Source organism: Hypanus sabinus, chromosome 9 (genome assembly GCF_030144855.1).
Source record: "Hypanus sabinus isolate sHypSab1 chromosome 9, sHypSab1.hap1, whole genome shotgun sequence".
Taxonomy (NCBI): Eukaryota; Metazoa; Chordata; class Chondrichthyes; order Myliobatiformes; family Dasyatidae; genus Hypanus; species Hypanus sabinus.
Genome location: NC_082714.1, coordinates 142,637,992 through 142,751,108, shown reverse-complemented (window position 1 = coordinate 142,751,108; position 113,117 = coordinate 142,637,992). Strand labels below are relative to the sequence as shown.

The window sequence follows — 113,117 nt, the reverse complement described above, 5'->3', positions numbered from 1 at the left end:
CATGTGATTTATGCTTCTCCCTCTCAAATTTCAGTATGAATTCAATCATATTATGATCACCGCCTCCTAAGGGCTCCTTTATGTGAAGCTCCCTAATAAGATCTGGGTTATTACACAACACTCAATCTAAGATGGCCTTTCCCTGAGTAGGCTCAGCACAAGCTGCTCTAAAAAGCCATCTCATAGGCATTCAACAGATTCCCTCCCTTGCGATCCGACACCAACCTGATTTTCCCAATCCTCTTGCATATTGAAGTGCTCCATTACAATTGTGTCATTACCCTTATTTAATGCCTTGTCCAGCTCGCTTTGCAACCTGAACCTTACATCTTAGCTATTATTGATTCCAATGATTTTTTTTACCCTTGCAGTTTCTTAACTCTACCCACAAAGATTCAACATTCTCTGACCTTATTGTCGCCAGATGTAATTCCATCTCTTACCAACAGAGCCACACCACTGCCTATGCCTTCCTGCCTGTCCTTTTGATACAATGTAACCACAAAAAGACCAGTTAGTTTCAAAATCGGAACTAAGCCTTGTCAAATCAACATCGGTTGGACTTGTGCGGGCAAAGTGATGACAAGAACTACATCTCCCACGGTACTGTGCGAGGTGCGTCGGCGCGAAGCGTTGATCTCCGTACGCAGCAGTCGGTGACGTGGACGGCAGGTCTGGGCCACGTGGCGCCGGGCGCGCTGTTCCTCAGTGGGAGGAGGGCGTGCGCCTGAGTTTCCACGTTATCCGTACATCGGCGCGGAGCACAAAGGCGCCCGAGGGAGCCGCTGGCGCGCTCGGAGGCGAGCAGCAACCATGCCGCGCGTCTACGTCGGGAGGCTGAGCTACCAAGTCCGCGAGAAGGACCTGGAGAGGTTTTTCAAGGGCTACGGCAAGCTGCTGGAAGTGGATCTAAAGAATGGGTAAGGTGGTGGTGGTGGTGGGGGTGGGCGAGCCGGGAGTCGTCCGGGCTGGCTTGGCTAGGCCCACCCACACCTGGCGGCGGCCTGGGCTTCCATTTGTTCCGGCTTCTCCCTCCCTCCCTCTCTCTCTGTGCAACTCGACCGCCCGTAGACTCGCAGCTTGAGGAGATGCTGGAGGGCGGGGGCTGGATGTGGAATCCTGCCGCGTGGAACGGCGAGAAAATGGCGGCAGCAGGCCGAGCGCTGGTGGCTTGGGGAGAGGGGGAGGGGAACGAGTCCATCAGCTGCAGTCGCGATGCAGGAGGAGGGTTTCTTTCAACCCGGCGCCCGCACACGCGGCAGGCCAAGTGCTTGCTCCGCTTAGTCTTTGAAAGGAAGGTAGTGCGATCCACGATGCAGTCTCCTATTCCATTCACTGCAGACCTGTTCTGGGAGGTGGTTGTGCAGCAAACCCACTTCTGGCAGGCTTGCCCCTTATTCGGTTTCCCAAGTGGCGGATTGCCACCCGAGAAATGATTTTATTCTGGGTTGCAGCCTTTGCAATTGTGAAACTTCCACGTGGAGGTTGGGAGAGATGGATTCTATCGGAGATTGGCTTTCCTATTTACATTCCGTGCTTCAACCGATGGCGAATTGTGTTCATCAAACTGTCGCAAACCGGTAGCATTCGGACGGTTCATGTAGAACCCAGCGTTTTTTAATGTTGGCCTGAGAGCGTCACCAGAAGTCTCGGAATTTATATTTCTGTGTTGTGGTGGCCTATGAATGTGTCCAAACATTGACCAGGAACATAAACATTGGGGAAGGTTGGGAAATCAATGGAAGGATTTTGCTTGCTTTGCATTTAAAGTTGGTTGCCAAAAGAACAATGGAAAGAGTGGTGGGGGATGGTTGCTGAATTTGTGTATGTTGTAAAATGCCCAGGGGAAGCAAATTTCATACTTTGTTCAAAATGGTTATTTGGGGAAAAAATAAATTGTTTATATTTGGAAAGAGCTGAAAATAAGATTCTCTTGGAGAACGAATGGATATGTCATAGGATGAAGAATATTTTCATGTTTTTTTCTGTAATTTGTCATTTAGGCTTCATCTATAATATTCATGAAGAGTACAGGTTCATAGTTTGCTGTAACAATCATCCTAAAGCAGCTGAATACTTTCACCCGATTTTTATCTGATCAACTTTTCCGTATTGAAATGCTGTGAATGCAGTCCGTTTTGCCTCAAGTCTGTTTTGCATTCAGTGAGACTGGATCATCTGTGATTTAACTCCATATATTACACTTGTCTAATGTGAATAATGAGCAAATGGTTAATGACATTGAATAATTTTTAACTTTAATCTTCCTCTTCCACTGTTTGGAAACTTGTCAAACATAATCCTAGTGGATTTCTGAATTAACTGTGTGTATATGTACGTATATACATACACACATACACACTTTATGTAAGATGCACACAGATTGGAAATATTTTTATCCCTTTTCTTTAGATATGGATTTGTTGAATTTGAAGATTCACGTGATGCAGATGATGCAGTTTATGAGCTGAATGGGAAGGAGCTTTGCGGCGAGCGTATCATCGTTGAACATGCAAGAGGACCACGGCGTGATGGAAGCTATGGTGGTTATGGTAGTGGTCGCAGTGAGTGGTTTTATTCAACAAAATTTGGTTTACGTTTTAAATACAATTAAAAAAAATTCCAGTAGCATTTTTTATTGAATTTTATAACAGTGAAATTATTCATCCAAACCTTAATAATGAGACATTGATTTTTTAATTGAAAGAATCCATTGCGGCTAAGATGTCTGCCTGTTCCGATTGACTTTGGCCTTGCCTTACATTATGTAGCCTTTGGCGTTTGGCTGACCTAATGGAAGCCATGACGACAGCTGCCTTTGCCATTAAACCCTGGGTGATGAGGATGCCAAGGGTTAGACATATCTGGTTAATCTGAACTATGTGCCTGTTACCATATGTGTGTTATACCAAACTTCTAAAATCTGCTAGAATGTAAGTACATAATGTAATATTTAGTTTTTTATATTTGCCAAAAAATTTGGAGACATGCATGGTACTTAATTTTAGCATATAATGTAAATACAAAAAGAGAATACTTATTAACAAGATTATTTAATATCATGATCTATTTTCTGTGTCTTCATTAAAAATGTTCCAGATGATTTTTAATTGAATACTTACTGATTTGTTTCCCTTATTTGAACATCTTAAGGCAGCAGTGGTTATGGATATCGAAGAAATGGAAGAGAAAAGTATGGGCCACCTGTCCGAACAGAGTTCAGGCTCATCGTTGAAAATCTTTCAAGTCGTTGTAGTTGGCAAGATCTTAAAGTAAGTTTTCAATGTTTTTGCTTATAAAACCACACAAAAAAATGAAGGTCCATTGTTCTATCTTTTGTGTTTTTTCTTTGAAGGATTTCATGAGGCAAGCTGGTGAAGTGACTTACGCAGATGCTCATAAGCAGCGTATGAATGAAGGTGTCATTGAATTCAGGTCTTACTCTGATATGAAACGTGCTTTGGACAAGTTGGATGGCAGTGAAATCAATGCAAGAAAGATACGATTAGTTGAAGACAGGCCCCGAAATAGACGATCTTCCTCTGGCAGTCGGTCCCGGTGAGCATAGAATTTCATTGATGAAGTAAAGACTGAAAAATTTACAATAAGAACCTGTTGAGAGAACTGTTAATATTGAATTTGTTTTGAGGGTGCATTTTGTCCAAATATTAAGTTTATACAACTTACATTAATATTTGATTTTAGTGTTCCTCTTATTCTGATGAAGAATTGATGATTTAAAGCATTTAATGCTGGTGCTGCCTGACCCCTTTAATCTTTACGTATTCTTTTAAATATTGGATTTTTTAGTATCTGTTTTATTTTGGCTCTTCACTAATTGGGGCACAATTAACCTGCTTCTTATTCAGATTCAATGGACTGAGTTAGAGCAAGATCAACCCAGATACATAATTGGAGGTAGCTACTGTGATAGTTTCTGAGCAGCTATTCATGAAGTGCAGACGTGTTCTGTTATTCTCTTCATCCATGCTGTACCTTAAATTTGGAGTTTGTACAGTTCTCAGCACAAGGGTTTGGCAACTTAAGCTCATCACATCTAATGGGATATAAGCCACAGAGAGCAGCTAGCTAGAATTCTCTTTTCTGGGCTAGTTTTTCAAGTTATTTCCAGTGTAGCCCACCATATGTCTTCTAGGTAAAGATTCTGACTTCTGCATGGATGATGACACTGAAGAAATTCAGATCTTCTCTCCGACGGGAGTTCAGCGAGAGCCTCTCCCTCTGCTCTCAATCTACTATTTCTTCGGCCCTGAAACTTTTGGGCCTCACGCCCATTTCCTTCCAGCCTATCACTTCCCAGCTCTCCATCCCTCCCCCCACTTCTTATCCCCCCTCGAGCATCCCATGTTACTTCACTCCTGATGAAGGGTTTCGGCCCGAAATGTCACTACCTCCTCCCGGAGATGCTGTCTGGCCTGCTGAGTTGTGCCAGCATTTTGTGTTTTTTATTTTCTTCAGAACTTTTCTTTTTCTTTTCCAATCATATTATTATTATTATTATTAATATCAACATAATGTTAATACATAAATAATGGGATTACAAACATACAAATTTAAACTGAACATGAAAGGATACATAAGCAATAGTTACAATAAAAATGAGTCTTCACAAATCATGAACGATACAAGTAACATATAAACAAAGCAAAACTAGGTATATCATAATATATATTTAAAAAAACAGAAAAGAGAAGAAAAAAAATTGATGCTAGAAAAACTAATCTAACAACCTAATAACTAATAAAGAGAAAAGATGAAAAAAAAGGGCTGTTTATAATATCTAACAAAAATACAAAATCATCAGTGTCGTCAACTCCAATCCTCTCAACGTATGTAAAATCAAAACTGGAAAAACAAATGGGCTTGGAACAGGGTCACATTACATCATATGAGAATATTGAATACATGGTCTCCATATCTTTTCAAATTTAATAGAAGGGTTAAGTACAACACTTCTAATTTTCTCTAAATTTAGACATAACATAGTTTGAGAAAACCAATGAAATACGGTAGGAGGATTAATTTCTTTCCAATTCAACAAAATAGATATTCTAGCCATTAATGTAAGAAATGCAATCATTCAACAAGCAGAAGAAGATAAATGGATTGAGTCCATCATTGGTAAACCAAAAATAGCAGTAATAGGATGAGGTTGTAAATCACTGTTCAATACCGTGGAAATAATATCAAAAATGTCTTTCCAATATTTTTTCAAAAGCGGACAAGACCAAAACATATGAGTTAAAGACGCTATCTCAGAATGACATCTGTCACAAATAGGATTTATATGGGAATAAAAATGAGCTAATTTATCCTTGGACATATGAGCTCTATGCACAACTTTAAGCTGTATTAATGAATGTTTAGCACATATAGATGATAAATTGACTAATTGAAAAATTTTATCCCAATTCTCAATAGGGATAGTAAGGTTAAGTTCTCTTTCCCAATCATTTTTAATCTTATAGAAAGGCTCTGAACGTATCTTCATAATTATATTGTAGAGTTTTGATATTACCCCTTTCTGAGAAGGATTTAGTTCTAGCAAATTCTCCAAAATACCTGAAGACTCAAGACTTGGAAAGGTAGGAAATACAGTATTTAAGAAATTCCTAATCTGTAAATATCTAAAAAAATATGAAATCTAGGTAAATTATATTTATTAGATAATTGTTCAAAAGACATAAAACAATTATCCAAAAATAAATTGGAAAATCGTAGTAATCCTTTAGTCTTCCAAGCTGAATAAGCTTGGTCTATAATAGAAGGATAAAAAAAGAAATTGGATACAATAGGAATATTTAAAAGAAACTGATTCAACCCAAAAAATTTCTGAAATTGAAACCATATACGTAAAGTATGTTTAACTATCGGATTGTCAATTCGTTTCTGCAGTTTAGAAAGAGCAAAGGGAAGAGAAGACCCTAAAATAGAACCCAATGAAAATCCTTGTACAGATTTAATTTCCAGGTTCACCCAATGAGGGCTAAAAGATAAATCCCAATTCTTTAACCAACATCAAATATCGGATATTAACTGCCCAATAATAAAATCTAAAATTAGGCAATGCCAATCCACCTTCCTTCCTTGCCTTCTGTAAATATTTTTTACCTAATCTAGGATTTTTATTCTGCCATATATATGAGGAAATTTTTGAATCAACATTAGCAAAAAAAGATTTTGGAATAAAAATTGGTTCCGCTTGAAATATATATAAAAACTTGGGTAAAATAATCATCTTAATAGCATTAATCCGACCTATCAGAGATAAAGATACTGGTGGCCATTTAGTGAACAAACATTTAATCTGATCAATTAAGGGTAAAAAATTAACCTTAAATAAGTCCTTAATATTTTTTGTGATTTTAATCCCTAAGTATATAAAAGAGTCATTAAATAATTTAAAAGGTAAATTTCCATAAATTGGAACCTATTTAAAGGAAACAATTCACTCTTATTAAGATTTAATTTATACCTGGAAAAATTACTAATTTGAGCCGACAATGATATAACAGCAGGAATGGATTTCTCAGGATCAGAAATAAATAATAATAAATCATCTGCATATAATGATAACTTATGTATATCCGTCCCACGAGTAATGCCAAAAATGTTCGGTGATTCTGTAATAGCAATTGCCAAGGGTTCTAAAGCAATATCAAATAATAATGGACTAAGAGGACAGCCTTGTCTAGCACCCCGAAATAAACGAAAAAAGGAGATCTTTGATTGTTAGTAAAAAACCGAGGCTACTGGAGTATGATATATCAGTTCAATCCAGGAAATGAATGTTGGACTAAAATTAAACTTCTCAAGCACAGTAAATAAGTATGGCCGTTCAACTCTTATCAAATGCTTTCTCCGCATTTAATGAAATGACACATTCTGAGGTGCTATGTGAAGGAGTATAAACAATATTCAACAACATTGAAAAAAGAATAGCGATTTTTAATAAAACCAGTTTGATCTCCCGAGATAATTTGAGGTAATACCTTCTCCAACCTGGATGCCAGTAACTTGGAAAAGATCTTGGAATCTACATTCAATAAGGATATTGGTCTATAGGATGCACAGTCAGTAGGGTCTTTATCTTTCTTCAATATTAAAGAAATGGAAGCTCTATAAAAAGATTGTGGCAGATTACCCAATCTAATTGCTTCTTCAAAAACCCTGCATAACCAAGGAGAAAGAGTAGAGGAAAAACACATTAAAAATTCTACTGTATACAGAACTTTTGTTGGCATTTCTGTAGTTCTTAGTTTTTATGCGATGGGTTTACTAGCCCCATGCCTCTCCGATTTTCGCGGCTGGACTTGGGACAGTCCATGGCAGAGGTATACAAAGATCTGACAACTGGCAATCTAAGTTTCTAAAAGAGTTGTCTTGAATCTATTACAGGAAACTAAACCCTGTCATCAGAATGTAGAGCCATGAGTGAAAGTACTCCATGAAACTCCAGTAATGAAGAGAGAACCTTGTAGAAATGGGGTGCAATATTTCAGCAATGTAAGAAAGCATTGATCAGATAGGAGACAGCTTGAGATTAGATGTGCTGATTGGAAGAAAGATACAACTTGTATTCCATTCATTAGCTTCTGATCTTGTAATGGTGGGTAACTAAATTCCATCATGAGTATTGCTTAAAAGTTAGTAACTATCTTGACCAAACCCTCTGCTTTGTCAAGCAAAGCAACTTCTCCTGGCCAAAATCAAGAGCTTGTATGCTTTATTCAACAGTGCACAGATTCTGTGGTATTGCACTAAAATATTAGTCTTGACATCATTGAACTGTCACTGAAGTAGAGTTGGATTTGTTTGAGAGCCTTCAGAATAAAGGAATGGTGACATATCTGTGTGTGGTTCAGGGTTTCTGTGCTCTACATCACAATCCAGAAATGTTAAGCATTATCAGTGGCACTTCTGTGCGTTATTAATTGCTGTGTTGTGATGGAGGAAGAAGTGGTGCTCTTAAGTTGTCTGTGGTGTTGACTTTCCATTTCATTGTTTAAATCAAAACTCAATTTTCACCCTTTTTTGTGCTCAAGATTAGATGAAGAGCAGAGTAATGTCCAGTGCAATTTGCACCTCAAACCAATGTTGCCTAGCATTAGTGTGGGTAGTGGACTTGAGGGGTCATTTGGCTTGACTGTGCCAGGTGTGTTCTGCATCAATGCACAATTCACTCTTTCAAGCACCCTAAACAATTTCCTTTAGTGCCCATTGCATGGGTCAGTGAATGATCTTCTGGAATTTTTGTTCAGAGAAGCATTCTTGTTGCTGACAGCCACATAGACAATGTATTCAAGAATTCACTTTCCCATCTGCTCTCAAGTATCGTCTTGATTTGTTAAAGAGGCCATTAGTGGTGCAAAAATACATAACCTTCAAGAGCATAATCAACATGCATCATTGAGGTTCTTTGCATCTTATTGCTATCTTCAACCGAGATCATTAGCACTGGGATTTCCTCTAACAAATGTAGATAAACTGTATCCAGTTCATTGGGGCAGTCATTTATTTGGGACAACTCTAAAAGAACAATAACTGTTGGAATTCCCTTTGTTGATTTGGAACAACTATGCTACTAAATTGGGACAGGAGGCTGTTACCAAACAGTATCCAGCTAATGTCAGTTGCATGTGTTTGTGTCAACTGTTGGCGAGAAATAAAGAGATAAGACATTTTACATTTTACAACTGTTTTGCTCACTGGAAAATGAAACATTCTTGCTACTTCAATAAGTTCGGAACTATGAAGAATTTGAAGGGATCAATAGTCATCTTGAATATTTCAATAAAAATGAAGATTTGGAGGATGCTATTTTGAAAGCATTGCATGAATTATCTGCACTAGATGTCTGATTTTGTTTGTTTACAGTCAAAAACAGCGTATGAATTCTTCTGGTCTTTCCTATTAGGAACTAATACACAATTTTATAATACTGTAGGGATATTGGTAGTGTTTTAATTTGTTCATAAATTGTTACTCAGTTAACATTTTTTATACCTTGTAACTATTTCCATTAAACTTTGGCTGACGAGAGCATCTGCTTAATGGGCAAAAATGGTCCTGGTGTGTTCCAGTGAACTGCATTCCACTGTTATATGAAATTTCAATCCCAAACCACAGTAGCATAGCACTTAGTATTGCAACATAGGGTGTCGAAGTTCACAGTTCAATCCCGGCATCTTCAAAGGAATTTGAACGTCCTCCCTGTGGATGTGTGGATTTCTTCCATGTGCTCCAGTTTCCTCCCAGAGCCAAAGAAATACTAGTTAGAGGTTCATTGTCAAATGTCCTATGATGAGATTAGGGTTAAATCGGGGGCTGTTAGTGGCGTAGCTCGAAGAGCTGGAAGGGTCTGTTTGCACTGTAAAGAGTAATCGTTCAGAAATCACTTTCTTTCAACTGTTATTACTGAATAGCGCTGTTTATTTACAGATCTAGGTCTCGAAGTCGGCGCCATTCACGTAGTAGAAGCCGTAGGAGTAGCCGAAGCCGATCTCGAAGTGCCTCAAAGAGCCGGTCACGTTCTCGGTGAGTTGATTTTTGAAATACTTCATATTTTTGTGCTCTTGGAAGGCACACATATATGATAATGAGAATTATTGGTTTCTTAATGTGATTTAATAAGCCAGAAACTCCTTTTTAATTATATACGAAGCATATAGATGAAGAATCAAACATCAAATTTTCATCTGGATAGTGAAAAATTAAGCTAATCTGAATATTAGGCTTGAAATACCTTTTTATAGGTAGCGCAGCAACTGGCAATTTAAGATGGCTTGAAGAGTGAAAAGGCCTGGTGTTTTGTAGAGATTTCGTATTCTACTCTTAATGCAACTCACAAGTAATAGCCTCAGTTTGGCATCAGCTGGAGACTAGTTCACTGTCAGCCAGAAGCTTGCAGTAAAAAGATTAGATGGTGATGAGATGGGACCATTTCATTGCTTTAATATCTGTGTTTACAGATAGACTGTAATTTAGCCAAATCTGCTTGTCAAGAACTCCTGTGTAAATGTGAATTCTAGTATTTGCTGTGTGTGAATGTTTGTACTGTTATGCACCTGCACCACGGAGGAATGCTGTTTCTTAATGGTTGAATGACAGTTGAACACAACAGGATGAGGTGGCTGTGGTGGAAAATCTTTTGGTGAAGTCATCAGGTTTGAGAAGGTATGTATAAGCTGTGAAATAGTGGTCAGGACAGCAGGAAACATCTTGAAACAGTGGTAAGAGCGTAGGTGACAATATTATGTCTGGATAACCTGTATTGCAGAACTGGCAATTGAGGCCATGAAGAGCAATATAATTAATAAATTTGATATTGTCTAGTAGGCTGTGAAATGCCCAGATGGCATATTGGCTACTATTCCTCCAATTATGTTGGGCTTTTTTAGAATAGTGCTGAAGGCCATAAGCAGACAAGTTAGATTGGGAGCGATAATGTAGAATTAAAAATGGTAGGCTTGGAGCTGGTCTTACAGTATGAACTGGTGTCTATAAAGTAGAAACATACATAGAAACATAGAAAATAAGTGCCCGAGTAGGCCATTCGGCCCTTCGAGCCTGCACCGCCATTCTGTATGATCATGGCTGATCATCCAACTCAGAACCCTGTACCTGCTTTCTCTCCATACCCCCTGATCCATTTAGCCACAAGGGCCATATCTAACTTCCTCTTAAATATAGCCAATGAACCGGCCTCAACTGTTTCCTGTGGCAGAGAATTCCACAGATTCACCACTCTCTGGGTGAAGAAGTTTTTCCTCATCTCAGTCCTAAAAGGCTTCCCCATTATCCTTAAACTGTGACCCCTCATTCTGGACTTGCCCAACATCAGAAACAATCTTCCTGCATCTAGCCTGTCCAATCTCTAGAATTTTATACGTTTCAATAAGATCCTCCCTCAATCTTCTAAATTCCAGTGAGTATAAGCCTGGTCATTCTAGTCTTTCTTCATATGAAAGTCCTGCCATCACAAGAATCAATCTGGTGAACCTTCTCTGTATTCCCTGTATGGCAAGAATGTCTTTCCTCAGATTAGGGGACCAAAACTGCACAAATATTCTAGGTGCGGTCTCACTAAGGCCTTGTACAACTTCAGTAGAACCTCCCTGCTTCTGTACTCAAATCCTTTTGCTATGAATGCCAACATACCATTTGCCTTTTTCACCGCCTGCTGTACCTGCATGCCCACCTTCAATGACTGGTGTGCAATGACACCCAGGTCTCGTTGCATCTCCCCTTTTCCTAATCGGCCACCATTCAGATAATAATCTGTTTTCCTGTTCTTGCAACCAAAGTGGATAACCTCACATTTATCCACATTAAATTGCATCTGCCATGAATATGCCCACTCACCTAACCTATCCAAGTCACCCTGCATCCTCTTAGCATCCTCCTCACAGCTAACACCGCCCAACTTTGTGTCATCCGCAAACTTGGAGATGCTGCATTTAATTCCCTTGTCTAAATCATTAATATATATTGTAAACAACTGGGGTCCCAGCATAAGTAGTATATGTATGGATGGTTTCTCCACTATGATGGTAACTTGTTTTCACTCTATTAGATGTATCTGCTCTGCATTTTCTCTTCTGTATTGAGCTAACTTTTTTCTTTTTTTCCCAGTTTTGATAAAGGTGCTTTATCTTGAAGTGTTAACTATATTGCTCTCTTCACAAATTTTTTTGGCTTGCTGAGTGTTCATAACATTTTCTGTTTTTACTACAGATTTCCAGCAACTGCATTTTTTTGGATTTTTGTGGATGTCATTTATATATTTAGCTTGTTGCAATTGAAGTTATCAGGTTTAGCACTAGTATTTAAAATTAATGGATAATTCTTAACAAATTTCAATGATTTGTATCAATCTGTTATTGTGACTTGGAGCAAAGGTAAATTATAAAAACATTAAAAACAAAAACATTACCAGCTAACACTCCCAAACAAAAACAGAAAAATACTGGAAATATGTAGAGCAGTTTTGCAGGAGAAATAATTTTAACTTGGGTTGATGTCCCTTCAAAATTGGCGTAAAGTTACAAGACATGTTGAAATTTGTAGAGGATGAGGACAAAAGATTTCAAGACAAAAGAAATGCTTGCAGTAATGTTAAAATGAAGAAACAATACCAGTTACTGTGGATTTGAGCTTAAGGCTTATTAATGGTAGCTAATCCATTTGGAGGAACAGCTTCTTCCCCCCTCTGCCATTAGATTTTTGAGTGGACAAAGAGCCTATATATACACGTTACAATTTTTTTCTATTGTGCTGTATTTGAACTACTTTATAAATTTTTAATATGTACAAAACTACAAATTTCATGATATACCAGTGGTATTAAACCTGATGCTGAAACTGGAGGTGGTGTAAACAGGAGGAGTGCAGGGAAGAGAAAGAACTTGCTGGAATTGTGATGCAGAACACAACAGTTGCTGGAAATCTGAAATAAAGGAGTATAAGGAGGTTAAAGCCAGAACTGGCCAATTCTGACACAAACTTTTCAAAGGCTAGTTAACTGAATAACTATTTGGGACTGAATGAAATGTCCTGCAAAGTAGTTGCCCAATCCATTTTGGTTTCTCCACTATGAAACTGGCAAAGTGCTTCAGAAGTAAGTGAGGCAAGTGTTGGCATGATAAATGACTGGAGCCATGTACGAAGGGAGTCTGAGGCTGTGACAGTCTTCCTTGCGAATCCTGGGGAGGAGGTAGAAGCGGATTGCATAGTATTCAGGGTTATTGAGGTTGTTGGAGGAGAAGATTCCAAAGCAATCATTGAGATAGGAGGTGTCAGATCTTGCACCTCAATTGTTTCTCCATTAACAAGCTTTCTGAGCCCTTTTGAATAAAACACCAAGCTCTCATACTTAATCATATTTCTAATTTTTTCTATTCATATCTGAAACATTGATGTGACTCTTACTTCTCTCTCCACTTGGAGTATTTGACTACTTAAAGGTGATTTTATTTTTATCATGGAAGCATGAGCTTGGATTTAGTTGAAGGTTCAAAAGCTTGTATGATCTTTGTGTTTAAGTGGTGAGTAGAAAGGATTGTTTTTCTATTTTTTTAATTGTCAGCAGTGTTAAACATTTATGATACAAGAATTAATAATGTCTTTGCAACTTTATATTTGCATTTAGAGATCCAAGCATAACTTGGGAAGTTGTTGTTTCTTTCTGGAAAAAGTTACTTAATTTCATGCTGTATCAGTTACTTTTGGAGCTGGCAGTATTTTTTGCTTGGAATTGACTTTTTTGGGGGGCACTGGTTAGTTTAGGGAGTTTAATTTTGTATCATATTCCTAAAGAGGTGAATATGTAAGGTTTGATTTTGTTTTTGCTTAGTAAATCAGTGCTTTGGATTTCTTCAGGTATTCTGACTCCTTATCCATGTGTAAATTAGAATGTTGGCAGATCATATGGGTATAAATATTTGGAATTTGATGGCAAACGTCATCTACAGGGATTCTTTGTTATTATAGCTTCCTGGGAGTCATTTGTCAAAGTAATCAACTGTTGTCAGGACTTGATGTGTGTTGATATTTGATCACCTAAAGTTTTGTGGCAAATGCTGACTTTTTATGTATTAAATCATTTGCATGTTTGTTTAGTATGAGCTGCTGGATAGGAATCAGCTGATGGTCTTTGAAGGCAAGTATTTTGTTTTAAGACAGTAATGAGGGGGTCCTGAAGTGTTGGTAGCTATTGGGCTGCTCTTCAATTTAGAACCAGCTACTCCATTATGTATTCTAAATACATAAGTTTTAACTTGCTTTTTGATTGGTAATCAGTTTATTAAGTTGATTCTGTAAAAAGAACTGTCAAATGGAACACTGAACTTTGATTTTTCTTCTCCAAATCTAGATCACGAGGCAAGGGCCATTCCAGGTCCAAATCAAAGACACCTGAAAAGAAGTCCAGATCAAGAAGTAATTCCAAAGTCAAGTCTGATCATGGCTCTCGTTCCCGGTCTCCAAGTAAATCTAAATCTGACTTGCATGATAAGTCAAACAGCAGATCTAGATCCCCTCAAGTTAATGGCAATGGAGACACTAAATCAATGTCACGTTCAAAATCTCGCTCAAGATCAAGGGAAGGGTCTGTCCCTCTGTCACCAATGAAATCAAAGCCAAAATCTGAAAATGTGTCTCCATCCAAATCTCATAGTAGATCAATGTCCAGGTCAAGATCTAGATCCATGTCTAGGTCCAGATCTGGTTCTAAGGATTAGCAATAAACTTATGACTGAAGCAGTGTGTTGTAAGTTCTTCCTTACAGTAGCTGTACATGTAAATGCAACTTAAGACTCCAGATTTTTTCCAACCTGGTGTTTTTCTTTCTAGTGTAGAGTGCAGTATAGGATGATTGTATATAAACCTGATCACTAAATTGTTAAGCATACGTGCAAATATAACAATTGTTCTCCTTCTGCCCCCCCCAACCAATTATTAAAGCTTAAAAAAAAAGTGCTATTTGAGGGTAGCTTTCTTAATTTCCCTATTTTATTGCTTGAGTACTGCACAAATTAATTGTGCATGAAGAACTGCCACAGAACACAGATAGTTCCACTTCATTTTAGTGCCAAAGCCATACTTTTTAAATATACAAGTAATGTTTCGAACTTGAGCTGAACTGACTCGATTGAACTTCTTGATATAGGGAAAAATTGTTACTTTAATGGAGATGGTAAAGTCATAATTGTGGATAATTGTTCCAAAAATGCCCAATGGCAAAATGTACTCCATTTTAAGGCAGTGTATATATTGCTTTGCTGTACGTACAAATGATGTAATTTTGTCAAGCTTACATGCAGCTGCATCTAGCTTGATGAGCTAATGACTTGATTTTGCACATTTGTATGGTACACAATCAAATATACATGTCCTTCCACATAATATGCAAGTAATCTATTGTAATTTAGTTTGTTGATCTTTGTGCAGGCCAGCATTTACAAATGCATGGATTTTTTTTACACCTGGTACATATTTGAAATATGCATGGTTTCAATAAAATATTTTATTGCAAATTTGTAGTTTGTTTCTTTTGGACTTCACTGCTTTTTATGTTTAATAAAATATCAAACATAAATTAAGACTTGCCTTGTAAGGTCACTGTCTAAACACAAAATGAACAGAAAAATTTAGTTAAGTTTAAGAAATGATGCGAGTTATTTGCATATCAGAAAATACCTGGTAATTTTGTGATCTGTTTCTGCACATTTATTGGCATTTAACCAAACTGCAAAATGAAATGTGTTTCTATAGATTTAATTTCAAGTCATGGAGAAGAAATGTAATTTGTTGTAAAGATTAAATTGCTGACATGACCACTTCTCTTTTTAGTCTCTTAAATACACCTAGTTAACTTGATGGTAGAACAATTTTCAACTCAGTTGCCAATGATGCAGATGTGCTGTAAATTATAACACTAATGTAACCAGTTCCTAGACATCTAGTAATTTGTGGATTGTACTTGATTGGGCAAAGCCTAGTTTCCTGTGTGAGCCTCTGCCTCAGAGGCAAAGACAAACTGCTGAAGACACAAGAGATTGCAGAAGTTTGAAGCTGGAGCAACAATCTGCTTCAGGAACTCGGGTCAAGCAGCATCTGTGAATCATGAGGAACTGTCAGCATTTTGAGTTAAATACTCAGCATTTTTATTTTCCCTCTCCATATGCTAATTGACTGAATTTCACACTGGGAATTAATTGAAACACTCAATTACAGGAAACATTTACATTTGTAATGTGAACTTAGATGTCCATGTTGACAGGGTCATGAGCAATCTTGATTTTAGAAAGGTTAAACGTTTAAGAATAGCAAAATGTGTTCTTTTTGGAATAGCAACAAAACCAGCTGCTGAGCTGGTTGCAGGGACAACCTTGCTGGCGGTGGACTGGAGCAATTAAACACTAATATGTTGGACATATTTATCCCACGTGCGAGTAGTCTGCATGGTCGAATGTATTTTTCCTGTATGTTTACATTTAATCACCTAGGAACATAACAGTAAAACATTTAGGACCCTAGACTGAAAACTACTGTGACTTTGTAACGTACTTTTGCACGGGGCCGGTGTTGGTGGGGGAAACTACTAACATTGGTAACCTTTGCAATCTTAAAGTCACAATTGCAGGGAGTAACGTACTACATGTTAAAAGTGTTATGCAGCCACGAAACAATACATAAGTATCCTTAAAGGCCATGTTGATTTTTTAAAAAAAAATAGTAAGTCTGGAATAACAGTTAAAACAGCAAACTTCCCTAAAACAAGTAACGCTTATTTAAATACTGCGTTTGTGAAAAGGAATTGTGATAGCGTCTTTGAAAGTTGCACATGCGCGCAAGCAGCCCCGCAGGCTCAAGCGCAAGTGCATTGTATTGGTAAGAAACCTACACATTTTAGTATCTAAAAGAATATCAGATTACTTTTTCAGAAATACAGGGTCTCATCGGGCAAAAATATCTGCTATGTTCAATTATGCAGTATTTGTCTACCTTTCAGTCAATATATTCTTAGCAACGTCATTAATTTAACAAAAAACATATTTGCATTTGGTCTAAAAATATGTGGAACTACTGCAGACATTTGATTCAGCTCTTCCGAGGGATGTAGTGGGGATTTGTGATTGCTACCTTTTTCATTGCTAGTAACTTTTCGCTGGCTGCATTTCCCGTGTGAATTAAAGAGACAACGTTGGGAGACGACAATTGAGGCTTGGCAGGCGGTGCATCCGTCGTTTGAATTTTATTTGAGCGTATTCATATGGACCCAAGTGAAAGACATGTATCTCATTTAATTTTACTGTAGCTTCTGTTCTTGGCTGCCCGTCAGCACCGCCATTTTGGTAAGAAATTAAATCTCTTGCATGGTTTTATCAGTCAATAAAATTGAAATGATAATCCCTAATGAATGAAGTATGAATTCAGCGTACGGATGCATGTTGGTGACAGTTGATTTTTAATAAATAGCTATAGGTAGTTAATACGGTTTTCTATTGAATAATAAAAATGCATGGGAAAAACCTCAGACAATTAGCAATCATTCTGTTTTTGGTGGCATTATTCGTTGAACATTACAAATAAATAGCATTCAATGTTTGCAAGGTGTATTTTAATGTACGTGAAAAACTGGTTATATGGTATACGCCTCTTTACATTGTGAAGTCCAGCGTTTGGACTGAATGCTTAAAATGGACTAGGTTCATCAAATGTATTGGTACTTAAAAATTGTACTATTGGAAATTTTGTAATTGAACACATTTCAAAGCCAATGATGTTCTAAACTGCAGTCTTAAATTTCCCCAGTGAGTGATTGAATATGGCAGTAATTGATTATAAATTATTTGGGATAGGGGAAGAAATGGTTCTGAGCTGAATAAAAAAAAGTTAAGTAAAACAGTATGAGAGGGTCGTTTACTTAGCAAAAATATATATCGTACAGGATAAAAAATGGTCGTCAAATTCCCGAGGGAAGGCCAAAAATAAAGATTTTAAATTGAGTAGTGCTATCAATTTAGCTGTAGTTTTTTCTTATATAGAATATTAGCCAACCTATTCTCGCATTACCAAAACAACCTAACAAGAGGCTGGAGATTTCCAATTTATGCTGTAAGTGCTGGGAACAGCAGCTCCAGGAACGTTTGCAGAGAGGTGCTGTTAATTTTTTTTAAGGTCCTTTAATCAGCACTGGAATGCTTTAGCAATGAAGGGCTTTTGCAAGCGCAGAGCTGGTGTAATGTGATGACGGGGAGGGTGGATAGGAAAGGGCGTTTCTTTGCTAGAAATAGGCTGGAGAGCTGAAGTGATTTGTTGATACATGAGTGATGGTGCAAAGAAAAAAATACATCATTTTGAGGAGAGACATCGGGTGTAAGAGTAAAAGGCTCTGGTTCTTATGCATTCATTGTTTCAGGTTAGCCACTCATCTATAACCTGCAGCTGCTGTTCAACCTAAATGGGAACAGAGCTTGAGGTTTAAAGTTGATAAGCTTGATGTAAAGACCTGGTAGTTGCAAATTACTTGGTAAAAAGATCCGAGTGGTTGAATGTAAACCATATTTCACTAGACAGGAATAGAGGAAGCTAGAGTGGGAATTAGATGGAAATTTACTGCAGAAAGTTAGTGGTTACTAAACGTCATCACTGTGGACTAAATGGAAATATTCAAGGAAACAGTTCAATTTTTTTCATCTGTAATTGCTAGACAAAGATGTTTCTGCACAGAGAGTAATGCAAGGAGAAAGCTGCAATTAAAGAACAGAATGAAGTGGGAATCAGTTCCTGTTTCTGGCTGTCATCAGGAGTTTTTATCAGATTTCTAGCATCTAGTGTATTTTGATTTATATTAAAATATGCAGAACACTTTAGTCGAAGATGTACAATTATATTGCTTGTAAGGTACAAAAATGGTGATTTTTGTTTGGTGCCCTGGGGAAGGGAATAAGTGCAAGGGTAAGGCTGACAGAGGTGTGAGAAAAATCCAGCAAAGGATCAGAAGCAGGTTTAATATTAACATATGTTGGCAAAATTTGTTTTAATATGGTAGCAGAACAGTGCAAGGCATAAATATTTACTCTGTTACAATGAATAAAAATAAATAGTGCAAAATACATGGTGTCCATGAAGTTTATTGACTGTTCCAAAATCTTATGGTAGAGGGGTGGAAGCTGTTCCATTCCTAAAATGTTGAGTGTTTTTCACCAGGCTCTCATACATCCAGGGGGTTCTCAAATTTTTATGCCATGGGCCTATACCATTAAGCAAAGAGTCCGTGTACTCCAGGTTGGGAACCTCTGCTACATCCACCCTGATGGTAGTTATGAGGAGAGGTCACGTATTGGGTGGTGAAGAACGTTAATACTGGATGCCACCTTCTCGAGGCACTGCCTTTGGATGATCTTCTCAATGGCAGGGAGGGTGGTTCTCGTAATGGGGCTGGCTGAGTTTACAAACCTTTGCAGCCACTTTGGATTGGAGCCTTCCTATTAGCTAAAGATGCAATCAGTCAGTACACATGTGGAAATTTGCTGGTGTCTTTGATGTAATACTGATCTCCTCAAACCTCTGATGAAGTATAGTCACTGGTGTTTCTTCAGTCATTTTGAAATGTTGAAACAGGATGGAAGGAGAGAAGAAGATATATTGGTGGTTGTATGTGGTTTGGTAAAAAATAGTGGGAAATATCTATTGATTGCAGGGGTGTAGTGGGTTGAGGGTAAGGAAATGGAGCAATAGATTTTGGTTCTAAGAAGACAGTGCTGAAGCATGAGATTAAAGACAGATGTGGGGAGGGCACTGTCAATCAGTGAAAAATCCTCAGCCTAGAGAAAGGAATATGTTACAGAAGTTGTTGGCATAGGAACACTTCACCTCATTTCATTACTTTTATGTGACATTTTCTTTAAAAGTGAATGTAAGAAATTCCATTTATTAATCTGTATTGTTTAGTAAGTTACTCTGATTAATGTTGAGTAATTCAACAATAGAGATTTAATTAAGTTCCCTCTATATGATTACAGAATATGTACAGTTCTTGAAAAACCTGAGAGGCACTAACTATGCCATAGTTGTACTTTGGAACTTTTGAAAACAATTGACATTTACTTGTGAAATATAAAACATTGAAATTGTAACATTTTCGTAAAAGTTTAATAAAGAGCCATTTGATCCTTGTGACTTTATGAGAAGGACATTGATCCTTATAACTTTATGAATAGGACTGATGGTTGAAATTGTAAACTTCATTCTAGGGTCAGTCACGTCAACAGGCGAATAACTTTTAGAATGAATAACAGAGTGGAATTGGAAGAGCTGATGCCCAGCAATGTGACCATGTCGAGTGAAATCAGTTTACATGGGGTAACCAGCAACAGGTCTGTTCAGAGTGCGCATCTGTCAACCAAAGCTTTTATTATTCCAGGTATGTAATTGTGTAAATGCCAAAGAATATATGTTTTTCCATGTCTGTAGATTACCACACTTTGGTAGACAAGCTAACCTGAAGTGCCAACCACCCCTTTCCTTCCACAAAGACCACTTGATCTGCTGAGTTCTTCCAGCAGTTTGCTTTTTCTTCTGAAATTAGATCACTTTGCTACAATATCCATATCCGTTGTGGGACCTTGTGCATTTGATAATCTTCTTCTTGGGCCCTTAGCTCCCAGTGGAGCATAGGCCATTGATGACCTCCAGTGTCCATCCTCCACTGTTCTGAGCCAGTTTCACAAGGGTGGACCAGGAGAATCCCTATCGTCATGTGCTCACTCGACTGTGCGCCTCTTCTCACAAAGTTGATGGTATGTTTGGAGTTTATCAATGTTTCTGTAATCCATTGTATCTGCTTTACAGGGGATTGGCCGATATAGCTTCACCAGAGCCCTGATAGCTGGCCTTACCGATTTCCACCTCTTATGACAGGGACGTAGGGTTGGATTTTGAGAAGTGTGTTTGATAATGCAGGGTTACAAGTAATAGATAAAGTAAGAAATATAAAAATAATGCATAAAGATGTTTTCTGTTGTTGATATAATGTCAATTTTCATTTCTGGTTCCCTATTTTGAAATCCAATCCAACTGTCATGTCAATGTTGACATTCAAGAATCAAGACTCAAAATATCTAGCCTTTAGAAAATGGAATTACCTTAATTTGCTTTCCAAATAAAGTAACAAAATATACTCTCTAGCATAATCATGATTGTAACTATAATGATAGATTGACAATTTATGTAATGAATTGAAGATGACAATATCCTCTCAACAACTATACAGAATTTAACAGTGCATGTACAAATATATTGTCAGATTTTACTTGTTGGCATTTTTTTTTTCAAATGTAAAATCAGTTAATGCAGCAGCGAATCTTCGAAAACCTCGGAGTTTCTCCAGAGAAAATCAAGGCATTTCCTTGCCAATCAAAGCAGAACAGCCAGACAACACTGTGCCAGTGACTGCTACAATTAGCCCTCAGATCAGTGGAGTGCACAACTGTGATGTGGTCAGTGTTTTGGAATGGAAAGATGGGATTGCTACCTTACCTGGAAGCAACTTGAAGGTTAGCAATTCTTTTAATTTGGACAAAATTTACCCTTTTACAAAGTAGGATGCTTTCTATATCCAATCCTTGAAGCAAATAGGGAACATAGCATGTTTACACATTTTTCAATTATTCCTCAGTTTCTCAAAGACTGTACCCAATATATAGATATTGATACTAAGTGTAACCTCTCCTAGGTTGTTGCATTTTTTGTGTGCCTCTTGCAGTAACAGCTATATAGTCATCAAAGTTCCAACTTTCACATAACTTTAACATTTTGGGGAATATTGATAATCTCTCAATCAATATCAACAAGACCAAGGAGCTGACTATTGACTTCAGGAGGAGGAAACCAGAGGTCCATGAGCCAGTTCTCATCAGGGTATTCGAGATGGAGAGGATCAGCAACTTTAAATTCCTCACTTTATAATTTCAGAGGATCTGCCTTAGGTCCAGCACATTAGTGCCATTACGGAGAAAGTATGGTAGCACCTCTACTTAGAAGTTTGAGGAGTTTCAGCATGTCATTGAAAAATTTGACAAAGTTCTGTAGATGTGTGGTAGACAGTGTATTGACAGGTTGCATCATGGTCTGGTATGGAAATGCCAATGTCCTTGAATGGAAACACATTAAAAAAGATGTAGATATGGCCCAGTCCATCATGGGTAAAGCCCTCCCCGTCACCGAGCTCATCTCTGTGAAGCACCTGTCACAGGAAAGCAGCATCCACCATCAAGACATCCCACCATCCAGGTGCATATTCCTCTCACTGCTGCCATCTGGAAGCAGATACTGGAGCCTCAGGACACAGTTGTTACCCCTCAACCATCAGGTTCTGGAACCAGAGGGGATAACTTTGCTCAACTTCACTCGCCCATCAGTGAACTATTCGCACAACCTGTGGGCTCATTTTCAAGGATTCATCATCTCATGTTCTCGATATTTATTGCTTATTTATTTATTATAGTCATTCTTCTTTTTCTCTTTTTGTGTTTGGACAGTTTGTTGTCTTTTGCATATTATTTGTTTGTCTATCCTGTTGGGAGTAGTCTTTTATTGATTCTCAAACAAGAGAAAATCTGCAGATACTGGAAATCCAGGCAATACATAAAATGCTGGAGGAGCACAGTAGACCAAGGAGCATCTATGGCAAAGAGTAAACAGTTGATGTTTCAGGCCAAGACCTTTCTTCTGTTTTCAAAATCTGCAGCTGCTTTCAATCTGTGCTAATTTTGTGTGTGTTGCTTTCATTGATTCTATTGTGATTCTTGAATTTACTTTGAATGCCCGCAAGAAAATAAATCTCTGGGTTGTATATCGTGACATATCTGTACTTTGATAATGAATTACTTTGAACTTAATATGAAGTTACAATTCTAGATGGTTTTATCTTCTCTTGTTAGGGATTTTTAGGTCAGGTTAAGGTTGCATTCAATTTATGGGCATATTGCCACTTCCCAGACCCTGTTGAGTTGCTGGCTGTGCTACAGATAACATTGTTCCACCTTGCAAATGTGATTGGAGTGAAGGGGATTGCATTGTTGGCCAAAGAGTCTTCCATTGTGTCTCTGCTGCTTGGAGCTTTGCAGTCAACTTGATGAGCTGCAAATGCTGTACCCAAGGCATCACAATAATTGTCTAAATCTCATTCTGCCACTTTAACATGTCACTACAAGGTAAACCAGGAAATATCTAGGTGCAAAGTACCTTTTTATGTATGTGAACAAATCTTACTTGCACTGGACAGGGCTTGACTTCTGTGTGTTACCTGCTTTCCAATTTTGGCTGCGGTTAAGTTTAAAGTAAATTTAGCATCAAAGTATGTATATGCTACTTTGAGATTCATTGTCTTGCAGGCATTTACTGGAACAATATATAAACCGATAGAGATTGACAATCAATTTTCAAAGGAAAGCAAACTGTTCAAATACAACCGAGGACATCATTTGTAAAGAGACATTGAAAATGAGTCTGCAGGTCATAGAATTAGTTCAGAGTAATGTGATTAAAAGTATTCATGCTGACTTTAGAGCATGATGGTTGTGGGGTAATAACTGTCCCTGAACCTGGTGATGTGGGCCCTCTGTACATCCTGTCAGATGGTGGTAGCAAGATAAAAGGTGTGTGCCACAGCCTGGAAGGTTGTTTTACCTGCCAAGGTGAGGCCACCCTCAAGGTGGAGGAGCAACACCTTATATTCCATCTGGGTGGCTTCCAACGTGATGGCATGATTATCATTTCTCCTTCTGGTAAACAAATTCCTCCCTCCCCCCCGCCAAGCATTCCCCACTCTGATACTTTACCTTTTCTCCCTTGCCTATTACTTCACTCTGGGTCCCTCCCTCCTTCCCTTTGTTCTATGGTCCACCCTCCTCTCCTATTAGATTCCTTCTTCTCCATCCCTTGACCCTTCTCACCCACCTGGCTTCACCCCTCACCTTCCAGTTAGCCTCTTTTCTCTCCCTCCACTTTTTTATTCTGGCAGCTTTCCTCTTCTTTCTCAGTCCTGTAGAAGTATCTCGGCCTGAAACGTCGACTGTCTATTCATTTCCATAGATGCTGCCTGACCTGTTGAGTCCTCCAGCATTTTATGGTGGTTGCTGTTATGTCATTGCTGATGTCCCTCTTATTCTAGATACTGACGATAAGCCTGTGAATTTGTTATTTAAGTTCTTCACTACTGATTTAAAGATTTAAGTAGGGATATAAAGAGTTGTATATCAATTGTCCTTCTCCAAAGTGCTAGAATCTGTTGATAAATAAGTGATAACTGAACATTGTAAAAAGTAAATGCTGTAATAGGAGGGCAGAGTTACTGTGGATTTATGTTTGACCAATCTGTTAGAGTTGTAACTGGCAGCATAGAAAAGTGCACACCAGATGAAGTAAAATTAGAGCAGAAGGGATTGATATTGATAAATGGGCATGTACTGAGGATGGCGAATGCCAAATCAATAGAGGCAATTAACCTGCTTCCATTGTCCCCTGTTTATCTTATCCCTCTCCCCCTCTAAAGTTTGCCACTTTTTATTTGAGGGAACCGTTTTAGATCTTAGGTCTTAGACCGAAACGTCAACTGTTTATTCATTTCCATCGATGCTGCCTGACCTGCTGAGTTCCTCCAGCATTTAGTGTGTGTTGCTTTGGATTTCCAGCATCTGCAGACCTTCTCGTGTTTCTATTTTACCTGGTGTTTAAAATTCTCATTGCTAGAAGCCCTACTTATCTGAGGAAGATCTTGTTGCAATCCTCACTGCCATTTTCTGGGAGTACCCATTCTGATTCTGTAATTTTAGGAAATCGAACCTGAATGTTGGAAAAGTTCTTTCCTATCTTGTATGCTTCGAGACACCAAGTGTGAACCATTTGAACGAACAAGTTTAAGATAATTGGCAAAAAATCCACTGGGGATATGAAGAACTAATTTCTTTTTTATAAATTGGAATGCATTGCTAGAAAAGATTTTGATCAGGTCCAATACCAACTTTCAAAAATAAATGGGTTATTTACTTAAAATGCAACATTAGGAGGAAAGAGCAAAAAAGCGGAATTGAGAAATACTTTTTCAAATAAATTGTTTAGGTGCAATAGGTTGAAAGGTTTCTCATAATTCATCATTCTTTGGTGTATGCATGATACATATTAATGATAGCAATAACAGAATACTGCACTAAGTCACGTATTTAAGGGACTGTTCTCTCAGTTTTTTTCTCTGGAATTAAAATGAAAATTTTAATTAATTTTCTTTAGTGAGTTTTTTTGTAAATAATATCTGAATTCTAAATGAGAATCAAGAAGACGTACGATTTTTATAGAGTCATACAGTTCTGCATCAAGAAACAGGTCCCCTGTGTTTTTCCGGACACCATGTTAATCTATATTAATCACACTTGCTTGTATTAATTCCATATCACTCTATCCCAAGCTCATTGTAACAAATAACCAGATGATTCTTAAAAGTTGTTACCTCCTTAAATGTCACCTTAAAGCTCTGCCCTCTAGTTTTAAAAAAGCCCTACTAGGATCAGAAGCTTGTTCTCTACTCCATCCCTGCCTCTCACAATTTTATATACCTCCATTATGTCACATCTCAGTTTCCGTCACTCCAGGAAAAACAAACCTAGCCTATCCAATCTCCTGTTAATTTAAGCCCTCTCGTCCAAACAACATCCTTGTCTATCTTTTCCTTAGCTTCTTCATGTCTTTCCTATAGTGGGGTGACCAGAACATTTACACAATACTCCCAAGTGTGACTTAACCGACATTTCCTACACCTCTACCATGGTATTCCAATTCTTTGACTTAAGTTGTTATTTCACAAAGTATTAAATGGAAGAAAATATTTTACCATTAACTTGCTCAACTAGTTCCTCTTGTGAGGTTTGTTTCCTCTTGAGTGCTTTTGGGGAATGTGTGTTAAACGATGCAATTGTTTTTTCTTTGCAGTTCCGACTGAATGAATTTGGAGTTCTGGAGGTTGTCAGCTCAGAAGGTATTGTGACAGAATCTGTGACGACGGCATCTCCAGCAACACTGGTGGAAGCTGAGAGTGATACTTGTAGTGAGGCTGGCTGGAATACAACCACTCCTAATGAGAGTAAGGCATACCTACTGGGATACATATCAACACTTCAGGTCATAGCCTACAGTGATTCAGCAGATTTTAAACAATCCTTGGCATTGTTTCAAATCCAAGTCTATGCTGAATTTAAATTGCATTACTCCCCTTGTTTTGGTAATTATTTTATAATTAAATGTTAAATTTGCTTGTAACTGGAGGCAAAGAATGGACTAGTGAATTTCCATTTTTTCTGAGTCGGGGATCCTGGTGGGTGAAGTATACTGAGGGTTTGGTTTCTATAGATTCAGAAGCAATATGGCAAATAATCATTGGTGCAAGCAAAAGGGATTGTAGGTTCCATTATTTTAACATTTTACACTTGCCTAGTTACTGCACTGTATTGTTTGAGCTGCCATTTTCTACATTTGTCATCACTGATGTTTATTTGATCTTTCCATCATGAAATGATTCTTCTTCAGGTCACAAAGAGTGTTTTAATTTTTTAAAAATCTTATGACAGGTTTTCTTTGCATATGTTTGTTTATATTCACTTTGTGATATTGGACAGAGTTTCCCGGTGGTACAGTTCAAGACAGCAGTGTAAGGAGGCAACTTAACCTCACAGGGTTAACCTTACTTCTAGTTCTGATCACTAGGTTCCAAAATGTCTCGAGCAGGTGTCTGGGGTAGTACCTTTGTCTTAAATATAAAAGGGGAATGTTGTCCTGTCCTTTTGTCTTGTTCCAGTTACAGCAGTAAAGAATGTCAGGAAAAAGGGTAACCATACAGAGTAAAGAATCCTGTTTGCCATGTTCATAAGCACAGAAATGTCTCATTGCAAGATCCAAAATCTCATGAAGTATTATTCTGAGATGACAGCACCTGTACAACATGGACTATATCCTTTTAATGATTGTTTCCAGGACTTGAGTGACAGTGTCCAACAATTTCCCCAGCATCAGATCTGCATCTAATTATATCAGTCTCTATCCGATGCATGTTTAAAGACTTCCTGTCAGTGAAAGTTTATCATATGATGTTACAAAAAAAAAGAGCCACAGGAGGGGGGAAGTGAAATCAAGTATTTTGTTTACAGATTTTGTAGGAATTTGCTTTATATGCATCATTAATTATTCATAAATTGTCTGTAACTAATTGGAATCATGTTTTAATTAAATAGCACAACATTTCTAAGTAATTCAAAAAACTTAGCTAATTACTTATAAATGTAAAATTAGCTTGATCTATTTCAAGTTAATTAGTGAGCTGTAGCTAATTAAAGAAATATTACATTCTGATTATGGAAAATGATAATTGAGCTGTCATTTGAAGTTTCATATAATTTTTGAGGGGTCACTGCAGTAGCTAACATAGGTAATCCAATGCTTTTACAGCCTGGGCCTTTACACAGTTCTGAGTTTAATTCTGGCGCTGTCTGTAAGGAGTCTGTAGGTCCTCTCTGTGGAAACTGTGCATTTTCCCTGGGTGCTCCGGGTACCTACAGCCCAAAGACATTTTGGGTAGGTTAATTAGTCACCGTGATTAAGTTAGGGTTAATCGAGTTTGCCAGGGTGCTGTGGCTGGAAGGGCCTACTCTGCACTGTATTGCTAAATAAATAAGTAAATAAAACAGTTGTTAGTCTGTCTGTTTATGGAGAAAGCACTTATATGCCAGGGTTACCACATCCTCAAAAGAACTGTTGAGCATTCAAAGCGGAAAGCCATTTTTATGGGTATATGTGATACATAAATTCATAATGCCTCCATTTAATGCCAAAGAGTTTCTCCTGAGTGCTTAGCTGTTTACCTGAAAGAAGATAGGATAATTCTTTGGTTACTTGCATTAATTCAGCTCCATGTTTTTCATTTTGGTTTTCTCATGCACATATGTCAGCCCCATTCCACATTATTGGCAATGCACATTGTCATTACTTGCAGTATAGATACACATAAGATATTGAAAAGGGATCATCCCACTCTACACCTTCTGTACATGATCTTGGGTAACATTAAATCCCAAGCTCCATTTGCATTGTGACTGAAACGGGTGAACACATGCTGTTAGAGTTGGTGTCACAGAGAGAAAAAAATTATATATATATATATTGATATAATTAAGTTAGTTAAGGAGTGTAAAAGAGAGGGAAAAATAATGAGGGAGTGTACATGGGTACATTGTCCATTCAGAAATTTGATGGCAGAGGGGAACAAGCCATTTGTAAAATGTTGAGTGTGTATCCTCAGGCTTTTGTGCTTCCTCTTTGATGGTAGCAATGAGAAAAGGCCATGTCCTCGGTGATAAGTGTCCTTAATGATAGGTAACACCTTTTTGAGGCATCACAGGGTCCACACTGACCCCCCCCACCCAGTAACTTTAATTGTGCACTTACCCATTTTATTCTTTGCACGTTCCCTTCCCTTTAACTTCCTGTAGGCTATACCATTACCTACTCACTGGGGTCAATTTTACAGCAGCCAGTTTACCTGCCAACGTGCATGTGGAAGGAAACCTGTCTGATGGGGAATATCCAAGCTCCATACCTACAGCACTGGAGCTTGGGACTCAGCACAAGTTGCTGGAACTGTGGGCCAATGAGTCTACACCACTCTGCATTGCTTCCGGTTGTTGGAAATTTGCAGCGCTCAGAAGCCTAACAAACATGGTGCAGCTGAGCTGCTAATTGTTGAGTGTGCTGTGCCTGTTTGTCTATTGAAGTTAGTTGTTAGTGTAGTTACATGAGTTGGGAATAAAAATATAGAGTGTGTGAGTGAATAAATAAGTACCAATACCTGGTAGGTGTGAAGATGCTGCTCATTCATCTTTCCCAAGTGACTACATACACTTGCTGAGCTCCTAGGCTGTATTGCTTATTATCTAAACTGAAATATCAAGCCTGCTACTCGATTAGCAATGTTTCTGCTTTGCATTTCTAAGTTCAGTTCTGTTTTAAGGATAAAGCAAAAATAACTAAGCAGTTTTATACAGAGCTGAGTATATATCTTGTCCTTTGGTGCTAATTAATTTTGGCTTAAACTACCCAGCAGCCTAGAATCTGATTTTTAAATTCTTATTCTTAGCACTTTTCATTACTTATATTTCAATGATGGCAGAAGCTTGTAATTTTCTCCATATTCTGCAATGCTCTTCTTCCAGAGTCCCGTACCTTCCGCATTTAAAATGGTAGATGGGCAATCTATCCTCATTATGAACTATATCTCATTTCTTCATAGAATTACACATTAATATATTATTTTTGTATGGTGTATAACTCCATGGTGCTGATTTTGATCATTTCTTGTACTTCCAGAAAGGTTATTTCTATTTATTAAGTAGTTATTGAAAGTTTCTAAAAAAAAAATCAAGAATGTTACGAATTAAATGAGTTCCCTTAAACTTATTATATTGCTCTCACTTAGATTTTCAGAATCATATAACATTTCATGATGTGCATTGTAGCTGGAATAAAATAAAACAGCTACAGATTATGCCACCAAAAGGAAATACATTTACAGATGGAGGTAGTATTGATAAAAGATAAAATATTAGCCTCCAAGGACATTTTTTGATCTTGTGCAACTTTTAGGTTGACAGAATCAACATTAGAATGTGAAGTAAAATTTTCAAAATGCCAACATTTCTGGAGGCTGAATGAAAATCAAAGAATTGATAGATATCTTGCATTAAACAAATGCATTGCTATCTATAAGTAGCAAGTATATGCACATGTATCACTTACTCAATTTTCACTTTAATAGCGTTAATGAATTAACAAAGCCTTGTTGCTGAAGTTCTTGTCCATATTCAAGTCAATTATTAGTGATACTTCAAGTGATTATATTTACTTTCTGTATCTTATTCTTGCAGTGAAACAGACAAATGCAACTTACATGAATGAACAACCACACGTGGAAAGTGTCTGCTGCTGTACGAACTGTGGTCACTCTTACACAGTGAACGAAGTCAGAAGCGATAGAAGGTTCTGCAGTGAGCATTGCCGACACCAATTTAAGGAGAAGTAAGATGTTCAACTTCAAAGTTAGCAATCAGTTATACAAAGAAATATTTTTGTTTTTGACAACTGGTGTAGATTCTTAACTTTATAAGGGGGACATAGATGATAGATAAGGGAGAGTGCCACATAAATGAGTCTAAAATTCATTGCAGCTTGCTGGCCCTACGACTGCACCCAATGCAAAGTCTAGTCCAGTACTGATAAAAGTCCTAATGTAATCCTGAAATTGCAGACCACTTCCAATTTATTTATTTATTTAGAGATTTCACCGCTCAGAAATCCCTGACAAATCTGATCTAACCCAAACCTAATCACAGGACAATTTACAATGACCAATTAACTTCAGCAGTTTGAACGGGGCACGACTGTGCAAAAGCGTGGAGGTTGGCCAGTGAGAACAGCGTGAAGAGTTTAAAAGCAGGCAGAGTTGAAAAGGTGACAATTATTTCTTCAGCAGTTTGAACGGGGCACAACTGCGCAAGCGTGTGGAGGTCGGCCAGTAAAAACAGCGGGAAGAGTTAAAAAGGAAGATAGTTTAGAGAGCGGGCGTCGGAGGGGCAGGCGACAGATTAGTGGGAGACAGGGTAGGAAGGCTTTGGCTCAACAGGGCTTAGGCGATAAAGGGTCAAGGCCAGGTAGGTTATCTGTTTAAAATAAAGACAGAGAGTATGTGTGTGAGGTTGTTTTTCTGTGCTTGGTGTCAGATCTGGGAGGTCCGAGAGACTCTCTGACAACCACATCTGCACCAGGTGCGTTGAGCTGCAGCTCCTTAGAAACCATGTTGGGGAACTGGAGATGCAGCTCGATGACTTTTGTCTGGTCAGGGAGAGTGAGGAGGTGATACAGAGGATTTATAGGCAGGTAGTCACCCCGGGACCACAGGAGTCAGAGAAGTGGGTAATAGTCAGGAGAGGGAAGGGCAAGAAGCAGGTACTAGAGAGTACCCCAGAGGCTGTCCCCCATAATAATAAGTATTCCTGCTTGAGTACTGTTGGGGGAGGATGACCCACCTAGGGGAAGCAACAGTGGTTGCCCCTCTGGCACAGAGTCTGGCCCTGTGGCTCAGCAGGGTAGGGAAAAGAAGAGGATTGCAGCAGTGATAGGGGACTCCATAGTTAGGGGGCCAGATAGGTGATTCTGTGGATGCAGGAAAGAAACGCGGATGGTAGTTTGCCTCCCAGGTACCAGGGTCCAGGATGTTTCTGATCGCGTCCAAGATATCCTGAAGTGGGAAGGAGAATGCCAGAGGTCATATTGGTACCGATGACATAGACAGGAAAAGGGAGGAGGTCCTGAAAACAGACTAGAGGGAGTTAGGAAAGAAGTTGAGAAGCAGGACCTCAAAGGTAGTAATCTCGGGATTACTGTCTGTGCCATGTGACACTGAGTATAGGAATAGAATGAGGTGGAGGATAAATTTGTGGCTGAGGGATTGGAGCAGGTGGCAGGGATTCAGATTTCTGGATCATTGGGACCTCTTCTGGGGCAGGTGTGACCTGTACAAAGAGGACAGGTTGCACTTGAATCCGAGGGGGACAAATATCCTGGCGGGAAGGTTTGCTAAGGCAGTGGTCCCCAACCACCGGGCCGCAAAGCATGTGCTACTGGGCCACGAGGAAACCATACGATTTGTCGATATGAGTCAGTTTCACCTTTCCTCATTCCCTGTCACGCCCACTGTTGAACTCGAATGCACGCGAGGTCATCAGTTGCCTAAACGCAGTGATACCCTTGTGCCAGGGATCACCGGTTGGCCTCGGGAAACTGGCTGCCTCGCGTAGCTTGCGAGAAGTGCTGATACTACTGGCCTGGAGTGCGGACAGATGGGCGCCGCCTCTAAACCTGTTTAGCCCACTGAATGTTCGTGGGGAACCCGTTGCTAAAATATTCACAGACCTCATTCGGGCTCAGGGTTTCATGAGTAGTAGAGCAGTTACCTCGCTGCGATCTACTGAAAGTCATCCCTCGAGCCAAACTATTGTTGGCCGACAGATCCTACCTACCTACAAGGGGGCGGGCACACACCCTGTTGCACGCCTCGGTCGGTCACTCACTGTCTCCGGACTGCAACCGCTGCGGCCCTGGCATGGGGACCTCCGGCCCTTACCTTGTCCTCTCACTGGTGTGTTGCAATGATTTTACTTGTTCATACGAGGAAAATATGCGCTGTGTTTATTATCCAAATGTTACTTAAAATGTTATGATGCTATTGACTTATAAGTGAGTTATAATTGACTTACCACTATGTTCATGCGAGGAAAATATGTGCTGTGTGTTTAATATTAAATTCATTAGATAAACCCTTTTAGAAATGAAATTATTAGTGTATTAGCCACTTATAAGTGACTCATAATTGACTTATCACCTATATTCCAGTTGATATTAACACACACGCCGCACCCCCCCCCCCCCCCCCCCGGGCTGGTCCGCAAGAATATTGTCAATATTAAACCAGTCCGGGGTGCAAAAAAGGTTGGTGACCCCTGTGCCCCTGTGCTAAGGCTGTTGGGGAGAGTTTAAACTTGAATCGCTGGAGGGTGGGAACAGAACTGAAGTGATGGAGGAAAGGGAGGTTGGCTCACAAATAGAGAAAGTTTTGGAGACAGTGCAAAAGGGAGGAAAGATAGGTGATACAGAAGGGACACAGTCAGTCCAATGGTTTGAGATGTGTCTATTTTAATGCGAGGAGTATCATGAATAAAGCGGATGAGCTTAGAGTGTGGATCAGCACTTGGAGCTATGGTATTGTGGCCATTACAGAGACCTGGATGGTGCAGGGGCAGGAATGGCTATGTCACGTGCCAGGCTTTCGATGTTTCAGAAAAGGTGGGGAGGGAGGCAAAAGAGGTGAGGGTGTGGCACTGTTGATCAGAGATAATGTCACGGCGGCAGAAAAGGGGGAAGTCATGGAGGGGTTGTCTACGGAGTCTCTAGGTGGAAGTTAGGAATAGGAAAGGGTTGTAGACCACCCGATAGTAAAAGGGACATCGAGGAGCAGATAGGGAGACAGATTTTGGAAAGGTGTAATTATAACAGGGTTGTCAAGGTGGGAGATTTTAATTTCCCAAATATTGATTGGCATCTCCCTAGAGTGAGGGGTTTAGATGGGGTAGAGTTTGTTAGGTGTGTTTCAGGAAGGTGTCTTGACACAATATGTAGATAAGCCTACAAGAGGAGAGGCTGTACTTGATTTGGTATTGGGAAATGAACCTGGTCAGGTGTCAGGTCTCTTAGTAGGAGAACATTTTGGAGATAGTGATCACAATTCTATCTCCTTTACCATAGCATTGGAGAGGGATAGGAACAGACAAGTTAGGGAAATGTTTAACTGGAGCAAGGGGTAATATGAGGCTATCAGGCAAGAACTTGGAAGCATAAATTGGAAACAGATGTTCTCAGGGAAACGTACAGAAGAAATATGGCAAATGTTCAGGGGATATTTGCGTGGGGTTCTGTGTAGGTACGTTCCATTGAGACATGGAAAGGATGGTAGGGTACAAGATCCGTGGTGTACAAAGGCTATTGTAAATCTAGTTAAGAGGAAAAGAAGAGCTTACGAAAGGTTCAAAAAACTAGGTAGTGATATGAATCTAGAAGATTATAAGGCTTGCAGGAAGGAGCTAAGAATGAAATTAGGAGAGCCAGAAGGGGCCATGAGAAGGCCTTGGTGGACAGGATTAAGGAAAACCCCAAGGCATTCTACAAGTATGTGCAGAGCAAGAGAATAAGATGTGAGAGAATAGGGCCAATCAAGTGTGGCAGTGGAAAAGTGTGTATGGAACCGGAGAAAATAGTGGAGGTACTTAATGAATACTTTGATTCAGTATTCACTACCAAAAAGGATCCTGGCGATTGTAAGGGTGACTTGCAGTGGACTGAAAAGCTTGAGAATGTAGATATTAAGAAAGAGGATGTGCTGGAGCTTTTGGAAAGCATCAAGTTGGATAAGTCACCTGGACCAGACGGGATGTAACCCAGGCTACTGTGGGAAGCGAGGGAGGAGATTGCTGAGCCTCTGGCAGTGATCTTTGCATCATCAATGAGGACGGCAGAGGTTCCAGAGGATTGGAGCGTTGCGGATGTTGTTCCCTTATTCAAGAAAGGGAGTAGAGATAGCCCAAGAAATTATAGGCCAGTGAGTCTTACTTCAGTGGTTGGTAAGTTGATTGAGAAGATCCTGAGAGGCAGGATTTATGAACATTTGGAGAGGCATAATATGATTAGGAATAGTCAGCATGGCTTTGTCAAAGGCAGGTCATGCCTTACGATCCTGATTTGAATTTTTTGAGGATGCAGCTAAGCACATTGATGAAGGTAGAGCCGTAGGTGTAGTGTATATGGATTTCAGCAAGGCATTTGATACGGTACCCCATGCAAGGCTTATTGAGAAAGTAAGGAGGCATGGGATCCAAGGGGACATTGCTTTGTGGATCCAGAACGGGTTTGCCTGCAGAAGGCAAAGTGTGGTTGTAGACGGGTCATATACTGCATGGAGGCTGGTGACCTGTGGTGTGCCTCAGGGATCTGTTCTGGGACCCCTACTCTTTGTGATTTTTATAAAGGACCTGGATGAGGAAGTGGAGGGATGGGTTAGTAAATTTGCTGATGACACAAAGGTTGGAGGTGTTGTGGATAGTGTGGAGGGCTGTCAGAGGTTACAATAGGACATTGATAGGATGCAAAACTGGGCTGAGAAGTGGCAGATGGAGTTCAACCCAGATAATTGTGACATGGTTCATTTTGGTAGGTCAAATATGATGGCAGAACATAGCAATAATGGTAAGACTCTTGGCAGTGTTCAGGATCAGAGGGATCTTGGGGTCTGAATCCATAGGACACTCAAAGCTGCTATGCAGGTTGACTCTGTGGTTAAGAAGGCATACGGTGCATTGGCCTTCATCAATTGTGGGATTGAGTTGAAGAGCTGAGAGGTAATGTTGCAGCTATACAGGACCCTGGTCAGACCCCACTTGGAGTACTGTGCTCAATTCTAGTCACCTCACTACAGGAAGGATGCGGAAACGATAGAAAGTGTGCAGAGGAGATTTACAAGGATGTTGCCTGGATTGGGGGGCATGCCTTATGTTTGAGTGAACTCGGCCTTTTCTCTTTTGAGCGATTGAGGATGAGAGGTGACCTAATAGAGGTGTACAAGATAATGAGAGGCATTGATTGTGTGGATAGTCAGAGGCATTTCCCCAGGGCTGAAATTCCTAGCATGAGAGGACATAGTTTTAAGGTGCTTGGAAGTAGGTACAGAGGAGATGTCAGGGGTAAGTTTTTTACGTAGAGAGTGGTGAGTGTGTGGAATGGGCTGCTGGTGGCGGTGGTAGAGGCGGAAAGGATAGGGTCTTTTAAGAGACTCCTGGATGGCTACATGGAGCTTAGAAAAATAGAGGGCTATGGGTAAAGCCTAGGTAGTTCTAAGGTAGGGACATGTTCGGCACAGCTTTGTGGGCTGAAGGGCCTGTATTATATTGTACGTTTTCTATGTTTCTATGTCCTTACCTACCTGGTACATCTTTGGACTGTGGGAAGTGTAACGTTCTCCTTCGCGTGTCACGAACGCCGAATTTAACGTCGAGATAAACCAGTTAATAAGAACCAGATCGCAGTAAGATTAACCATTTACTGTTCACTCTTCACATTAACATATGGTGAAAACTGTTGATAAAACAATACAAGATTGATACAGCATTTGTTCCTTCCTTAATATCACATTTCAAGTGTAAATACTTGCAAAGGTGACTATAACTACATTACACTAAGGTGCAGTATACAGGGAGAGTTTACCTGCTCCATTGACTACTTTAAATACACTTCCATGCAAACTATCCGCGACTCTTTAACTAACGAAAGCATAAACATTATCTACCGTCGTTACTTCTAACAGGATCGGCATTAACATCTTAGTTCAATATATCGATTATCTATTAACTTACAGCGTTGCTCTCACTGTGATTTCTCATGCCTGCAAAACTACTTCTGCTCAGGTGAGCCTCGTGGAAAGCCCCCACCCTCGCGCTAATTTCAAACCGGTGTTTTCCCACAAGACGCGGCGAAACCGGATGTGACGTCATCGCATGCCGATATATTTTACATGCAATGAATATACTTTAAACACTTCTAATTCTAACTAGAAAATACTATCGAATGAATTACTAAGCGAAAATATTATAAACTAAATAACTGTCGTAAAGATAGCACAGGAAAAATCCACGGGACCCAGAGAACACCAACACATTCCATGAGGAGGATGCACAGACTCCTTAAAGAGGACACTGGGGTTAAACTCTGATCTCCAGTGTCCCGAGCTGTAATAGCAATTCAATAATTGCTACACCACCATGGCATCAAATAGATCCTGAATCTATACTGGCAGAATCCGCTCTGTGCAATTAAAGATTCTTCCGAAACACCGCCTTGGATTATTCTCTTGTTTAAAGTCTTGTTTCCTTGACTCATGTGTAATGTCAAATATTATAATGGAAGTCATAAATGGAGGCACCATCATAGATGAAAACATATAAAAATGTAAAATCATTGGTAATTTGGAAGATTTTCAACAGTTTATGTAATGGATGTGGCACAAAATAACATGGATTGCACAGTAGATTTTGCATTGAGATCATAGCCCAGCCATTAATATTTTTCAGCAAGCTGCTGGAAATGAGAAAATAAATCAAACAGCTGTGCCATTGCTCTCATCAAGTGGATGGCAGCTGTAACCATGACAACCCTGACAATTTCAGCATTCAGACTCACAACCAAAGTCTCATTGGAGGAAAGAAAATTAAGAAAATTGTATGGCACTTGTCAGGAAAGATCAGGGGATTTTCTTGCTACCATTACAACCTGAAGCTGACTTAATGACTAAACATATTGCTGATCTTTGTGGAACTTGTACAAAGTAGGTGCAGAATTTTTTTTTATGACAGGTCACTGCACTTCAAGGAGATAAGGCCATAAGACAAAGGAGCAGAATTAGGCCATTTAACCCATTGAGTCTGCTTCGCCATTTCATCACGGCTGATCCATTTCCCCTGAACCTCAATCTCCTGCTTTCTCCTTGTAACTTTCCATGCCCTGACTAATCAAGAACCTATTAACCTCTGCCTTAAATACACCCAATGACCGAGCTTTCACAGCTGCATATGGCAGTGACTTCCACAGATTCACCACTCTCTGGCTGAAGACATTCCTCCTCATCTCCATTCTACAAGGATATCCTTCTATTCTGAAGCTGTGCTCTCTGGTCCTAGACTCCTCCACTATAGGAGTTATCCTCTCCACTACTGCACATCCATTCTATCGAAGCCCTGATAGGGATGTGATAAGAGAATATATAAGCACAAGCCCTATAGAATTTAGTTCAGAATTGATTTTTCCTAGCAGATAATCCACCCGACACAAGTTTTTAAGGAATAGATATCTGGATTCAGTACACTTTTGAATAAATGAAAATAAATACGCTGTTGAAGAGGTAAAGTGGTTTGCACAATGCTTTACAATACCAGCTATCCGTGTTCAATTCCCACTGTTGCCTGTAAGGAGTTTGTACGTTGTTCTCTTGACTGCATGGGTTTCCTCTGGGTGCTCTGGTTTCCTCCCACAATCCAAAGATGTACTGGTTGGTAGGTTGATTTGGCATTGTAGATTTCCCGTGATTAGGCTAGGATTAAATTGAGGGATTGCTATGCTGCACTGTATCTCAATAAATAAAAATAAATCTATTAAGTATTGTAAAAACCAATCAATTTACTATTAAACGTCTATTTTAACCGCCTTTGTTACATAAGCTCTAGGTCTTATTGAATGTTTACACTATGGCTTTTATATAATGTAATTATTTTCTTATGAACAGGTCACTCAGAATGGGCAGTACAGCAGTGAAGAGGAGTGCTGGGGCAATATTAAAACGGGTCAAAAAGAGGAAAAGGAAAGTGTGTCTGAGTCCTAGTTCAGAATCCAATGAGGAATATGATTATGAATTAACTGAGTTGGAGCACACGGTAAGAGTACTTTGCAAAATTTCACTGGGGCAACTTGTAACATTCTGGTACAGAGTGTTTCTTGAAAACTCTCCAAAAGCATTATAGTGCTGCCGTCAGAAAATTGCAAAATCTAAAGCTGAGAAATTTTGCATGGGCCTTCTCTTTTGAGTTGACCAATTTACGTTAATTTTTGCTGTATGTTCCTTGTGTTACATTTAGTATATTTTTGGAGATTCTATGAAATGAGAGTGGGTGCCAGTGGGAGCTCTGGGTCCTTTTGTCCATGAATTTTAATGGAGATAAATTTGTGAAGAGCAATCTAACCTCCCCACACAAACTCCTAATATGGACATCCATTTTTATGAACTGTAGCAGGGGCACGTATGCATTAACTATACTCAAGGCTAAATGTACTGACTGTAAGGTTGTCCTGCTATAGCACAGATACTTTAGAGCTGTAAGTTTGATTTCCAGCTGACTTTTGTTAAACCCAGTGAGGCAACTTCAGATTTATTGGCTCTGTCTGATAAATTCTGTTCTGAGATTTTACAATGTAGCTTTATGTCTAATCATTCTGGAAAGAATATAGGAACTGGTAGCCAAATCTCAGAATGAAACCACCTGCTTTCTCACAGTTAGCCAGAGTTCGATCACTGACTACTTGGGCACTTGTCTTAATGTTAATTGTAAAGTATTTAGTCAGAGGAGTAACTCTAACTTACTTCTGTAGGCTACTAATTATCCGTGAAAATGATACCTGTTTATTGTTGTGTTCTGATACGAAAACAATAAAAGTTAAAATTCATAATTATTATCACAACAGTCTAAAACTGTAGAGATGCAGTGTGCAGAAAACAAGGCCAGAATTCCACAGACTGCGGATTGGATTGTACCCATCAGGATGAACTTGTACTCATTCTCAATTCTTTAATTAGTGGTGTTTGCTGCTTAATGTTAAACAATAATATTGGTTGAAGGCTTTAAGGAGTTCCTAGGTGTTGATTTGATCCAGAAAAAAAAACGTTTCTTAAAAAAAAATCCATTTTATATTAGACTGAAGTTTTACTCCATCTGCTGAAAAACACATTAATTTCCTGTGGAGTATCTCCATGTTGGCTTCGTTAGTTTGCTGGGAAAGTAGCAAGTGGAACTTAATTCAGGCAAGAGAGATGTGACAGAACAAAAACAGGTAAAAATCTGCAGATGCTGGTAATCCAAAGCACACAAAATGCTGAAGGAACTCGGCAGGTCAGGCAGCATCTATGGAAATGAATAAACAGTTGACGTTTCTGGCTGAGACCCTTTATTAGGGTCCCTCAGGAGTGAAGTGATGCACTTGAGGAGATGCAACAAGGCAGGCACACATAAAAGACAGGGGATTGGGGGGGAACATTAAGCACAGGGGACCAGAGCGACCTTAGAATCTATGTCTATGTCTGCATTTACAGTAAAGTAGGAGGCCAGGTAGATGAAGTGGCTAAAAAGTGGTTAAGTGTTTCTCTTTATTAGCTACACAGAGACACAGAATATTATATCAGTGTTTTATGTAAAAATTGTATACAATACTTATTGCTTACAATTTGAGGATTGTATACACCATATTACAGGAAGAGTGCAAATATACTGGAGAGGACGTAGAGTGGACTGAGGAACGTTTATCTAAACTGTGGTTGTTTTCTGTAGAACTAGTTTGACTGAGGGGAGACTGAACTGAGCGATTTAAAATTATGAGTGCTTGAGAAAGAGTAAATAGAAGTAGCTATTTCCTTTAGCTGAGGGATTATAGATGAGGAACGTGGATTTAAAGTAATTAGATTAGAAATTGGATGAGCGCAGAGTATGTTCTGGATAGAGGTAGATGAAATTCTGGAAATCACTGCCAAAAAAAAAAAGATTGGGAAAATCTCGAGAATGAAATCTTCCGCATATTTAACAAGAGTTTTGTATACCTGAAGAAGGCAAGAGGTCTGGAAGGCAGGATTAGGGTGGGTAGCTCTGTTGAACCAACATGAATGTCAGAATCAGAGTCTGAATTAAATTTATTATCGCTGGCATATGTCATGAAATTTGTTGTTATATGACAGCAGTACATTACAATACATAATAAAAATTAAATTACAGTAAATATATAAATATAAAGTAATGAGGCAGTGTTCATGGGTTCAATGTCTATTCAGAAATCTGCTGGCAGATGGGAAGAAACTTTTAATAGCAATGAGAAGAGGGCATGTCATGGGTGATGGGAGTTCTTAATGATGGATGCTGCCTTTTTGAGGCATCGCCCTTTAAGAATATCCTAGATGCTAGGGATGCTAGTGCTCATGATGCAGTTGAATGAGTTTACAACTTTCTGCAGATAATTTCAATCCTGTGTGGTGGATATCCTCTGCCCCCATACCAGACAGTGATGCAGCCAGTTAGAATGTTCTTCGTGGTACATCTGTAGAAATTTGTGAATTCCTTTGATCACACAGCAAATATCCTCAAACTCCTAATAAAGTATAGCCGCTGCCGTGCCTTTTTTGTAATTGCATCAATATGCTGGGCCTAGGATAGATCCTCAGAGATGTCGACACCCAGGAACTTGAAATTTCCCACCCTTTCCACTTCTGATCCCTCTACAAAGACAGGTGTGTGTTTCCTTGTCTTACCCTTTTTGAAGTCCAAAATTAATTCTTCAGTCTTACTGACACTGAGTGCAAGGGTTTTGCTGTGACACCACGCAACCAGCTGATCTATCTCGCTTCTGTATGCCTCCTCATCACCATCTGGAATTCTGCCAACAATAATTGTGTCATCAGCAAATTTATTGATGACACTTGAGCTGTGCCTAGCCACACAGTCATAAGTGCAGAGAGAGTAGAGCAGTGGGCTAAGCACACATCCTTGAGGTGCACCAGTGATAATTATCAGGAGGGCGGAGATGTTTATTTCTGATCCGCACAGACTGTGATCTTCTAGTGAGGACGTTGAGGATCCTGTTTCAGAGGGAGATACAGAAATGTAAGAATGATTGTGTTAAATGCTCAGCTCCAGTCAATGTTCCCTTTAATTTGTAATCACCACTATGTGCAAAAATTTTCTCCTGTGCAATTTTTTGCCCAGTAACTACAACATGTGCACAATGAATAATTTCTTCAATAAAATCCGTATGAATAAGCCAGCTTTGTAATCTGCAGATAAATCATCACAAAGTCCAAGTTGTTAACACAGTCCGTGTCGGAAACCGGAAAAGGAAACGTGATTGCGTATGATCGTGAAATATACATGCGAATGAGGTAGAGGGTGACATCCTTTTGAGTGCAGTTTAAATTCTTTTGTGCACTAGTAGCAAAGGATATGTGCACACACACGCGCACACCTTAGAGGGAATATTGGCTGTAGTCAATAGCCAGCAGCCTGATGTAAGTATTAGTAAGTATGTCCAGTGGCGCCATTAAGAAGGCGACTTGTCTGAGCTGCTCCAAAGGAACTAATAGGCCCAGTGAGTTCCTTCAGTATTGTACATTTATTTGATTCTGTAAAAATGGGAGCTTACTGCTAATCAAAAATTCAGAGCCGACTGTAGCTGACTGATACAAAGTACCGCATTTTGTGTTGTTTTTGAAGTCTAGTCTAGCAGCTAGAAAAAAGAAACGCCAAATATAAACTATATTGATGAATTGGTGCTTACCTTAGCTATAATTCTAAACTTGTCTGTTCTTTGTGCATCACAATATTTTGTAGGATGAGCAAAAGGAAGATTCTGGAAATGTCGGTGGACATTTATTGGATGACAATCATCATGTGGAATTTAGACAAGGTCGACCCAGTGAACCCAGCTGCACTTTTCCTGGAGAGGGTATGTTCTGGATTTCACGATTAGTGATGTTATAAGACAAAATAAATTAAGAAGAATGAAAAATAGCTTATTTTTCTTATCACACAAAGTATACAGGGAAGCGGTTGCTCACGCTGAAAGTGCAAAAGGTTGGTTGTACTCTGCAAACGGACTAATTAGCTTAATTTATTTTCACAGACTAAGATGATTTTGCCATCAAATCTTTGAAATTGGCTTTATTTAACCTGTTTCTATCCACACTTAGCCTCTTTCAAACTAAACATAGAATGCTATCATATTTTGATCATGTTTCTCTATGCAATGACTGATCCTGATTCATGTTGGAATTTGCTGTTTGCTGATTGGTTCTGTCATTTTGTTTTAGATTCATGGAGTTATACAACTTAGAAACAGGCCCTTCAGTCCAACCTGTCCTGCTGACTGAGATGTCTATGTGCATTCATTCCTCTAAAATGTTCCCATGCTCCCTCCAACACTGATTCTCATGCTGCTGTTAAAAGCTGGGGCCCTGGTTCCTGGGCTTCCTTTAAACTCACAGTAACCTCATCATTTTATAGCGTCACCAGTTTATACAGCAAGGAAATAGCCCTTTCGGTCTAATTTTTCTATGCTGACCTTTCTAAGCTTGTTCCCTTTGCCTGCATTTGACCCATTTCCCTTTAAACTTTTCCCATTCTTATACCTGTCCAAATGTCTGTTAAACGTTGAGCTTCCGGCAGTTCATTCCACTTACCCGCCACCTTCTGTGTGAAAGGTTTAAAGATTCACTTTAAATCTCTCCTCTCACACATTAAACCTTTGCTCTCTAGTTTCAGATTACTACTCTTGTCCTTAAAGGGACCTACTTTCTCCCTCATTACTCCTTTATTCTTAATAAGTGCAAAGAGATTTTTAGACATCTCCTTTATTGTGACTGCCAAGAATATCTCATGTCCTATTTTTACCCTCCTAATTTCCTTCTTAAGCATGTTCCTTCATCACTTACACTCCTCAAGGCACTCACTTGATGCCAGCTGCTTTACCTGGTATATGCCTCCCTTTTACTGATCAATATCCCTCATCAGGCAGCGTTACTAATCCTGACAGAGCTACCCTTTGCTGTAACGGGAATATGCCTGCCCTAAAAGAAACTGTCTCCATCTCATTTTCAAAGGCCTTCCACTTGCTAGATGCTCCTCTACCTGTTAACAGCTTCACCCAATCAATCTTTGCAAGGTCTTGTCTCATGCTATCAAAATTAGCATTGCCCTAATTTAAGACTTTGACTGATGGACCAGTCCTATATTTTCCATAATTATCTTGAAACTAACAGAATTATGACCAATCCTCGCCTACTTTTCCAGCCTCATTTCCTGGGAGGACGTCAAATTTAGCTCCTTCTCTAATAGGGCCATCTATCATCATTTCAGAGTTTTATCCATATGGCCTTACTGGACATTTGTCCCAGGATATCATCACTAAGTACTGCATTCTCCTTAATTGATAGTGCATCTCCTGCTCCTCTCTAACCTCTGGCTTGAGGCATCTGTGCCTTAGAACATGGAGCTGTCTGACTTGTTTGTGTCTCAACCATGGTTATGAAATAGCTGTAATACCACAATTCATGTGCTGATCCAAGCTCTGAATTCATCTGCCTTACATGTCAGGTTACTTAGAATGAAATAAACGAAGTTTAGCCTGTCAGATTTTCCTCTCCCTGCCTTTTCATCTTGGCCGAAGATGTCAATTATCCATTGCCCTTCTCCTTAGACGCTGCCTGACATGCTGAGTTCTACACCATCTCATGTTGCTTCACATTCCAGTATCTGTATTCCTGTGTCCCTATATTGCAACTGATCATTTACAGAATATTATAATTTTAGTTTGATACTACATCACTACAGCTCCAGCATCATATCTGATAACTACACTGTCTTATGGATGCTCCTCAGGCCATATATTGATTTTTTTGCTGAAAGTTCAGAGGTTGATACCTAGTGGAAGGAGGGCATATTCCTATTATAAGAGGAAACTAGAGGCTAAGACATCTCAAATGTTTATTCTAGTTTACAAATAAGCATGTGTAGGTTGGGTGAAAGGTAAATTCCAGAAATGTCAGGCAACATTTAATGGATGACAACTAATGTTCCTTTTAACCTTTTTACACCTGTATGGACTAACCTTTGCTCTGAGCAGGAAATTTTAATATTGCCTGAAAACAGTGCGCCACTTTAATTTTTGTTTGTAATATGCGTACTATGAATATTTAGAATGAAAGTTTGATAAATCACATACTTTTTATTTATTAATTGGGGTGTGTAATGAAGTAAGTACAGCAAAAAAAAGTTTCACTTTTTGTCAACTTATTCTCATCTGTCTATATTACAAACCCATTGTCTATATCCAGATTAATTTTGCATCAAGATGAGTCTTAATCCTCATTAAATCATCCAAATGTTCCACTTTTAGTTTGTTTCTGGATTTACATTTGATTGAATTCATAAGACTGAATCCATCGCAGTCTACACTAGAAGCTTGAAATGTTTCAATGATGTCAATGAGAACTGACAATTCTTCAAATTCTTCATTTCTAAGTGTGTGGTTCATGTATCAGTGAACATCTTATATTGAACTAGACTTCATTTTATGCTAAATTATATTACCATAATTTCAAAATTATATGACTATAATGTCAAAATTCGATTAACATAATTTCAAAATTACATTAAAGAAAATTCCAAGTGCATGGCAACAAATGCAACTGCGCACCCGCAATGCTTAGAGGGAACAGTGATGACAACAGTCACAGACCAAGCGAATTTATAGACTCAGTTTACAAATCTATTTAAATTATGTATTTTGAGCCACAAAGGAAAAATGAAGTTCGTATTTATAAAGCATCTGGCTGCGGCATGTCTCTGAGCTCCTAACAGCTAATGAAATAATTTGAAGATTCAGCGCCAATTTGATCACAGCAAAATTGAACAAGACAGAAAACTACTAAGGTTCTCTCTTTCTTAGAAAATGTTAGTTGTATTTTAATTGAGTGTTTAATATAAATTTAATGGTCTTAGCCAAAATGTAAGAATTCTGACACCATTATATTTCTGTGATGTTGTGTTCTAAACCCTCATTGGAGCTTGAGCTTGCTATATCTTAAGACCATAAGACATAGGAGCAGAAATAGGGCACTCAGCCCTTTTAGTCTGCTCTGCCATTCATACATAGCTGATTTATTATTCCTCTTAACCCCATTCTCCTATCTTCTCCCCATAATGTTTGATGCCCTGAGTAACCCAACAACTTATCAAACTCTGGTGTAAATATGCTCAATGACTTGGGAGCCACAGTCGTCTGTGGCAAAAAAATACACAGATTCACCACCCTATGGCTAAATAAATTCCTTCTCATCTCTGTTTTAAATGGATGTCTCTCTGTTCTGAGTTTGTGCCCTTATGTCCAGTACTCACCCACTATAGAAAACATCTTTTCCTCACCCACCCTATCTAGGACTTTAAATAGTCAAAAAGTTTCAGTGGGATTCACCCCTCATTCTTCTAAACTCCACTGAGTACAGGTCCAGAGCCATCAAACACTCCTCATACATTAACCCTTTCACTCCAGGAATCATTCTTGTGAACTTACTCTGGTGTTTCTCCAATGCTGGAGTTCAAAACTGTTCACAGTACTCCAAGTGCAGTCTGACCAATTCATTATGAAGCCTTAGCTCTTATAATCCAGTCCTTTCAAAGTGAATGCTAACATTGCATTTGCCTTCCTTACCACTGACTCAACCTGTAAGTTAAACTTTGAGGAATCCTGCACAAGGATCCCAAGCCCCTTTGAACCTCTGATTTTTGAATATTCTTCCCATTTACAAAATAGGCTATGCCTTTTACCCTTCTACTAAAGCTCAGAGCCATACACTTACCTACACAATATTCCATGACCATACACTTCCCTGCGTTATATTCCTTCAGCCCCTTCTTTGTCTAAATCCTTCTGCGGACTCTGCTTCCTCAGCACTACATGCCCCTTTATCTATCTTCGAATCATGAAAATTTGGCAACAAAACCATCAATCCCATCATCCAAATCGTTGACGTACAATGTGAAAAGAAGCAATCCCAATAACGACCCTTGCAGAACACTGCTTGTCACCAGCTGCCAGCTAGAATAGGCCTCCTTTATTCCAACTGTTTGCTCCTCCCAGTCAGCCAATCCTCTATCCATGCTAGTATCTTTCCAGTAATATCATAGGCTCTTGTCAACCAGCCCCATGTGCAGCACCTTGTCAAAGGCCTTCTTAAAATCTAAGTAAACAACATCCACCATCTCTCCTTTGTCTATCTTGCTTGTTATTTCCTCAAAGAATTCCAACAGATTTGTCAGGCAAGGTTTCCCCTTCAGGAAATCTTGCTGTCTTGGGCTTATTTTGTCATGTGCCTCCAAGTATCTGGAAAACACATTCTTAACAATTGACTCCCACATCTTCTCAATACTGAAGTTCGGCTAACTGGTTTATAATTTACTTTATTCTGCCTTCATCCCTTTTTAAAGAGTGGAGTGACTCTTGTAGTTTTCCAGTCCTCGGTGCCATTCCAGAATCTAGTGATTCTTGAACAATTATTACTAATATTACTGTAATCTCTTTAGCTAGCTCGTTCAGAACTCAGCAGTGTAGTCCATCTGATGCAGGTGATCTACCTTAAGAAGTTTCAGCTTTCCAAACGTCTTCTCCATAGTAATAGCAATTACACCTCCTTCTGCCCCATGACATTCTCGAACTTTTGGCACACTGCTATTGTCTTCCACAGTAAAGACTGACACGAAATACTTCGTAAGTTCATCTGCCATTCTCTATCCCCCATTACTACCTCTCCAGTGTAATTTTTCCAGTAGTTCAATGTCCACTCTTGCCTCTTTTTTATTCTTTATATATCTGAGAAAAAAACATTTTGTATGCTCTTTGATATAATTGGCTAGCTTACCTTCATAGTTCATCCATTCAACCTTCTGCTGGTTTTTAAAATATTCACAATCCTTTAACTTCCCACTAATTTTTGCTATATCCTTTGTTGTGCTTTTATGCTAGCTTTGCAATCCCTTGTCAGCCACAGTTGTCTTATCCTCCCTTTAGAATACATCTTCATCTGAGCGATGTATCTGTCTTGCGCCTTCCGAATAGCCCCCAGAATCTCCAGCCATTGCTGATCTGCCATCATCCCTGCTATTGTCCCCTTCCAATCAACTTTGGCCAGCTTCTCTCTCATGCCTCTGTTGATTCACTTTTACTCCACTGTAATATTAGTATATCTGACTTTTTCTTCTCCTTCTCAATCTGTAAAGTGAGTTGTATCATATTATGATCAGTGCTTCCCAGGCATTCCTTTACCTTCAGTTCCCTGATCAAATCTGGTCTATTACACAACACATAATCCTGAAATGCCTTTCTCCTAGTGGATTCAACCATGAGCTGCTCTAAAAAGCCTTCTTATAGGCATTCTACAAATTACCTCTCTGGGGATCCAACACCAGCATGATTTTCCCAATCTAGATGCATATTGCTATCTCCCACAGTTAGAGTAATGTTGCCCTTATTACATGCCTTTTCTATTTCCTATTGAAAGTTATATTGCATATTCTGGCTGCTGTTTGGTGGCCTGTATGTAACTCCCATCAGGATCTTTTACTCTTGCTAATTCTTAACTTACCCAAAAGGATTCTACATCTTCCAATCCCATGTCTCCTCTTTCTAAGGATTTGATTTCATTTTTTACCAGCAGAGCCATCCCACCCTCCTCTGCCTTCCCTGCCTGACCTTTCGATACAATATGTATCCTTGGATGTTAAGCTCCCAGATATGATCTTCTTTCAGCCATGTCTCAGTGATGACCACAACATCATACCTGCAAATCTCTAACTGGGCTACAAGATCATTTACCTTTTTCCATATACTGCACTCATTCAAACATAACACCTTTAGTTCTGTATTCATCATCCTTGTTGATTTTGTCCCCGTGTGACATTTCACCTCATCCCTCTGGCTGCAATTTTGCCCTGTCAACTGCCTGTCTTTCCTCACTGTCTCACTATACATTACATTGACTTGTATACCAACAGCCAATCATCATCCCTATCACTCAAGTTCCCCTCCTCCATGCCAATTTAGTTTAAACCTTCTCCAGTAGCTCCTGCAAACCTGCCTGCAAGGATATTGGACCCTTTGGATCCTGTCCTTTTTGTACATGTCATACCTTTCCCAGTAGTGATCCCAACGATCTAGAAATCTGAAACCCTGTCCCCTGAACCACTTCCTCAGCCACATGTTCATCAGTTACTTACCAGCTTATTCCTGAACTGACTAGCACATACTACTGGGAATAATTCAGAGATTACTACTTGGAAGTCCTCCTGTTCAGCCTCTTCCATAACTCCCTATACTCACTGCGCAGGATATCTTCCCCCTTTCTGCTTATGTCATTAGCGCCAATATGCACCATGATCTCTGGCTGCTCACCTTCCCTATTGAGAATCTTCTGCAGCCGCTCTGAGACATCCTGGACTCTAGCACTGGGGAGGCAACATACCATCTTGACTTCTCTCTTGTGGCCACAGAATCTGCTGTCCGGTCCCCCTAACTGTTGAATCTCCTATAACTTCCACTCTGATTGACTTTGCCCTTCCCTGCTGAGCCTCAGAACTGGGCACAGTGCCACTGGCCTGGCTGCTGCTGCTGTGCCCTGATAGATCAACCTTCACAGCATTATTCAAAGTGGTGTACCTGTTGCTCAGTGGAATACCCACAGGGGAACCCTGCACCTGTCCGCATCCTCACCACATCCTGCCCTGGCACTCCTTCTCCGCCACCTGTCCCACACCTCCCTGTGGTACTCCACCCTCACCATTCCCAACATCCTTTGCTCCCGCTGGATTTACAAATACAGTACCTTGACAAATACAGAACTGTGCAAAAATCTTTGGCACCCTAGCTATATGAATGTGCCTGAGACTTTAGCACAATACTGTCGGTCGGAGTGAAAAATGGCATTGAATCATATATTTTGTGTACTATTTTGTACTGTTATTATACCAATATACTCTTCTTGTTTTTTTTTAACTGTATTCTTCATTCTTTATTTGAATTATGCAATACATGCATAGTTTAAGAATGCTGCCTGATAATACTCAGTGATACTTTTCAGGTTGTTTGAATGATTGTTTGAAGAACTTCACCTCTTGAGGGCTTCTAAGCAACTTTGTTCTGTAGCAGAAACTAAATTAACATTAGAACTGGTCTCATGCAAAATGGGTGTTAAACAAAATCAATCCATTTATTCTGGAAGGAAATGTTTCTATATTTAAAAATGAATTAATTGTAATTTAATTTTCCATGTATTTTTTAGCTGTATCTGTTGTAGGAAAGAACAAAATCTGGTCTTGGGCTTCATACTTAGAAGAGGAAAAGGCTTTTGCTGCTCCTGTCAAACTCTTTCGAGAGGTAATAATCAATACTTTCTTTATATTTTCTGAAATAATAAATCTGACCAAGATTCTATATACGGAATTGCTATATAAGAGCATTAAAAAAAGTTGGGAGATAATTATTTGACTAGCCTGATCATTTTATAGAGAACGCAGCTGACGTGGCTTAAAGTTATCTGTTCAGTTGAGACTCAGTCGTATCCCTCTGCTCCCTTCAGATTCACGTCATGCTTGTTCCATGGCCTTATCCTTTTAGTGGCATTGATCAAGATATGAAGGAACAGTGATAACCAACACTATCTCTTATTAGATAGCTGTAGCACAGAAGAATATGCACGTAAATGGTGGACAACATGTATTTTGAAAAGCTGACATAATATAGGTTGAACACCCCTTATCTGAATCTCTGAAATTCTGAAAACCGCTGAAATCCAAGAGTTTTTAAAGTATTGACGTGGCATCACAAATGGAAAATTCCACAAAGTGCTGGGCAGGTCCCCAGGTCTCAGCACACCACAGACTGTTCTGAGAAGTCACCTCACATATGTAATGAACAGAAGTTAATGAAAAATAGATAAAGCACTGCATAAAACAAAAAATGAAGATCTTGATTGTTTATCATCAGCATTGGAGAAAACATGTGGCGGATTATGAAACAAGCAGATCTATCAACAAACTGAAAATTGAAGGTAATTGTGAATATTCAGCAGACTGGTTGCAGAAAAGTTAAGAAAAGGCAAGGCATTAAAATCTTAAAATACCTGCTGATCGTGAAAATTTGGCCCCTGAACAAATCTATAATGCTTATTGTTTTAATACCTTACATAAAACCTAAATATAAAGAAAATACAAATATAGTGTACTGTAACTTTTAAAGCAAAACATGGCATCGTAGGTGGAATCTGAAGGCCTCCTGTTGTTTTTTGTTGTTCGACAGCTGATTCAGGTATACTCCTGATGCTGCTGTGTTGTTTTAGTTACCCTGCACAAGTTATATTGTGATTATATTAATGGTATGTAATCATTTTCACTGTTAAGTACAGATGTATAATGAATAAGTGTAAGACAAAGATTGCTTACCAGTAGCACATAAATTCAGAGTCAGAAATTATGGTGATCCCAAGCTATCTCATTATATATTTCAAATCCCAATAAAATCCAAAATCCAAAACACTTCTGGCCCCAAGCATTTCTGTAAGGAGTACTCGCCCTGTACAACTTTGTGATAATAGGCGCAATTAAATGCTTATTTTTCTCATTTCTGGGTTAGATTGATGTTAATAAGAGCTGAGTTTCTTTAACTGATTAAATAACAACAAATATATCTAAAGTTCTTTTTAGGTCCATTATTTTCTTACATATGTGAAAGGCTACCAAATTTAAGATGTGAAGGGGATAAATATTCATCTTGGACTACAAGTGCAAATAGTGAAAAATTATGGGACTATCTTCTTTCTTAAAATATAGTCCTGCCAGAAATTGAGGATGTAGTCAGACAATAGAGACTGTTATGCACTAATGTCACTAGTATGTGGTATTTTATGACTGATGAGTGAAATTTTGTATTTTTTATTATCGTATTATTATTAGCAAAAATGTCAATTTTATTAGCTTCTCTGTGCAGAAGAATTCTTGTACAATGACTAAAAACAAATTTATTATAGATTGCCCTGGATCTTTGACATACCTGTTTTATTAGACAAATACATGAGTTTTAATAAATGCAGTTTTGTTATGCTTGTATAATCAATTTACAACATGTTTATAACATGTAAAATGACAGATTTGCTCCTTTTTTTCATATCTGCCCAAACTAATAGTTGAATATACAAAGACTGTGGAGTGAGAACAGAGCATAAACAAATGAAAATAGTTGTGGACATTTAAATTAATTGAAATAATGTTGTTAATTTTTTAATGTGACTACACTTTTCTTTCCTCGAACAGTATCAGTCCTTTCCACAGAATAAGAATGCTTTCAAAGTTGGCATGAAATTAGAGGGTATTGATCCGACACATCCATCTATGTACTTTGCACTCACAGTATTTGAGGTACAGGAAACTTCAGTTATTTTTAATGTCTGTGGTTGATTTACTGTATGTTTACTATTTGTATGTTGAACCAAAGTATCAGTTGAGCTACTGGTACTTTGTTTCAACATACAACTCATTAGGAAATAAAAAATGCAGAAAAAGTAATTAACACCTAAAAATGAATCTATTTAGTACAAATCTAAATATATATTTATGCATGTAAATTGGCTTTCAGTTATGTATGTATTTGTTAGCTCTTTTCTTAGCACATGATTTTCCTGCCAAAGATCCACTGCAAACTGTTGAAATTAAAGTCAATAATTTCAGAAGTATAATAGACGGATGTATTTGTATGTCCCAGCTATAACATGTGAATTGAATCAGAATCAGGTTTATTATCACCGGCATGTGTTGTGTCGGTAGTCAGATCTACCTCATTAATATTTGAATGTTGATGCAAATAAATGTCTTACAGCGAGCTACTGTCAGATATAATAGTGCGATCACTTGAGTCGAGTATGATGTTCTCCTCAGGGGTTGTCTATTGATGGGTCCTCAGGTGACTGTAGAGGCTGATTCAGGATCCACATAGTTTGGTGAAGTGCAGGCAACAGGCTTCTAGACCTCATAATCCTGTCTCCTTCGCTACTTGCTGAACATCGCAGGACTTAATCCAGGATGTTAGGGTGGATTTCTTAAATGGAGAACGTCTAACAACTCTTCCAGTGATTTTGTTTTATGTGGGGAAACTGTTGCATAGCCAGTCACCACATGGTTCTTGATGGATTAGCGTCAGGGCCTGGTGGCTTGGAATGTAAGAGAACTAGGCACCCTTTCTATAGGAACGATACGCAAGACAAGTTTTTTCAATGAACCTCAAAGTTCAAAGTACATCTATGTCACCATGTACAACCCTGATGTAGGAGCCATGTATCTATTTTCTGTCCGTTGGAGCCATCTATCTATTGGAGTCATGTCTGTATTGTATTTTGCTGTGTGTTTATTATGGTAATCTGTCACAAGGGTTGGGGCATGGTAGAAGCAAACGTGCAGAGTTACGTATTCACACTTAATTAGTTAGTGTTTCTAGTATAGCGGTGAAGGGTTTGAGTCACGGAGAATGATATTTTATTGTTGACCACTAATTTAGTTCGACTGCTTAGTGTGCTAATTAGAACGCAATTCAACCACTTTTTGCACCGACTAGAATGCTGAAGTATGTGCAGAATGCTAATTCTAATATCACTAATTAGAATGCTTAGTTACACTGATTTGAACACTAAGATCGCTGTATTGCTAATTTAGTTTTGTTAGTTTTTCTTTATCACTGTAAGACTGTTCATCTTTGCTGGGTTCGTAATAAAGGATTGAAAGTATATTTTTTGACTTTGGAACTTTGTTATTGTGAAAGCGCATCATACCGTGTTGACCTCCTGGTTTACTTTCTCAGTCATTTTGGCTTGTTTTAAAGTAACCACTACATTTTGGCAACAAAAATAACATTGTTTTACCAAATGAAGAGCAGTCTATGGCAAAGGATTGCCTCGGACCCGTTTGTGAAATTGGAGTCACAATACTGAGAACAATATGTCAGAAACTGGAGCAAACACGAGGAAATCTGCAGATGCTGGAAATTCAAACAACAACACACACAAAATGCTGGTGGAACACAGCAGGCCAGGCAGCATCTATAAGGAGAAGCACTGTCAACGTTTTGGACCGAGACCCTTCGTCAGGACTAACCGAAAGGAAAGATAGTAAGAGATTTGAAAGTAGTGGGGGGAGGGGGAAATGATAGGAGAAGACAGGAGGGGGTGGGATGAAGCTAAGAGCTGGAAAGGTGATTGGTGAAAGTGATACCGAGCTGGAGAAGGGAAAGGATCATGGGACGGGAGGCCTCGGGAGAAAGAAAGTGGGGGGGGGGGGTGAAGCACCAGAGGGAGATGGAGAACAGGCAAATAACTAAATATGTCAGGGATGGGGTAAGAAGGGGAGGAGAGGCATTAATGGAAGTTAGAGAAGTTAATGTTCATGCTATCAGGTTGGAGGCTACCCAGCCGGTATATAAGGTGTTATCCCTCCAACCTGAGTTTGGATTCATTTTTGACAGTAGAGGAGGCCATGGATAGACATATCAGAATGGGAATGGGATGTAGAATTAAAATGTATGGCCACTGGGAGATCCTGCTTTCTCTGGCGGACCGAGCGTAGGTGTTCAGCAAAACGGTCTCCCAGTCTGTGTCGGGTCTCACCAATATATAAAAGGCCGCACCGGGAGCACCGGACGCAGTATACCACATCAGCCGACTCACAGGTGAGGTGTCACCTCACCTGGAAGGACTGTCTGGGATGTTCACCATCAACTCTGCTCTCAAACGTATCTCTCCCATTTCCTGGACATCTGCCTTCACCCCATCCGCCCGCCACCCCACTCGGGATAGGGTTCCCCTTGTCCTTACCTATCACCCCACCAGCCTCCAGGTCCAACGTATAATTCTCCGTAACTTCGGCCACCTCCAACGGGATCCCACTATCAAGCACATCTTTCCCTCCCCTCCCTTGCTGCTTTCCGCAGGAATCGCTCCCTATGCGACTCCCTTGTCCACTTGTCCCCCCCATCCCTTCCCACCAATCTCCATCCTGGCATTTATCCTTGTAAGCGGAACAAGTCTACACCTGCCCTTACACTTTCTCCCTCACCACCATTCAGGGGCCCAGACAGTCCTTCCAGGTGAGGCAACACTTCACCTGTGAGTCAGCTGGTGTGGTATACTGCGTCCGGTGCTCCTGGTGTGGTCTTTATATATTGGTGAGACCCGACGCAGACTGGGAGACTGTTTCGCTGAACACCTACACTCGGTCTGCCAGAAAAAGCAGGATCTCCCAGCACATTTTAATTCCACATCCCATTCCCATTCTGATACGTCTATTCATGGCCTCCTCTACTGTCAAAATGAATCCAAACTCAGGTTGGAGGAACAACACCTTATATACCGGCTGGGTAGCCTCCAACCTGATGGCATGAACATTGACTTCTCCAACTTCCGTTAATGCCCCTCCTCCCCTCTTACTCCATCCCTGACATATTTAGTTGTTTGCCTGTTCTCCATCTCCCTCTGGTGCTTCCCCACCCCCACCGCTTTCTTTCACTTTCATCAATCACCTTTCCAGCTCTTAGCTTCATCCCACCCCCTCTGATCTTCTCCTATCATTTTGCATTTCCCCCTCCCCCCACTACTTTCAAATCTCTTACTATCTTTCCTTTCAGTTAGTCCTGACGAAGGGTCTCGGCCCAAAACATTGACAGTGCTTCTCCTTATAGATGCTGCCTGGCCTGCTGTGTTTCACCAGCATTTTGTGTGTGTTGTCAGAAACTGGAGCAGTTTGCAGCAAGTAAATGACCTTTTTGCTGATCTATACTGTGTGTGAGTGGTTTGAACGCAGTGTTCAATGGTCAGTGCTGCATATTCATTGGGGATGTTTGGTTGTTCATGTGGTGTTTGCTTGAAGGTTTGTTGCTCTGTTTTATTGGAATGCTGAAATATTCCTATTGCCAACATTTGAATTGAAGGCTTTTTGCTTAGTCTGTTTTAAGTGCTGTGGATGTGCGGGCAGTTTATTTATTGACTACGTTTATTGAATCGTACATCTCCAGTACTGCAGAATTAATTGCGAGTCGTGCTACTGGAGATAGTAATATGAGTGTACTGAAGCATGGAATTGGTGCCAGCAGCCCAGCAGCTGGGGCCTGCCAAAGAAAAATTAAAGCAGAAACTAGGGCTAATCTAATCGAAAGACTTCAAAGCGAGTATGAAACAAATGTGAACAAGATTAAAAGTTTAATACCATCAATTAATGATCTTATGAAAATTAAAGAAACTGCCTTACAACTGCAGTCTTATCTTGAGGGCTTGACAAATCTCTGTGAAGCTGTTGCAAAGCAACATCACATGCTAATCTCATTACTTCCCAAACTCAAGCATCAAAGATAAAGTAGGGGTTTTTCATGTATCAATGGCTATAGTAGTGCATTCACAGGGGATGTGAAACAATGGTTGAGCCAAACATGTTACATTGAAGAACATGAGACAATATGTGTCTCACCTTCCATCAGACAATGTTAATCAAATTCCAAGGCATGTTTCAGCTATGTATATTGCAAAAGACCCACAAGATGACATAGAACCAAGTGACAGTGTGTCAGATGTCAGCACTCGAAGTTCTGCTGCAGGCAGAGCATCTGTATTTAATATCTCCTCTGCACGCATTAAAACAGAGGCTGATTTAGCTGCATTAATATCACATCAGTGACTATTGAAAGACAACATGCTAGAAGAACAAGAGCTGCTCCTCTTGGAACAGCTGTGGAAAAGGAAGGAACAGTTTAAGTTAGACGGGGAAATTGCAGCACATCTGGCCAAAATTAACATGCTAAGGGCTTCAAGTGTGGCGAGTGGTCAAAGGTGTCCAGTGGCACAGTCCTGTGGTGTGAATTCCTATATTGAGAAGGCACAAAGATAAACAAATACACCCAATATCAGTGCTGACTTGTTCAATCCTCAGGTGTACGAGAAACTTGAACAAGACCCCCAAGAGCTAGTTCAGGTTGTTTACTCTCAGCCTGCGCTAATGAGGCTCTCTGAACCCATGGCATAATCCAACCAGTGCTCATGGGGACATTTACTTACAGAATGAAAACAATCTTGTTCTCTTCGATAAAGATCAAAATAGTACTATTCATACTATGAGGAAGCAAAATGAAATAACAACCTTATTTGTAACACAACAATACATTTCATCTTTGCTTAAAAGAGGGATTCAAATTTTCAATGGCAATCTATTGCAGTATCATGCATTCATGAGAACTTTTGAAAATTGTGTGAAAGCCAAGACTGACAGTTATAGTGATTTCCTCTACATCCTTGAACAATCGCCTTTGATAACTTGTCAGAAGTTGCCAACATGTTGATCCTAAGAAAGGATATCTGAAGACTAAGGCTTTACTACAGGAACAAATGTTCAAAGGTTCATTTATTATCAAAGCATGTATCCCTATACAACTCTGAAATTTATGTTCTCCAGATAGCCACCAAACAAAGAAAGAAAATGAAAGTCATTCACAGAGAAACATTAAACCCCACCCCCATACAAAGAAGAATAGCACTGATCATCAACCCCTCCCCCTGCAGAACATGGAACAGGAACATTGTTCCCCTCCCTCCCCCATAAAAACATGAACTAAAAACTATCAGAGCACTAATAGAACATCAACCCCCAAACACACCCCCTCACAGGACAAAACAGAAAAAGAACAGGTGAGAAAAAACGCAGAATTTAAAAACCTAACGTCTGCGAAAGTCCACAGTCCATAAATGTAATAGTCTAATCTGTAAGTGCAGAACCATGACACCATCCTACAATATCAGTGACACTCAGTGAAAGAGAGTAACACCACACGAGGCAGAGAGGCCTACCCGCTTGTCACAGTGATAGGCTGCTCAAAGGTGCCTTCTCTGGCAGCGATCAAAAGGAAGGCAGCCAGCACTGTAACTCTCACTCGCCTTCTGCATTCACCTCAATATCTCAATATTCCTCGATGCTTTAAGCAGTAGAATGGAGTCGAACATTGGCTCATGGCCCATCTTGAAGCTTCTTCGCATTGAGGCCGTACGAGTACGTGCTCGCTTCCTGGAATCTACTCGGAGACAACAAAGCACTGGATCATTCAAACGATCTACAAACTATAAATCACAGGCTCTAACAGTTAAAGAAACACAGTTAAGGTGAAAAGAAGTAAAAATGGTATTTTTGTTTGCTATTTGGACAATGTCAACTGAAGAAGCATTGTACGTTGGCACCATCTTGACTGGAAGATTTTGGTAATGAACAGAAAATTTTATCTGCCTACATGGAAAAGGCTCTTTCCTGGGTATCTGTCAAATCAGAAGATGTGAAAGCTCTTCAAAAATACATTTATTTCTATTACTAAAGTGCATGCCCATGCATTTCCAACATTGTGTTTCATTTTCCATTTCCTAGCCCAATCTTCTAATCTGTCTATGTCCTCTGCAGCCTCTCTGTTTCTTCAACTCTATCTGCTCCTTCACCAATCTTCATATCATCTGCAAACTTGGCAACAAAGCCATCCATTATGTCATCTAAATCATTGACATACAGCATAAAAAGAAGCTGTCCCAGCACCAGCTCCTGCGGAACACCATTAGTCACTGGCAGCCTACCAGAAAAGGTGCCTTTTATTCCCACTCACTGCCTCTACCAATCAGCTAGTGCTCTAACCATGCTGGTAACTTTCGTGTAATACCATGAGCTCTTAACTTGGTAAACAGCCTTGTCAAAGGCCTTCTGAAAATCCAAATATACAACATCCACTACATCCAATGAGTCATCTCCTCAAATAATTCCAACAGGTTTGTCAGGCAAGATTTTCTCTTAAGGAAATCATGCTAACTTTGTCCTATCTTTTCCTGTGTCACCAAGTACTCCATAATCTCATCCGTAACAATTGTCTCCACCATCTTCTCAACCATTGAAGTCAGGCTAACTGGTCTATTATTTCCTTTCTACTGCCTTCCTCCTTCCTTAAAGAGTGGAATAACATTTGCAATGTTCTAGTCCTCGAACACTATGTCAGAATCCAATGTTTTTTGAAAGATAAATGTGCAAATTATTTTCTAAATAGGAAGAAAATCCAAAAATCTGAGACACAAGGGGACTTGGGAGTCCTTGTGCAGAACATACTAAAGGTTAACTTGCAAGTAGAATCGGTAGTGAGGAAGGCAAGTGCAATGAATTCAAGAGCAGGGATGTGATGCTGAGGCTTTATAAGGCATTGGTGAGGCCTCACCTTGAGTATTGTGAACAGTTTTTGGCTCCTCATCTAAGATGTGCTGGCATTGGAGGGGGTCTAGAGGAGGTTCACAAGGATGATTTCAGGAACAAAGCTTTATTATACAACAAACACTTGATAGCTCCTGGGTCTGTGCTCGCTAGAATTTAGATGATACGGGAGGGGGATCTCATTGAAACCTTTTGAATGTTGAAAGGCCTAAACAGAGTAGATTCAGAAAGGATGTTTCCCATGATGGGGGAGTCTAGAACAAGAGAGCACAGCCTCAGGATAGAGGGACATCCATTTAAAACAGAGATACGGAGACATTCCTTTAGCCAAATGGTGCTGACTTTGTGGAATTTATTACCACAGACAGCTATGGAGGCCAGGTCATTGTGTGTATTTAAGACAAAGTTTGATAGGTTATTAATTGGACATGGCATCAGAGGTTACGGGGGGGAAGGCTGTGGAGTGGGGCTGAGGAAGGAAAAATTGATCAGCCGTGATTGAACGGCAGAGCAGGCTCAATAGGCCAAATGACCTAATTCTGCTCCTAAGTCTTATGGTCTTATGGTCTAAAGCACCAGAGCCATTGCAAGTGATTTGCAGTGTTACTGATAGACCCTATGCAATCAGAACAATGCCAAGTTGGACTGGTGAATAGACCACTGAAAAGAGCTGGAAGAGACTGTACAGCCAGAGCTGACAGTTAACAGAACCTTGGTTTTGAACTTAGTTGAGCTTTGGCAGCTGTAGTTCAGTGCAAACTTCCCTGAATACAGTCAGAATGAACAACCTGGTTTGTTAGGAGAAGAACACAAGTTTATGGAGTTGGTTACGAGTTCTGCAAAACTGGTGGATGACCACAACCAGATTAGGATACCTTTGAGAAAGAAGGAGGGCAACATGCCAAATATCAGGAACGTTGCTGAACAACATGCTCTAAATCTAAGGAAGAGATTTAAGAAGGATTTGTTATTCACAGATAAGTGATTCTTTAGAAAAGTTTTCAGAAAACAATCCTTCTTCAGAAAGGAATGAAGTGGGTTTTTAACCCCACTGGTTGGTTCATATCATGAGGAACATAGGAGAGATTGATCAGTTCTGTGCGAAAGGTGCTCATTTCCACCATGATGGTACAGAATCTTGATGAAGAGGGTTTCCACACAGTCTTCTGTGAAGTAGAGGTTATTTTCAATGGGTGTCCAATTACTAAAGCACCCTCCTATCGCAGTGATTTGGAAACACTAACACCCAACTACCTGTAGCTTCTGAAGACCATACCATCCTTACCACCAGGAAAATACCAGATGAAGAATTTTATCTCGTTGTAGCTGGAAGCAGGCCCAATATGTGTCAAACTTGTTTTAGAAATGGTGGGTCAAGGAGTATTTGCCACAATTACAGGAATGTCAGAAATGGTCAGGTAGAAAACCCAAATTCTTCCCAGAGATGTTGTGCTTATAGTTGATGACGCAACACCTGAGAACTTGCGGATCGTGGGAAGAGTCTTTCCTGTCCGAAGAGGATTTATGAAGCAGGTGCACATCAAGACCAAGACCAACTGTCTGGACAGGCCTATAACCAGAATCTGTCTTGGCAGAAGTTTGGGGAGATACAGATCCAGAAGCTTCATGACTTTGATTTGACTTACTGACTTGACAGAGAGCAGTGGTAAAGATCACTCAGTATAGGACTAAGTGCTGGTAACATCTGGCCTAGATAACTGCTGCATGACGACTGGAAGAAGAAAGAAGAAAGAGGGCATTTGTACAAATATTAAGATGTTCATTCTTTAAGGTTTCATTTCTCCTATTTTGGTAATATATAGTTATAATTATTGGAGTGTAATAATTAAAGGGCTGGGATGTAGGAGCCATGTTTCTATTCTCTGTCTGTATTGTATTTTTGTGGCACATTTATTATGGTAATCTGTCATGAGGATTGGGGCATGCAAGAAGTATGCTTAGTTGTTTAGTAGAGCGGGATTGAGCATGGAGAAATACATTTTTTGTTAACTGGTAATTTAGTTTGACTGCTTACTACACTGATTGGAATGCTTTTCAACCGCTTATGCTATTTGGGACATTGTTGGAACACTAACCAGAACACTTAAATATGTATGGCAAGCTAATTCTGATATCACAAATTAGAGCACTCAGTTACGCTAATTTGAATGATAAGATCGCTAATTTAGTTTTGTTTTTTATCACTATATTTTTGGTGATTTCGTAATAAGGCATCGGAAGTACCTTGTTCGACTTTTGGAATTTCATTATTGTGGAAGTGTGTCATGCAGTATCAATCTCCTGGGTTAGTCTCTTAGCGGTTTTAGTTTGTTTTAAAGTACCTGCTACAGCTGAGATTCATTTTCTTGCAGGCATTCACAGTAAATACAAGAAACACAATAGAATCACTGAAACATTGGGCCGAAAAGGATGAACAAACAACCAATGTGGCAAAGGACAACAAACTGTGCCGATGCAAAAGAAAGAAAAAAAGAAATAATAATAATATATAAGCTGTAAATATTGAAGGCATGAGATGAAGAACACGCTACAGCTGTGAAGATCCCTGCTGCACCTGATGACCTTGTGATCTCCATCTCAGACTGTCTTTACAGAGAGTGAACCCTCGCAAGGCAGGAAGTCCTGATGGAGTACCTGGTAAGGCTTTGAAAACCTGTGCCAACCAACTAGCGGGAGTATTCAAGGACATTTTCAACCTCTCACTGCTATGGGTGGATGTTTCCACTTGCTTCAGAAAGGCAACAATTATCCCACTGCCTAAGATGAATAATGTGGGCTGCCTTAATGACTATCACCTGGTAGCGCTCACATCGACAGTGATGAAATACTTTTGAGAGGTTGGTCGTGACTAGACTGAACTCCTGTCTCAGCAAGGACCTGGACCCCTTGTAATTTGCCGATAGCCGCAATAGGTCAATGGCAGATGCAATCTCAGTGGCTCTCCACACGGCTTTAGACAACCTGGACAACACAAACACCTATGTCAGGATGCTGTTCATCGACTATAGCTCAGCATTTAATTCCATCATTCCCACAGTCCTGATTGAGAAGTTGCAGAACCTGGTCCTCTGTACCTCCCTCTGCAATTAGATCCTCAACTTCCTAACCGGAAGACCACAATCTGTGTGGATTGGTGATAACATATCCTCCTCGCTGACAAACAACACTGGTGCACCTCATGGGTGTGTGCTTAACCCACTGCTCTACTCTCTATATACATGTGACTGTGTGGCTAAGCATAGCTCAAATACCACCTATAAATTTGCTGACAATACAACCATTGTTGTTAGAATCTGAGGTGGTGACGAGAGGGCGTACAGGAGTGAGATATGCCAACTAGTGGAGTGGTACCGCAGCAACGACCTGGCACTCAATGTCAGTAAGATGAAAGAGCTGATTGTGGACTTCAGGAAGGTTAAGTCAAAGGAACACCTACCAATCCTCATAGAGGGTTCAGAAGTGGAGAGAGTGAGCAGCTTCAAGTTCCTGGCTGTCAAAATCTCTGAGAATCTAACCTGGTCCCAACATATTGATGCAGTTATAAAGAAGGCAAGACAGCGGCTATACTTTATTATGAGTTTGAAGAGATTTGGCATGTCAACAAATACACTCAAAAGCTTCATTAGTTGTACCATGGAGAGCATTCTGAAAGGCTGCATCACTGTGTGGTACGGAAGGGCTACTATACAGGACCAAAAGAAGCTGCAGCTGGTTGTAAATCTTGTCAGCTCCATCTTGGGTACTTGCCTACAAAGTACCCAGGACATCTTCAGGGAGCGGTGTCTCAGAAAGGCAGCGTACATTATTAAGGACCTCCAGCACCCAGGGCATTCCCTTTTCTCACTGTTACCATCAGGTATGAGGTACAGAAGCCTGAAGGCACACACTGTGATTCAGGAACAGCTTCTTCCCCTCTGCCATCCAATTCCTAAATGGACATTGAATCTTTGGATACTACCTTACTTTTTAAAAATTATACAGTATTTCTGTTTTTGCACTTTTTTAATCTATTCAATATACATAATTGATTTACTTGTTTATTTATTATTATTATTTTTTTTCTCTGCTAGATTATATATTACATTGAACTGCTGCTGCTAAGTTGACATGTTACATGCTGGTGATGATAAACCTGATACTGATTCTGATTCTGAGGAGTCCTTGAAAGTGAGTCCATAGGTTGTGGGAACAGTTCAGTGATGGAGTGAGTGAAGTTCAGTGACGGTATTCCCTCTGGTTCAAGAGCCTGATGGCTGAGATGTAATAAGTGTTCTGGAACCTTGTGGTGTGGGTCCTGTTGGCAGCAGTGAGAAGAGAGCATGTCCTGGCTGATGGGGGCCCTTAATAATGGATTCTTCTTTCCTGCAACAAAGCTCCATATAGATGTGCTCAGCGGTTGGAATGGCTTTACTCATGATGAACTGGGTCATATCCACTACTTTTTGTAGGACTTACTGTTCAAGGACATTGGCATATCTATACCAGGCTGTGATGCTACCAGTCAATATACTCCTTTACCACACACCTATAGAAGTCTGTCAAAGTTGTAGATGACATGACGAATCTTCACAAGCTCCTAAGAAAGTAGAGGCACTACTGTGCCTTCTTTGTAATGCCACTTATGTACTGGACCAAGGACAGATCCTCTGAAGTTATAACACCAAGGAATTTAAAGATGCTGACCCTCTCCACCTCTGATCCCCCAATGAGGATTGGCTCATGAATCTCTGGTTTCCTCCTCCTGAAGTCAATAATCAGCTCCTTGGTCTTGGCTCTATTGAGTGAAATGTTGTTGTGGCCAGATTTTCAACTCCCTCCTGTATACTGATTCGTCCCCACCTTTGATTCAGCCAATTACTGGTGTCATCAGTAACCTTCGATAGGACTTCAGTTCATGTAACAATAATGAACTAATTTACCAATTTACCTGATCTTATTGATGTCTCCTGCATTTTGTTCAGTGTGTGATCATGAGACTAACTCAGCTGAAAATCATATATTTGTTAGTTTTTGATCAAGTTGCATTACTTTTGTCTTGGTAAGCAGTTTCAACATAGATAGGTCATGTTCTTTTGCTCACTTCTCCATATATATGTAAATTACTCTTAGTAAACCTCAGACATTTTGACAACTGTAGTGGCACTTGGCAACCGTAGATGAGCTGAGTGGGTCAAGCAACATCTGTAGAGGCTACAAGGTGTAAGTCAGCATTTTGGGATAAGACCCTGTATCACGATGTCCTGATACATACACATAGAACATAAAAATTTACAGCACATTACGGACCCTTCAGCCCACAATGCTGTGCCGACCATGTAACCTACTCTAGCAATTGCCTCGAATTTCCCTAGCACATATATTTTTCTAACCTCCATGTACCTATCTAAGAGGCTCTTAAAAGACCCCATTGTATCCGCTTCCACCACTGCCACCGGCTGTACATTCCACGCACCTACCACTCTCTGTGGAGAAACTTACCCCTGACATCCACTTGGTACCTATTTCCGAGCACCTTAAAACTATGCTTCCTCGTGTTAGCCATTTCAGCTAAAGATAAAGGCTCTGACTATCCACACGATCAATGCCTCTCATCATCTTATACACCTCTATCAGGTCACCTCTCATTCTCCATCGCTCCTAGGAGAAAAGGCCAAGTACACTCAACCTATTCTCATAAGGTATGCTCTCCGATCCAGGCAACATCCTTGTAAAGATATAGGGTCTTGATCTAAAACATCACCTTGAAACTTCTGTCTCTGCAGATGCTGCTCGATCGACTGATTTCTTCCAGTGTACTTTTTTTGTCCCTGATTTCAGCATCTCCGCTCTCTTTTATCTTCTAGGCAGACTGTGACTTCCCAAACAAAAAAGCATAATCTGGCCATCTTTATGATCTTTCAAAAATGAGCAATCTGATCAAAATATAGAAAAAGCCAAAAGGCTTAATGTGCTAGTTGCCAAGAAGATGTTAGGATATCAAAGGAACTAAAGCTACTGCTGTGATGGAGGACACTCAGTAAACACACTCCTTTGACGCGCACATTTACACACACACAAACATTGCATTGTCATTCTGTTGTTGTGCTTAGTGTATGCACTTCCGTGTCTTCCCTGGTATATTCTTATAATGGGTCCTAAACCAAGGTTGTGTGTTCTTGTTGGCTTTATGGCTTTATGGTACCTTTCCCATCATACATGGTGGAATATTTCATTTATTTAATATTGGGGATGTGTGAATGTATGCTTGTTGTTTGTGTACTGTATTTAAGGTAGATACTTATGTTTATTTTGTAATATGATTGAAACTATATTGTGCGGTGCATCATATTTTGATTCATGTGTAGTTTTCAGTTAACTTCAGTAATTAAAGAAGGTCTGTCCTGGTGCCTACGAAATGGGGGATCATCACTCTCAGTAGGAGGGAGTGTTAGGAGCTGACAGGCATTCACACTGGACAAATATAGTACAAAGCTATTATTGTGTTTTCTGGTACATACCTTTTTTGTAAGTATTAGCAGTTTTCTTTTCACCATTTTCATTCATTTTTGACATACTTAATAAACACCTTTGCACGAAAGTGCAAAATGACTCCAGCCATTGTTTCGTTTGGTCAGAACCCACATATTTAACAAGTGTTGAGGTTGAAGATAAGTTATGATTTTCACAAATGATGCAACAGACATATAATAGCCATTTTTTGCTCCTATTTCCTGTGCTTGAAGGAACCCTTTTAAGTGTTCACTAGATAGTAGTTGCTAGACAGTTTTATTATTGCATCGTATAATTTTGGAATATATATTGAAAATTAAGCTTTATAATTCTGTGGGATTTTTGGTAAAGTTTGGGTTTGCCTCCTCCAGTCCATTATTAAAATAAGTTCAAATGAACTATGCTCACAAAATGGAAATGTGGAAAAACTTCTTAAACTTAAATCTCCTTACTCTCATTTCAAGTTAGTGGTGGAAAAGACAAGACGTCACAATTTGGTCAATTACAGAAATAGCAGACACCCAAATCCATGCACAATGTGTCATAAGGTTTACATTGTGGCTTGCAAGAAATGCCTGTTACAGTGAGGTTTTGTGTAATTCCCTGTTTGTGAAAACACAATAGCCTTCATTTAGCTATTTTATATTGCTTTTTCTAGTTGGAAATTAATAATCCACACTTATTTTTAAGATTTAACAAAAGGCTAGAATTAATGTTTAGAGCACAAGTATTTGTAGTGAGCAGAGATGAGTTGCAAGACTGTTTATTGGGTCATGCTGAACTCCCATTGTAAATGGGGCCCAGTGGAGGATGCCTTCTATGTTTGTAATAAAAATGAGATTCAAAGAAGGAAACTTATTTTTGTCCTAGACTTTACACATCTCTTTAGCTTTTAGGAGGGAGGAGAACATTTTAGAGACCCATTATTCATGGTTTCTTTCAACCACAAAGTGGTCATAGGCATGTGATGCAGTGATATAATGGAGTTGTTTATCAGATCATGGGTTTGGACAAAAGATGAAATTATATCTCATGAAGAATGTGAATCAACCAGCAAACATAAATGTCACAGAAATTTTTGTTTTAATCAACTAATTCATTGCTTCTGAAAATCCAGTTGTAATGAATCAATCTATTCTAGTTTATTACAAAACATGAAAGAATGCTGAAGCCTTGTCACCTGATTTATTTCCTTTTGTTAGCGATTGCCTATCCATATTAATGATCCATCTGCTTATAGATCAGTAACAGTAAATTTTCCAAATGAAGTCTGAAGAAGAAAAAAGTTTCCAAATTTTATGCTTTTGTTATCCATATATCGTAATGTATACTGTAAGATCATATAGGAAGTAAAGCAAGGGAATGAGAAGAAAGAAGACTGTTTAAATTTTCAACAATGGATTAATAACAGTATCCTTTCTTTGGAAGGTTTGTGGTTATCGCTTGCGACTCCACTTCGACGGTTATTCTGAGTGTCACGATTTCTGGGTAAATGCTGATTCTCCAGATATCCACCCTGCAGGATGGTGTGAGAAGACAGGCCATCGATTATATCTTCCTAGAGGTGAGAGATTCATAGGCATGGTCTTATTAGCTTTGGGCACAATTATTGTCTGATCAGCCCAATTTCTGGGTGAAGTGACTATATTCCCCCCCCCCCCATAGAGGAGATATTTATTATTATACATACCAGTTCATGATCGTAGAGCTGAAGAAATTTATATCATGTTTTGCAAGATTTATGCATGTTATAGTAAATTTGATTTCATTAAATAATAGTATCATTTGAACCAATCAGTTGATTTTCTCTATATTGATAAATATGTTTGCTATGCTGTACTGTCTGATTAATATTTTGTGTATAGAATTAAAGCTGTAGACAATGTCTAGGAATGTTCTCCTGTTGTGTGGCAGCAATTGAGGGACACAGTGGATTCTGATTAATTGATCCACTGGTTAATTAGGGCAGCCACATTTATGGACAACTCTTAAAGAACAAAAACTAATCAAGAATTAGTTAACCACACACTGCCGGGATTCCTTAAGTTTATTTGGGACACCATGCTGCTTAATTGGGACAGGAGACTGATGTTCAAAAGTTTCTAACTAGCGTCAGGCGCATGAACTTATGTGGCCAATAGACACTGTGATTAAAGTGAGCAGCTTTTGAAGAGCGTCAGCTGCGTGCATTTGTGTTCAAAAAGCAGTGATCTTTGTCTCTGATAGGTGGCGAGAGATAAACAGTAAGACAATTTAGAATTGTTTTGCTCTTTGCGCTCAATCATTCAGGCTTGACTGAAGATTTGGAGGATGCATTGTGTGAAGGCTGTCCATTATCCGCACTGGGTGTCAGCACTTACTTTGTTCATGAATGTCAATGAAATTTGTGCAAGGGGGGGGGTTATTAAAGTGGAAAAGCTGTTGTGCTGGGCAGTTCCATTCTCTCTGCCTTGCAAGTCTGGGTCCAGTGGTATGAGTAGTCTTCACAAAATTGGAATCTTTCTTGGTTACAGTGGATAACCATGAATTCTTCTTGTGCTTTTTAAATGCTCATGAATTGTTGCAAAACTGCCTTCTTGGCCATTGGATCTCACTGTTGATTCATTTCGCCCATTACTCCAAAGCTGACTTCACATGCCAGGACAGGCTAGTCCCTATTTCATCAGGGTATGAAGCCCACCGGCTACCCTCACTGGATTTAGCCCACCCATCAAAGCCATGTATTGGGCTGTAGCCATAGTCACGTGCCAACAGTGTTGGCACATGGCCAAGTGGTTAAGGCTTTGTACTAGCGATCTGAAGGTCGTTAGTTTGAGCCTCAGCTGAGGCAGCCTTGAGCAAAGCACTTAACCACACACTGCTCCTGAATGTTTATAGCCCAGTGGTGGTGGTTGGTACAGTATGGACAAGACAAGACAGCAACTTGGAGCCACAGGTGAGGGATGAGTGTCTGGTGGGGACCAAAGGTGAGTTACTCCGCCAGAATGAACATGACGTGCCCCTTCACCAGAGGTGCTAACCCTCCCTGGACACCCTATACACGGCTGCAGATACAAGATGAATTCCTCCATTAGAACTGTTAGGAATTGCTACAGTTTTATAGTACTGTCGTAGCATTGGTCATTTTCTAATTTGTTTTGTATTTCACTTCAATATGTAATTTTTTACTCAGTTAAATGATAGTTTGTCTTTTTTTAATATCTTTTTAATTATGTCCGTGCAACAGGCTAATTGTGGCAACTGCTTAATCAGATAAAAATGTACTGGTCACGATATATTCCAATTAACCACAATCCACTGTACATAGATAAATAGATACTTTATTGATCCCAAAGGAAATTACAGTGTCATAGTAGCATTACAAGTGAACAGATATACAAATATTAGATGAGAAGTAAGAAAGAAAAATAAAAGTTACCTCAAACAGTTTAACAGGAGGGGGTCATCACTTCCCTGGCTCTAGGTTGACTTATTATAGAACCTATTGGCTGAGGTTAAGAACGACCTCATATAGTGCTCTTTGGTACAGTGCAGTTGTCAGTCTATTACTGAAAGAGCTCCTCTGTTCAGCCAATGTGGCATGCAGAGGGTGAGAAACATTTTTCATAGCGTCTTTTGTTCTACCACAACCTCCAGTGTGTCCAGTTTGACTCCTATAACAGAGCCAGCCTTTCTAATGTTTATTAAGCCTGTTGATACCATAGCCCCAGCATACCATTGCAGAAAAGACTGTGAAAATAACAAGAATATATGCTGTCCACTAGATGGCATCAAACTAGCACAAGAGTAATCGAAAGGTCATCATTTTAAACAAAATAAATAACCTTGCGGTATGAATCAGAAGTTGATGTGAATTTAGGGTACGGGTTGATATTAATTTGCAGAAGATTGTATTAGTTATATCAATAATGCAATTTTGTCCCATTTTAGGGTATAAAGAAGAAGAGTTCAACTGGCCAAATTACTTAAGGATAACAAAATCTCAAGCTGCACCGAAGCAACTCTTCATCAATCAAAATATAGTGAGCATCTGCACTAAACATTTTATTAGAGTGGACTGCTGAAAGAAGTTGTGCATTGAAAATAGTATTTCCTATGAATCTGCTTAATGACTTTTGCAATAATAGAGGAATTTGTTACATTTTTTTAACATAAGTCATGGGAATCTAAAGGCGACTTTCTTTCTGGTATATTTATAACAGAGTTTAGTAAAATACATTCTTATGTGTTATTAATGTTGTTGGCAATAATGCAATGAACGTTGATAAAAATGAAAAGGAATTAGAATGTGGAAAGAGGCCTTTCAAACCAGCAAACCAATATTCATGATTCCCCTTAACTCAAGGAAGTTTTGATTACATTTGCTCACTTATTCCTTTATTTCTCAATTTTGTAATGAACTCCACAGCCTCAGAACCACCCACCTGAATCTGAATACCTTTAAAATCTCTTTCATTTTGCTGTACTTTTAAAGCAAATATATCAAAAACACAGAAAAGCTTATTCTTGCTCTATAAAAGCAAAACATTACAGATGCTGAAAATCATCAAAAAAAGAGAAAAAATATTGGAAATGAACCAAGGTCACACAACATTTATAGAGAAAAAAATAGAGTTAACGCATTCTGTTTAAAAACTTATTGGCTGAAATTCCAACTCTGTTGCTCTCTTCATAAATGTCTCCAGATCATTCCTTAAAGTTTCTGTATTTATTTCTATTTTAAGTTTAGTTCACTGACATGTTAATATCAAATAAATCTTCTCACACTCACATTTTTCATTATGTTAACTCAAAAATTTAGTGTTTCAAGTCTTTCTTTGCATTTGTTCAAACCAGCCGAAATCCTCATTTCTCTCATACCATTCTTTATATGAGATATCCAAGAATGCATACAGTATTCTTGTTGAGTCTAATTAAGGTTTCATTTGACCTCATCGTTACCAATAACACATTTTATCATGAGCTTATGGTGTTACCAATCTGATGATGTGCGTTCAGTGAGTCCATTTCTGCTTTATTCTTTAATATCGACATATGGGGACTTCCAATTAAGTCTGAAAAGATAAAGTTTCTTACAATTTAGCAATCTAAATCTAGTACTGTTTTGAAAAATTGTATCCTCTAAACACCATTTGGATAGTACCCTTCAGGAAGGATATACAGCAAAATTCAGCCTAAACACTTCCCTCTGCAACTGGATTCTAGACTTCCTGACTGGGAGACCTCAGTCAGTCTGGATTGCGAGCAGCATCTCCAACACCAAGACACTGAGAAACAGGCCCCCCCCCCCCCAGGGCTGTGTACTCAGTCCGCTGCTGTTCACTCTGCTGACCCACGACTGTGCAGCAATACACAGCTTGAACCACATCATCAAGTTCGCCGATGACATGACCGTGGTGGGTCTCATCAGCAACAACGATGAGTCAGCATATAGAGAGGAGGTGCAGCGGCTAACGGACTGGTGCAGAGCCAACAACCTGTCTCTGAATGTGAACGAAACATAAGAGATAGTTGTTGACTTCAGGAGGGCACGGAGCGACCACTCCCCACTGAACATGGACAGCTCCTCGGTAGAGATCACTAAGAGCACCAAATTTCTTGGTGTTCACCTGACGGAGAATCTCACCTGGTCCTTCAATACCAGCCCCATAGTCAAGAAAGCCCAGCTGTGTCTCTACTTCCTGCGAAGGCTGAGGAAAGTCCATCTCCCACCCCCCATCCTCACCACATTCTGCAGAGGATATATTGACGGTATCCTGAGCAGCTGCATTACTGCCTGGTTCGGAAATTGCACCATCTCAGATTGTAATACCCTGCAGCGGATAGTGAGGTCAGCTGAAAACATCATCGGGGTCTCTCTTCCCACCATTACAGACATTTACACCACATGCTGCAACCGCAAAGCTAACAGCATTGTGAAGGACCCCACAAACCACTCATACAAACTCATTTCCCTCCTGCCATCTGGCAAAAGGTACGGAAGCATTCGGGCTCTCACGACTAGACTGTGTAACAGTTTCTTCCCCCAAGCCATTAGACTCAATTCCCAGAGTTTAGTCTCACACACACACACACCACTCCCTTCGCAATTTTTGCTCATTTCTTTCTCAATTCCTGCTAAAACATTATTTACATTTACATCATTTATTATCATATTGTAATTTGCTCTTTACTGTGTCTATTGTCTTGTTTATTGATTATTGTACTGTTTTGCACTGTTCTGTGCACTTTAAGTAGTCCCGTGTAGGTCTGAAGTCTAATGTAGTTTTGTGTTGTTTCATGTAGTCTAGTGTAGTTTGGTGTTGTTTCATGTAGCACCATGGTCCTGGAGGAACGTTGTTTCATTTTTACTGTGTAATGTACCAACAGTTATGGTTGAAATGAGAATTAAAGCGACTTAACTTGACTTAAAATTAGAGTTTATAAACCAAAGGCTGCATAGGTTTGATTCATATTCCTTTGACATGAGTAATATAATTCTAATCGAAATGTTTAAAATGAAGAAGATTTTATAAAGGAGTTGCAGTGAAAATAAATCCTATGGGAGAAGTAGTCAAGTACAGTGGACATAATCCTAAAACCAAAGCTAGGCTATTATGAGTGAAATCGAGAAATGCTTCTGCATTACTAAAGTGTAATTGGTCTTTCATATGAAGGTGGATACTGACTCAATTGAATTTGGGTGATTTCAAATGGGTAAGTTCTGATCCCCTGACCAGTGGTGTAGTGGCATCAGCACTGGACTTCGAGGTGGAAGGCCCTGAGATCAAATCTGCCCGGGATCCACCTGGGCAGCAGCAATACCTGCGTGGAAGGAAGGCTTGGCAATCTACTTCCATATCTTGCCACAAAAACCCTATGGACAATTACACCACCTATAGGATCGCCATGAGTCAACTATGACTCAACGGCACTCCAGCAACAACAAGTCATAATCAGATAAAGAAGGTTGATGGCTAGAGCAGATGTGTACTAAGACTGGCATTAATAGCAATAAGTATCTACAACTGTTCCTATATTATCTTCACCACTATATTTATTTGATTGGTTTATTATGAAAAGTCATGAAGTTTCTGCAACAGAAATGGTGAAAGCTGTAAATCCAAAGGTAGATTTTTGGAGTAGACAGAATTAGAAACATCTTTAATGTGCATATGTTTTTGTCACTTCCTGATTTGAGAGCTGATTTAAAATTATGAGTTAAGTTCCGATTACAATTAAAAGTGCACAAATATGCCAAGTTCTAAAAGCAACTAATCTATTTGTTACAAGTGATTACACAGACAAAAGGACTCCCAAGAACCTGGCATATTTGTGCAGGGGTTTACAGGGGTAAGGAAGGATTGTAATTTGATGGAGTGAGATGACACCCGAGTATCATGTACAGTTTTCATCTCCTTATCTCAGAAATGGTTTACTTGATACTGAGGAGGGTAGATGGGTGAGATTAAGGCAAATGCCATTTTGATATCATGGACAAATTGGGCTGAAGGTGTTTCTGTGCAGTATGATGATGATGATGACATCCATCTGTTTTGAAGGACGGTGGATAGTAGCATTAGAATGACCTGTCCAAGACACATGAGCACAAGCCTGGGTGGAAGGAATGGAGATCCTGGGATCCCCCTCTCAGCCTCACTGGTGTAGTCCAAAGGAAAGCGAAGCAGTACGTTTGACACCAGCTTGACTGTAAGAGCTGCTGGAAGGATGTTCAGTGATGTCTAGCCACTTCAGAGCTTCCAGTCCAGATTTTCTTTCCGGGTTTACTCCCATATCCTTTGTCTCTCTCTCGAGGCTGCCCTCAATGCAATGGGGCTATTTAACCATAACTGGGGTTTCCATACCCATATACTGTATAACTCGATAATATCGCTCTATGAAAGGAAGTACAATGAAGATTCACTCAACTGATACCACGATTGTTGTGCTTGTCTTGTAAGAGAAATTAAATAAAGTGGGACTGCAATCTTTTAAGTGTAGAAGAATTGGAGATGTCATCAAAATGTATATAGTTATTTGACACGCAGGGAAGATATTCCTCTGATTGAGGGTTTAAGATTATGGGGCACAGTTTCTGAATAAGGTACCAGATTGAGATTTGGTGGGGATGAACACTAAGAGAATGAAGGAATATGAGTGTAGTGCTGGAAGATGACACTGAGGTGGATCAGCCATGATCTTAATGAATGGAGAAAAAGGGTCAAAGGAAAGTACAGCCAACTGCCCCTCTGATTTCTTGTGCTTTTGTTATTGTAGGACCTTGGAAAAACAAAGGCATGTTAAATGGTGGATTAATGCATTTTATTAGGCAAAATGGTTCAAACTTAAATTTATAATGATGCTTTTTTTTTCAGATGGTCACCCCTTTGGGATTTCGTGTTGGAATGAAACTGGAAGCAGTCGATAGAATGAATCCATCTCTGATCTGTGTTGCCACAGTGACTGATATAGTTGAAAGCAGGTTTCTGGTGCATTTCGATAATTGGGATGACACGTATGATTACTGGTAGGCTTTCCACATCGGTCTTTGAATTTGGGAAGATTAACAAATAAATAAGAAGCAGAAAAGCTTTGGGGGAAAAAGTAGGAAAAGATAGAGTGAAATAAAATGCTGCCAAAGAAATGAGAAACAAAAAGTAACCAACCTAATCTGGGCTTAGATAGATGAGATAAATTTATGTAGCAGAAAAGACAAAACATATATAAATTTTCCTGAGGTGATTTGAAACAAATTTTTTCCTTTAAAAAAAAGTCTTTGTATTTTTTTCTTTCTTCCTGTGCTCAAGTAGCACCTGAATATATTGCCAGCTGATTTCCTCATAGACTGTGTCACTGGAGTTCATGAGCCATTTGGAGTTTTGACAAGTAAAGGTTAGCTAGAATAATACACAGTAGATTTCCCGTGTCTTATTGATTCAGTCCCTTCATCAGAGACTAATCCTAACACAATTAACTTCATTGGTCATTGGGCATATCGAGTGGCTTATTCCAGCAAGTTGTAACAGCCATGACATTTATATTAGTTATAATATTATCGTGTCAGAAAGTTTCAGTTTTATCATTACCAACAAATGTATTTTCTTTACAAGATTAGACTTTGTTTTGTTTAAAGAGTTGGGTCACAGACTTTTGCCGTGTAGGAGTCTGTCTTGCTCCATGTGAGCAATGCACCAGCTGGAGCAGCTTTGAAAGCTCATTACATTCCGTTGTTTCTCTGTGCAGTCTATAAATCAGTTAACAAATGTTTAAAATGTCAGTGGTGCTGCCAGCTCAACTCTCCAAAACTTGCAAGAAAAATAATAAGAAAACTAATCAGATCTCAGGATCTGAAGTGGGAGCAGAACATCAGCTCCATCCTGAAGAAGGCCCAGCAGCGGATGTACTTCCTGCGGCTCTTGAGGAAATATGGTCTGCCTCAGGAATTGCTGCTGCAGTTCTACACTGCAGTCATTGAGTCTGTCCTGTGCACCTCCATCACTGTGTGGTTTGGAGCCGCCACCAAGCAGGATAGAACCAGACTACAGCGCACAGTGAGGACTGCCAAGCGCATCATTGGAGCCTCCCTGCCCTCTATTGTGGACCTGTACTCTTCCAGGTTGAAGAAGAGGGCGGGGAACATCATAAAGGACTCCTTCCATCCTGCGCATGGACTGTTTGAACTGCTTCCGTCTGGTAGGCGCTTCAGATCCCTCCAGACTAAGACTAATAGGCACTGGAGAAGTTTTTTCCCTACTGCGGTCACTTTGCTGAACAGTTAACTGTTGGCTAACTATTACTTGGATTGCACTACTTGTATGTATAATATATATTTTCATTTATATTTATCATTATTATTGTTATGAGCAGAGAGACAACATCTGCTGGAAGTAAATTCCTTGTATGTGCACAGGTACTTGGCGATTAAAGTCTGATTCTGATTCTGATACAAATGATTTACATTTCACAGCCTGTCACAGTGTATTTCCTGTCAGCTACAGTCCTGAATGAATGCTATAGTGTAACTTCAACTTTAACTTTGTTTTATCCTATCACAAACGAGAAAATGTGAAGACATTGGAAATCCAAGCAACACACACAAAATGTTGGAAGAACTCAGCAAGTCAGGCTGCATCTATGGAAAAGAGTACAGGCAAAGGTACCCTTTTCCAGAGATACTGTCTGGCCTGGTGAGTTCCTCCAGCATTTTGTGTGGTTGCTTTGGTAGTGAATTAACATGGTAATAACATTGTGACAATTGTTTTGGCATTTCTCAGTGCTGTAGCTCATAATATTGTATGACATAGAGACATCCTGTTTAACAAATAAAGGCCAACTGTTCTCCTCTGATCAATGGTCAAAGAACAGAGTCACCAGACAATTCATCATCCAGAGGGTAAAATGGGCTGGAAAAGGAGGCATGATGGCTCAGTGAACAAAGTTATTGCCTTGTAGTACCTGAGACCCAGATACAATCCTGACCTTTATGTGGAGTTTGCATGTTTTCCCTGAGACTACAATATATCAGTTGCTTCTCAGTGGAAAGAAGAGAGTGCAGATGCTGAAATACGGAGCAAAAAGCAAGTTGCTGGAGGAACTCAGCAGATGAACAGGACCTGTGGAGGAAAGGGAGGGTCGATGATTTGGGGCTGATTCAGAGTCTTGGGTCTGAAACTATTCCTTTGTCTCCACAGTTGCTGCTTGACCCCTGAGGTCCTCTTGCAGCTTCTTTTTGCTCCTTTTATCAGGGTGCTCTGGTTTCCTTTTATATCCTGAAGTGTTGGTGAGTAGGTGGAATTTGGAGGTAGTTGAGGAAAATGTGGGGAGAATAAAAAGTGGAACTAATGCAGGATTAGTGAAAATTGGTAACTGCCTATCACCTCTCTCACGATTCTGCCTTCTTCTACTACACATAGTGCTTTCTGCTTATATTCCTTCTTCACCTCTCCGGCCTATCCCCTCCCCCACCCCTTGATCTTTCCTCTGATTGGTTTTTCACGTGCACCTTCCTCCTCCGCCCACGTTCTTTATAGGGCCCCTGCCCCCTCCTTCTTCAGTCCTGATGAAGGGTCTCGACCCGAAACGTTGACTACTCCTTTCAGCGGATGCAGCCTGACCTGCTGAGTTCATCCAGCTTGTTTGTACGTAGTGAAAATTGGTAGTTGGTGGTTGGCATGGAGATTGAGTTTTGGTTTTTAATGTATTCCATAATTGCTATAATTTCTTTTCATGTTGAGGGGGAGCATAATGTGGGAGCTGCTGAGGTATCACTTTTCTGATCAGACAGTCTTCTCCGATATGGGTTCATAATTGACTCTTGGAATTGAAGGTGATCAGGAGAAAGGCCTGCCTCTGTACTATATCTCTCAATGAAACTTTAGTAGGAGGCAATGCATTAACAATAAACCAAAACTCAGAAGCTTCACATCTTCAGCTATCAGACATCTTTTTAGAATATAGTTTCAATCTTTGACCTTCTCTTGGATATCATTCTACTGTTTAGCACCCTAAGTAGTACAAGGGTTCTCCTAACAAATTCTTTTTTTTTGGTTAGGTGTGATGCCAGCAGCCCGTACATCCATCCTGTTGGTTGGTGCCAGCAACATGGAAAACCATTGACACCTCCACAAGGTAAGATGAGAAAATCCTTAAGCTGGTCAGATTTGAAGTTTCCGGTTCTACCTATACTGCATCTAGACTGAAAACAACAGGCTGCCAGCAGAGAGAGAGTGGGAAGGACAATGGGGAAACTGTAACTTTGGTGGTGATTAGGTATAATGGGCACTTCAAAGAAAAGCAAAATAAAACTCATTGCCTTTTCCTTCTTGTAAACTTGTATCTCTAAATTCTTATGTTCTTTTGCTGTTCTGACCTCGTTTTCATTATTGTTACTGCCGATGTTCAGAACATAGTTCCCACTGAACTTCTCTGCAGCATTCCCTTCTCCAGCTCCGCACCATTTCAACACCACTGCCCTTCAAAACTTTCGCTATAATTCTTCAAGGTTTTGATTTTGGTGTATTCCTTAATGGCGGCAATTTTCTTCATGTTGAGAGGGAGCATGATGTGCAGGTGCTGAGACACCTACTTTTCTCATTAGGAAGATCTTCCCAGATATGGGTTCATATTTAACACTTACTCTTGGAGTTGAAGGTGAGCAGGAGAAAAAGGAGAGGTCGGCTTTCTTGGCCAACGAGTCCTGTCTTCAGATTGCACCATGTTATTTCCCAACGAGAGTCAGCATGTCAGTGCCTCAGGTGCAGTATCTGCATTGGCAGTGGTTCATTAAAAGAGGTCTTGCTCTGCTGCTTTGATTCTCAGAAATCGTATTCAAGGCCTGGAATTCTGACTGACATTGGCACTGTCTGGCCTTGCATGGTAGCAGTCAGGGTGCTGTGATGAAATGGAATTTGAAGCATCAGCATCATGGCGGAATCTATTAATGTAGTTAACCAATTCCTTGTTGCAATTGTTGGGCTCCAAACTCTGTTCCGAGCTATATGATGCTGGATCCCCTCCATTCACCTTGAAGTAGCATACATGCTTGCCTACCAAAGCACCCAGCATTTTGTGGTGTGCACAAATCAGTCCTATATTGTAGATTTTCTTCTGATGCCACCGCTGTCTGACAATTAAACCAGCATATTCCTTCCCTTTAATTACAATGTAATTGTATCCAATCAACTGTAGATCCTCTTGTCTGCTTTCCTCAGATAAAAGGCTGAAGTTGTGAAATCAAGTGAGAGTATGTGTTCATCACTAACATGTTCTGGACTTAGTGCACTGCATATCCAGTTATTGTTGGATATCCAGTTCAGTGTTTGAAAGGAACGTGGAACAATCCATCTGTGTTGTGGAGACTGAGGGAAATTGAGAGGTACATGCTTACTCAGTCTGCAGTTTGGAAGTCGGTAGGTATTGTGGATGATGAGGAAGTGCAATGTAAGAAGGAGGATGAGGTATTAAGATACTGTAAATGGAATGGATTCTGCACTGCTACTTGCTTTGGGCCTAATATTAACTTTCCAGCATAAGTCAGTGTCATTATTCATATAGTATATACTATGTTCCTTTTTAATAAATTAAATAAAAAATGCTGGTAGCACGCTGAATTCCTGCCCTTCACTCTGATACACATCTTCTTTGTTCCCCCTGCACCTCCTGACTTTCTCTAAGCCAAGGGTGCTAACCCTGTTTCGTCCTCAGTAAACACTGCCTGACCTGCTGAATATTTCTTAACGTTTTCTGATTGATTTCAGATGATCAGCATCGGCTTTATTTAGTTTATGGGTCCTTTTGTTTTCATTCGAGGACATTAATTGGACTCTAGGTGTGGAAGTAAACAGGGAACTAGCCTGGCCACTATGATGGAACCAGAGTGTGGCTGAGAAGGTAAACCTTCACTATTTTACTGCAGGGCCAAGAAGAGCACAATTGCTCCCACAAAGAAGGGCAGGACGTCTCCAGCCTGCCATTCTCCACAACCAGTATCCCCCTAACTGACCTTGGGAGTGGGCTATAGACATCTGGCAGCCAGATTTTAGGTAGGAATCTATGCAGAGGCATGCAAATCAATGAGCAGCAGAAGTCCATCCCAAACCTGTCCTTTGATATGAAGGCTAATGGCGGCACCTCTTATATTTCAGGGTACCCTCACCCAGAGCAGTTCTCTTGGGATAGGTATTTGGAAGAAACTGGATCTTCTGCTGCTCCTGCGCGTGCATTTAAAACAGTAAGTAAAATGCTTTTCAATTTAACATATTTCAAAAAAAGATTAAAATATTGTAGATTCTTCCAGCCAAACAGGACTCAAATTTCACATTCTTAGAGCTTTCCTCCTCCTGTTTTAGCGTCCTCCCCATGGCTTCCAGGTAAACATGAAAATGGAAGCTGTTGATAGACGAAATCCGATGCTGATTCGTGTAGCCACGATTATTGATGTTGATGACCACAGGATAAAGGTAGTCAATGATATTGCTTTCTTCAGTAATATTTAGTGTTTTTAACCGTTGCACAGTATTATGGCTCTGATATGTTACTATTAATTTTCTAATCAACATAACTAATTAGATAAAAGAGCATTTGGAATATAGAAATTTGCATTTGCTTAGCACCTTTATGAACTCTAGATATCTCAAAGCACTTAACTTCCTTTGAAGTGTAGTCAGTACTGCTGAATTGGAACAAATGGGTGCTCAACTGATAATGGTAACAGCATACTGTGTAAATGTGTACTTGCGATAATGAGAAATAACAGCTAAATGATATTTCTTAGGTTCTTTCAAATACCAAAACTGTGAAAATCTTAATTCAAGGAATAAAGTTAGCTGCTCCTGTAAGCAATCAAAAAATACTTGACTAATCTGAGTGCCTTAAAATGCTGAAGACTATGAACTGCCTGACAGTCCTGGGATAACTTTGCTAGCTCCCTGCAAGCCTCTGCTGGCTTGGATATGGGCTCATAGGGAACAAGGCATCCCACTTGCACAAATGTCTCTGGGATCTCCCATGCTGCGACTGTGAATTTGCGAGGAGTGAAAAATAAACTTGTTCCAGCTTCCTACAGCCTTGAAAATAATCCAGGATTTTAAAAGGTTGCCTGATTTGGGGGAAGCATATCATCCCACTCACTACTACCCATACATGAACATCATATTTAGACAATAGACAATAGGTGCAGAAGTAGACCATTCGGCCCTTCGAGCCTGCACCACCATTCTGAGATCATGGCTGATCATCTACTATCAATACCCGGTTCCCGCCTTGTCCCCATATCCCTTGGTTCTCCTATCCATCAAATACCTATCTAGCTCCTTCTTGAAAGCATCCAGAGAATTGGCCTCCACTGCCTTCCAAGGCAGTGCATTCCAGACCCCCACAACTCTCTGGGAGAAGAAGCTTTTCCTTAACTCTGTCCTAAATGACCTACCCCTTATTCTCAAACCATGCCCTCTGGTACTGGACTCTCCCAGCATCTGGAACATATTTCCTGCCTCTATCTTGTCCAATCCCTTAATAATCTTATATGTTGCATTCAGATCCCCTCTCAATCTCCTTAATTCCAGTATGTACAAGCCCAGTCTCTCTAACCTCTCTGCGTAAGACAGTCCGGACATCCCAGGAATGAACCTCGTGAATCTTCGCTGCACTTCCTCTACAGCCAGGATGTCCTTCCTTAACCCTGGAGACCAAAACTGTACACAATACTCTAGGTGTGGTCTCACCAGGGCCCTGTACAAATGCAAAAGGATTTCCTTGCTCTTGTACTCAATTCCCTTTGTAATAAAGGCCAACAATCCATTAGCCTTCTTCACTGCCTGCTGCACTTGCTCATTCACCTTCAGTGACTGATGAACAAGGACTCCTAGATCTCATTGTATTTCTCCCTTACCTAACTCTACACCGTTCAAATAATAATCTGCCTTCCTGTTCTTATTCCCAAAGCGGATAACCTCACACTTATTCACATTAAACGTCATCTGCCAAGTATCTGCCCACTCACCCAGCCTATCCAAGTCACCCTGAATTCTCCTAACATCCTCATCACATGTCACACTGCCACCCAGCTTAGTATCATCAGCAAACTTGCTGATGTTATTCTCAATGCCTTCATCTAAATTGTTGATGTAAATCGTAAACAGCTGTGGTCCCAATACCGAGCCCTGTGGCACCCCACTAGTCACCACTTGCCATTCCGAGAAACACCCATTCACCGCTACCCTTTGCTTTCTATCTGCCAACCAGTTTTCTATCCATGTCAATATCTTCCCCCCAATGCCATGAGCTCTGATTTTACTCACCAATCTCCTACGTGGGACCTTATGAAATGCCTTCTGAAAATCGAGGTACACTACATCCACTGGATCTCCCTTGTCTACCTTCCTGGTTACATCCTCAAAAAACTCCAATAGATTAGTCAAGCATGATTTGCCCTTGGTAAATCCATGCTGGTTCGGCCCAATCCTATCACTGCTATCTAGATATGCAACTATTTCATCTTTAATAATGGACTCTAGCATCTTCCCCACTACTGATGTTAGGCTGACAGGACGATAGTTCTTTGTTTTCTCCCTCCCTCCTTTCTTAAAAAGTGGGATAACATTAGCCATTCTCCAATCCTCAGGAACTGAACCTGAATCTAAGGAACATTAGAAAATGATTACCAATGCATCCGCAATTTCCAAGGCCACCTCCTTTTGTACCCTAGGATGCAGACCATCTGGACCTGGGGATTTGTCAGCCTTCAGTCCCATCAGTCTACTCATCACCGTTTCCTTCCTAATGTCAATCTGTTTCATTTCCTCTGTTACCCTATGTCCTTGGCCCATCCATACATGTGGGAGATTGCTTATGTCTTCCCTAGTGAAGACAGATCTAAAGTACTTGTTAAATTCCTCTGCCATTTCTCTGTTTCCCATAACAATTTCACCCAATTCATTCTTCAAGGGCCCAACATTGTTCTTAACTACCTTCTTTCTCTTCACATACCTAAAAAAGCTTTTGCTATCCTCCTTTATATTCCTGGCTAGCTTGCGTTCGTACCTCATTTTTTCTCCCCGTATTGCCTTTTTAGTTAAATTCTGTTGTTCCTTAAAAATTTCCCAGTCATCTGTCCTGATGATAGCTCTGTCATATTTCTTTTTTTTTTAATGCTATGCAATCTCTGACTTCCTTTGTCAACCACTGTGGCCCCGTTCCCCCCTTTGAATCCTTCCTCCTCCGGGGGATGAACTGATTTTGCACCTTGTGCATTATTCCCAAGAATACCTGCCATTGCTGTTCCACTGTCTTTTCTGCTAGGATATCCATCCAGTTAACTTTGGCCAGCTTCTCCCTCATGGCTCCATAGATTCCCCTGTTCAATTGCAACACTGACACCTCCGATCTGCCCTTATCCTTCTCAAATTACAGATAAAAACTTATCATATAATGGTCACTACCTCCTAATGGCTCCTTTACTTCAAGATTGCTTATCAAATCCTGTTCATTACACAAGACTAAATCCAGAATAGCCTTGTCCCTGGTCGGCTCTCGTACAAGCTGTTCCAAGAATGCAAACTGTAGGCACTCTACAAACTCCCTATCCTGGGGTCCAGCTCCAACCTGATTCTCCCAGTTCACCTGCATGTTGAAATCCCCCATAACTACTGCGACATTACCTTTGCCACATGCCAATGTTAACTCCCTATTCAACTTGCACCCAATATCCATGCTACTGTTTGGCGGCCTGCAGACAACACCCATTTGGGTCATTTTGCCCTTACTGTTCCTCAGTTCTATCCACACAGACTCTACTTCTTCTGATCCTATGTTCCCCCTTGCAAAGGACTGAATCTCATTCCTCATCAACAGGGCCACCCCACCCCCTCTGCCCACTTTTCTGTCCCAACGATAGCACGTATACCCTTGTACATTCATTTCCCAGGTCTGATCTCCCTGCAGCCATGTCTCCGTTATCCCTACAACATCATAGTTACCCATTTGCACCTGAGCTTCAAGCTCATCCGCCTTATTTCTGACACTTCGTGCATTCAGATATAGAATTTTTAGCCCATTTCTCCTCTCTCTGTTTAAATCGCTGCCTATTGTGCTTAACCCAGCTCCCCGAGCTCCCATCAGGCTATATGCCCCTTGAATTTTGCTGTCCTTTCTAAATTTACTTAATCTTTCTGCACATTCAACTTCATGTTCTGTCAGAACATCCCTCTGTACATGTGTCCTCCTTATCACTTGTTCCGCCTCACCTTTCTCTACTACGCACTTAATACTCCAGAACCGTGTAGTCCCCACCTGTCCTTTATTCTTCATCTCGCTATCCTCTCTCGCATTCTTGATCCCGGCCTCCTGCAAATTTAGTTTAACCCCCCCCCCCAGAAGCACTAGCAAACTTTCCTGCAGGAATGTTAGTACCGCTCCAGTTCAGGTGTAAACCGTCCCTTCGGAACAGATCCCACCTTCCCTGGAACAAAGCCCAATTATCTAAAAACTTGAAGCCCTCCCTCCTGCACCATCCTCTCAGCCACGTATTAATCTGTATAATCCTTCTGTTCCTTGCCTCACTCGCACGTGGCACAGGTAGCAATCCTGAGATTGTTACCCTGGAGGTCCTGCCCTTCAGCTTTGCACCTAACTCCCTGAACTCACTACGCAGTACCCCCTCACTCATCCTACCCATTTGTGGATTCAAAAGTGTTGCAGTAATTTTAGTTCCAAATATCAGCTGATTTAATGATGGACTAAATATATATAGTTTAAACATTTCTGTGACTTATCTTCTGAAACAGATCTGTTTTGATGGATGTAGCCATGCTTACAGTTACTGGGTAGACACTGATGATCCAGACATCCATCCTGCTGGGTGGTGTAATAGAACAGGACATATTCTTCATCAACCAGCTAGTGAGTATAGCTCTGTTCCTTCCTCATTACTCTCCTTATTGACACACTGAATATTCATTTCAGGCTATAAGCTAATAGAATCATGGAAATAAGCAGCAAGTTAGGAATAACCTAGGAAGAGAGAACCAGTTAACATTTCAGGGCAAACACTTATTTTGTTTATTATTTTGACTTTTAAATACATTTAATTCAAATATTTTTGGTCACTACAGATATTGCCTGACCTACTGAATACTTCTGGTATTTTCTTTTATTTCAGACTGCAGTTTTAAAAAATATATATTTACTTCTGATTTTAAAGAGCAGAAATGAATGTTACAGGCTCAGTTGTATAGATAATTTTGATATTATCTCTGGAATTCAGCAACACCCATTTCTACTGGACACCAATGTATTATTTCGAAAAGGTTTCAGTTTAACTATCAGTGTTTCTTTGTAATGACTTTATATATTTTTTTGTTTTGAGTTTATTTCCCCATCGTTGATACATTTCTGAATAGTTGATACATTTCCCTCAAACTGTCCAAGCTGTGTTTGGGCAGAAAGCATGCACTTTCAATGACTGATGTTCTGAATGTTACATAAAACTTTTGAATGAGTTTTGAATGGGGTAAGTTTTCTGAGAGGATGGTAAGATTAGATAGAGGGAGATAATAACTTTAAGGTTGCAGCTTTGTCTTTTCTCTAACAGTTTACTGTTGGAAATCAACCTGATTAACTAGTCTGGCTCCTTTTTGTAATTCAGAAGAGTGTGCAACCCAGGAGAAGATAGGGATGTTGCAGTTGGACTTATCGGTAATTAGCAGCATGTTTGGGTGTGTTACCACAGTACAAGGGTATCAGACTTGAGAGTGGAGTAGTGGGGGTGGTGGAATTTGAATCTGAATATTCTTGAGGTGGGCAGTGGGGCAGGGAAACATGCAAGGTTGGTGAGCTGTTAAGAGGGAACCTGGGGCAGTGTGTGTGGGAAGCAATTCTCCTCCTTCAGTTCACATGATTAAATTGAAGACACTCCAATTTTATTGCTGCTTTAGATCTGTACGGCAGCTTAAATCAGAAATACCTACCCTCATCATAATATTTTTATGGCCTCCGCAGCAGCCAGATAGCTGGTTGGCCCATCCAGTCTCCATTCAAGAAAACGCTAATTTGAGAATGAGTTTGATAATTTTCAGTTGTTCAACTCTTATACTATCCAGATGCACTTGATTTGGTGGTTAAATTTATTATTTAAAACTTTCAGTGATAATAAGGAAAATGTTAATTAAGAACAGTAGTTTAAATCTGTAACTTTCTTTTCCAGAATCAGCAGATTCCTCAGCTGATCCTGGACAAAAAAGATGGCCGACTCCAGGGTGGAAGACTGTTAGTCATGCAAAGAGTCCAAAGTATACTACCCATCATCGGTAAGTATCTGTCAAAATTAGGAAAGCCTTGACATTCAGCACTCAGCACTCTACATTCTTCGCCCTCATCCAAACATCATTCAACAGCTGTGAATAGTTTACTGAGCTATTCCAACAGAAAAATTTAGCTCACTGTTACTGTAAAGCCCCTGGATTATTATGTGAAGGGAATTATAGTCCAGGAAAAACTCTTAAATCTACTTTGACTGCTCACTCAACTATGCTGTCCATGGACTGCATTTCCATTGGAGACTATCTAATTACACTTGGATCTGACAGCATTTTAATTCATGCCAACTGGAGTATGATTCTTTCGTGAGATATTGTAAAAGGTATGAAACAGCTTTGATTTAGCATGCTTGCACACATACACAGAATAGCTACATCTAATTACCCCCTCCTCTTTCTCTTTTTCCTATGGTCCACTCTCTTCTCCTAACAGATTTTTTCCTCTTTAGCTCTTTACCTTCCCTACCCGCCTGGTTTCACCTATTACCTTCTAGCTCTCCTTCCCCTCCCCACACCTTTTTATTCTGACATCTTCCTCTTTCCTTTTCAGCCCTAAAGAATGGTCTTGGCCTGAAACATCAACTGTTTATTAATTTCCATAGGTGCTGCCTGACCTGCTGAGTTCCTCCAGCTTTATGTGTGTGTTGCTTTGGATTTCCAGCATCTACAGACTTTCTCCTGTTAAAATTTAAAAGTTTTGTATCATGATAGATACCATAAGAAATTGTTCTCATGGCAGTGTGATCAAGAATCAGAGGAGATAGAATATAAAGTGATTAACAAATGATCAGGAATGGTATGATGGAAAGTTTTGCATACTGGAATACACAGTGTCAACATGTGGTAGATGCAGTTTCATTAGTGGCTTTAAGAAGGGGTTTGGATAAGCAGTTTTGAAACACTCCGGCATGGATGGTAGCAAGGCTGGCTGTGAAAGGAGGAGGGTTAGGCATGGGGCTAGCAAATTCATCCCCTAAAAACCCAGAGCTACAGAAATGCCAGCAGAAGCTCCAAAGACCTCATTCTTGGGAGAGAAAGGATCTTTGCCAAGTAGACATATAGGTGGGCTGCACATTGATGTGAAAGACTGGCCCAGGACAAAGGATTCTGGCAAGCTGCTGTCAGCAAACTATGGCCCAGCACAGGTGGTGGACTTAAGAAGAAGAGTTTTGAAAGTTTCGCAGAACGAGCGGTGTATTTTTCTAAAAAGAATCAGCACAAGCTCAATAGATGATGCATCTGTTGACTGTTCTTTTATTTAGTGATTCTGTTACTTATACGGGAAACCAACTGCCTTTGTGTGTAATTAGCCATTCTCTTATATTTAACCTACAATATGTCTAATTCTATGTCTGATTGCCAGTGCTTTTTCAATACGGCGACCAATGTCCGTAGGTACATTTGTGGTGTGAGCACTTCCAGCCACAATATCAGTGCATGTCTCTAATTCCAGCCAACCATAGAAAGACAGTTTATACCCAAGCTGACACTGTGCGGTTTAGCAGCTGCAAAGGCTTTCTTCCTAAGTTATTTTTAAGAAATATCAGTAACCTCCAATTCAATTATTTTTCAGTGTTCCTTGCTTCTGCAATCTTACAAATATTTTGGGCCTTTAATGTTGCTGAAATTGACAAGAAGTGTGATGTACCATGAACCAAAACAGACCAAATTGATTTCAAGGCTTCTGTGAAGTTCTCCTGCTGTCAGGCATGGGTATTTTAGCAGGTATCCTTCAGAGTAGGCATGAATGGGAGAGCATATTGGAAACATACAGGATAGGGCGAGATGTGGAAGAAGAAAACAAAAAGGGAAGAGGGTTCTTGGCAAGAGGCTTCATCTTCACAGTCTGAAGGATAAGTTGCTCGTGTGTTCAAGCAACCTTTGTTTTTGGCTCCTGCACAGCATTGGATGGATTCAAGATCACAAGATTCATCTCAAGACTGATAGATTAAGGACTATGGTGAATAATACTGCCTTTATGCTATACAGTCTCACAGGCATAAAACCACAGTTCTTGCCACCAGTAATTAGTTGTGGAGTAAGAGGAGCAGATAGGAAGGTTTGGAGGAAATAATCAAGTTGACCCGGATATGGCTGAGCTTACTGAACAATAATTCCCTGTTAAGCATCTTCCTTGTTCTACTACAATGTCGGCTTGACCATGATAGTAAGATTAAAAGCCAATGCAAAAAAAAAGATTAAATTTATAAATCAAAATTTTGCAAAATCTTTTCAAATGCTCACCACTCAGTCTTGTCATTGCCTTAGTACCTATCCTCCATATACCTTGGCCAGTGCTACTCCTGTGGCTTCATCTGAAGGCAGGTACCATTCAGTGGAGGAGACTGCATTTGCTCACAAAGAATTACCTTGAGCATAAGCTGCTGCAATCTGGCCTAGCTCACTGACAAATCACAGGTAAAGTCATGACAGAATCTCAAAGATCAGATCTAATCCACAAGAAGGGAACATCCATCATCAAAGATCTCCACCATCTGGGCTATGCCATCTTCAAATATAAAACAGGCAGCAGGTACGGAAGCCTGAAGTCCCAAGCCACCAGGTACAAAAACAGCTATGTACTTCCCCTTAACTATTCAGTTCTTGAACTAACCATCAAAACGTTGATCACTACAGCTTAGCTATTTTGTGACTACGTTAGTTTGCTTGTACCTCTTCACACTTGTCTCCTGGAAAATGTCAGTTCCTTCATCTCTGCCGCATCTGTTCCCAGGATGAGGCTTTCCTTTCCTGAACATCAGAGATGTCCTCTTTCTTCAAAGAGCAGGGTTTCCCTTCCTCCACCATTGCTGCTGCGCTCACCTGTATCTCCTTCACTTCCTGGACATTTGTGCTCACCCGATCTTTCTGCTGCCTGAAAAGAAATGAGGTTCTTCTTGTCCTCACCTTATAATCCTCCACAAATTCTGCCATCTCCAATGGGATCTGACCACCAAACTCAGCATTACCTCCCATCCCACTCTCCACTTTCCAAAGGGTTCACTCCCTCTGTGATTCCCTTGTCCATTTGTTCCTCCCCACTAATCATCCTCCTGGCACGTATCCCTGAAAGCGACAAAATTCCACACTTGCCCTTTTACCTCAATCAGGTCCCCAAACGGTCCCTCCATGTGAGGCAACACTTCACCTGCAAATCTGTTAGGGTCATCTATTGTATCTGGTGTCCCCTGGTGTGGTCTCCTCTCCATTGGTGAGGCCCAATATAAATTGGGGGAGCAGTTCCACTCCATTCACCAAAAGCAACATTTCCTGGGGGCCAACCATTTTAATCTTATTTCCATTCCCATTCCGACGTGTTGATCCAGGGCCTCCTTTTTAGCCATGATGAGGCCACTCTCAGGATGAAGGGGTAGCTCCTCATATTCCATCTAGGTAGCCTCCAAACTGTTGGCATGAACATTGATTTCTCCTTCTGGTAAAGAATATTTTCCCTCTCCATCCCGTTTTCTTCTATTCCTCACTCTTGCCTCTTACCCCACCTCACCTCACCTATCACTTCCACCTGGTGCCCTCTTTTTTCCCTTTCTCCTATGATCCACTCTCCTGTCCTATAAGATTCCTTATTCTGCCATTTACCTTTCTCACCCACCTGGCTTTGCCTATCACCTACCAGCTAGCCTCCTTCCCCTCCCCCCACCTGTTCATTTTGGCATCTTCCCCCCTTTCTTTTCCAGTCCTGAAGAAGTGCCTCAGCCCAAGATAAACTGTTTATTAATTTCCATAGATGCCGCCTGACCTGCTGAGTTTCCCCAGCATTTTCTGTGTGTTACACTCATCACTTTGCACTAAAATGGACTTAGTTTTTGACCTAATTGTACAAGGTATGTTTAACTTATGTATTACTTGTGAATGCTGTTATATTATGCTATGTGTCTATGATGCTGCTGTGCAAGTAAGCTTTTCATTGCATCTGTGCATTTGGAAATAAATTCGACTTTGACAGAGTTGAATTCCATAAACCTATCATAGATACCTGCACCACAGAAAATCTGCCACACATTGACCTACCTTAACAGTTGATTGACACTTCTGCAGTTACGTTCCTGTAACATCCAACAACTCCTTTGAACAGAGTTATCCATAACCATGGGTTATATGACCCTTTGGTTGATTTCTGCTTCTGATTGCCAGAAGAGTATGGATTGCCAGGGTATATTAGATTATGATTGGGTTCATCCTTTGCTGGCTTGAGTGGTTGGCTCTTTGCAAACCGTACGCAGGTTAGTTGTGGAACTTCAAATCTCCAGGAATCATTCCTGCTGTACTGAAATGCTCCTGTGCGTGGTTTAGAGCAGGAAACGTGTGTGACCACACCCTCTAGGTGCAGTTCCCTGCACAGTTCTTCCTACTTGCCTTCATCTCAGACTACTGGAGCTCAAAATTGTGCATTTGAGCTGGTGCTAAATCTTGTGACTAAGCATTTTCTTCTTTGCTCTCCTACCACCTCCCAGCCACATTGAAATTTGTTGCTATCTGAAAGGAGGAACCTTCGAGGGTTGTAGTGAGGGACACAGGACTGGAAATAAGTGATGCATTCATGCACCATCTCTGGGATATAAATTAGAAGAGATTGCTGGATGTGGAATTAATATAATCTAAGGCCTGCTGCCAGTCACAGCCACTTCAGTTTGGGCAAAAATACCTTTGCCATTAGTCCAATTACAAACAAGAGAAAATCTGCAGATACTGGAAATCCAAGCAAAACACACAAAATGCTGGAGGAACTCAGCAAGCCAGGTAGGATCTATGGAAAAGAATACAGTCAATGTTTCGAGCCAAGACTCTTTGTCAGGACTGGAGGAAAGAAAATGAGTCAGAGTGAGATGGTGTGGGGAGGAGAGGGCCTTTAGTGTAGGGTCATGTAGTCCAACGGTCCCTTGTCGCATTCTTGTATTTATGCACCACTTTGTTCTTCAAGAAAGGGTGGAGGGAGTTGGGGAATGTCACCCCTGCTTGATTGAATAATTGCTATGGTTAAAAATATGAAAGCGCTGAGATAGTAATGTGAGACTTGCAGCCAGATTGGAACCAGGTCAATTATCACTAATATATGTCATTTAATTTGTCGTGTTATGGGAGCAGGAAAGTACAGTACATAAAAAAGTAGTATAAGTAACTATGAAAATTACAATAAGAAATATTTTTAAAATAATTAGTGCGACAAGAGAGCAAAAAATGAGGTAGTGTTCACAAGTTCATGGTCCTTTCAGAATGGTGAAAGAGAAGATGATGTTCCTAAAATTTTGAGTGTGTGTCTTCAGATTTCTGTACCCCCTTCCAGATGGTAGTAATGAGAAGCATGTTGCAGATGATGTTTCTTAATGGTGGATGCCGCTGCCTTGAGGCTTTGCATTTTGAAGAATTGTAAGCAATTATTTTGAAGCAATTCTAAGTATGCAAATATATGATAGAGCACTTGTTTGATTTGTGTTTATTGGGGATTATTGATAAAGTGAATGATAGGGATCTGATAGCATTTGATGATATGCTTTTATCTTGACCATTTGTTGAGGTTATTTAACTTCATACCACACTGCATCCAGTTCGTGGGGCTTGACTCATGGCTCACACCCCATCTTTCCAGTGTGTATCTGGATCCCATAGGTGGTGACATTTCTGTGTTCTATTTCTGGTTCTGAACTGTTCAGTACTGCACTTAAGGATGACAGTTCTTGATACCTGCACTGGCTTATATGTTTATCAGGTTGGGTATTAGAACATAGAACATAGAATAGTACAGTACAGTACAGGCCCTTCAGCCCACAATGTTGTGCTGACCCTCAAACCCTGCCTCCCTTATAACCCCCCACCTTAAATTCCTCCATATACCTGTCTAGTAGTCTCTTAAACTTCACTAGTGTGTCTACCTCCACCACTGACTCGGGCAGTGCATTCCACACACCAACCACTCTCTGAGTGAAAAACCTTCCTCTACTTTCCCCCTTGAACTTCCCTCCCCTTAACTTAAAACCATGTCCTCTTGTACTGAGCAGTGGTGCCCTGGGGAAGAGGCGCTGGCTGTCCACTCTGTCTATTCCTCTTAATATCTTGTACACCTCTATCATGTCTCCTCTCATCTCCCTTCTCTCCAAAGAGTAAAGCCCTACCTCCCTTAATCTCTGATCATAATCTATACTCTCTAAACCAGGCAGCATCCTGGTAAATCTCCTCTGTACCCTTTCCAATGCTTCCACACCCTTCCTATAGTGAGACGACCAGAACTGGACACAGTACTCCAAGTGTAGCCTAACTAGAGTTTTATAGAGCTGCATCATTACTCGCGTCTCTTAAACTCTATCCCTCGACTTGAAAGCTAACACCTCATAAGCTTTCTTAACTACCCTATCTACCTGTGAGGCAACTTTCAGGGATCTGTCGACATGTACCCCCAGATCCCTCTGCTCCTCCACACTACCAAGTGTCCTGCCATTTACTTTGTACCCTGCCTTGGAGTTTGTCCTTCCAAAGTGTACCACCTCACACTTCTCCGGGTTGAACTCCTTCTGCCGCTGCTCAGCCCACTTCTGCATCCTATCGATGTCTCTCTGCAATCTTCGACAATCCTCTACACTATCTACAACACCACCAACCTTTGTGTCATCTGCAAACTTGCCAGCCCTCCCTTCAACCCCCACATCCAGGTTGTTAATAAAAATCACAGAAAGTAGAGGTCCCAGAACAGATCCTTGTGGGACACCACTAGTCACAACCCTCCAATTTGAATGTACTCCCTCCACCATGACCCTCTGCCTTCTGCAGGCAAGCCAATTCTGAATCCACCTGGCCAAACTTCCCTGGATCCCATGCCTTCTGACTTTCTGAATAAGCCTACCATGTGGAACCTTGTCAAATGCTTTACTAAAATCCATGTTGATCACATCCACTGCACTACCCTCATCTATATGCCTGGTCACCTTCTCAAAGAACTCTATCAGGCTTGTTAGGCACGATCTGCCCTTCACAAAGCCAGACTGACTGTCCCTGATCAGACCATGACTCTCTAAATGCCCATAGATCCTATCTCTAAGAATCTTTTCCAACAGCTTTCCCACCACAGACGTAAGGCTCACTGGTCTGTAATAACCCGGACTATCCCTACTACATTTTTTGAACAAGGGGACAACATTTGCCTCCCTCCAATCCTCCAGTACCATTCCTGTGGACAACGAGGACATAAAGATCCTAGCCTGAGGCTCAGCAATCTCTTCCCTCGCCTCGTGGAGCAGCCTGGGGAATATTCTGTCAGGCCCGGGGACTTATCCGTCCTAATGTATTTTAACAACTCCAACACCTCCTCTCCCTTAATATCAAAATGCTCCAGAACATCAACCTCACTCATATTGTCTTCACCGTCATCAAGTTCCCTCTCATTGGTGAATACCGAAGAGAGGTATTCATTGAGGACCTCGCTCACTTCCACAGCCTCCAGGCACATCTTCCCACTTTTATCTCTAATCGGTCCTACCTTTACTCCTGTCATCCTTTTGTTGTTCACATAATTGAAGAATGCCTTGGGGTTTTCCTTTACCCTACTCGCCAAGGCCCTCTCATGCCCCCTTCTTGCTCTTCTCAGCCCCTTCTTAAGCTTCTTTCTTGCTACCTTATATTCCTCAATAGACCCATCTGATCCTTGCTTCCTAAACCTCATGTATGCTGCCTTCTTCCACCTGACTAGATTTTCCACTTCACTTGTCACCCATGGTTCCTTCACCCTACCATTCTTTATCTTCCTCACCAGGACAAATTTATCCCTAACATCCTGCAAGAGATCCTTAAACATCAACCACATATCCATAGTGCATTTCCCTGCAAAAACATCATCCCACTTCACACCTGCAAGTTCCAGCCTTATAGCCTTATAATTTGCCCTTCCCGAATTAAAAATTTTCCTGTCCTCTCTGATTCTATTCTTCTCCATGATAATGCTAAAGGCCAGGGAGCGGTGGTCACTGTCCCCCAGATGCTCACCCACTGACAGATCCGTGACCTGACCCGGTTCGTTACCTAACACTAGATCTAGTATGGCATTCCCCCTAGTCGGCCTGTCAACATACTGTGACAGGAATCCATCCTGGACACACTTAACAAACTCTGCCCCATCTAAACCCTTGGAACTAAACAATTGCCAATCAATATTAGGGAAGTTAAAGTCACCCATGATAACAATCCTGTTATTTTTGCACCTTTCCAAAATCTGCCTCCCAATCTGCTCCTTGGTATCTCTGCTGCTACCAGGGGGCCTATAGAATACCCCCAATAGAGTAACTGCCCCCTTCCTGTTCCTGACTTCCACCCATACTGACTCAAAAGAGGATCCTGCTACATTACTCACCCTTTCTGCAGCTGTAATGGTATCCCTGACCAGTAATGCCACCCCTCCTCCCCTTTCCCCCCCTCTGTATCCCTTTTAAAGCACTGAAACCCAGGAATATTGAGAATCCATTCCTGCCCTGGTGCCAGCCAAGTCTCCGTAATGGCCACTACATCATAATTCCATGTATGTATCCAAGCTCTCAGTTCATCACCTTTGTTCCTGATGCTTCTTGCATTGAAGTACACACACCTTAGCCCTTCTACCTTACTACCTTTACACTCTTTATTCTGCTTGATTATTATCTGCGAGCATTAGGTTGATTATTACTATTATTAGTTTGATTATTATCTGCGAGCATCCATAATAATCAAGAAAAAGAAGTAGCAATAAAAATCTTTTATTGTTCATTATGTTGCATTTTCACATTGTGCTTTCTTTCTGAAACAGGGTGATAAGTACAAAGCAGTAACTTCGCTGTATAGCATATTTCGCACATAGAATATCAAACAGTACAACCCTTCAAACTATGATGTTGTGCTGTTCTTTTAACCTCCTCCAAGATCAATCTAACCCTCCCCCCACCCCACACAGCCCTCCATTTTTCTCTCATCTGTGTGCTTTCTAAGTGTTTCTTAAATGTCCCAAATATATTTATTTATTGCAAGGAAATGAAGCTGGATGGTTTCCTTAAAGGTATGCGTCAAGGACTGCCAGGAATCTATGAAGAATGCCAGACAGTCTTAAGTGCTCAGAATGCAGCCTCCACATTATTTTGTCTATGCTCCCATTCACTCATTGACCAGATATCCCCAGTTTCACCTTAACAGAGACAATCCCCCTCTGTCATCCTTTTTCTTTTGCCTCCTTTTCAGTTCAAATGAAGTGCTTCTGACTTGCTGAGTATTTCCGGTAATCTCTGTTTTTGTTTTAGATTTTCAGCACATGCAGTTGCTTTGAATTTCAGCAAAAAGTGTTAGGAGACATTCTTGAAATTCAGTCTCCTGCTGAAACAATAACTGAAGTTAATGTTGGCTATGTACAACAGTCTTCTAAATAAGCAGATATCATAAAGTTGGTATGTTTCTGCATCATTTGCTATTGGCTGGGATTAATAATGCACCATGATTGTCACATCTATTTTGGAAATTATCCAATTAAGCACCAACTCTGCCTTTGATGCAGTTAAGAGCCTCAAAACATCAGGAAACAAATATAGACAGGAGACACAAGAGACTGCGGATGCTGGAATCTGTTGCAACACACAAGAATTTGGAGAAATTCAGCAGGTCAGGCAGCATCTGTGGAAGTCCCAACTCAAAACATCATCTGACCACTTCCTGCCATAGATGCTGCCTGACCTGTTAGGTTCCTCCAGTTTCTTGTGTATTGTCCATGTTTGTTTTGGGAAACTGATTCAGATGATATTTGACCTAATTGGCAAAGATCAATAGAAGTTTGATAAAGCCAAGTTCCGGTATATGTTTCTTATGAGACTGGAAGCTATTCAAGGTATAACCAAGAATAATTGCCTCTAAGATTTTGAAAATAAAAGTATAACTCCAAAAGTGTTATCATACAGTAGGTATCGGTATCCAACCAACTTGGTTTATGGTGTGAAATGTATGTGTTGCCAATGTGGAATGTTGTCCCAACCGTTTCTTATCGCTGATCAAAAAGGAAACTCAGCCATTTTCCATTTTAGTGAATGTTAATTTGACCGATGGAACATTCAGGCTAGAATAATCAAGACTGTCTTTGCGCGGATTATGTAACCAAGTTGGATGAATCCATAACCGGAAAACCAGATCAGACCTTTAACAATAACATATTAGAAATTGTTTATCTTGGACCAAAGCTCTGCTAGTACAACAGAGGAGAATCTGTCCATTGTAGCCAGCTGCCTTTGGCTTGCTAGTACCACTGCAGCCTTTGCATCACCGGACATTAGTTTGTGCCCACTCCTAAAAGGGGGTTTAATATATTTGCAATGCAGGGCACTTGCATCTGTGCAGAATAACTACTGACTCAGCCATAAAATTCCTCCTTCTGCATCATATAAGTTGAATCAGACCTTCTCCAAATTGCCCTATGGGCCAACTCTGAGCACGTAACATCAACTATCTTCCTATTTTTAGTGGGGGTTATTTGAACTCATCTGAGATTCAGTCACCATTCTTGTAACTAATGAGTTCATATAATTCTTCAAAAATATGAAGATTGTTGATGTTATCTAATTATTTATTTACTAAAATTTAGATTTGATATTTTAGCATAACATCAAAGTTGAGGGATGTTTTGCGTATTGATCTTATAATTACAGTTCATGTTTATTTGCGATATCTACCTTTTTTCTTACATTATGCTAGAAGCAGAATTGACAAAATTTGTCTGAACTATCATACAAGAGAGAGATATTTTCTTTGTTGTACCTTCCTATTGTATATCTTGAATTTGTCTTTCCATTAATATTACAACCAGATTTACAGAAATGGATTCATTCAGCGATGTGACAGAATTTCATTGTCTTGTGCTCAGGAAGTGCCCTACTCCGGGTTGCGATGGGTCAGGACATGTTACTGGAAAGTTCATTGCTCATCATCGTTTATCAGGCTGCCCACTGGCTGAAAAGAATCAAGCAAAAATGAAGTTAGAATTGTCAAACGGTGAAGGATCATCTCGAAAAAGAAATCTTTTGTCATTTGGGCGAAGAAAGAAATCAAGACATCATGGGAGGTAACAGTGGTTAATGTTGTTAACCAATGAAAACAAACAACAATATGTAGTTAAGGTAGTTTGACATTACTTTCTCCATCCTTCTAGTGCCTTTTCCATTCTAAAATAAGGGAGAAAGTAATTTAACACTTTTAAGGGGAAATGCAAATATTTTAAAGTGGTTTACATTCTGTTAATCTGTTGTCAGTAGGAAGATAACTTTGCATTGCAATGCATGTCTCTTAGCAAAAGAATAGCAATCATATACTTATTATATTTAGGCCTGACTGAAATCATCTTCCTTAGAGCATACTGGTGCAATTCCTCACTACTATCATAGAGGGCATCCTGGTTTGGTACAGCATCCTCTCGCAATATATGAAAACTACAGCAAATTGTCAGGTCAGCAGAAAAGATCTTTGGCTGCAGTCTATCATCACTGTAGGACTTGTATGTATCCAGGACAAAGATGTGGGCAGGAAATATTGCAGAAACTACCCACCCAGCAACCCAGCCTTTTCCAAAAGCTCTCTTCTGGAAATTGCTATAGGACTATTAAAACAAAAACGTCATATGACCGTAAAAGTTTCTTCCTCCAGACAGTTAATCTGATCAACCATTCTGGTTAGATACCCCCACCCCTCTCTATCTAGTACCTCAGTCACTGTGCTGCAATGTAACACTTTGAACTACTTTTTATAATGCTGTTTACATTGTATATACATGCTGATACTTATGTATTATACATATTGTATTCCATACCCCTACTTTAACCTATAACTTATTGTTTATAATTCTTATTTCTTTTAATAGTTGAATGTTGTTTTTTTGTTGTATGTCATGCCAACACACTACAGTTGTTGTGATGGAAATGAAACAGATTCTTTGGGTCTCGAAGGCAAGGGTTCTGGACACACAGTTTTATTAATAAGGAGTTTATTTACAAGGGGAGAAGAGCTTGGGAACAACATAAGCGGCTACAATATTCGCACAAACGTGCTTAGAATTGACGAGCGTGGGAAAAGTCGTGTTGGCAGTACAATACACGGGAAAATGGTGTGGGGACAAAGTACAGATACACATACAAGCAAGGGAAAAGTAACTACGATACCAGCCACCCCTTGACTACAGGAAGGCACGGCTCTCTGCTACAGGGAGAACAATAAATGATCCCACAACCCTATTCAATGCACAGCTCACCACATGTTTCCAGCGCTGTATTGCAGTCTTCAGCCTGGAGTGAAGCAGGTGGTCCCTCGAGGATGGCAAAAAGAGAGCGAGCCAAGCACATGTAGCACCCTTTATAGGTCAGGGGGCTGGTGGGTCCAGCCCAGGTGATTCACCAGGGGGCCAACGGCTTGGTGCTAGATGAGTTAATCCAATTAAGGTGGTCAATGGTTAAGTGTGCATTGATTAGTTAGGGGGGTGAAATGTTGACTGGCATGTGGTGTGCCTTCTGACCAGGTGGGGGCAGTGCTGAGCCGTGACAGGCACGGCTCTGTGGATACAACAGCAAATTACTAATATCACCATGCTTGATTTGATACTGTCCTTTAAATTTTAGCATTCTCTGTATGGTGTGAATCTATTCTCTTCTGATATGGGTCGTAGTTGAGTGTCCCTGTTGTTTAGGACAGTGATGTCAACAGACTGACTGAGAGGCCATTCACATTGAAGAATTCTCACTGATGGCAAACCAGGAGGTAAAAAGCACAATATTGAATTCAAATTCTAGTACCTTGACTGGAGTGAAATAAAGATTGGAAAGCATTCATAATAAAAACAAGCAGAAGTGTAATACTATGGACATAAATTGACCATGTGAAATAAAATAACATTATTATTTTGTTAATTTGAGTTATAATCTTGCAGAGAAAAGTATATATTTTTAAATTGCTAAGTAGAAGTAAATGGCTTTGTAACCAGTAAAATGCATTTACATCCCATTAAAAAAAACAGAAATTTTCCGGGAAAGTAACGCATCATTCAATGTACCTCAAATTTTAATCAGCTTTCTGACTTCTGCAGATAATACTCAAGAAACTTATGCCAAGGGAGGAAGAGGAGTGACCAACAAAATCTGGACTTGTGTATTTAAATACAGATAAACACTGCAGACACTTTATAGTTTCCCACCTTAATGACTATAAACAATACAATTTCATTTTCACCAACATTACAAAGTCTAAACCAATGATTGTTTGAGCTATGGCACTTCTCCACTAGTCCCTGATTCACTATGTATGTTTTTCTTACAACAATAAGAAATCGAAAAGGAAATTTATTTCAAATTTATTATAAATATAAGAAACATATAAAATAATTACACACATTGAAATTACAAATGGATTTTAAAAAGGAAATACCCTGTCAGTTTTAATGCAGAATATGATTAGCAGATTTGCATAGTTACTGGTATTTTAAAAGTAACTTTTGCCTAATATAATATTTAATAATCTTTTAAAAATTCATTTACGTGATGTGGGCATCACCAGCTAAGCCAGCATTTATTGCCCATCTCAGTTGCCCTTGAGAAGGTGGTGATGAGCTGCCTTCTTGAACCACTGCAGTCCCTGAGGTGTAGGTACACCCACAGTGCTGTTAGGTAATAAATGTACTCAGTTCTTAATTTTCTTCTATTTGAAAGTGCAGGTACAGTATATTTTAGACTGATATAAAAGAAGTTAACACATTTGAACTGTTGTGTTAACTTGCAGCGGAACTTCTGCTTTTTGGATGTCTTAGCCCCTAACCCATTTTAAACTGTTTGTTGTACTTCTGAAAACTGCCAACACACACATTTTTTAAACTGGAGTGTTATGAAAAATTGGTATATTTATTTAAAAGTAAAAAATAAACATCCTGCAGAGCCTTATAGCCAAATTCAGGAAAAACATATTCAAACATGTCAGAACAATAAAGTATTTCAGAGAAATGATCAGAAATTTACTTGAGGAAATCACATTAGCTTCTTATGCATAATGAGCTGGATAAAAATGTAAGATTAATAAACCATCCTAATAACAATATTAAACAAATTTGGTCATATATAATTCATATACTTAATAATACAGAGGCTTACTTTTTGGATCTTTGGTCTTTCCCACTTTCATGGTGCATCTCATTGTGGCTTAGTCTCAGATATTCTGTTTCAGATAATGTACAGGATGTTAACTTTTTTTCCTGTCCCCATATTGATTCCATGCACAGGCATTAATACATTTACACCCAGGAGCCAAATCAAAGTGCTTTGGCTGCTGGTACCTCAGCCTGTCCCACTGTCTGCAGACAAGCATGACTGAACTCTTTCAGTCTAATCTCACCAATCTTTACTGGCAAGAAGGTCAGAGGCAGTGTTCCACAGAGGGTCCTCAGCCTAAAACAACCCTGGCAGCCTTCAAAGTTGCTGCATAACTTTGCAAGCAGTAAATGTTTTAATTGATTTTAATAGGTTTTAAAAGCCACCTATTTAAACTTGAAATAAATAATTAAAGAAAAAAATACTTTAACATTAACTAAAAAATATAAAGCAATTATAAATCAAAAGTTCAAAGTAAGATTTATTATCAGAGTACATACATGTCACCACATACAACCCTGAGATTCTTTTTCCTGCAGGCATACTCAGGAAATCTATAGAATAGCAACTGTGAAAGAGCAAGAGCATTGAAGACAACAAACTGTACAAATGCAAATATAAATAAATAGTAATAAATAACAAAAGCGTGAAATATCAAGATAAAGAGCCTTTAAAGTGAGACCATTGGTTGTGGGAACACCTCAATAGATGAGTGTAGTCATCCACTTTTGTTCTAGAGCCTGACGGTTGAGAGGTAGTAACTGTTCTTGAACCTGGTGGTGTGGGTCCTGAGGTTCTTGTACCTTCTACCTGATGGCAGCAGCAAGAAAAGAGCATTGCCTGGGTGGTGAGGATCTCTGATGATGGACGCTGCTTTCCTACGACAGCAATTCATGTAGATGTGCTCAATGGTTGGGAGAGCTTTACCCGCGACGTACTGGGCCAAATCCACTACCTTTTGCAGGATTTTGTAGTTATCAGAGAAGTAAGCTAAAGCAAAACAAAAGCATTCCATTTTGTCTCCAACATCTATTTCCTTTAAACTCCATTTGCAAACACGAGTGTGGCACTGGCCTTTGCACTAGCTTGAATCTGAAGCAGGGACTAATTAGCAATAATCTAAAATAATACAGGAAAATCTAACTGTGACTCAGCTTTGCGATTGGACTCTAACACTACCTGTTAAAAATCTGGTCACTTGGAAATCCAGTATTCAAATCAATATCAAAAGCATTCTGTGATCGGAACAGTTGGTAAAGATCTGTGTGATCCATCCCATTGTAAACCAAACAGAATCGTAATACTAGGCGATCTTAATCAGTCTTCCTTTAATTTTCTGCTATTAATCTTTTTACCAGAATCGGCCGACCACCCAAGTATCAGAAGCTTCAACAAGAGGATTTGAAAGTCAGCTTTCAAAGTGAGTTGAAGCACAGCTCTTTGCAAGAAGCGTTATTTCATTTATTTACTAGCTAATTTCAGAACAGTTTCCCCTGTGTGAAAATGTACCAGATCTATTTACAAGGGTAGAAACTTCAGTCAACAAACTTCACAAACGTAATCTGTTTAAGCTGCTTTCAGGCTATGGACAGAGAATACTCACCCATTTAAAATAATATACACAAATGCTTGCCCAAGGGTTTCAGCCCGAAACGTCGACTGTACTTTTTTCCATAGATGCTACCTGGCCTGCTGAGTTCCTCCAGCATTTTGTGTGTGTTGCTTGGATTTCCAGCATCTGCAGATTTCCTCTTGTTTACCCATTTAAAATAAGTGGGTTAATGTTTGAGTAGATATTTGCTGAAGTATATGTGCATGGAACATGTGGTGTTTACCACTTAGACAATAGACAATAGACAATAGGTGCAGAAGTAGACCATTCGGCCCCTCGAGTCTGCACCGCCATTCTGAGATCATGGCTGATCATTCACTATCAATACCCAGTCCCTGCCTTGTCCCCATATCCCTTGATTCCCCTATCCATCAGATATCTATCCAGCTCCTTCTTGAAAGCATCCAGAGAATTGGCCTCCACCGTCTTCCGAGGCAGTGCATTCCACACCTCCACAACTCTCTGGGAGAAGAAGCTCTTCTCAACTCTGTTTTAAATAACTGACCTCTTATTCTCAATCCATGCCCTCTGGTACTGGACTCTCCCAACATCTGGAACATATTACCTGCCTCAATCCTATCAAATCCTTTAATTATCTTAAACGTTTCAATCAGATCCCCTCTCAATCTCCTCAATTCCAGCGTGTACAAGCCCAATCTCTCCAATCTCTCTGCGTAAGACAGCCCTGCCATCCCAGGAATCAACCTAGTGAATCTACGCTGCACTTGCTCAATTGCCAGAATGTCCTTCCTTAAACCTGGAGACCAAAACTGTACACAATATTCCAGGTGTGGTCTCACCAGGGCCCTGTACAAATGCAAAAGAACATCCTTGCTCTTGTATTCAATTCCCCTTGTAACAAAGGCCAACATTCCATTTGCCCTCTTCACTGCCTGTTGCACTTGCTCATTCACCTTCATTGACTGGTGAACTAGGACTCCTAGGTCTCTTTGCATTTCTCCCTTACCTAACTCTACACCGTTCAGACAATACTCTGCCCTCTTGTTCCTGCTTCCAAAGTGGATAACTTCACATTTATTCACATTGAATGACATCTGCCAAGTATCTGCCCACTCACTCAGCCTATCCAAGTCTCCCTGTATTCTCCCAACGTCCTCTTCGCATGTCACACTGCCACCCAGTTTAGTATCATCAGCAAACTTGCTGATATAGTTTTTGACGATAGATAGATAGAGTTCGACGTCTCAATTATCTAAGCACTATACTAAGCCTTTTAGAATTTTATACTTTTTATGGAATCCATGGATACAAATTAGATAAGATTCAAGCTCCTTAATTGAAATGTCCTATGAATGTACACAAGAAACATTCTTGTGTTTTGTGTCCTTTTGATTCAGTTTATATTCTTCTCTTTTGAAAATACTGATTAATACTGGGATATATTTTCAAGCTTACCATCTCTCCAAACATTTCATATTGTTGGTCCTGATGCCTTTGATCCAAGGTTTTTCAGAAGTCAAGAATGAAGCATAAAACTCGTCGCTTATGATCATTTAAATGTTACAAGAATAAAAAAGTCAAAGGCAGAAAGATGAAGTGAGTGTGAGAAGGAGAGAGAGAAAGGAAAGCAACAAAGGGGAGAGAGACAAAGAGGCTGACCAATGTGGTCTGGCCTTCTTATACCAGTTTGCTAATTCCATTGAATTTCCATAGTTAACCAATGAGATACCTCCTCTTCACATAATGAGATACCCACAACTGCAACCTCTAAAAAAAATACACAGTTATCAATTGCAAGTATATAGGTAATTATATAAAATACAGATATGCATAAGTAGGTTAAACTACAAGTAAAGTTACAATTTTCCATCCAATCCAATAACATAGTTGAACCAATGTTGAATCATAGTTGAATCTGTGCTGGAGGGCCATCTCACAAATGGAGCATCGCCCAGCGTTCATTTGCCTCTTTAACCCAATCAGTAACTTCCCTTATATACATCCAACTGTTTCTCTCTCATTGCTCAGTCAGTTCCTGGTTCTAATCAGGAGCTGTGAGGTGATGCTGTGGGTCACTAAACTGATAGATAAGCTGGGACAAGAGCTTCCTTTAGGAACTATGTGTGTCCTCAAGCATTGGTCCTGCTGCCTGCACCAGTGTGCTGGAGTTGTATGCGGGTGCCATGGGATTATAATAATAACAGGCCATATTGCTATGTAGGGCAATACTCACTTCCCAGCATGCTCCACCCTTCCGTTCCTCACTAAATTGCTCAACCAACTTCTGTGTGTTGCCTCAGGAAAAAGCAAGCCTCCTCTACTTGCTTGCACCACTCTCTTCACATTCTTCACTCTGCACTCATCCCTATGTGCTCATCCCACCCTGTATGTGAGCCTTCCTTTAGGTGACAATCAAATATGCTGATTTACTTAGAACACATACAGCACAGGAACAGGCACACAATGTTATGCCAAACAAATTAAACTATTAATTAAATGCCTATACAATGTGCACATCCCTTCATTGCCTGCACATTTATTTGCCCATTTAGGAGGCTTTTAAATGCCTCTATTGTATCTGTCTCCATTACATTTCTGGCAGTACGTTCCAGGTATCCACCAATTTGTAAAAGCGAAAACACTTGCCCTGCACATCCCCTTTGAACTTGAACCCCCACACTCACCTTCCATGCATGCACTTGAGTATTAGATATTTCAACCCTCCAAAAAGTTAGTAGCTCTCTACCCTATCTATGCCTCTCATTATATTATAAACATACAATATATCAGACAATAATGGTCAATCAGTCCATTATTGGCAATTTCATGATGCTAAAAAGTGGAATTAGACATTCCAATTAAAAAACATCCTACTTCTAACATCCTAAAAATAAAATAAATGCTTATTATGTTCAGAAGGGACCAAATTTATCATTTATCAAATTTTAGTGTTTTCTGGTGCTATATTTTTAGACATTCCAAAAGAAGGCATACAACAAGTCTTGCAACAATCAGTCTTTCTGTCTGCCATGTCTCCACATCCAGCTCGCTCATTGTCCCTGTGTTGGGAACAACATTGCAAGCTCCTTCCAGGTGTAGCAGGGATCAGTGCCAGCAAAGTAGCCAAATGGACTATCGAAGAGGTAAGAGAAGGGAAGGAAAAGGAGGGAAAATGTGACCATATAAGAATGTGATAAATGTGTTGGAGTTACCAAATTGTTCCAGATTCAAGCCGCTTAATTGTGTTGTCAGTAAATTATGGTCCTTTACATATGAACCCAGGTAGTTAGTCATTGCTTAAATTCAGAACTCCCTGAAACATACTGGGCATTTTTACTGTAGTATTTCATTTTAGTTTACTTCCAATTAACAAAATGATTTAAGATAATTAATTGCAACTTGCTTTAAAACAATTAACTTTATCTTATCAAGCATCTTATTTCTTGTGGACGAGCTATGTTTGCAGCAGAAGTGCGACTACACTTACGGATGCCCTCGATGATTTGATAAGATGCATTTCACTGTATATTTCATTATTTCAATAAGAACATGACAGTGGAGCAAAATCAGGCCATTCAGCCCATCTAGTCTGCTGTGCCATTCCATTATGGCTAATTTATAAACCTTCTCAACTCCATTCTCTTGCCTTTTCACTGTAACCTTTGACACCCTGCCTAATCAAGAAACTATCAAACTCCCCTTTGAATATACCCAATGACTTGGCCTCCACAGCTGTCTACAGCAATTTATTCCACAAATTCACCATCCTCCCGCTAAAGCAATTCCTCGTCATCTCTGTTCAAAAGGGACATCCTTCTAGGGCCATCCTTGAATACCCCACTATAGGAAACATCTTCTCCATGTCCACTTGATCCAGGCCTTTCAATATTCAATAGTTTTCAATAAGATTCTCTTTCATTCTTCTAAATTCCAGAGAGTACAGGCCTGGAGCCATCAAATACTCCTCATACATTAACCCTTTCGTTCCTGGGGTCATTCTCACGAACCTCCTCTGGACCCTCTCCAATGCCAGTACATCTTTTCTTAGTTAAGGGTCCAAAACTGCTCACAAAACTTTAAGTTTCAATGTACATGGGACAAATAAAGCCAATTATTTTATTAGTCATTTGAAGCACTTGCCTCAGTATTTTTATTTTCTATTTTAAGGACAATTGTTTCAATGGTCCACCACATAAATTCACTATAAGATGTTCCTATTTGTTTGTTGTAGGTGGGAAACTTTGTTCAGAAACTTACTGGCTGTGAACAACAGGCCAAGCACTTCAAAGAGGAGGTAAAAGTTGCTTCCACATTTCCACACACTGTGTGGCAGCACAGTGGTGCAGTGAGTGGAGTGGCTCATAGCTTCAAGGACTGTTGTTCCTTCCTAACCTCAGCTGCTGTCTGTGTGAAGTTTGTATGTTCTCCCTGTGATTGCTAGGTGCTCAGGTTTCCTCCCATATCCCAAAGACATACAGATTGATAAATTAATGAGCTACTGTTGTTACAAACCCCGTAACTGGGTCACTTAGATAGAGATGTCTGTTGAAGTCTGATGGTACTATTTTTAACAGTATTTATTAGTAAAAATACACAAAAATAATATCAATGCAAACATACAGATAATATACTAAATCTAAAAGTGCAGGTATACTAATAATCAATAAGAAATAGCTCTATCGTTGTCTAGGGGATAAAGTATTGTTCAATGGAAATATCAAAGTCACTTAGTTCATTCAGGCTGCAGCCTTTGGTTGGAGTCAAGAGAGAGATTTTAGAAACTTGCCAGCTTTTCCTTTTTATGATGTCGATCCTTCGAGAGTACCGTTTGTGTAGCCGGTCCTTTAGCTAAGCCGTTCAGTGGAAAACCCGTCATCCGGGCAAGGATGGACACACACACACACACACGAGTCCCCATTGGCTGTTGCTATTAAACACTGTCATGGGATTTCTAGCGTTTCTCCTGGTGCGTCTGAAGGGGTTGTTCCCCAGACCCTCTTTTATCCTTACTCATGGGGTCTCAGATGTCAACCAGGTTGGGATGATGCCATCCCCCAACCAGCCCACTCTGGTCATTCCCTGACAGCTTCAATGAATAGTACAGTACTCAATACACAATTCCGTCTCCAGGAGACAATGGCCATTATCAATGGCTCCGCCTTTCTGGGTCCAGGACACACATTCCAAAACCTGTGTATTCTGGACGTCTCTCTCTCATTTCCTGGGTCCCAGACCCGAATTAATAGTGATCTTGCGATTCTCACAAAGGAGGGGGCTACTTTGTACCCTTCGGCCCCTCAGAGTTGTGGCACAGTCGTAACACTGTAAATTGCCCAACCATGAATGAGAGTCCTAGACTCTGATGGGAATAGGTAGGAGTATGGGGGTGAATAAAATAGGATTAGTCATAGCATAAATAGGTTCTTGATAGTCAGCATGGATTCAGTGGGCTGAAGGGCCTGTTCCTGTAAGACGTTGTAACTCCATAGTACAAGGCAATTTCAACCCATTGAGTCTATGCCAGCATAGCTTGTATACTTGATATGCTGTCTTATGTATAATATATATAGATTTGCAAAGTTAAAAAAAATTATTGTATTTTAATGTCCTGTAAATGCCTGCAAGAAAATGAATCTCATGGTAGTATATGGTGACATATATGGACTTTGATAATGGATCTACTTTCAACTAACAGAATAAACCAATGTATCTATATTTCAAATTTTCCCTAAATGCCCATGTAACCTGTTTTCCCCTCATCCCCGTCAACTGATCTTGATAGAAAGGGGTACAGTGCCAGCTGTATTGCTAATCAGGTAGATGTCACAGCAGCATTTAGAGAGGACATCCTGAGGGTCACATCCAGTGAGGCACAATGGGAGATACACCCCGGTAGCCAGTAGGATACAGAGGAATAGATATGTAAGCAGATTATAAAAAGATCTTAAAGCAATTGGATAGTTGTACTGCTACGGGGTATAGAGATGGTGCTAAATTGGGGAAAGGCTTATTCGTGAGCTCTACTCATTTTGCGTCACTAGATGAGACCTTCACAAAATCCTCTCCGAGTGCCACTCTGACAGTTATATGTCAGTGAGTCTTACATCAATGGTAGCGACATTATTGGAGAAGATACTTGATAGGATCTGCTCTCTGTTGGAAAAACATGTATTATTAGGGAAAGTCAGCATGGCTTTGAGTGGGGCAGGTCATGACAAACATAGAGTCTTTTTGCCAAGGTTGAAAAGTCAAATACTAGAGGGCATAACTATAAAGCGAGAGGAAGAAAGTTTAAAGGTGGCTGAGAAGTCGAGATTTTTACAGAGCAAGTAGTAGCAGCTTGAAACACGATGCCAGGGGATATGATGAAATCAAATAAAATAGCAATGTTTAAGAGGCATTTAAAGGTACAAGGATAAGCAAGAAATGAATGGGTACAGACCATAGGCAATCATAGGGGATTAGTCTGGATTGGTGTCAGGGTTGGCACAGATACCCTGGGGTGGAGGGTATGTTGCTCTGCTGTGCTGTTCTATGCCCTATGCAACTCCCCTCTGATTCAACCACTCCCTTAGACACAGGGGACCATTTAATCAAACAATATGTAAGCATTTGGGATGTGGGAGAAAACTGGAGCACCAACAGGAAATCACAGAGAGAATATGCAGATCCATATGAAAGGTAGCAGAGAATCGAGTCTGTTTCTGAGAGCTGGGAACGAGCAGCTCTAATAGCTGCACCACTCTGCTTCTGTCTCAGATAGCATTTACGTCAAGTTTATACAAGTTCTAATCTAACACTTTGGACATCAGCCTTTTTATGCTTAGCATACTTTCTGAGATTTTTATCCACACTATTTAATAGTCTCATGTCAACAATTTTTCTGTCAGCCTCCCACAGCATAATTTCATGGTGATTGTTTTCTTTAGTATCTTGAACTTGGATCATTGTTACAACTTAGACTTAAAAGCACTTTGAGAAATAATGCATGTAATATGACAGTTAAATGATCATATCCTGATGTAAATTAAAATTCTGCACTCTTGTTTTTAACAGTCAATCGATGGGGAAGCTTTTCTTCTGCTAACACAAGTAGATATAGTGAAGATCATGAGCATTAAACTTGGCCCGGCATTAAAAATTTATAATTCTATACTTATGTTCAAAAATGCAGATGATATTCCTTTGAATTTAAATGAAACATAATCTTGTAAAATTGCTTTGGAAACACAATGGATTCCAATTAATTGGAACACATCAGGTCCAGTACATTTTGGTCCAATTAAGCAGCTGCCCCATTTAGCCAAAGTTTCAGGGAAATGGTTAAGAAGGAATAAAAAAGGCAAACTGAGTAATAAGTTATGTCCTTAAATAAAATACAGAACACTACCAATGCCCCATTCAGTACCATAAAACTGTGTAATAGCTTCTAATTGTTATCAGTGAAGGAATTTACCCAGTGTACGCTGCTGTGTATGGGGAGTGTCCAGAGAGGTGAAGGGACTTGGCGTGTCCTTTCTGGGACAGCTCACTCATCTTTGGTCATCATCAGACATTCAGCTCTCACCCGTGGCTTTGAGTAGCTGTTTGCGTGAGACACTGGCTACACCCCAGTATACTGTTTCTACAGGTGAGCTAAACAAGGTGAGGGTAGCCAGTGGGCCTCATACCCTGGTAATATAGGGACATGCCTGTCCTGGGATGTGAAGTCTTCTCCAGCGATGAAATCAACAGTGAGATCCAAAGGCCAAGAAGGCAGTTCTGCAGTGCTTTGTGGAGAGTAAAGGGCATGAGAAGGTACAGTAGAATTCACTGCAACTAAAGAAGGCTGCAGTTTGTGATGACTACTGGACCTGGACTTCTGAGGTCGAGAGAGTGGAATGGTTTTTGAACTTTAAAAACAGGTTTCACTGTCATCGTCACATACAATGGACATTCAACACGCTATCATGGTTCTTTTGATCGAATGTAAATTAACAAAATTAGCGCAGAAACCTATTGCAGATAATGCACTGACTTCACACAATGCTTTCAGCAATCGCATCCTCCAAAACTCAACTTTTGTTGTAACATTCAAGATGATTATTGATCCACAGATCCTAATGCTGAAGTAGTGAAATAATTTTGTTTTCACTCTTTGGCATTTCCGGCATCTCCAAGCCTCAGTGCCTGAAACCGCAAAGAGCAAAACAATTCTAAATAGTCTTACTGCTTATTTCCTGTCAACTATCAGTGACAAAACTCACTACTTCTGAACAAAAACAGATACAACTGACACTATTCAAAACTGTTCCCTCTAATTAAGCACAGTGCAGTCTCAATGGCCACACAAGTTCACACGACTGATGATAGTCAGAAACAATTTGGCACCAGTCTCCTGCCCAATTATGCAGCATAGTGTCCAAAATGAACAAAAGGAATCCTAGCTATTTTCTTGATATGTTTTTTTTAAGATTTGTCTCAAATAACCAGCTGCCCCAACTACCCACTGGACCAATTAACTGAAATCCACTGTACTTAACATTGTGTTTATTAATTTATTTTGGGTTTTTTTGCATGGCAAAACTGTTGAATGAAACAAGTTGTACTTGTCATTTTGACAATCAATGCAAAGTTAAACATACTGCTCGATTAATCTTAAATTTGTAGAATTAGTTTATTCCCATTTATGAAACCCATTGGACAGATTTTGTGAGTTTACTGATTTTACTGTAACAGTTCACATTTTACATGTAATACAAAGACATGCTTATTAATCTTTTATATAAAATTTATTGAAGTATTACTGTACAGTTAAATATTGCATTTTAATTATACTTGGTTGCAGCACTGTTTGGATTTATGGAATAAATTATAGAGAAATGTAGTTACAAGGGAAAATACTAAAGAAAATGTGATGTATTTTATAATTGATAGCTAAACAAAGTCTTACATTAAAATCAGATTGTAACTTTTCTGACTATTTCTGAGTTTACATTTGGGTTGATTGAAACTATTTTGCCATTTTGAGATACTCTGGATGACTGGTGAGAATTTCACTTTCAAACCTTTAGCCCCCACAGCCAATACATTTAGATTTGTCAATATTGTAGGCTTTTCCTTGTTGTCTGAACTTTTCTATTGAAGTCCTTGATTGCAAACTTTCTTTTTAGTCAGAATATAATGTGGTGCTCTACATCTGCAATACTTTTTAGTTGTAAAAGTTATGAAACTTTACTTAAGCTGTAGGGAAAAAAAGATACCAGATTTGTTGACGATTTTGCTAGCTACGGTTAAATAATTAATTAATGATAGTAGAAGACCGTCACCTCATGAGTTCACACAATGTTCACTTTAATGTTATTTTTGCATGTGTTTGCTTATTTATTTGTTAATGTGAATGCCTCTGCTGGAGTAGGGGATAGAGAAACATCATGATGCCATGAGTGGTTTCTGGTGATGCTGACAGCAGTATTTGTGAACCATATAGTAGATTCTATGCATAAACCTTTGAGATTCACATTCAAATCTTGTATTTGTATTTTTACTGCAGGTTTAGAAATACTCTGCAAGCATCTGTCTTATTGCACCAAATTATCCTTGTTTAGTTCTTGTAGTGCAGATATATAATAGATCTTTATTGAACGTTGCTTAACTCCTTCAGAAAGGATCCCCACTTGGGTTAAAGAATTACAAATAAATTACTTTGCTTCAATAATTTTGCTTAATATTTGCTTTTAAAAGCCTTAAACCTCATTTTGCAATAGTTGCCTTAATTACCTTAACAACATAGGTGAATAAATGTTATTACTTGTTGAAAAATTAGTTACAAAATCATAAATATGGTTAAGTTCTTTTGTTAATTTATTAAATGATATATTCATTATAGCTGTGATCAGAATTATGTTCTGCCCACAGTGAAAGTAATTAAATACAGTGTGCTCAGTGAAAATAAACAAGGATTAATTACAATTTGAACTGGAGCTTATATAAAGGTATGTGTATCAATACATGTAAGTGTAAATAGCTAACTTTTAAATTCCTTTATATCATTCAGAGTCTTCCCTGTAAGTTTTCTAATCTCTGAAGAAATTGATGTTCAATTTGGTCAAGATGTGAGATCTGCTTTCTGTTTTTTCTGTTTCCTACTACTCTACCATAAAGGCTGAAAACAATCTGTGGTATTTTACATTGTATGACGATTCTGAAATAATTTTTCTTGAGAAATTTTAAGTGATTCCATACTTGAGCTCTTCTTAAATTCAGGATGTCAGGAAAAGCCTTTTTGCTTAATTGTAAAGATAAAAAAATGTAATTTTAATAAAATAGATACACACATCCTCATATGGACTTCTGTTGCTGTTGTAAACATTCCTTGTTTATTTTATTTTGATGCAGTGTACTGCTACACACATTATATTAGGGTGGACATTGATTTCCCACAGTTTGTGCCAGGTTCTAGGTATGCAAATACATTGAAAATTAATTATATGTAGCAGAAGACGGGGAGTGTTTTGGAAGGTAAAAATTTATCATGTCTCGTTATTTTTCTAACACTTAACTGGCATTTTCCCCCCAAATTAAGTAGTTAATAATAATCCATCTCTATAGTGCTGATGAGGATTTCAGTTAGGTTGACTATATCCTTCAGCAGATATTGTAGTATAGAAACATAGAAAACCTACTGCACAATACAGGCCCTTTGGCCCACAAAGCTGTGCTGAACATGTCCTTACCTGAGAAATTATCTAGGGTTACCCATAGCCCTCTGTTTATCTGAGTTCCATATACCTGCTCTGGAGTCTCTTAAAAGACCCTATCATATCCACCTCCACCACTGTTGCCGGCAGCCAATTCCACACACTCACTACTCTCTGTGTGAAAAAAAAACTTACCCCTGATATATCCTCTGTACCTATTTCCAAGCACCTTAAAACTGTGCCCTCTCGTGCTAGCCATTTCAGCCCTGGGAAAAAGCCTCTGACTATCCACATGATCAATGCCTCTCATCATCTTATACACCTATACTGGATTGGGAGTTATGTAGGGAGAATTCTCCATATTTCAACTTCTCCGTAATTCTGTAGACTATAGTCAACCGTAACACCCCAAATTATTTTTTGTTGATGGTTATTTAGTGCTAAATAAAACAATTCAAAACAAATTTGGAGATTTTAGTTTGATAAACACCATAATCTTATATGTGTTTTATTTTTATATTTCTTTCCATTTCCACTAATCATCATTCTTTCTTGACAAAGTTGAGAAGTACCAACGTGTATTTAATTGCTCTTTCATGAGTCACTTGATTGAAGATCAAATAAGGAACTAAAAGATCAATAGTACATCCATTGTCAGGCATTAGGTGTTTTCTAAATCCTCAACAAAATAGGCAGAAAGTAAGTGACTTTTTTTTTGCTAATAGTGGACAAGCTTCCATACTAATACAGTCGTGGTCTTTTGTCAGCCATCAGCAAACTAGGGCTAATTGAATCTCAGTAAGGCTCTTAAAAAGTAAACTGCAGATGAGTGATGACTATATTTAAAGACTATTATTCCTTGAGACTAAGGGATGTAAGAAAGAGGAGAGGTCATTTTGTCCCTTGCACTTGCTCGGTCTTTTGTTGGGATCATGACTGATCTTTTATCTCAGTGTCACTCTCCTGCATGAACTTCATTGTTCTCAATTCACTTAAAATGCAAAAATCTATCAACTGAAACAAAATTGTAATGCAGAAACTGGTGTTGCTAACCTTTGGTGTTTGGTGTTGTGTATTTTATATTTCGGTAATATTTGTGTAATATTGTAAATATTTTGTTTGATTAAGCGTTCCTTGTTGTTTACAGAATGCATTGCGGGTTATATGTAAAAGTATGTTGATGGCATTTGTCCTCACGCCGCCATGTCATATATGGGCGTGTCTTGCTTAAAGTAAAAACAAAGCATACAAACTTTTCTTAGTCTCCCCTTGTTTTTCTTCCAATTACTTGTATTTTTTGGAGATGCAAAACATAACAGTGGTGATGAATAAGTTTTAAATGAATCTGAGACACCAACCTACCTGTTGAAGTGCAGTGGGGCACTTTGCGAGTTTTAAAAAAGCACAGAAAGATATTCAAATTTTTAAAAAAGCACAACACATTTGTTTCTCCACGAGGGGAAAAGAAAAACAGTGGAGTAAAAAAAAACAGCACAGCACATGTCTTTTCAATTAAGGAGACAGAGATGATTGAGTTAAAACAAATTGCAGAAAATGGACAAAATTCACAGGTTCATGAACAGTGAGTACCGGGTGATGATAATAATAATAAAGAAAGAAAAAAAGCAGAAACAGCTGGCTACATCAGGAAGCTCATGTATACTGAGTGAATTGAACGGTATTTTGAAGCAAGTAGGATAGTCAATGAGAAAAGAACACCAGTTTTGCTGAGTGTATTGAGTTTAAAGGCATACAGTTTGCTCCAAAGTTTAACTGCTCTAACCAAACAAGCAGTTTGTTGTTGAGCCTACTCGGGGATCAGTTATACTGGATTGGGTATTATGAACCAGAGGTGATTAGGCAGCTTAAGGTAAAAGAGCCCTTAGCAACTAGTGATCACATTATGATTGAGTTCAACTTGAAATTTGATAGGGAGAAAGTAAAGTCTGATGTAGCAGTATTTCAGTGGAGTAAGGGAAATTACAGTGGTATGAGAGAGGAGTTGGCCAAAGTAAATTGGAAGGAGCTGCTGTCAGGAATGCCAGCAGACCAGCAACGCCATGTGATTCTGGGAAAAATTAAGAAGATGCAGGACATATATATACCAAAAATGATGAAATACTCAAACGGTAAAATAATACAATCATGGCTGACAAGGGAAATTAAAGCTATTGTAAAAGCAAAAGAAAGGGCATACAACAAAGCAAACATTATTGGGAAGAAAGAGGTTTGGGAAGTTTTTAAAAACCTATAGAGGGCAACTAAAAAATCATTAGAAGGGAAACGATGAAATATGAAAGCAAGCTAAGCAAATAATATTAAATTGGAAAGTAAAGTTTTTTCAAGTATATTAAAAAAAAAGAAATGAGAGTGGATATAGGACCACCAGAAAATGAGGCAGGAGAAATAATAACGGGACAAGGAGATGGCTGATGAACTAATGAGTATTTTGCATTGTCTTCACTGTGGAAGACACTAGCAGTATGCCTGATGTTGTAGTGTTTGAAGGAAGGAAGGAGAATGGTGAGGGTGCATTTACTATTACAAGAGAGAAAGTGCTCAAAAAGCTGAAAGACCTAAAGGTACAGAAGTCACCCAGACCAGAGGAA

General features: G+C 39.7%; 2 protein-coding genes across 2 annotated transcripts; both read left to right on the top strand.

The window, feature by feature from the left end:
• Window positions 1-698: 698 nt before the first annotated feature.
• Window positions 699-15,056, top strand: LOC132399866 (serine/arginine-rich splicing factor 6-like). The gene is made up of 6 exons (XM_059980717.1): window positions 699-920; window positions 2,413-2,564; window positions 3,154-3,272; window positions 3,356-3,558; window positions 9,463-9,558; window positions 13,895-15,056. Exons 1-6 carry the CDS (start codon window positions 814-816, stop codon window positions 14,259-14,261), a joined length of 1,044 nt encoding a protein of 347 aa, XP_059836700.1. The 5' UTR covers window positions 699-813; the 3' UTR covers window positions 14,262-15,056.
• A 1,310-nt stretch (window positions 15,057-16,366) lies between these two features.
• Window positions 16,367-108,840, top strand: l3mbtl1 (L3MBTL histone methyl-lysine binding protein 1). The gene is made up of 23 exons (XM_059981197.1): window positions 16,367-16,413; window positions 19,782-19,951; window positions 20,884-21,083; window positions 25,513-25,663; window positions 29,493-29,643; window positions 30,568-30,570; window positions 37,505-37,652; window positions 41,361-41,475; window positions 48,860-48,954; window positions 50,886-50,990; window positions 65,769-65,904; window positions 68,271-68,362; window positions 72,695-72,846; window positions 75,871-75,947; window positions 77,963-78,048; window positions 78,167-78,277; window positions 82,601-82,715; window positions 84,019-84,121; window positions 95,001-95,198; window positions 99,615-99,676; window positions 102,875-102,972; window positions 104,061-104,123; window positions 106,886-108,840. The coding sequence occupies exons 1-23, from the start codon at window positions 16,367-16,369 to the stop codon at window positions 107,033-107,035; spliced, it is 2,628 nt and encodes an 875-aa protein (XP_059837180.1). The 3' UTR covers window positions 107,036-108,840.
• The last annotated feature ends 4,277 nt before the right edge of the window (window positions 108,841-113,117 follow it).

Coding starts and splice junctions, on each gene's coding strand:
- LOC132399866 (XM_059980717.1), top strand. CDS start 814: ATGCCGCGCGTCTACGTCGGGAGGCTGAGCTACCAAGTCCGCGAGAAG. Junction 2,565..3,153: donor TGGTTATGGTAGTGGTCGCA/GTGAGTGGTTTT, acceptor GAACATCTTAAG/GCAGCAGTGGTTATGGATAT. Junction 3,273..3,355: donor GTAGTTGGCAAGATCTTAAA/GTAAGTTTTCAA, acceptor TTTTCTTTGAAG/GATTTCATGAGGCAAGCTGG.
- l3mbtl1 (XM_059981197.1), top strand. CDS start 16,367: ATGCGCGCAAGCAGCCCCGCAGGCTCAAGCGCAAGTGCATTGTATTG. Junction 37,653..41,360: donor TAACTGAGTTGGAGCACACG/GTAAGAGTACTT, acceptor AATATTTTGTAG/GATGAGCAAAAGGAAGATTC. Junction 41,476..48,859: donor CTGCACTTTTCCTGGAGAGG/GTATGTTCTGGA, acceptor TGTATTTTTTAG/CTGTATCTGTTGTAGGAAAG.